We start from the raw sequence: 121,896 nt of genomic DNA on the forward strand, positions 1-121,896 counted from the left end.
ATCCACAGCCTTTCTTTTATCTATTACAAAGAGATGAATTGACTTTTTAGAAGATTAAAGTTTCTTGTTTTCCTATAATAAGCCTTTTTAAATCACCATAGATAAATCTTTTATTGATTGTTAGACTCGATTTTGTTAAGATTTTATTTTTAAGATTTATTTATTTATCATAGATACAGTGTTCTGCCTGCATGTACACTTTCATGTCAGAAAGGGCACCAGATCTTATTATAGATGGTTGTGATCCACCATGTGGTTGCTGGGAATCGAACTCAGGACCTCTGGTAGATCAGTCAGTGCTCTTAACCCCTAAACCATCTCTCCAGCCCTGTTAGGATTTTTTTTTTTTTTAAACTTGATCATAGGTACTTAGCGCTACTCTAGTGTGTCTGTGCAGGTGCTTCTGAATTAGATCAGTATGAGTTGGTAAATTGAGATGAGTAAACTTCTCTCCCCCATCCAAGCAGTTGTTCAATGAGTTGTTTCTATAATGTCTGAAAACTTCCCTTTGTAACACACCGTCCCCCATCGCTGCCTTGTTTCTGCTTCAGGATAGTTAAACACACCCATTCACTCCCTGTGCTGGCTTGAATGAGAATGGCCCTCATAAACTCATGTATTTGAAGACTTGGTTTCCAGTTGATGGAACTGTTTGAGAAGGGTTAGGAGGTGTGGCCTTGTTGAATAAGGCGTGTCTACAGGGATGGGCTTTGAGGTCTCAAAACTTCATGCTGTCATCAGTTAGCTCTCTGTCTCCTGCTTGCGCATCAAGATATAAGTTCTCTGCTACTGTTCTAGCCCTATACCTAATTGCCTGCCTGCTGTTATGCTCCATCATCATAATGGCCTTGGACTCTAACTCTCTGCAAAGGTGAGCCCCAAATTAAATGCTTTCTTTTATAAGTTGCACTGGCCATATTGCTTTACCACAACAATAGAAAAGTAACTGAGACACTCCTCGAATCCTTATACATAACATCCCCTTATGGAACCAGGTTGAAATTTAAGGTCTAGGATTTGGGTATATAGACTATATTCTCTCTTAGTCCTTAAACTGTGAGACTTCTATCTAATAAATGTAGAAATTTTGCTTTGATAGCATTATGAATGCTTTCAAATCAACTTTACAAAGGACAACTTTGGCCTCTTTTTTCTCACAAATCCTTGTTAGCCACAGAAGTAGTTGGTTTTCAAGACTATTGTCTTAGCAATAAGATTTTTTTTTCTTTTTTCTTTTCTTTTTTTTTTTTGAGACAGGGTTTCTCTTTGTAGCTTTGTAGACCATGATGGCCTCAAACTCACCGAGATCTACCTGCCTCTGCCTCCCAAGTACTAGAATTAAAGGCAAGTGCCACCATGAGATTTTTTATTATCTTTTTGAGAAAAGATCTCACAATGTGCCCTTGCTGGATTCAGAATTACAATCCTCCTGTCCCAAACTAACAAGTGAGCCCTGGGATTATAGGAACACACCATCATATATGTGCTTATTTATAATATTATTATTATTTATTTATATTATTTTGTTTGTAACCATGCATTATCTCCTTTTAATTTTTAAAGTATGAGAAGAGAGTCAAAAAACTTACAACATAAAGAAATATTAAGTGTTTCTGGAGATGACAGCTTATATTGGAAAGGATGTGGAGTCAGGGGAACATTCCTCTATTACTGGTGGGAGTGCAAACTTGTACAGTCACTTTGGAAATCAGTATGATGGTTTCTCAGATAGCTCAGAATCAATCTGCCTCAAATACCAACAATACCTTTGGCATATACACAAAGGATGCACACTCATACCACAAGAACATTTGCCTAACTGTACTCATAGCAGCGTTGTTCATAACAGCCAGAATCTGCAAATAGCCTGGATGCCCTTCAACCAAAGAATGGATAAACAAAATATGGTACACTTTCAAAATGGAGTACTATTCAGTGGCAAAAAATGACATCTTGAAATTTGCAGGCAAATGGATGGAACGAGAAAAAACCATCCTGGGTGAGGTAACCCAGACCCAGAAAGACAAACATGGTATGTACTCACTCAGAAGTGGATGTTAGATATAAAACAAAGGATAACCAGCCTATAGTCCTCAACCCCAAAGAAGCTAGGTAACAAGAAGAACCCTAAGAGAGACATACATGTATCCCCCTGAGAAGGGGAAATAGACAAAAATCTCCTGAGAAAATTGGGAGTGTTGAGGGGGAGGGCAGCAGGGGAGGGGGAGGAGAAGAGAGGATGAGGAGGGAGAACATGAGGGAACAGGATGGTGGAGATGGAGAAGGACAGTGTGTGGCTATTGAGAAACCTGGACTCAGGGAAATTTCCAGGAATCCACAAGGATGACCCCAGCTGAGACCCTAAGCAGTAGTGGAGAGGATGCCTAAACTGGCCTTTCCCTGTAATCAGATTGATGACTACCTGTATTATCATCATAGAATCTTCATCCAGTAACTGATGGAAGCAGATGTAGAGGTCCACAGTTAAGCACTGGACTGAGCTCCCAGAGTCCAGTTGAAGAGAAGGGGGAGTGATAACATGAGCAAAGGGGTCAGGACCATTTGGGGGATACCAACAGAAATAGCTGACCTGAGCTAGTGGGAGCCCTAGTGCTTGAACTGGCTTTTTGGAGCCCATTCCCTCGGGAGGGTTACCTTGGTCAGCCTAGACAGAGGGGGAGGGCCTTAGTACAGCAGCAAAGTGATGTGGCACACTTTATTGACTCCCCATGGGAAGGCTTACCCTCTCTGAGGAGTGGAGGGGGTAGAATAAAAGGAAGATGGGGGAGCAGGAGGAGGGGAGGGAGTGGGAATTGGGATTGGTATGTAAGATGAGAAATGATTATTTTAAAATAAAAAAATGTTTCTACAGATGGAGATGATAATTTCTATGATTTGATGAATTATTATACTGTATCCTATAAACAACTTCAGCTATCATACATAAATTAATTTTTTAAATGTAAATTTTACTCCAGAACTTACTTCATTTCTTTGTTTTTGTTACCATGATAAAATTGTTAAAAGATGCCCCTCAACTGAAGAATGGATGAAGAAAATGTGGTACATCTACACAATGGAATACTACTCAGCAGGGGGTGGGGTGAGGGGGACAATGAAATCTTGAAATTCACAGGCAAATGGATGGAACTAGAAGAAACCATCCTGTAACCCAGTTACAGAAAGACAAACATGGTATGTACTCACTCATATATGGATATTAGACATAGAGCAAAGGATCACCAACCTACCAGCCTACAACCCACACCTGCAGAGAAGCTAGGAATCAGGGCAGGGTAGACCCTAACAGAGACATGCATGGTACTCCAGAGAAGGGGAAAAGGACAAGATCTCCTGAACAAATTGGGAACACGGGGGTGGGGGGGAATAGAAGAAAGAGGATGAGAGAAGAGGAGGGGAAGGAGAACATGAGGGATCAGGAAGATTGAGTTGGAGGATCAATAGAGGAGAGCAAGAAAGTTGTTTCTTCATAGAGGGAGCCATTGTAGGTTTAAAGAGAAATCTGGCACTATGGAAATGTCCAGAGATCCTTAAAGGATGACCCCAAGTAAGAATCTAAGCAATAGTGGAGAGGCTACCTTAAATGCCCTTCCCCTATAATGAGATCGATGACCACCTTAAATGTCATTCTAGACCCTTCATCCAGTAGCTGAAGCAGACACCCACAGCTAAGCACTGAGCCAAACTCCTGGAATCCAGTTCAGAGAGGGAGGAGTGATGAGCAAAGAGGTCAAGACCATGCTGGGAAACCCACAGAAACAGCTGACCTGAACAAGGGGGAGCTCATGGACCCCAGTCTGACAGCGGGGAACCAACATAGGACCAAAGCAGGCCCTCTGAACGTGGGTGTCAGCTAGGAGGCCTGGGCAGTCTTTGGGGCCTCTGGCAGTGGACCAGTATGTATCCCTAGTGCACGATTGGACTTCGGGAGCCCATTCTCCATGCAGGGAAACTCTCTTAGCCTAGACACACAGGGGAGGGCCTAGACCCTGCCCCAAATGATGTGTCAGGCTTTGATGATTCCCCATGGAAAGCATCACTGTCCTTGGGGGGGTGGATGGGGGATGGGATGGGGGAGGTTGGTGGTGGGCAGGTGAGAATGGGAGGGAGAGGGAACTGGGATTGGTATGTAAAATAAGATTGTTTCTAATTTAAATAAAATTTATTTTAAGCAAAGATCCTGATGTTTGTCTATGAGTGAACTCCTCATCAAGGTAACAGTGAAAACTAATTTTTCACTAGATCATATTGACCCAGCCAAAATATAATCTTGAGTCTATTAATCTGTGCTTCTATTACTTTGTGATATCTTTCTATAGCATACATCCGTTGAAAATGTTTCCAACCCAAAGTAAGAGTTTAAACAACATAAGTTATTGTCAATATTGCTAGTAATTTATGAAAAGAAAGAACATGTACTAAATGCTAACAGTAATAGGCCTCTGCTGCGCTTTGACTAATTGAAAACGCTAGTGTGGAGTAACCAGTAGGTGGGGATGTTGACCAATATTTTTCTAGGTTACCACAACCCTTTCTGGAAAGCAGGCTTGTGTAGTGCATAAGATATTTTAAGGGAACTTTTTTTTAATGTTTTTTTAAAATACACGTAATGATGGATTCATCCCTAGAATGTGACCTCTGACATTCAGGAGAGCAAACCCCTCAGTGTACATGGTTATCACTTGAGCCTCTGCCTCAGGCTTCATGGTATACTCTGAAGCAGTCAGTGTCTCCTCTTCACTTGCAGTCAAGTGCATTGGTGTCAGTGACATTTAAGTGCCCATGTGTCAAAAGTGCAATAATGGAAGCCGTAGTATATTTTCTCCTGCTTGATAAGGGTTACGAAGCAAGTTCTGCTTAGGCCACAAGGTCACGGAGGTGACTTCCATGCTTGTTATCTTCATAAAGATCCCAGGAGATCGACATCATTAGGTGGAGTCTACAATTACAGAAGCTGAGAAATTGTATTACTTAGATCAGTTCACCCAACTAGTATATGATGGTGACAGAATTTGAACCCATCATTGACTTAAGTATCCCCAAGATGTTTGCTGAATTTTCAAAGAGAAACTAAGTTAGACATCAGTTGATCCATATTTACTGCAAAGCACCGAACACAATAGCTAAGCCAAGAAATCAGCCTTAGTGCCTTATAAACAAATACATGTGAATATACAGAAAACCATTGACTAATATTAGCTACATTTGCTAATATCATTAGCCACACAGAAGAATGAAATTTTATCATTTTCCAACAAAGTGGGTAGAACTAGAGGACGTTGTGAGAAATTAAACAAGACAGGCACAGAAAGCCAGAGGCTGTGTATCTTATCACACATATGGAAGACAAACGTTGTCTTAAATGTGGACAGACAGCATGCTGTGTGTGTGTGTGTGTGTGTGTGTGTGTGTGTGTGTGTGTGTGTGTGTTAAGCACACAGAGCTTCATTCATGTGCAATCAAAACAAGCTAGTAAGATGTTCATTAGTCCTAACTCAATTTAAAATAAATGATAGCCAGTGTGCATTGTTCAGTTAGAGTTGCTGCAGAGCACACAGAAGTTAAGCAAAATTAGAAAAATCGTTTCTCCTTCATTAACACAAGTGCAAAACTTACCCATCTTCTCAAGCAGCGTCAGTCTCACCATGGAGTTTTCTTAAGTCATATGGAAGTTGCCTGTATAACGACACAAGAACAATATTTTGCTGACTTTCATGGGAAGTTCTCTTTTCAAACAATAATTTTACATTAAAGGGAAAAACATTTTCTCAGTGCTTTGGAAGAAAATAGAGATGAGAATCTGAGATGATTAGGTGCAACCTGTCAGGAAATATTTTTGGTGCCTATGTGTAACAAAATACTTAGATCTAAATTTTATATTTTAAAAAACCCCTTCAAATTTCTAAGAAATTTTGTGTAGGCACTTAATATATAAACTCTCCTTTTAGGACTGCTTCATAGAGTTTTCGTTCATTTCTAAGAATTTTTAAAATTCCCTTCTTGATTTCTTCCTTATGCTTCAATTGTATCAAGTAACTTCCATGATTTTGTATTTTGTTGTTGTTACGGTTGATATCCAACTTTATTCCATGGTGCTCAGATAGAATTCAGGATATTATTTCAATTCTCTACATATGTTGAGATTTGTTTTGTGTCCTAATATATGGTTTGACTTTTGGAGAATGTTGCATGGGCTGTTGAGAGGAATATATGTTCCTTAGTGTTTGGATGGAATGATCTACATACATGGTAGATCAATTTGATTTATCATGTCATTTAACTCCAGAGTTTCTCCGCTTAGTAATTTTTTCTATATGACCTGTAAATTAGTGAGAGTAGGGTATGGAAGTTTCCCACTACCACTTACCTCCTCACCTTCCTTGGATTGTTTGGCCACAATTATACTCATCCTATTGAATTCTTTGTAAGTTCATTCCTGTCACTTTCATTAGGGACCACTACTATAGGATTTGTATTTTGGGGAGAAGAAATATTATTTTGGCTTTTCATCTTGCTTTCATTTGCTCATGTGGAGTTCATTTGTTAATGGAGCTTTCTTTTTTGTGCATGTAACCTTTCTTCTGTTAGCAGAGGTGTTTACAATGTTGAGGAGGGGGCTAATTCATAGCAGAATCGGGATTTCAATTTCCTGTGTTGGTCTGGTCTCATTGTTCCTGGTCTTCTGCTTGTCTGCTGAAGCATGATGCCTTCGGGGGCTTAGTCAAGAAGCCTGAATCAAGTCTCCCCTGGCAGTGTGGTCCTGGGTCTTAAGGCCAGATAGGGTAGTTGGATGGTAGCTGACAGGGTTCTGAGTTTGCAGGTCATGAAAGTAATGGATTTGAGAGGGAGTGTTATCTTAGTGTGCTTTATATAACCCACATGGAATGTTCCCTCAGACTTTCCTGGGATGCAATCTAAGGTGTCATCAGATACCTCTATGACTAGCATTCTATCGTTCATCCAAATCATATCTCCCTCGTGTTTTGTGTATCTTCTATCTCTTGCAAGACGGTTTTGTTTTTTGGTGGTGTTAAGTGTTTTCCTTTATTTTGTGGTTCCCAAGAAAATGCTTTCATCATCTCTTATTTAATCTAGCCACAGAAGTAAGATATATGTATGTATATATGTATGTATGTATGTATGTGTGTGATATATATGTATGTATGTGATATATATGTATGTATGTGGTTTTATATATATATATATGTGTATATATATATATATATATATATCAACATTAAGTGGGCGGCAGCAGTGGAGTTATTATTGTAAAACATTCATTATTATGATTTTCCTGTTTTTCTCTTCACTGGCTTTGAAGAAAACTGGGAGGAACATTTGATCAACTGTTTTCCAAGATCTGTGTGCACTGTTAGATTTCAGTAAACACAGGACAGAATCACAGAGCTCAAATCAAGTGCCTCAGCCCCACCTCATTAAAATAGTTACACGCATTTCATCTTTTATCCCACATTTCTGAATATTGTAAGACAAATAGAATAGTACAAAATACTGAGATATATTGTAGTATGTAGTTTTCTGGACAGTTTACCCACTGCCAGTTACAGACCACATAGCCAAGAAGTCTGAGATCCTCAAACTGTTTTGTAATCTTTAGTGAATTTGTGGCGAAACTATAGAAGAGAAAAATGAATGAATTTTAGAGCTGGCATTTTCCAGATAAACAGGACCTATATAAACCAGAACCAAAAGTTCGTCCATCCTATCCCTTTGTAAGTTGAAAATTCTATTTATTTTCTTAGTAGAAAAAGTTATTTATAGATAAAATTAGTTATTTCTAAGGATCTGACTTGAAATTCTTGGGGAAAGGGCTTTAAGTGTCAGAATATTATGTGTTCAGGAGGAATTTGTTTTGTAAGTGTGTATGGCCAGCAAGTGATGACCAGCAAACATGACACAGGGGAGCTGTTCTGAAATACAAACCTCAAGGAAGGAAGATGTGTGAAAAATACAGATGACAGGATATGTTTGATATGAACATTTAAACAGAAGTACTAACTTCCATGAGAAGGAAGTAACGCGGCATTTTTCAAGTGCTGAGAAAGAAACCAACTGTAAAACTAAATCCAATTACCAGTAAAAAAAAAAAAAAAAAAAAAAAAAAAACCTATAAAGTAGAAAAGGAAAATCAAGATGCAGACAGCTGAATGAAAATCCGGGAAATTTACCTTCAGCAAGGAAAAAAAATGAAGAATTACAGGACATTCTTTTTGCTTGGTTGTTTTTCCTTTTATTGAGAATAGGTTTTTGTTTTCTCTCAAATAATATATACCGATTACAGGTTCCCCTCGCTCAGTCCCTCCTCCCCTCCCCTCCCATCTGGATCCACTACCTTTCTGCTTCTCATTTAAAAACAAACAGGCTTTTAAGAGATAATAACAAAACATAACCAAATAAAACATAATAACATAAAACAAGACTTAGCAAGTATCTCTGTGGTAGGGGGAAACTTCCTTTGGCTATGCCCAAGAGCGGTGTAGCTGGGTCTTGTGGTAGATTGATTCCCAGTTTTCTGAGAAATTGTCACACTGACTTTCAAAGTGACCAAACACATTTCCACTTTTACCAACAACAGATGCATGAAGTTTCCCTTGCCTCATATCCTCTCCAGCGTGAGCTGTCACTTGTGTTACTGACAGGTGGAAGATGACAGGTGTAAGGTGAAATCTCAAAGTAGTTTTGCTTTGCATTTCCCTGATGGCCAAGAACATTGGACATTTCTTTCAGTGTTTCTCAGATATTTGAGTTTTCTCTATTGAGAGTTCTCTGATATGTACCCCATTTTTAACTGTGCTATTTGTTTTCCTGATATCTAGTCTATATAGAATTCTGTTTATATTTTGTTTATTAGCCTGCTATTGAATGTGTAGTTGGTAAAAAAATGCTTCCCCATTCTGCAGCCTGCTGCTTTGTCCAAATGACAGTGCCCTTTGCCATACAGAAGCTTCTCTCTTTCATGAGGTTCATTGATTAATTATTGATTATAATGCCTATGCTAATGATGCTCTGCTCAGAAAGTCATTTCCTGTGCCAATGAATTCAAAGCCATTTCTTTCTCTCATATCAGACTTGGTGTGTCTGGTTTTGCGTTGAGGTTTCCCATTCATTTGGAGTTGAGTTTTGTGCAGGATAATAAATCCATTTCTATTTTCATCCTTGTACATGCAGGCATTCAATTTGACCAGCACCACATGTTGAAAATGTTATCTTTTCCCAGTATGTATTTCTGGATTCTTCATTTTAAAAAATCCAATGCCCATCCCCAGCTCTGCATCAAACCAGTAGATATGGCCACACCCATCCCGTGCATAGAAACCTGGACCAACAGGTTAGCCTTTGGAACATTCTAACGTTATACTAATCTGGTAAATATAGAGTGGACCAACCATAATTCCAGAGGTGATCATTTATATTATTAACAAACATCAAGTTGGCTCCTCACCTCTCCAATAACATGCCTCTTACCAAGGTCATTGATGGTCTCAACCTTGCTAATGCCTGTGGTCAACTTTCAGCCCTCCTCTTATTTTGCCTAAGCAGATTTTGCCCAGTTGATCAGCCGCACAAGCATTTCTTCATCTTCAGAGTGACCTCTACCTTACTAGTTGCCTTTTCTTACTCTGTGAAATTCTTCTTCCTCTGATACTAGATTCCTCTGGTCACAGCCCTCCGCCCTCATTAATATTTAATGAAGATATTTCTTCTAATTCTACAACTTTACCACTTGTCTACCATGATTTTAGTATGTATATTTCTAGTTTGAGCATTACTTCTGAATCTCACATTTAAATATACCGTTGCTCAGTTAACATCTGTCGTTAAGTATGAAGTTACAAATATTTCAATCTGAAAGCTAAGAAATTGAAATCCTGGTATTTCTCACTCCAATCCCCCTTTTCCTGCCTTTCTGTTCATCTCAAGAAATAACAAGCTGAAACTTCCAATTACCAGAATAAAAATTTGGAGTCACCCTTGAACCTTCTCTTATCCTTCAAAATGTATATCGGAATATATTCTTCTACCATCCAAAGCTTCCAATTGTATCCACTTCATAAAGAAACGAGTCCACACAGTGGCTTGAGAAGGCTTCTCGGCAGACTCACGTCGCTTCTTACCCATCCTTATTTTTGTTGCTGTTTTTTCAAGACAGGGTTTCTCTGTGTAACAGTTCTGGCTGTCCTGCAACTCGCTTTGTAGACCAGACTTGCCTCGAACTCACTGAGATTTGCCTGCCTCTGCCTCCCGAGTGCTGGAATTAAAGGTGTGTGCCACCATCACCCCACTAAATGGAAATTTTTTATGTGTATGAGTGTTTTCCCTGTGTGCATGTCTGTGTGTCACACACACGCTTTACTCCTCTTTGTTCCTGATCCCTTCATTCCAAGGTACTTGGCCCCCTTGCTGTTCTTTTCCATTCCCTCTTCCAAGCCTTCACCTTTGTGCTTACCTGGATCACTCATCCCTCCCATGTCCCCGAGTCTTTCTCTCACCTTCTGTATTAGTCAGGGTTTTCTAGAATAACAAAATTTATTAAAATGAATCCCCGCCCCCCCCCATATGTGTATGTGTGATTTGTTGGAATGACTTACAGGCTGTGGTTCAACCAACCCAACAATGGCTGCCTATGTATGTAAGTTAATCAGGTAATTGTTCAGTTCATGTGGCTGGATGTCTCAGGTGGTGTTCAGTATAAGCCAGAATACCAAGGAAGTAGGCTCTGATGCTAGTGCAGGAATGGACTGGACAGCAAAGGAAACAGACCAAAAGAGGGCACTTCCCTCTTCCATGATACATACATACATACATACATACATACATACATACATACATACACACACACACACACACACACACACACACACACACACACACATATATATATATATATATATATATATATATATATATATGTTTCCAGCAGAAGGTGTGGGCTAGATTACAGGCATGTCTTCACACTTTAAAGATCTAGATTGGAAGTGAATCTTCCCACTTCCAACAGTTCAGTTAAGCAAAGGATCCCTCACAGGGTATGCCCAGCCCTTTTGGGATTTAGTTAATTCCAGATGTAATCAGGAGGACAACCAAGAATAGCCACCACTTCCTTTAGTTTTTGCTCACAAGTCACCTTGCTGGAAAGACTGGCTACGTTGCCGTAATAAGTCTACACAGACTCTGGAACCGTGTGTACTTAACTGATTTATTCTTCTTCAAACCTTCTAATACATTGTAATACACATGTGTGTGTAGATGAATAGCAATTGTTCATTAGAATGCAAGTGTTACTAAGGGTATTTTCCCCTGTTGTATTCTTCCTGTTTCTCTCATATCTAGGACAGTGTCTGATATACAGAAACCTCTGAGCATTTGCTGGCAAATGAGTATATGGAAGTGTGGTTTGTAATAACTCCTCAATAATTAAATAAAGCATTTAAAGGAAAACGAACAATTGAACTAATCGCCAGGTAATTATCCAGTGCCGCTGGATGAGGGAAGCAATTTTCAGATGTCAGCAACATGAATGATCTAAATCTTCTCTGTTCTTCCTCAAAGCACCGAATCTCTGCATGATCATTAACTTCCCTGGGTACCTCAAGAAAACAGATGATGGACTTCAGCAGCAGAATAGTTACAACTCTAGCCCACTCAGTCCCAGACGTCATTCCTTTACTGTGTATGCTTTAAGGAACACACACACACACACACACACACACACACACACACACACACACTGTAAAGACAAACTGATGAATTTGATGAGGTAAACTACTCATCTTTTGAGGAATCTAGCCAACTGAAACTCTACATAGCAATCATAGGGAAATTTATCTCCCTAACTAGTTATCTACCGTACCCTGGATTTTATTGTTACATAACCCAGAGCAAATGAAGTGGCAGCAGCTTCATTATCTCTACAGAAAATTAAAGATACGCTTTTACATTCAGTGTGTGTGTACACATTCCCGTGTATGGAGGTCAGAGAACAGCATGTGGAAGTAAGCTCTCTCCTCTCCCATGTGGGTTCTAGGAACTGAACTGAGGTCATCAGGTTCAGAGGCAAGAGCAGATAGTTACCTGCTGAACTATGTCACTAGCCCTGAAGAAGAGATTTCAAAGGAAACTTTCAATGACTACTTGCCAACTAAAGCAGCCAGGGCTACAACAATTCATCAGGCTGTCTAACCATAATTGTTTGCTTCTGTGTGAGGGGGCAAAGCCACTGATTTTACAGGATCCCAAAGACAAAGTTTGATTTTTCTCTCTTACACATTATCTCGCTACTCAAAATCTCTAAGCTCGTATTTGCTTTGTATTAATAAAGAAACATAGGTTACCTTTATTTCTGAAAATTTTTCTTTTTTTCTTGACAGAGACAGGCTATCCTTGAAAAGGCTGAGTAGCCAAGGAGGGCCTTAAACTTAAGCTCCTGCCCTTGCCCCCAAATGCTGGGATTTCAGGCAGGCATCACCTTCCCCTGTGTTTTTGTGCGGAGGACCAGTCCTAGGGCTTCACACATAATAGGTAGGCACTCAACAACTGAGCTACATCCCCAGCCACTAACAACTTCTTCCAGCCTTCTCCTAGGACAGAGACTCTGCGTTTGCCATCTTCTTACTTGTTATTAGATGTAGCCATTCTCTGCTTTGCTACTGATCTGAACAAAGAGCTGCTTATGCAGCACATCTAAAAGGTTATTTACACTTTAAACACGAACGTGGCACACTCCGAACACACACTGTGAGCTTTCGGAACATACCTGGGGGAAACAAATAACAAGTTGGTGGTGGGCAGAATGTTGGGCTTACACTGGCCAGGTGTGGACTTTTTATTTCTTTCCTCTTAGGAGAAGAGGCAGAGAATGAACAGAAAGGGAGGCAGGTGTTACTGATGTCCCCCAAACAAATCCGCGTTCTGAGGTCACAAACAGGAGGAAGCCAACGTGAACCTGGTGCTTCTGCTTTCAGCCCCTCCTGAGTTGTCTTCAGTGTCAATCATCCTTCACAGTTTTTCCGGGTTTTATGGTTTACTAACACTGTCTTGCCAGCCAGCCAGGAAGGGTAACCTAAGCTATAGTCACCAATTTATGTAATGTCCTTACATACATGTTACTTACCCAGTACTAATCAGTAAGCATTTACTCTATGTATGCTCTTCATGAGATACCGAAGATCTTGTAGTGGATATATGGACATGACTTTTGTCCTCATAGAGCTTTACAGAAAAAAAATGAGAAGGACAAAAGGGAACCCCTAAGGGTGTAAATTGTGTAAATCCATCAATTTTGTACCATTAAAGTAATGATTGGTAAGCTTGTTTTTCATTCACTTTACAAATTAGCTTAATCAAAAGGAGTTTCCAGGGACTGAAAAGATGGTTCAACAATTAAGAGCCCTTGCAATTATTCCAGAAAGTTCAACACCCATGTGCCAGTTCACAGCTATCTGTAACTCCAGACCCAGGGGATCAATGCATTGTTTTGAACTCCACAAGGGCCAGGCACACACACATAAAAAATAATGATTCAGTATTTAAAAAAAAAAAACAAAAATGCTTTCAAACTTATGTAATTGGTTCCACACATAGACTAAAGCTTTTTACGTTGCCAATGAGTCCACTGAAAATGCAGTTTGCAATATAAAAAGACTCAGTACCAAACAGAGTGTGAGGCAATGACTGCATGCTGAGCCAGGTAAGGGCTTTATGCCTTGTGGGGTTTATTCCATTGTCTGTTTTATAGTAGTGCTAAGCTGGTGAAATAATTTTTATGATTGGGGCTGTAATCAAATTGAGGGAAAGGATAGGGAACAGCTACATTGTCCCTGAGGTCAAGAATAGAGCTTAATGACTACCCAAAATATTTTCCCCTTCCTTCCTTCCTTCTTTCCTTCCTTCCTTCTCTCCTTCCTTCCTTCCTTTCCTTCTTTTTCAAGCAAAGTTTCTCTGCATGTAGCCCTACCTGCCCTGGAACTCACTCTGAAGACCAAGCTGGCCTTGAAGTCACAAAGATCTGCTTGCCTCTGTCTCCCAAGTGCTGGGATTAAAGATGTGCGCCACCACCACCTGGCAACTACAAAAATAGTAAAGCTCTCCCTTTATGGTGTTTGTGCATGCATACATGCGTATAGTATTGCATATGCATGTGTGTTTGCGTGAATTATACAATATACATGCACGTTACAGTCAAAAACAGTTAACATTTTGTATTACTGGTAGAAATTAATAAAGAGGATGGAAATTGCTTGGAAAAATAAACATATGAGCTGATCAGAACTAATAAACACTCTAGACTGTTGTGTCTGGTTAACTTTAGCAAAAAAAATATCATTCTGTACTTCTTTTGGTGGTCAAGTAGGTAGTTTTGACCTCATAGGCAGTGGCCTGAGCTGTGATTTACTCTAAATGGGATAAGAAATAATTTATGGGTTATACATTCCACTAACAATCTTTTGACTAATGCTAAGTGGTTACATACATCAAGCACATGATGAAGTTGTCTGTGGAAGATGAGCAAGGATGTTTTGCTTTAGAAACAAAGATGAGATCCTTATCTTAAAAAAAAAAAAAAGTCTGGTTTCATGGGAAGCAGGACTCAAACCTTTCCTAGCTGATAGTGTTTGTTTATGTGTGAATTAACAGAACCTTTTGGATAATCTGACAAAAGGGCTGAGTGCTCTCCACATGTCCTCATTTCCTCAAAAAGGTTTTATTTTACAATTTCAAGAAATTCACTGACTTTCATGAGTTTCATGCAGAGACGTACTACAGTGCCATAAGTAAGAGGAAAACTGTTGATCCAATGTTGTGCAGAACAATGATAAGATACAGAACTAAGTGATCTCCAAGCCAGAGGAACATCAACATGATCGAGAAAGAATCCAAGAAGAGCAAAATCTGACTGGGTTATTTTATAAACTTGCTGAGGGCTATTATTGATCTTTTGCATATTTTATATCTAACAGGATGAAATGAATTTAACTATAGGTATAACTGGATCCACTAAGTACTGAAGCCTTTGCCTTGTCATTTTATCTCCAGTAGAGACCTCACAGAACTTTGCAATTTGTGATGCAATAATTTCATTCCAGCACCTAATAATATGTGATATGAATTGATAATGTTATTTTTATGAGTGATCACAGCAGTAATACTAACAGCAGGTGACCATGTTTAGTAAAAATCCTTAGTTTGTATTACCTTACAAGGGTTATTCTATTTAGTGTAAGTTTCCTTATAATTTGATAAGATGACAAACTCAGCCATATAATTCTAACATATTTAAATACACCACTAAGCCTATAATTTTATTTTTAGATGTAATGAAGTATGAAATATACAAAGTACAAAACAACCTCTACCTTCAAAAGCTTCAAGCTAGCCAAAGAGGCAATGGGCACGTAACAATTTTAAAAAATAATATGAGAATGAAAGAAGATTTTAAGACATTTGCACAAGGAATCCACTTTGAAAGAACCTATCCATGACATTCATTGTTTGCCACTAAAGGTTATGTCCTTAGGGGGAAATAGCTTCAGTTGTGACTTCATGATGGGGATTACCATAGAAGAAAAGCCCATCTTAGGTAGAAAAAAAATGCATTCACATTTATTGTTGGTCAAATAAAAAATGTAGTTGTAATATTATGCTTTGAATACTTGCTTGGTTATGCTAAATATTTTGTGTAGGGGCAGCCCTTTAAAAAAGAATGAAGTAGATTGATAATGCAAAACAATGAGTCAGAACTCATTCCTAAGTTCTGCTCATTGTTTCCTTAGGCTGTAGATCCTGGCATCTACCTTAGCAACACTGATGCTGGCTTCTTTCATTCTAAGGTGACACTCTAATCTATCCTGTCAGGCTGGCTCTGCGTGTGGTAGACCAGATGGTTCTCTGTCAACAAATCCAGTGCTCTTCCTGAGGCCATCCATGCTTACCTCTCCCAAACCACTCTTGCAGACAACTGAAATACTGCAACTTTAATTGTGTAGCTTAAAGATGTATTAAAGTTATTAAATTACTATTGAAATTATTTTTGAAATTGCATGTAGCTCTGGAAACAGTTGTGATATCATTGTTGGTATTAAACTAAAGAAGGAGCAAAGGGGAGTGGTTGGCTGAGAAGGATGAAGGCGAAGTTGACACAGTGGAAAGGAAAGCCAGTGCTAAAGGGACATAGACGTCCAAGGTTACGTTTTCAGAGATTGCCTCGCGTGTTGATGCTGTATTCTGTTGGCTTTGGACCCAGAGTCCCATTTTGAGTCTGACTCAGTTCACCAGTACGTCTTCATCAGGAAAGTCACCCGCCTGTCCATGCTACAGATTCGAGTTAAAATTAAGCATCTCTAATCACTGATTCGTATTCCTCATAATAGTGGAGCAGGCAACGGTGCCTTTATGAGGGTAACTTGGGAAATAATGTCACTTCTAGACTGTTCTCTTTCAATAATATTAATGGGTTATTTCTTTACACTCAAAAAAAATTGTCACAAAAATACAGTCTTCAGATTAATTATCAAACTACTGTCACCATTAACTCCTATTTCATACTTTCCTTCAAGAGCTTTTACCCTGCAGAAACAGTTGTCTATGGTAAAACTCATAATCTTTGGGAAAAGGAATAGTTATTTTTAGCATTGTGTTCTTGAGCAGAAGGAAACCTGGATGTAGTAATAGCAGAATCTAAGTAATGGCTAGCAGCTCTGACTTTAATCCAAAAGTAAACGATGATAATAATAGAAATTGGAAGTCAAGACACTGTGTACAGGACTGGACTGTAGCTCAGTGGCACAGTATATGCTTAACATGCACAAAGTACTGAATTCAATTTCCAGCACCAAAACAGAAATAAGGATAATGTGCTCGATGAATTTCTGAAAGAATTAATATAATCTCAATCTTCCTTCAAGATTAACTCAATAATGAATTTTCATTCTGGGAAGATAACAGCTGAATGGTGTTCTATTTTTTAAAAAAAGTATCTGTTAGGAACGAATTTAACATATTTGAGAAATTACTTAGCTAGCTATGGATTCATTTTTCACTTTGACTTTCAAGGGAAAGTAAGGAAATAATTATTGTCTACTATACTAATAAAGGAACATTATAGCTCTATTAGCTTATGTCATAGCATATCCCTTAGATATATTAGCATCTTAATTATTACAGATGAGAAAATTTGTGCTCATGGAGTTAATGTAACTCACTCCCTGTTGCATAGCTGGGTGGTAGGAAAACCTATTCTGTCTCTCAACTTTCAAGGCTCAAGCCCTTTCCACCACCTATGAATAGCAGAGCACAGTGCTTTCTAACTAACTCTTTTGTTTTCCTAGCCTTGGAGGCAAATCTGTATAATATTCATCAAAATGAGAACATTTATGTTGTGTCAGATTTTAAGAATGCTAAATAGTGATGAAATTGCATGTCAAGAGAAGTTATTGTCATAAACTTTGTCATGAAAGGTTATAAAATGTGTGATCCAAACAACTCATCCTCATAATCAGTCAAACGTGCTTTATACCCATTTGTTGCTGGCCTCCTTTGCTTCTCTGCTGTGGTGATACAGCATGCTGACTAAAAGTAGCTTGGGGAGGGAAGCGTTTATTAGGTTTACATGTATAACCCATCACTGAGGGGACCAAGGCTGGAACTTGATGCTGAAAAGCTGAGAACCTGGAGAGATACTTTTGCTGGCTGGCTTTCTCTGGCTTGCTCCATTACTTGCTATACAACCCAGGCCTATCTGCCTAGAGATGGTACTGCCGCCGGTGGGCTGAAACGTCTACATAAATTAGCAATTAAGAAAATGCCCACAGAGCATGCTCATAGACTGAGACTCCTTCTGTCCAGATGACTCTAGTTTGTGTCAAGTTGACCAAATCTAACCAGCAAAATTGCTTTGCCGGGAAATTACGAGTTTTCTATTTTTCATATGATTTTATCCAAAATCATCTTTGAACTGACAATTTTATGAGAACTTTGAGATTACCTGAGCAAAATAACTGCATTTATAAAGCCATTCATTTACACACACACACACACACACACACACACACACACACACACACACACGCAAATAGCAAGAGAGTTGAGTAAATGCAATTATTAAATGGCTGAACAGTCCAAACTTGTGTGTGTTTATTAAGGTTTGTGGACAACTGAAGTCACTGTCTTGCATTCTATCAGGAAAATGCTATCATCAGAAAGTAGGAAGGTCTAGCAAACGTTTGTCAAAATATTTGAGTAATGGAAGTGATTATGATCAAAATGTAAAAATGTCATAATGAGATCGGTATTTATGTAATCTATATACACTAACTTAAAGAGAAAACACTTGACACCATGTAATGAGCTGTGACCCCACTACTCAGCCAGCCTAACTTCATACCTTATGAATCTATGGCTGATCTGGATCATTTGAAATGTTAAAGTCGCTATTAACCTACTACACTCCAAACAACAGAGATGTGTTAGACTAGGGACAGCTTTCCCATGACACGCCTTTTACAGCAAGCATTATTTTCTCCATCATGTATATGACGTGTATGTGTGTGCATGCATGCCACCACATGGGCGGAGGCTCTCTCTTTTCATCGTGAATTTCAGAAACCAAATTCAGCTCATCCATCAGTTTTGCGCAGCAAGTGTTTTTATCTACTGGTCCATCTTGACAGCCCTATTGCAACCAATTTTAATTGAAAAATATTTTTCATACAATATATTGGATCCTATTCTTTCCTCTCCTCTAACTCCTCCCAGATCATCCCTACCTCCAAACTCACTCAACACCATTTTTATTCACTCTCTCTCTTTCAAATTAAAACAAAATGAAAATCAACACAAAAGACAGATTAAAAAGTACCAAAGGAAAACAAATATGGCCAAGTATTTTTTAAACAGGTTCTGAAAAATAAGCTTTAAACTCATCCTCAGTGGTGCCTAAGTTACTGAAGTTTCTGGAGCCCCTTAACTTCCAAGAGCTAACTGTCAGGGATGGAAGTATGGCTCGGCAGTTAAGAGCGCTTCCTGCTCTGGCAGAGGATGCAGGTTCTGTCCCCAGCGCCCACATGATAACTTCAGTCATTTGTACCTACAGCCTCCTCTCTCTTCGGGACTCTGCAGGCACCAAGTATGCATCTAGTGCACATACATACACATAGGAAATATACTTGCGTAGGAGTAAATCTCTCTCTCTTTTTAAAAAGGATACATGTTGCCAGCAGTGGCACACACCTTTAATCCCAGCGCTCAGAAGACAGAAGCAGATGGATCTCTGTAAGTTTCAGGACAGCCTGCTCTACATAGTGAGTTCCAGGTTATCCAGAGCTGCTTCGAGGGACCATGGCTCCAAACAAGCAAGCAACTAATAAAGGGTAGCTGTAAAATTGTTATTCCTGGTGTGTAAGTATTTAAAAACATGTTCAAAGTTCAGGTAGGTCATAAAGAAATGAACATCACAATGATATAAACGATAGTGATTTGTTCCAGACCGTTCATTCTTCTCTGACAAATCCTATCTTGTTTTTAGTTTTGCCCAGCAAAACAAAAGCCATTTATGTCTACTACTACTTGCAACGAGGAAGTAATGAAAGCCTCAGCCAACTGAATACCTTTTATAAATAGAGATTTCTAGGAGAAAGAAAGGCAAGATGATCTTTTTTCTAAATAGCTGACCAACTGCACTTATTTCGTTTGTTTGTTTATTTATTTATTTATTTACATTGAAAGCAGCATGTCTGGAAAATACAGAACTGCCCATTTCTTAAACAGAAGGATTTCCCTTTCCTGCTTCTTCCAGAGGGTTCTACAACCTGTTTCAAAAGAAAAGCCAAGAGGATGCAAAGCATCTGACATCCCTCTGGAGTAAAAGCGTACAATTTCTAAAGATCTGGTCTCACAATTCTATCAGCACAAGCCTGCGTTTATAATCCTACCAGAGCATCCCTAGCTCTCACATGTCCACCGTCCCATGACTCAGCACCAGAGACTGTTAGAATCTGGCATGTTCCTGTTGGTGAGGAAAGTGTTTTCACTGTCATCAAGAATCTGAATGATGAGCATATCTGGCCCTTGCCATTGTCCTTTGCTTTCAAGGCGCTTAGGAGAAACGAGATGTCATTGGCATCTGTGAACTGAATGGCTCCTAACAATTCTCATAAGCTGAGCAAATGAGACAGAAACATGGCACTACTAATTATAGTAATTACCCACCTCGTGATTATTCTCGGTACCTCCCAGTCTTGCCATACCCCAGAAGATTTCGTAGCTATCACCTCTCCTGGACATATCATAATTGGAGGTCTGTTTGCCATTCATGAAAAAATGTTGTCCTCAGACGACTACCCCAGGCGACCACAAATCCAGAACTGTGTTGGGTGAGTAAAACTAAAAAAAGAAGGTAACCTTGAATTCAAGATTGTACTGTAAGACTAAGACATGCAGATGGTTTGTTGGTGATAACATTTTAATGAAATAGAACATGTGTTTATTTTGAAGTTATTATATGGCTAGCTTTATGCTCCTTAAAATAGGTTCATCAGCCCTAGATAAGTAAGCAACTTCCACACACAGGGATAGGGAATGCTTTACCATAATGTACTTTCTTTTTTTAACTATGCCTTTAAAACAAAATCTCCAAAGCCACTTGTTAGGACATTAGAATCTGTCCTGCACTACAGCAAGCACACACACCATGCTTTTATTTGTCACCCACTGCATTACTATTACATATTCTTATACATGCTGTCACCCACCTTCATATTACAAGTGTAAGTTTATTGTTTTATGCCTTACTCAGAATTCGACACTTGAGTTTTTTATACTCGTATTTCGTCAGTGCCGTATCCATTTCACTCTAGAATAATCGAATCCTTTGCTAATAAGTTATGAACATCCTCACATCAGAATGTGTCTTTTCTTTTCCCTTTTATTGAACAAATTGCAGCATGCAGTGTAATTCTTGGCACAGTGTCATGTGAAAACTAAAACTGGGGGAAGGGTGTTACAGATGGATTTTTTCCCAAAGGAAAACAAGATATTTTAGTTAGATTTCAATTTTAGGGCCAACTTTTTGAGAAATTTACTTGCAGCTCCTGTCTGTAAAAAACGAGGCCAGGTAACCTTTAAGGACACAGGAGGCAGCATCAGATTCAGCTGCTGTGTCAATGTGACTCTCAAGCTTTACTCTGCCCCTTAATATTCTGATTACAACTTGATATAATCAATCTTCAACTCCTCTTTTATTTTTCTGTTTTGTTTTGTTTATTTTGTTTTGAGACAAGTTCTTCTTATATATCTCAGGCTAGCCTCAACTCTTCTTCTCTTTTGTCTTGGCCTCCAGAATGCTGCGATTTGAAAAGTGTATCGTCACATCCACTCTCCTGATTGTTTCCTTATCAAATAGTGCTTTCTAAGCCCGATCAGATGCTTTGGGATCACGCATGATTCCTGTGTCATACCAAGACCCCTTCCTAGCTTTCATCCTCATTTGAGCTGTTGTTACGGTAACTAATTATTAGCTGGTTGGTTATGATTGACACAACATAAAAGTGAAGATTTTCAATGCACAAAATTGGCACCCAAAACATTGAAGCCCACAACTTTAAGTCAATAACCCATGAAAAAGATAAATGTGACATTTGATTTAACAAACTTCTTCTGGGAAGAAAAAGAATTACAAATCAATTAAATGGTTGACTTCATTGTCACTACTCAAGAGAAATGTGTTTTACTCAACACTGGTTAGCATTGCCTGATACCTGTTCTGAGCACAGGGGACACCAAGGTCATTGACTTTATATGGAAGGGACTATAAAATATAATACAATTTAATTATGTGGTAATCTACTAATCTTTTCTCTCATTTTAAAATACAGGTTATAACACTGATTTTCCACATTTTATCTTCAGACATCCCACAGTGACAATAGTAGCTTTCAAGTAATCATGACTTACTGAACTCTAATAATCTTTAAAATCAAAGCCCTGACGTTTTCCTTTATCCACTTAAACAGCCTCCTTGGCCTTTTATTTTCTATGAGGTTATTCTTGTGATGTTTGTGTACAATAGTGAATGCAATAACAGAATCAGGATTAAATTATTGAGGTCTCTGAAAGAAATGTCGTGCAAGAAATGTTCTCTGAAGCATCTGTGTCTCTGATCTACACCAGTGTTCTCTAGACAACCTCTGCGCTTTACCCAGTAATTCTTGAAAGTCTCATTTATGCACTTAGAAATATACATGTATGTAATAACTAATGAAAAAGAGGCCAGGTATTTGAAAGAGAGCAAGGAGGCACCATATATGGGAGAGTTTGACTAAAAGAAAGAGAAGGAGGAAATGATACAGTTATATTATAATCTTAACAAAAGAGATAATTTTTAAAAATGAAAACTTAAGTTTATAAAAGTATCACTTATCTGATTTCTAACCACCACAGATTAAAACCAGAAAAGCTAAAAGATAGGGTTTAAGTCTACAAAGCAATGTGCATTGACAGCAAAATATGTAACAATAATAATCAAAGAAAAAGAGGCTAACAGCTAGAGTTGGGAGGACATGAGTTGAGGGAAGGTAGCTAGGAGGCACTTGGAGGGGGGAAATGATAGAGTTACATTTAATTAAAAGCATACCTTTGAAAGATGCGTTGTTTACATTTATAAAACTGTCAACAAATCAATAGAAGGTAGTCTATTAAAATTAGTATAAGATGGGAGAGGAAGGGAAATGGTTCCACATAAAGTTCACATTTTTCATGAAATCAGCTAGACTCATCCAAAAGTCATCCATCAAAGGGCAGAGGTGTAGATGAGGTGAGCTACTCCCACATCAACAGAATAGTCATATTTTGTTTCTCCACAGTTTTGAAGTATCAGCATTTCTTCAAGCTCTGGCTATGATGCACAGCATTGAGGTGATCAATAACTCGACACTGTTGTCTGGAGTCAAACTGGGGTATGAGATCTATGACACTTGTACTGAAGTCACAGCAGCCGTGGCAGCAACTCTGAGGTTCCTCTCTAAATCCAACTGCTCTCGAGAAACTGTGACTTTTCAGTGTGACTATTCGAGCTACACGCCAAGGGTGAAAGCGGTCATAGGTGCTGGCTACTCTGAAATATCCATGGCTGTCTCAAGGATGCTGAACTTACAGCTCATGCCACAGGTACATTTCCCATTCTGCTTCCTTCATATGTTGGTTTTGATTACATTTGTTCTTATGAAAAGATTAGGGGAACATAGGAATTAGCTGGGAAGTCACTAGCTAATTTCTGACAGTTTTTAACTTGATTTAGAAAAGACACATATCTCCGAGGGCCTCACCTGCTCTGTTTCCATAATAACCTCAGCCAGGTTCAAAGAAGGCAATGTAACTGAACATCCTTGGGTGCTAACATGAGTTGACCTTCTTAGAGCAAGAGAATTTAGGAAGTGACAATAGAAATCAAAGCGTGGCAAGCCGGCTACAACCAACTCCTGTGCTCCACCACCATAACTCAAAGATTCTATCCACTTCCAGGTGAGTTACGAATCCACTGCAGAAATCCTGAGCGACAAAGTCCGCTTTCCTTCATTTTTACGGACTGTGCCCAGTGACTTCTACCAAACTAAAGCAATGGCCCACCTGATTCAACAATCTGGATGGAACTGGATTGGTGTCATAACAACAGATGATGACTATGGAAGACTGGCCCTCAACACTTTTGCAGTTCAGGCTGCTGCCAACAACGTGTGCATTGCCTTCAAAGAGATTCTGCCAGCCTTCCTCTCAGACAATACCATTGAAGTCAGAATCAACCAGACACTGGAGAAAATCATTGCAGAAGCCCAGGTTAATGTAATTGTGGTGTTTCTGAGGAAATTCCATGTTTTCAATCTCTTCACTAAAGCCATTGAAAGGAAAATAAATAAGATCTGGGTTGCTAGTGATAATTGGTCAACTGCTACCAAAATTATCACCATTCCTAATGTCAAGAAGCTTGGCAAAGTGGTGGGGTTTACCTTCAAAAGAGGCAATATATCTTCTTTCCATTCTTTTCTTCAAACTCTGCATATGCACCCCAATGACAATAACAAACCCCTACATGAATTTGCTGTGCTTTTTTCTGCCTGTAAACACATCAAAGACGGTGATTTGAGTCAATGCATCTCCAACTATTCTCAAGCAACTTTGACCTCTGACACTGCCAAGACCATTGAAAACCACCTCTTCATGAGAAATGACTTCCTCTGGCATTATACTGAGCCAGGCCTCATTCACAGCATTCAGCTTGCAGTGTTTGCCCTTGGCCATGCGGTTCGGGATCTGTGCCAAGCTCGAGACTGCCAGAAACCCAACGCCTTTCAACCATGGGAGGTACTAACTAATTCACATATCCAAGCCTGTTACCTACTGTCATCCCCCATTTCCCCTCTGGCTTTATTTTACAAAGATCCACAGTACTTATTCTTAACTTGATCTCCTCTGCAAGTGGAAACTGTCATTCTGTAACCTATATTGCTAATATGATTTTTTATTTAGTTATACTTTATCCTCATTTCTTTCCCTTAGCCCCAAAGTTCTGTTTTATTTTCTGAGGAAATTCTGTTAGTAGTGCATCTTCCCTCTGAGCTGCATTCTCAGCCCTTGAACCATGTATTTGAAATTGCTTATGTTTTAATAGTGCTTATTTTTATTTTTAAAAGATTCATAATCATTATGCATGTTGTGGGGCACACATTGCTCATTTTCATGGACTTTTTGATTTATAAGTAGAAAGGCAAAACTCTAATAAAGATGTAAATGATTAGTGATTAGGGTCTTCAAAGCACTTCCCTAATACTATAAAACTCTAATGAGGGATTGGGAAAAAAAAAACTTTAAATTATCTTTGTTTAGATGATTCTCCTTCCCTATACTTCATTCCATATGGCATTCACTATACATCTCACTACTTTTCATCTAGTGTGCTATGGACTAGCACTTTTTGTTTTGAAAAAGTAGAATATTATACTGAAATGACCGAGCTAAAAACAGAGACAAGTCATTGAATGTACCGGATACAAGAGAAAAAGTAGGAGGAATCTCATAAGAGAAAAGAAACAGACAGAGCTATTTATTTATCTATCAAGATCTGGGAAAGATTTTTAAAATCAGAAATATATCTCAAACAGTTTGAAGAAAAGACTTGAGAAAATACAATCTTAACATTTTATTTAAACACTAGGAGTCTGGGGTCACTTTTTATGCCCCTGAGAAACTGTTAATCTAGAAACACTGAAAATGAGGAGACAGGCTGAGGTGCCCCTTTGATCACGATGCAAGTTGGTCACACAATAATCAGTGCCAGGTTTGGGTGCCAAGTCCTCAGATCAACAGCCTTTCTATATAGACAGTCTTTATAAGACATTTTAATTTTAAAACAAAACGTTAACATGTAGGAACCTTAACCGAGGATGCATTCCTAATTGCTTCATCCCCTAGCAAGATGCCCAATGGACTTAGGACACTGTTTTGGCTGTGTGTTTGGTAAGAGCAGTGTTCAGGGACAGCAGGCAGTCACCCTTATTTAACTCCCACAGATTTTTCCAGTCCAATGCCTTAACCACTCGGCCACCATGACCTTCTGCTTCCCCAAATTTTTAATGTTCTTCAGGGCTGTGTGAGTGAGCCTTCCTCATGTGGTAGCTAATAGTTTGGCTTTGTCTTCCATTTGATCCTTTATAAAGTAATGAGTGGCATATCTGAGGTGAGAAAATGTCTAGCAGTCACACCTCACACGTTTACTTAGGAAGCATTCCTCAGAGGCCGCGGCGTGTTGAGTGAGGGCTCGATACCCTGGGGAGGAAAACACAATCCCCTCCTGGAGCAGTGGATGTGGCGTATAATCAGATGATTACTGAACTGAATACTACACAGGAGGGCACACTGCAGCATTTCAAACAAACATGACAGCGAAGGTCATAACTGAGGCCCCAAGTTCAGTGTGAGCAACTTAACAAAAGTTCTTTTGAAGCCCAGCATCTTCAGGGAGCAGAAAAATAATGTCACAGGACCGGAGTTTTGAAAGGAAGCTGGGAACAAATGAGACGAGGGATTTACATGGGGGTACTTATCTATCAAAAGACTTTGCAAGAAAGGACATCTCAGAATTAGAGGAGCAATTGAATTAATTGCCTTAGAACCTGAAATCCTGTCTCTTTAACAACATATTCTTTAACAACATACGCCAATTGCTAATATAGGAAATCTGCAAAGGATGCCTAGAGTTTGGACTGTAGAGAGCCAAAGGAAGGTCAATTAAACACCATTTAGGTGACAGAGTGATGATCTATTTTCCACTGTAGAAATAGCATTTTGACTGATATGAACATTAGAAAAAATGATTGAAGAACGTTTAGAGTAGATCAGATGTTTAAAAAAAAAATGAACCTTCTAGTTTGGAGATGCTGGATTTCAAGAATGTAGGAGAAATGCAAGTGTGCAACGGTGGCTTTGTTAGTCTGGAGAGACTAGAGAGTGACCTTCAGTTGTAAGGGCAATAGTAGCTACTGACCTGCAGTCTGTGCTTCTGATATTTGAAGCTGGAGATGAACCACTTTTCATCTCTACAGGATCTAGGGAGGCCCACAGAATTTATGTGTTATGCTCTATCTTACGGGAGTGGAAGAGGAGGTATTCTTGGAGCCAAGTCACAGAGGTCAAGATAGGAGAAGAACACGGACTAAAAGGAGGCTATACTTCCTAAGCCAGTGACTGAGGCCGACACAGAAGCCCTGCATCATTTCACAGTATAGGTAGAAGTGAGAACATGGGAGCTATGCTGCTTACTGAAGCCACGCTCTCTAACAATGAAGCTCTTAGTTATTCATTTAGTTTCATTCCCTCCGTTGGTTAACAAATTCTGGCCAATGTTATAAGGGGGGGGGGCGCTTCTTTTGAAGCCAGGTCTCATGCAGTCTATGTTGGCCTTGAACTCTCCCATCCCCATACACACACCCCTGAGTGCTGGGATGGCAGCCGTGGACCACCATGCTCGGTGTATGTGGTGTTGAGAATATTAGACACGCTATGAAAACACTCTACCCTCTCAATCACACCCATAGCCCCAAGAATAAGATCAAATTTTTGTTGTTAACTCCATCCGATAGCTGTGATGTAGTCTGCTTCTTTAAAGTAATTAATTCACATTCCCTAAAAGAATAAACCTGTGAGGGGGGAGTAATAAAATCAGCACACACTTTGAGAGTTTGCTAAGGTGATATATTTGGTCATTACATGACGCTAGTAGATAATATATTTGCCTAAAAGCATAAGCTGATTCTTTTTAGTCTATTGGGGAAAAAGCCATACAAACATTAACCAAAAAACAGAGAAGAATAATTCTATTCAGATGAAATAATTTCTGCCTCGTCCCAAACATCTTTAACCCATCAAAGCCACAGAGGACCAAGGATTCGGCAACCAGTGGGCCATGATGAATTCACCAGGGCACAAACTGCTTCCTCATCCAGTGAAAAGGAATCTATACTCCTCTCCTTTCAACTCCAGGGTTCTTCCTGCACAGCACATGCTCAGGATGGCTGCCATCATCCATGAAACTCTTCTTGTTCTAGCTGTCTTACAGGCCAGTTCATGGGATAGCAACTAAGTGTCTTAGTTGCATTTCTTTCTTCCAGAATTGAAAGAAATCACTTTGTAACTTAAGTTAGAAATAGAATTTAGAGGTCACTTGGCTGCGTGCTCACCACTGAGACAGACTTAGGAACCATCAGAGGAAAGATGACAAGGTGTAGTTTACCATCAATATTAACCATCAGAGGAAAGATGACAAGGTGTAGTTTACCATCAATATTACACTGGCCATGACAGAAGGAGCCAAAACCCCCACCTGTCCCCACCGGTTCCCACCTGTTCCCACCTGTTGTTCCCCAGAACCTGTCCTGAAAGTCTACCACATGGACACATGCAGGTGCTCAGATTTCAGTTTTATAGGCTGGAAGAACTACAATTTCACATAGGAAAATCTTTTGCAGAGATCAAATCTAGAACCCAGGGTGTATGTATGTGGGAGGGGTTCTTTTTAAACTATTCTATATAGTTAGGTATCCCCAAACAGTGGATGAGAATCTTTCTTTCTCCTCCTCCTTCTCAGTTTAAATAATATTCCAGTGTCAACAAAGGGATAAAGGATGTACCAAAAACTCTCCTGTTCACTCAGTTTTACCTTTCACAGCTGCTTGATGTACTGAAAAATGTGACCTTCACTGATGGAAGAAATTCATTTCATTTCGATGCCCGCGGGGATTTAAATACTGGCTATGACATGGTGCTCTGGAAGGAGATCGATGGCCTCATGACTGTCACAAAGATGGCAGAATATGACCTGCAGCGTGACATCTTCATCGTCACAAGCCAAGAAACGAAACGAGAATTCAGGAAACTTAAGGTGATTTTAGTGTAGGGTGCTTTGCTGAATTCAAGTCAACTAGTGTCTCACCTGCAAAGTGCTAATCTGCAGTAGGGCCTCCAGTGATCATCCCACTGTTCACTGGTCACACTCCCTCCCTAATGTCCATGGCTGACTAGCATAGCACTGTTTCCCAATGCCCTTAATCCCTCACCCCTCTCTCTCCATTCTCTTTTAAGCTGCCTATCATCTACCAAAATTGTTTGTCTAGCTCACTTACATTAAATACAAATACCATCATAGCTCATTTACCAGCCATATATTCTTCCCTACATACCATGAACCTTATTTGTTTCCTGGACGCCACGCTCCCTTGATTTCTCCTGGGTCTCTAGCCACCATTTCTATCTCCTTTGTTGGGTCCTTATCTTCCCGATGCCTCTAAACACTGGGGTGCCCAGACTCAGCCCTGCTCTTTGTTGTCTGTTTAGTGATCTTATCAGGCTCCTGTCTTTAAATAATGTCGTTCTGTAGGAGACTAGTGGCTTCTTGATTTTTATCTTTTAACTCAAGCAAGTGCTGACTGCCTAACTGGCATCTCTATGTGGATCTCTATCTGAGGGCTGTCTTCACTGACTATCTGCAAAACAAAGCTCTTGATACTCTTTCCGACATCTCAAAGAATGGCAACCGTCCTTTGTCAGTCGTTCATGAGACACCCTGATGGGATGCTTGTCCCTGGTCTGTCACACAACACACTTGTCACACTGCACATCCACTGAAAGTTTAATTTCCAAAGTAAGTCTGACTACTGTTTTACGCCCTGGTTGTACCACTGACGCTCCACTGCAAGGTACAGCCACTGCTCGCCCGGGCGGGAGCGCGAGCTTTGTGACGTCCCCAACCACACTCACAGCCCTTCAGTCTGTTCTTAAGATGTCTTCTTGGAAATTCCAGTGGTTTGCTCAGATCTCTTCCACAACATCGCGTTTCTTTCCAGGCAAAGGCTAGTGAGGTTTTTTGTTTTAGTTTTGTTTGTTTGTTTGTTTGTTTGTTGTGCTCCCTCGCCTGCCTCTGTCTAGCATTTCCCTGTCCCCAATGCCTCCTCTCCTATCTTCCCGTTGGTTTCCATTCACACAGTCCCACTGTCCTCCCTCTCCTTCATACAGGCCTTCCTTTCTCTTGATGCAAGGACTCTGCACCCACTGCAATCTATTTTAAATTGTTACACCTGAATCAGGCATGATGGTGAGTGTTACAAGCAGTTTTTCCAGCCAGCCTGGTCCCACAGCCGCATCAGCCTCAAATAACAGAGAGACGCTGTATTAGATATAAAGCTGTTGGCCTGTTAGTACAGTTTCTTATTGGCTAGCTTTGTCTTAAATATTAACCCATTTCTATTATTCTAAGTATTTTCACGTGGTCTCATCTTACTGGAGAGAGGGTCTGGACCTTCTACCCTAAAGTCTCTACATCTTGAATCTCCTACTACATCTCCCAGCATCCTCCTTGTCTCCTAGTCCTGCCTATCTTGCCTTCCTATTGGCCAACTGGACTTTATTCATTAACCAATAAGAGAAACATATTTACAGAATGGCATCTCCCATCAGGTGAGTGCCGGTAATCCCAGCACTTGGGAAGCTGAGGCAGGAGAATCATGAGCCTGGGTAACAGTGAGATCCTACCTAAAAGAAAGAAAAAAAAAACTCATCTAAGCTTACAATGTAGTCAGCACATGTTTAACACTGTGCTGGATCCCCAGAGGAAGGAAGAGAGAAAAGAAGGAAGAAAGGAAGAAGAAAAGAGAGGGAGGGGTGAAAAAGGAGGGAGAGGGGGTGCGACATTGTCAAGCTCTCTATGTCTGCCCTCTTCTCTCTTTGCCTTTCCCTTCTTTTCCTTTCCACTTGCCTCCATCTCTCATTCTGCCCATTTTGCTTATTATTTTGTTTGTTGCCAAATTTGTCAGTTTGAACTGAAGACCTTCGAGAGGAAGAATCCTGTTTTGTTCTTTGCTATGGCTCCAGTTAGAATCAGCTTGGCATACTAACGGTCACTCAGCATATATTTAGTGCACACACACACACAAAGAGTGCAATAATGTTAGAAACCATTTTCTGGCAGATGTCTTATAAAGATGTCTGTGTTCCTTGGAAGACACCGTTGTCTTTTGTGCCCTCCAGGTTCGCCCATCTTCTTTGTTACTACAGGCATCATCACCACCCTCTGAAGAGCCCTACCTTTGCTAAGCACCTCACATTGGGCTGTTTGGAATACATGGTGCCTCACTTTCTCACATACAAAGGAGATTCCCTATTGCTTTTGCTAGCAGCACTATTTTTCAATTGTTACAAGACGAATCTCATATCTCCATTTTCCATATGGAAGAATATTCCAGACTCAGACTGTGAGGCATATGCCCTGAAGGGTAGAATGATGCTTTAAGTGCACCAGTGAGGGTTTGGTAACTAGAGGGAAGAGCTGACCACCAACAGAGGCCAAGCCTTCCTTCCCCGTGGAGACAGACGTTCATACATGCCTAGACTATTGAAAAAATATATATCTGAGGTCATTTAGTCAGATTTCAAGATCTACTTGTCAACACGCAGGCTAGTTGGAGTGCCCCTTCTCACTACCCAAAACATCAAATCTATTTTTATTCCAAGTCATCCATATCAGACTCTAGAAAGCATTTTCTCTCTTTATGTGTGAGAAAAAGTACTGTGTTCCTAAGAAGGAAGACTCTGCTCCCCCCCACCCAAGGATGCATAATTATATCCTAAATTCTTATGATTTAAATACTATCTACAAGAAAATGTGGTATATATACACAATGAAATTTCAGCCATAGAGAAGAATGAAATCTTGCCATTTGTAACAAAATGAGATTTTAAACATTATATCATGAGAAATAAGTCAGACATAGCTAGCCAAGCACCACATATTCTGTCTCTTAATTGAAAGCTTAAATAGCCATGCTAAATTTAGAGTAGTAATTGCTGAAAGTTGACCAAGGTAGGGAACAGGTGAACAAAGGGAGTTTGGATTTGATTGCTACACATTTCAAGTATAATGTACTCAAACGTCACACTGAATGTTAACAAAAATAAAATATTATTTATCTATTTGGGATTTTTTAAAAGTAACATTCTCACAGTTTTAAATTTAAAATATCCCCTTGCCTTTTTTTTCAGAGTGTACAGGATGTTCTCTTTATGCCACAATAAGGACTTTCTTCTAAAAGCATAAAAGTCCAGGGGCTGGAGAGATGGCTCAGTGGTTATGAGCACTTGACTGCTTTTCCAGAGGACCCAAGTTTAGCTCTCAGAACCCAGCAGTGACTCACAACTGCCTGTAACTCCAGCTCCAAAGGATGCCACATTCTTCTCTGGTACACACACACACACACACACACATACACACATACACACACACACACACACACGCACACACACACACATGCACACACACACACACATACACATACACACACACTCACACACACATACACACACACTCACACACACACATACACATACACACACACATGCGCACACACACACATGCACACACACGCACACATAGACACACACACATGCACACACGCACACACACGGGAGATATTCATACACATAAATTCTTAAAATCTTGTTAAAAAATACAAAAGTCCTATTTATCTTGCATTCTTCCTTCAGCATAAAATCAGAAATTCCCAGACCATCATTTCATTTTTCTGCTTTACAAATATGCGTTCATCCCTCCACAGGGAGTCCTCCGAAAGAGCTGTTTTCCACGGTGTGCTTATAGAAATCATAAAGGCCTGGTGGCGAATGTCTTTAATCCCAGGACTCTGGAGACAGAGACAGGTGAATCCCAGTGAATTCAAGGCCAGCCTGGTCTTACTTAGTGAGTTCTATGCCAGCCAGAGACCCTGTCAAAAAAGTTATAAAAGATCCATAAAGTGGTTATTTCACCCAAAACATAAATTTAAGCTTGTTTCTGTTCCTTAACATAAGCATTCTATGAAAAAGACCAAAACTGCTACTTAGCAAATATTTAAGTGAGGAATGGCTAAGATAATTCTTTTAATGATTTGTTTTTTTTTTTTTTTTCCTTCTTTCTTTTACTGCAGCAAATTCTGTCTAAATGCTCCAAGGAATGCAGTCCTGGTCAAATGAAGAAAGCCACAGGGAGCCAACACATGTGCTGCTATGAATGTGTGAGCTGCCCAGAGAATCACTATAGCAACCAGACAGGTAACTGCAGTGACCGCCCACCAACTGTGACCATGCCTCTGCATTATCATTATGTATTATTATTTCTCTGAGGCTGGCTTTTCTGAATATTAATCCTAGTTTTTATCTTTTGGTTTGTTTGCTTCTTTCTTTTTTATTATAGGTATCAAACCTTGAGCTTTGTGTTTACTAGACCCATGTTCTACCACGGAACTATACCTCCAGTTCCTATCTAGGCCTGTGCTCTACCACTGAGCTACACCTCCAGCCCCTATTTTTGTTTGTTCTTGTCCTCAAGGGAGGCATTCAGTTAGCTCAAACAGAGTTACAAGAATCATAGGTATAGAGGGAGGAAATGGCTTGAGTTATGTCAAATTCCAAAACCACATTCTTAACAAGGTCCCCAAACCGCCACCAATAATAGCAAGTTCATAAGAGACTAGTGTCTGTCTGGTATATGTAGATTTCCTGAAGAAGCATGGCCCAGCTGGTCTCTTGACTTTGTCTATTACATTTTCCCATCTTCCCTTCACTCCCATGTACCTTCTTCCCCTGCATCCTTTTTCCCCTTTGCATTTTTTTTTAATACAGTATGGCGGACAACCACACTGTTTAGACGTTTGCGATGTAACCATTTTCCCTTCCCTGCTAGATATGGATCATTGCCTTTTATGCAACAATGAAACCCACTGGGCCCCGGTAAGGAGTGCTGTGTGCTTCGAGAAGGAAGTGGAGTATCTGGACTGGAATGACTCGTTGGCTCTCCTCCTCATCGCCCTCTCCCTGCTAGGAATCGCCTTTGTTCTGGCCATTGGCATAATATTTACAAGAAACCTGAACACACCAGTTGTGAAATCCTCTGGGGGATTAACGGTCTGCTATGTGATGCTCCTCTGCCACGCCCTTAACTTTGCCAGCACAGGCTTTTTCATTGGAGAACCACAAGACTTCACGTGTAAGACCAGGCAGACACTGTTTGGTGTGAGCTTTACGCTCTGTGTCTCCTGCATTTTGATGAAGTCCCTGAAAATTTTGCTAGCATTCAGCTTCGATCCCAAGCTGAAGACTTTTCTGAAGGGCCTCTATAGGCCAGTCCCCATTGTTCTCACCTGCACCGGCCTTCAAGTGGCCATTTGCACTCTCTGGCTGCTCTTAGCAGCACCTGCTGTGGAGGAGAACATCTCCTTGCCTAGAGTCATTATCCTGGAATGCGAGGAGGGATCTGCCCTCGCATTTGGCATCATGCTGGGCTACATCGCAGTCCTGGCCTTTGTGTGTTTCATATTTGCATTCAAAGGCAGGAAACTTCCTGAGAATTACAATGAAGCTAAGTTCCTGACATTCGGCATGCTGATTTACTTCATAGCTTGGATCACATTCATCCCAGTCTACGCCACCACATTCGGCAAGTATCTGCCTGCTGTGGAGATTATAGTCATTCTGATATCCAATTATGGGATTCTCTGCTGTACATTCTTCCCCAAGTGCTACATTATTCTTTGCAAGCAACAGACTAACACCAAATCAGCCTTCCTCCAGATGGTTTACAATTATTCATCTCACAGTGCTGACAACCTTGCCTTGAGTCATGTTTCTCTGGACACCACTAACCTTGACACTGTGGTAACCAATCCAGGCCATGATGACAAAGTTGCAACCTGCCCCAACAGCAACCATCATCTGGTGCAGGTGTTTGCTCACATAGTAAGGGAAAATGCTACCAATGTGTCTACAACTCTGCACCAGAAAAGAAGTTCAAGTCTATGAATGAGTTCTCAAGAGATGCCGTGATCCCCAAGGAGATGTTTCTTCTCTTGCTGTGTGTTTTTGCTATTGTTTGCTTGAATACTCACTCTGTTTGGCCACCTATAATAAGGAATATAAAGCTTTCAGTATTAATATTGTTTTCTACCACTTCTTTTAGCCTTTATCTTGACCACTCTTCCTCTTAGGCAATTTGAAGTCAAAGTATAACACATCAGCATTCTTGTATCCCCAGCTATTCTCACATCTCTTTGTATGGTTTCTACTTCTTTTCCAAGCCCGGTGATTCTTCTCGTCTATTGACGTTGAACAAGATTTGGGCAGTTACTACATAGCCAGTAACATACTGACTCCAAAGGCACAAAAAGTTACAATGGATCATTTCTAGCCTCCAAGAGCTCAAGTTCCACAGGAAGAAAGGTGTCTCCAATCATTATAAACATTCATTTGTAATGTTTACAGAGAACTGTGACAGTGTAGAGCAATTTCAGTCTTCCACCTGGGGAGGTGAAGGCAGACTTTAGAAGGATAAGTTAGGGACATGATATTATATACTGCCCAATGAAGGGGAGTTAGTTAGGCAATCAAGAAAACACAAAGTGGGGGGGAGGACTGCAGAAGAAAACAAGAATACCCGTCCAGGGACCCCATCCATTCTGTCACTGCACAGGAAGGAAGCCTTTCCAGCATGTGGAGTCAGGCTAGGAAGGAATGCCACGGCCTGGAACCCTTGCTAAGGAGCTCAGTCTCTATCTTGCTTGGTGTCTTTCACAGTGTCTGGCTGGGTGATATTTGGCTCAAAATTCTTCATTAGAAAGATCATTCTGATTCAAGATGGAGAATAATCTTGTTAAGAGCAAGCAGTATCTGTAAGAGGGACTGGAAAGGAGGCTATGTCTGGAAGGGAACTCTCAACAGCACCTGCTGTGGAGGAGAACATCTCCTTGCCTAGAGCCATTGTCCTGGAATGCCAGGAGGGATCTGCCCTTGCATTTGGCACCATGCTGGGCTACATCACAGTCCTGGCCTTTGTTTCATATTTCATCTATCCATTACGGAGCTGATTAAACAGGGCTGGATTGTTGTCTCAGAGGTTAAGAACTTGTTTCTCTTTCAAAGTACCTGGGTTTGATATCCAGCACCCACATGGTGGCTCACAACCAACTCTAACTCTTCTTGCCTCTGAGAACATTAGGCATAGCACATATACCTACATGCAGGCAAAACACCCATACACACACACACACACACACACACACACACACACACACAAAAGCCATACAATAAATAAATAAATAAGTTTAACCAGATAAGCAAATATGAGACCTTGTGTCAAACAAAACAAAAATAAGCCTGGAAAGATGGCGCAGTAGTTAAAAGCTTGTTGCTCTTGCAAAGGACCAGAGTTGAGTGTCCAGAAACCCCACTGGGTGGCTTACAATTAATTCCTGCTCTGTAAGATCCAATGCTCTAGTGTGGCCTCCACAGGGACAATCAAACACACATACTCATGAATAAAATAAGTTTTAAACACACACACACACACATGCACACGCACGCGCACACACACGCGCACACGCACACACACCCCTCCCTGAAGACAATCTGTCCCTGCTATCATCGTTTCCCTAATCAAGCCCTTCACTTCTTTCATAAACTGTTGCAACAGCTACTGATTTGACTCTTGATCTCAAATATTTTACTGTCAACAAAGCGGGTCTCTTCATAAGCTTTGTGTTTATTTACACTAGCTCCATTTCCACGGGGGGGGGGGGAGAGGGGTGTGCAAGGAGTTCTTTGTACATATTCCAAAGCATGTAATTACATCAAAGGACTTATTCAGACGTCTAGGTTTTCCAAGCTCAGCACCAGCTCAGGCTCTGTTCTTCCAGGCGCAGCAAAGAGTTAGAGATGGCCCACATCAGGATGCTTTACGCCTCAAAGCCTGGGCTCCTCTCTGCACTGTGTTTTCTTTACTATCTGAGGTACAGATAAATGCACCAGACATAATGAAACTAGTTCTTCTTCTAATAAAACTGACTTCTGTCACATTTCCTTGGTTTGTCTTAATTTATTCAGCTAATAGCTTCTGGGTGCCTACACAATAACCGAGCATAATCTACACATGAAAACACTAAATGACTAGCAATCTCTATGTTCTCAGAAGTCTGCATTCCAGTATTCGCATCATTTCGTAGTGACGAAAGTTCTAGCCTTTGTGCTTGTTACTTTAGTGCCGTGACCAGCATCACCAACTCCAAGACCCCGAGTCTTATAAGGCCATGTCTCTGCTGCTGGGAGACGCTGCTCTGGCTTCCCTCTTAACATAAAATCCATCATCCCAGATCAATCCTTCTCAAGTAGTTCCAACAGCAGCACCCTCCTAGTCAGGGGGATGTAATAACCTCTGGCTGCAGTTAGGAAGCGTATGTGGTGCACAGTGGGATGGCGGCTTATTACTCAGCCTGAGTATATTCAGACACGATATAGCAGTGCAGGGCTGGAGAGATGGCTCAGTGGTTAAGAGCACTGGCTGCTCTTCCAGGGGACCGGGTGCCATTCTTGGCATGGACATGGTGACTCACAATGGTCTTTAGCTCTAGTTCTGGGGGATCTGACACCACTTCCGGTCTCTTCAGGTACCAGGTATGCAAACGGTGCACAAGCCCACAAGCAGGGAAAATACCTAACAACCAATACGGTGAGGCCATCTTATAAAACGGTTAAAGGGATACTCTGTTGCACATGAAAGCTAAGAAGAAGTGACTATCCAGTCTGTGGTTTCACTGGCTCAGAACTCTGTTGACATGAAAATAGTTTCTCCTGTTGGTAGGGGACCAAAACAGCAGGATGGCTTCCAGATTCCTGGGTTGGTCACACAAAACAAAGCCCCAGCAGAGGGGCACCAACAGAAAGACAAAAGAAACATTGTTCCATATAAAGTGTGAGCTACTCCAGTTACAGCGCTCTGGAATGCTATTGCAGCCGAGTAAGAAGTTCTGAATTATTTGAAGCTGAAACTGCATCCTTGTTACCATGTGAAACAGGCTAGTAAGACAACCATTGCTTTGCTTTTATGATTTCCTTTTAACTTGTTGAAGCTCTTAGATTCAAAGTGAGTGTAAGATAAATAAGCTTTTTAAACTCTTTTTGAAATAAAGGATTTATTCCCTTTTTGTTATAAAGGCAATGCCAAAGTATGTTTTTTAAATGCAAAATAAAAGCAAGAAAAACATACAAGAAAGTGCCCACATCTCCAATCACCCAGAAGTCAGCCAGCTCTTTACATAGCAGCCTGTAAAGCCAAAATCATTCTTCAAATGGATACTCTGCCATTAGTCAAGGCCAACTGACCTAAATTCAGTGCATTTCAGATCCAGAGTCAGGATAACTCTGATATAAGTATGCCTTTTTCCTGTTCACAGGAACATACACAGTAAAATATTTTATTACTAACCCGGGGTGGGGCATAATCCACATTATGCACATAGTTTTTATTGTTAGGAAATCAGAAGTCAGTCAGCTTGGGTTTTATAAGTCTCTCAAGGGCAAAGTCCAGTGTAATTATCACCCGTGTGTCTTGTGTTTCGTATAAGCCATTCCCACATCAGAACTCAATAAATGCCAAATGATCCACCAAAATTCTCATATGTATTCTTATGATCTTGATCTGCCCGGTAACTCGATGACAATTTCCCAAGCTTATCCTGTCATACTACAGTATCCTCATGAGAATTCCAAAAGCTGGAGCGTGAAGCAGCTGCTTGCATAGTGCTCAAACTCCCCGTAAAAGTAGAATAGAGGCTAGAGATGCAAAGAAGTTTTAAAACTCGAAGCTTCCATCATGACTTTACAGGCTCCACTCCCTTTGTAATTCTCCACACCCCCTTTTCATGAAAAGAGAAAATGTATTTCAGTTTACACTTCCAGGTGGGCAGGAATCTTAAAGTTGGAATTGTAGCAGAAACCATGGGGAACGGAAACGTAGCTTACTGGACTGCTCGTTGGCTGGGCTCAGCTGGCTTTTATTATTACTATTACTACAGTTCATGTCCACCTTCCTGTTATGGTACCACCCACAATAGGCTGAGCACCCCTCACGCACACCCATCAATCATCAGTCAAGACAGTCTCTTATAGGCATGCCCACAGACCCGATCTGTTCAGGGCAATCCCTCAGTTGAGATTTTTCTCTTCCCAGGTGACTCTAGGTTGTGACAAGTTGACAATAAAAACTAACAGCACAGAAAGGTCCGAGCTTACTATGCTTTAATGATGATCAAGATGATAACAGCATTTAGTCATGGCAAGTGAATATACAGGAAATTCTGTGCACATGTGTGTAGCTGGATTTGTGATTGCCTTTCTCTTCTGGTAGAATACAAAGTACCTTCCAGTACTACAAATATGAGTCAGTAGTGGGTAAAGACTCTAGTTAGACTCCAGTTCAATTTCTCCGTGTTCAATGAGATACTTAAGTTCATCTATAGCAATGGAACTTGACTTTGTGGTTGCTTAGTGAAAAGCAACCGATAGCCCAAATCGTTTGGGGTCTCTATCGGACCCTTTGGCCAACAACTCAACTAGATGTAACCCATTTCCAGCACTGGAAATTTTGCTTGTTGACTAAAGATGTCTAGTTGGTGTATTCTCCCCCACTCTTTGGTGACTCTGTTCAGATCTTACTCATATATGTATATTTTTAAGATGTTTCTACAGTAGTAGGTTTTATTATGATCCCTCAAATGGCCCTCAGTGTTAGCTGTCCTTCACCATTTCTTTTCCCTTCCTCCCATCTTCGCTCCCCCTCCGTCTAATCCTATTCCTGTCTGTGCCTGTCTCTCCATACACTGCCACTCGATGTCTCTGTCCTTGGGAGCTCCTCCCATCTCCCCTAGTCCTTTACTCTATACCTAACCCCTGCGGTTGGTATACAGATTGTAGCATGTCAACTGAAGGCTTAAAAGTTAACATTCACATATGAGAAAATAAATATCATATTTGCCTTTTAGGGATAATTGTTTTTTTCTAACTCCATCATTTACATGTGTTATTTCATGGTTTCGGCGTTTTTAACAGCTGCGTGATATTTCTTTGCATAAACGTACCAAATTTTCATTATTCATTCATCCACTGATGAACATTGGGAATATTTCCAGTTTCTGGTTATCGAAACAGAGCAGCGATAAACATGAATAAGCAAAGACCTCTATAGTGGAGTGCAGAATCCTTTGGGTGCATGCCTGAGTGAAACAGCTGGACCTTGAAGGAAATGTATTCTCAACTTCCTGAAGAACCACAACCCTGATTCCCATAGCCACTGTTGAAGTTTGCACTCCCATTAACAACAAAAAAGTGTCCCTCACCTGGCATTTGCAAGGTTTGAGGCTAAATGATCAGTTCTCACTCATTTGAGTTTCATATGATTCAGTACATTCTCTGATTTAGAACATGAAAAACCTGGATGAAATTATGTTAAACGTCCCCCCGAGTCTAAAGTCTACAGCTCCAGATCCATCGTAAGGGACTTCAGGGCAGGGGTACCTGTTTTGGTGTTCTGTTCCTGGTTTTGCACTGAAACATATCTGTCGTGTTATAAAGCAGGTATTATTGCTCTTCACAGTTCTTGTCTTCCATGTCTCCAGGGAAATGCACTGCCCTGCACATCATCACAGTCTTATCTTTTATGGGAAAGTGTTGTACTATGTTGGTTAAATTAACAAATGCGTTTGATCCTCAGAAGAAAAATACATAAAGTAGTGTTCATCCAGTACCACAGAGAATGGTGCTATAGCCCTGGGGAACAATCTCCATCCAACCTTAAAGATGTGACCATCTCTGTTTTCTGCTTGTAGAGAACAGGAATGATGCAAAAGTGCCCCTCCCCCTTAAATCATTCGCCGAAAGAAGCCTAAGTTTTGAAGCTCAACTCATGCTTCTGTGAATGTTAGGACTGCCTTTTCTTTCAAGCAGCCTTCCAAAATTAAGCACACACACACACACACACACACACACACACACACACACTTGTACACACTTAAGCATACATACAAACATACACACACACTTAAGCACACACAAACATACATACATACACACACACACAAAAATACACACTCACACACCCTTAACCACACACTCATACACACTTAAACACACACACACAAAAGTACACACTTACGCACACACGCAAACAAGCACACTTATACACACCCGCACTTAAACACACAAACACACACACAACATATGAACACACACAACTACACACATCCCATTTGTCATTTAACACTCAAGGATGTCGAGAAAGTAGGAAGACTGTTCTGAGACACTGGAACGATCTTTCCATGTTTTTCTATAAAATACAACGGGCTGTGCGTGGAGGTGATAGAGTAAGCCAGAGCCTGAGTCACCCAGAGTGGGTTTGTGTGAGGTCTCCATTCTGAGTTTACAAGAGCTGGAGCTGGGTGGGGGTGGGGGGAAGTCTGTCCCGCTGTCCACGGGTCTGGACAGGCTGAATCTCTGCAGACTACAATTTATGTAAGACACACTTAGAAGTCACACAGACTCTTCTACTTCCTCATGGCTGAGTTGTTCTCCAACACTGGATCTAAAGAATCTAGGCGAGAAACATGATGGAGAAGAGGCCACGGGTCTGCTGTTTCCTCCCGGAAATTACCCTGGGTAGGTCGGAAGGGAAAGTGTGCCCACAGCAGCTCCTTGCCAGGAAAACTTTTCTATTTCTCTTCCTTGGCATTATATTTAAGTAGCTCCTTTAACATCTCAAAGAAATCCTTGATTTTTCTACCAAAGTTCAACAGCGCTGTTAGCTTTAGAAAAGAAAAAAAAGAAGGGAAGAAAGGAAGAAATAAAGTAAGAAAGAGAAGAAAGAGGAAGACTGACAAGGAAACTACTTGTGTAAGGGCAGGTGAGATGGCTCTACTACTAAACGAGCTTGCAGCCAAACCTCACAACATGAGTTCGATTCCCTGAGACTCCCGTGGTGGAGAGGGAAGTTGTTCTCTGATACCCACATGTATGCATACCATGGAGTGTACAAACACAAAGAGATAAACAAATGCAAATTTAAGAACTGAAAAATGCGTATGTGGCCTACTATATGAGGCTGTTACAAAGATAAAAGATAATACTCAGGACTGGAGAGATGCTGGCTCTGTGGTTAAGAGTCCCAGCATCCCCAGCATAGTGGCTCATAGTTTCCCCTTAGAGTTCAAGAGCTCTTTTTCTTTATTATGGTAAAATATGTAAATTATACATAAATAGAGAAATACAAGCATCTGAGTTCACTTACTACTGGTTGCATGTATATTATTCTGGGGTTGACCACTGGTACTGAGGGACCAGTTAGGAAGCATCTCTCCAGGGAGAACTCCTTCCCCTCTCAGCAGCCCTTAGCTGCCTCTAGTTCTTAGTCTAGAGTGGGCCCCTCAGTCTAGATCGCCCCTTCCTGTGTTATCATGTGATGGGAGATGACATTCTGTAAATGTTTCTCATGCTGGTTAATGAATAAAGCACTGTTGGTCAATAGGAAAGCAAGATAGGAGGGACTAGGAGACAAGGAGGAAAGAGGAAGTAGTAAGGAGGAGTCAAGATGGAGAGTCTAGAGAGAGCAGGACTCCAGCTCTCGGTAAGATAAGACCACATGGAAATACATAGAAATGGGTTAATACTTAAGACAGAGCTAGCCGATAAGAAACTAGTACCTGGCCAACAGCATCATATCAAATACAGAGTCTCAGTGTGTTATTTGGGGCAGGTGCAGCGGCGGGAGGAAAAACCTTACTCCTTACAATCATGTTCCTTGTTGTTACTGCTCAGATCTGCCTCCCAAGTGCTGGAATTAAAGATGTGCACCACCGACGCCTGACTGCTCAGGTCTGATTTAGGCAGCTATATTATTGAGGTGTCATGAATCAAGCTTGCATGCCATTTCTAAGAGACACATCTAAGAGACACAGGTTTCCAGGGTCTCTGGCTCTTACAATCCCCCCTCTTCCTCTGAGAAGGTGTGGGGAGGGAAGATCTTATCTTACCAGAGAAGGGCCTGGACCTGTTACTCCTTTTTCCACTACATGGTGTCTCCTTTCGGTGCCTCTCTGCCTATGTTTCTCAGAATTCTCCTAGTCCTGCCTGATCCTCCTGCCTTACAATGTTTTATTCATCAACCAATAAGAGAAACATATACAGAAGGCCACCCCCCATCAGAAAGGTTATGCTGTAAAAGCCCATTTCAGTTTCTAGAGTTGAGAAAAATTATGGGAAAAACAAAACAAAACAACAACAAAAGCACATCAGAGAAAGAACATGATTGTGGTGGCTGTCCACAGAACGTTAACAAGCTTGTTCTGTAGGGAGTGGGGTAGTGACCCTAAATTTATGATCTGATTCCGTGAACTTTAGACTTGGGCAAAACAGAAAGGCATCTCTTCTAGTTTCCAGTCCCAGGGCAATCCATGTGTCCCTGGTCCCTCCTTGGTCCCTCCTTGTTACCTAGCCTCTCTGGGGCTACGGATTATAGCTTGGCTATTCTTTGCTTTACAGCTAATATCCACTTATGAGTGAGTGCATACCATGAGTGTCTTCTGGTCTGGGTCACCTCACTCAGAATGACTTTTTCTCGTTCCATCCTTTTGCCTACACATTTCATGATGTCATTGTTTTTTGTTGTCGTTCGTTTGTTTGTTTGTTGTTCAGCTGAGTGAGAAGCATTGTTGTTTACAGCTTCTGTCTATATTCCAGGAACAATGCTGCTATGAACATAATTGAGAAGCATCCCTGTGCTACGATTGAGCATCCTTTGGGATGTACTTAAGAGTGATATAGCTGGGCCTTGAAGAAGATCGATTCCCAGTTTCTGACTGAATAAACTGGGAGGGGGGTGAGGTACATTTTGGGGTCAAATAGAAACCTGGTACAGGGAAACTCCCAGGAATCCACAAAGATGACCCCCCCCCCCCCGCTAAGACTCCTAGCAATAGGAGTGAACTGACCACCTCCTATTATCAGATCGGTGACTACCCTGCTTGTCATCAGAGATCCTTCATCCAGTAACTGATGGAAATAGATGTCGAGATCTACAGCCAATCACTGAGCAGAGCTCCAGGAGGAAGGTTTTTGCAGGGGGTTAAAGATGCTAGGGGGTGCCAAGTTCACCCACAGAAACAACCAACCTGGACTCATACAAGCTCACAGACTCTGCACCAACACCTGGGGAGCTTGCAAGGGACCGATCTCGGCCTTCTACATATGTGTTACAGCTTGGTCTATTTGTGGGACTCCTAGTATTGGGATCAGGGCCTGTTCCTAAACGCTTGAGCTGGGTTTCGGAAAACTATTCCCCATACTGCCTTGCCTGACCCAGCCTGCCTCTTCAGAACAGAAGCAAAGGAGGAGTGAATGGGGGGTGGAGGTGGGAAGGCGGGGCGGGGGTGGAAGGAGAGGGGGAGGGGAAATTGCAGTCAGAATGTAAAATAAATGAAAAAATAATAATAAAGGGAAAAAAGGAAGCAAACTTCAAATTTGGCCTTACTTTTTTTCTTTGCCATGAAAGAAGTCTATGTTTACAATCTTTAACACAAAAGAAGAGGATAGAGAAAACGTACGCACATAAATAAACTTCGGAACCTAGACTGTGAGTTACCTGAGGACAGGAAGAGGTCTTCTTCAATGCCCTGAATTCCCTAAAGCACCAGTTTGTAAAACAATTTGAGGATTATTGCTGCCACCTGGTGGTCAATTGTATTTTTACTTTTTATTATAGCAAACAGACTCTCAAGGAATACTTGTAAAAATAATTTCATGACAAGCGCTAGGTGCTGGAGAGATGGCTCAGAGGTTAAGAGCACCGACAAGCACTAATATTTATGCTTCAGTATAATTCAATGCTGATGCATAAAACCATAGACAAAAATATTTTATCCATTTACTTACATAATTGGAAGTTGTAACATGTAATGAGAAGCAAAGAATTTGTTCTTAGAGTTTTAGAGAAAGAAATTCAATTTTAACATACAGCAAGATAACAATGCCCCATATTTTATTTTGCACCCTCAGGGTAAAATGATTGCATAAGCTGTCCTTTCTTCCAAATTAAGTGCAATGTGCATGTACAGAATCTTCACTTAGTACTTAATCCCATTTGTTAATTCATTTCAAACTTTTTAATACTCGCTCTTTGTGCAAATAACAACGTTTGGAATTTTCTATAACTGTGTCAGGTCTTACTGATAATTTTGATGAACAGCACCTATCCCTATCATAACTTAGCTCCCAGCTAAGCTAACTCAAACCGAGTTCCAATGTTCATTGTTATGGGAGTCTTTGAGCTATAAAATACAAGAGGAATTAAAGTCTAAATGCAAAGTCTCATCCAGTCATCTAAATGTGGCTTCCTAAGGCAAAGCCCCAGTTACACTGTGATGGCCATGGCCATGGCTTCCGTGTTTTGAATCACATATAGATAGATGGTCAAGTTCATCACACCAGGAACATCATAAAGTGTATCCACAAACTGAGACAGCATGGTGTCACTGACTAATACCATCTTACAGGATGGTATTCGTATGGATTATCTAATTTTAGCACAGACCTCATATCTACAAGACTCCTTCTTACATTGATTTTTCTGTTTGTCATACTCTTTTTGATACCATCTGCCTCAATAAAATAGACCACCCACTCAAGAGAACAGACAGTTTTCTTTGTCTCCAACCACTGATGCTATCATAAGAGCCTGGGACTTTTGTCACATAGTGGGTACTCAGCTGATATTTCATAATAAATAAAGATAAAAATAAACTTAAGAATAATCTCCAAAAAGGAAATAAAAAGCAATAATATGGAGAAGACTGGAATTTTTTTTTTGAACTGATACAGTCACATCCAAATAAAGCTTCCAGAATAAAAATAGAAAAGGTATTGGGGTGGCATTTATCAGAGAAACTTTTCAAGAAATCATCTGCTACTTTCAGTTCTAAATAATGAGTATCCATAGCATGGAGCCCACAAAATGTTAAGAACTTTGGGTAAGTGATATGCACCAAAATGTGAAACTTTAGATCATGCCAGAACCAAAGGAAAAATCCCCCCCCCAAAAAAAATCTAGGAAAAAAAAAAGTGGGAGTTTCATAGCGCCTGACCTCTCAGCAGTAACCAACACTGGGTACAAAGGTACAGTAAGAAAGGGTATCCTTCTTGTGACAGTATCTTTAAATCCCTAGATAACGTTCTTTCTACTTCAGTAGGAATGATTTTCCTTCGCGTTTTCTTATTGGGTGAATTAAATATATCAGAACATTTAACATCACAAGTAGCTTTCCACTGAAGCACTACCTTAAGAAGATGGATGCCATTTCTCTACTTTACCTGGAAAATAATCTGTTTTGATACATTAATTTTCCTGCACACTAAGAATGGATGACACATCCTTAATTTGATCACACCTACCTTCCTGTACTTGCATGCACATAAGAAAAGGGGAATTAAATGGTGAGGTGAGACAAGGCTGTAATGTCAGCTCTTGAGAGAAAGAAACAAAAGGATCAGGAGGTAAGAGCCAATGCGAGCCACACTGGGGGGTGGGGGGGTTGCCTTTGGAGGCTGTGATTAAGGGTATGCTGCAGGAACAGAGAAGGACAGGGAGGATAAGAGGGAGAGGGAACTGGGATCGATGTGACAGATAGATAGATGATAGATAGATAGATGATAGATGATAGATAGATAGATAGATATAAATAAATATAATTTTTTTTAAAAAAAAATAAAGACAGGTTTCAATGTCTTCAGCTCTGGTTCTAAGAACTCAAATCGTATTAACACTTTTCACAGTCCTGGGAGTGTTCTGGTCTCAAGCAACGCCTCTATAAACACAGGAAGTTATTGCAGGACCTTCACTAAGTTTCTGCTGTCCCCTTGAGAGCTATCCTCCTCCTCCTCTGACATTCTAAATGTCAGAATCATTTCAAAATTCTCCCTGATAAAAATAAAAAGTCCCCTCATTTTGCTGTTGCGTTTTTTCTTTGGCCGGTGCCCTGAGTGCTTTGCATGCTGAATGGCAGATAAGCAGGCTTCACAAGAACAGTTGGAAAGTTTAGCCCAGCACTGGCAGCCGCTGTGACATGAGTATATAGGGAAACCATCGTTTTGAAATGTTCCCACTGGAAGATTAGTAGAAGGTCAGAAAACAAGTTAGTTATGGCCCTCCTAACACTTCCCCTGGGAGAGGAGAATTTCCTGAGCAAGGGAACATCATCCTCCCAAACAGACTGGCAGTTCCCCAGGGCAATGCCCTAACTCAAATGCAAACATCTTTTGCCTTAGACTAAGACAGACCATGAAGTTTTCAATTAAGAAAGGGAGGCGGGGAGGAAGGAAGAGAGAAAGGAGGAGAGGGAGGGAGGGAGAGAGAGAGGGAGGGAGGGAGGAATGTTAACCCACACCAAATCTATTCCTGGCTACAACAGTGTGTTTTAAGAAGTAATCATGGAAAAATTAATATATATACATGCACACACACACACACATATATGAAGTATATATATATATATACATGCACACACACACACATATATGAAGTATATATATATATACATGCACACACACACACACATATATGAAGTATATATATATACATGCACACACACACACATATATGAAGTATATATATATATACATGCACACACACACATATATGAAGTATATATATATATATACATGCACACACACACACACACATATATATATACATGCGCACACACACACACACATATATATATACATGCACACACACACACACACACATATATATATACATGCACACACACACACATATATGAAGTATATATATATATACATGCACACACACACACATATATGAAGTATACATATATATATATACATGCACACACACATATATGAAGTATATATATATATACATGCACACACACATATATGAAGTATATATATATATATATACATGCACACACACACGCATATATGAAGTATATATATATACATGCACACACACACACACACATATATATATACATGCACACACACACACACACATATATGAAGTATATATATATATACATGCACACACACACACACATATACATATATATACATGCACACACACATATATGAAGTATATATATATACATGCACACACACACATATATGAAGTATATATATATACACATGCACACACACACACACATATATGAAGTATATATATATACATGCACACACACACATATATGAAGTATATATATATATACATGCACACACACACACATATATGAAGTATATATATATATACACACACACACATATATGAAGTATATATATATATATACATGCACACACACACATATATATATACATGCACACACACACACATATATGAAGTATATATATATATATATATACACACACACACACACACATATGAAGTAATCATGGTAGATGTACAAAACAGGGTTGTGAGCTATATTGATGGAAAACAAATCTTGAAGGCATAATCTTTAAAACATTCTTTTCAAATAAGTGACATGAATCTTTAGGTTGAAAAATAACACCAAACCAGAATGGGTCAGCTGAAACTTCTATGGGTGAATAATACCCTCTGTGAAAGGCACTGGCTGTGTGCTGTCATAGCAGAAGCTAGAGCACATAGGAAACACTAGATATTTGTCTAATGAATAAATATGATGTCCTGGCTGAAAAGAAATAAAGAAATACAATCATTTTTTCTTTTATTAAAATGATTCAGGTATTTACATTTTTTTCTAATTATAGAGCTAAGGAAAACATTTCTTACGCAGCTGTAAGTAATTTTTGCAGAGTTCTGCCCCAAAGTCATAGCTTAATCCTGCCGGGGGTAGAGATGTAGTGCAAGCTATTCCTTCTCTTGTGACTTGAGCTCTCATTCCCTTGCTCTGTGCCCTGCAAGCACGTCCGTAACACAAGGGAAGCTTGAGTGTATGTGTTCAACATCTTGTTCACTCCAGGAAAATGAACTTTCTGTTAGTTTAATACTTTACGGTGAATTATTGACGATGAACTATTTCCCGGCGATAGTTCACTCTAGCTCTATTGGATGCTTCCCTAGTAATGTCAAAATAATTAAAAAAAAAAAAAAAAAAAAAAAAAAAAAAAAGGCATTTGAACACTGGAAGAATTGTCAAGTAATGTAATGGCAATGCACTTTCTCAGGTCGGGATTCATTCCCTTTGCTTCCATCAGGACTTACCTGTAGGCTGCTGTGTGTTGCACAACATAACCAGCACTGCGAATACAAGATAGAAAGAAAGGGACGCTGATTGTGAAGTATGCAGGTCTTTTTTCTAAAACTAGCCTGGATGAAGTCTATTCTAGTTTGCTTCTCTGTTGCTGGCAATAAACACCGCGACTGAAAGCAACTTGGAGAAGAAAGGGTTTTTTGGCTTACAGATTCCAGCCTACGACCAGCAGTAGCCACGAAGGAGCCTGAAGACAGAAACTGAAACCAAGGCTAAGGAGGAATGCTGCTTGCCAGCTTGCTCTTCCTGGCTTGCTCAGGTTGCCTTATACCACCCAAGACCTGCCCAGGGGTGGCGCTACCCACAATGGGCTGGACCCTCTCGCATCAGTCATCAGTCAATCAATTTTACCTACAGCAAAATCTTATGAAGGCAATTCTTTAGTAGAGGTTCCGTCTCCCCAAGTGGCTCAGTTCGTGCCAATTGGTGGAAACTGGCCAGCACAAAGTCTCTTCTATTTGAAGACTTGAACACATTCATTCATTATTCAATACCTAGTTAGCATCTACTAAGTCCTTATTTCCCTATATACATACATACTGGGAACATAATAACGAATGCTTCCAGTCAGAGCGCTCACAAGGAATTTCATAAAGTGTCCTGGGTTCGGGGACTAGGTTGAGACTGCTAAGAAGAAGAAATTTCATCTTCTAAAATTTTATTTAGAGAGACCGCAGCATACCAAACGCAGCAGACCCAAACCTTACTCTTGCTTATTGTATCTTTCCGCTGTATATTTTTTAAATAATCTAGTCTCTACCTAACATCACTGCGCTATAGCTGTAGCTATAGCTCATTTATAGCCAAGGCATTCTGTTTTTACAAATGAAAGCAAGTCCATTGTTGTACAACTCTTATGTTACCTGTCTTAGCTTCAAAGCCAGTTGCAGAGGCTTAAGCCATATTCTTGCTACAGTCAGTAGTCCACACGTGGGTTGGCTATGGAGTTGACCTTGTGAGTTCCTTAGTCTAAGAGGAGCTGGGCATTCCTGAGAAGGCCTGCTTTCAGTCTAGGTAGAAGGAAAACCATCTGGAAATCCAGCTATGCGTACACACAGCTGCTTCGGGGTGCGGAAGGACTTTTTCGTTTGTTAAGAGTTCCTGCCCTTGCTTGGTGAGATTTGACGTTTCTTGCACTTGAAAGTATGTAAAAGGTTTGGATTTATTTCTAGTAGGACCAAGCCTGAAATCCTGATGAAAACCCCTGTCTACTCAATACCAAGAAATGTCCTTTAAATGAGTCGCGTGAGCTGTCTCAAGGGTTCGTGTTCCTGCTCTCCGAAATTTTCACTCGGACCCAGGGCGCCCCCAGGAGAACCGTCCTGTGTCAGGGCTGAGGCGAGGCGGGGACAGGGGGACAGACAGGGCGCCCCTTCAGTACAGCATCCGGGGCGGGGCAGGGCGGGGCGGGGCCCGAGATCTCTGCTGCGGGTATCCCTGGGGCCCCGAGTGTGGTGTGCAGGATGCTCCGGGTCCGCGCTGGCAGCGTCCTGCGCTGGGGCTTGGAGTTCACCGTCCGCCGCACCCCTCAAACTTTCTCCAGCTGGCTGGGATGGGGTCCTCGGGCCGCGGGCCACCCCTGTAGCTCCAGCAGCCAGAACCCCAGCGGCTCCGAGCCCCCAGGTTAGGGTGGGGCAGGGCTGGGATTGCGAGAGGGAGGGCCGGGGGCTGGAGCGGGAGGTCCAGGCTTGCGGTTGCGCTGTTGCTTTCGTTGCAGAGAAGGCTCACAGGATCCCCGCCCAGTACAAGCCTTCGCCATTCGACAAGAAAATCCTGCTGTGGACCGGGCGTTTCAAATCCATAGACGAGATCCCGCCCCTAGTACCGTAAGTGTGAAAGGCGCCCTCGCTTGGGTCTCGCCCGCTGGGAGACTCAAAGCTGGGAGGGACAAGTGTCTAACCAGTGTGCTCGCTGGCCAGGGGCAAGGCAGCCGCAGTGAGGCACAGTTCTACACACCAACACAGTCATGGGCAGTTTACAACACTCCCGTAACGTGGGTAAACGCCAAGGTGCTGGACCAGACCCCGGGAGGTTGGGATTATAGAGTGCAGAAGCTGAAGGAGCCCCAGGAGTTCATTGGGCAGTTCCCAGCCTTGCAGACACCGCTTCCTGGAGAGCTCTGAGCCGTCTTAACTGTGATGGTTAGCGCGAACGTGACGGGATACCCAGTCATGGAAAAGGCATTTCTGAGCATGTCTGTGAGGAATTACTAGATTAGGTTAACTGCGGTGGGGCGGAACCCCACCGGTGGTGGTGGGTGGGGGAGTTTCATGGAAGGAATAAAATTCTAGCAAAAGCATTCATCGCTCTTGACTTCCTGTGGACATATATGGCCGTATCAGCTACAAATGACACGCCTTACCCCATGATAGACTACATCCTCAACCTGTCCACACTATACCACAGAGACAGACTGAACCAAGCAATTCAAACACATCCTTAATTTGCCATTGTCAAGGCACTTCGTTACACAATGAATGACAAAAGTAATTCAAATATTTATGCTAAACTAGAACCTGGGTGGTGATGGCTGTGGTGACAGAGAGGGACCAAGGTGAAGAGTTATTTATTTTCTACTCCATTCTTGGAAAGAGTCCCGGATAGGGCCTTTTGGCTATTGGACAGTAGTCATCCGGTACCGGTACCAGCTTTCCGGGCCCTGGGAAGCGAGGCTACTTCAGCACAGTTGGCCTCATCATAAATGGTTCCAAGTGAATGGAAAAAGAAAAATGTGTGCTCAACAATGTACATCATGCACACCGCGTAATTCATTGCGCAACAATGAAACTTGCGCTTTGAGCGATAGTTAAAACATAAAAAAATTGACTTAAAAGATATTTTCTAATATCATAATAAAAGTGTAGTTTCCTTGACAATTTATAGACTCCAAACGGCTGAAAGCATGAGTTTCTTTTGTTTTTAATTGCTAAACTAATTCTGTATGCCAGACCACAGCTAGACAAGGTTAAAATGATTAGATCTTTTAAGTTTCATCTGGAAAAAAGGCTAGTAACAAATACAATCTAATAACGTCTCCCTGGACACTAATTGAACCTGTGTGTAACTGGCATTTTAAGCTTAATTTGGCCTGAAGTATAATGAAAACAGGCTAATGTGGTTTTTGTGATTTTTTTTCAAATACTGAAAGAGTTAAAACTTTCCTTTTCCAAATAAATTTAACTTGTCTTTATGAATCCTTTAAAAATGTAACTGCATTGTAGCTAATCATATATAAACTTTATACTAGGTTAAGAATGCCGCTCAATATTTTCAAGACACAAGAACCTTATGCATATTGATAAATTGCCACTTAATTACCAGTGCAAATTGGTAAAGTTTTGTTTTAATATAAAAGCACCCAAAGCTTCATTCCCATTGTAACAGTTTTCTAAATAGTGTTACTAAGATCTAAGGTAATTGTACTACACTTGCGTGTAACAAGTCTTGGAGAATAAGATAGGAAGTGGCAAGAAGAGACAGAGATTCTTGAAAAAAAGCATGGTGCATGGGTTTAAATATAAGCTATTCCAAATGGTTTCAATTCTCTTATCCCAGTTAAGGAATAACAAACACATTGCTAGTAGTTTTATTCTGACCAATTAGAAACGAAATATATTACACTGGCTTCATAGTGGCTACCTTTGGTTTAAGATTGGAATCTGAATGTGTGCTAATTTGAACTTGCTAAGACAAATGGGCTAGCATTTGGTAGTCTTTTAGGACTATGGTTTGCATTTGGAAAAATATTTGGGTTATTCAAGCAATAAATTGCTACTTATCATACTCGTCAGGAAGCTGGATTGCCTTTATATTAACAAATGTTAAAACAGCAACAAATACTGAAATTAACAAAATGCACATCTCGGTTTAGGCCTGAAATGATAGATGTTGCCAGAAACAAAGCTCGAGTGAAAATTTGTTACATAATGATCGGGCTCACAGTCATCGCCTGCTTTGCTGTGATTGCATCCGCCAAAAGGGTGAGTGCCTCCCTGAGGTAAATACCCAGCAGTGGGGGACAGGGGTGAGGCACGGGGCAGACCGATTGCCTTCTGGAGGCCCACGGTCCAGTCTCACCCTACAGGGTTGGGGAGAGAAACAAAACTAGTTATAAGAAATGTTACAGACCTTGTTCTGAATTCAGGGATGGACTATGCTTTAAGAACAAATTCATCTTTGGAATCTGGTTCCACCCACATAAGTATATCGTAATTGACACAAACCTGTTCATGAAATCTGGATCCAAAACTAATTGGTCAAGAAAAAGTCCCACCCCCTCGCCGCCATTTGTAAAATAACAAAGAATAGTTTAAAATCTGCATAAGAAGTCTGTTGTGTGAAAGTAAACTAGACTAGCTGATTCTCTGCGTCGTTGTTTAGGTATCGGTTGCGCAGACTGAGGAGACAGAAGTACAGAAGTGTTTGATATCTATAAGTAAAGAGCAGGGGGAGATGACCAGTTTGCATCTGTACTCTGACCCTCCGGACTTTTTTTTTTTTAAACCATGAGCAGCTCCAGCAACCCTGACAGATGCTCTAAAAGCCTACTCCTGGGAGTTGTCTGTAGACATGGTCTACTTCATTTGTCACCTGGGTAGAGCTGGCTGGGTAGAGCTGGCTGGGTAGAGCTGGCTGGGTAGAGCTGGCTGGGTAGAGCTGGCTGGGTAGCCTGATCTCAGTGTCTCCCTTCTGGGTATACTTAGGCAGCCATCATACCACCTTCCCTCTTTGGGGGTGGAAGGTATTCATCCTATTTTGTCCCTTGGATTTTTTTGTTTCATATATGTACACAATGTGATCATAATCACCCCCCCTTTACCCTCTGGAATCTTTCTTTTCTCTCTGAACCCCTTCTTATTCCCACCTAGCCAGTGGTTATCCATTAGAGATGACATGACACCCACAGGTCTTTACTCCTCAGGTTTTCAAATGTCTGAGTCCCCTAACCTCAGGCAAGGACCAGGTGTCATTAACTTAGCAATGTCATGCTGACCGATTGGGCTTAACCTACCCCTAAAATGTTCTCAGAGGAAGACTTAGAACAGTGCTCACTGGGCTGAATAGTTGAAAGTGAACAAAGGAATCTAAACCATACCATACCATTGCATACCGTTATTAGCCTATCACAGATAATTGCTTGCCACACTGACAATTTGGCAATTCTCTGGTTTCTAGAAACCTTGTAATGGGATATATACGTGTGTGTGTGTGTGTGTGTGTGTGTGTGTGTGTGTGTTGCTTTTTTAAAATCGGGTTTTTATGTGCAGTCCTGACTGACGTGGAGCAAAGTCTCTTCCGTACATCTAACAATGATGTGAGTTCTTCTAAATAGTCATGTTGTGTTGTGTTTTGTTTTTAGGCTGTAGAACGACATGAATCCTTAACAAGTTGGAATCTGGCAAAGAAAGCCAAGTGGCGTGAAGAGGCTGCATTGGCTGCACAGACCAAGGCTAAATGATGCTCTAAGTGTCAAAGCACTCTCTCAGATGCCATTATTATTAGCAATAATAAAAGACGGATAAAATGTTTGCTATGGTTTTACTTTAGTAACAAAACCACTAAGATCATTTTAATGTTTTAGTAAACATTTCCTAACACCCATTAAAAAAAATAGTACACAAAAGTACTTGGTAGACTTTTACACAGCAAAGGCGAGGAGGCGCTAGCCGGCTCCAGGATGTGGCCCTCGCAGGCCCTGCCTGTCTCCCCCATTTTCTCTGCTTGCTACAAACCAATAGATTTCATTCCTAAAGCTAGCCACTAAGCTCTGTTCCCTACCTTGATCACTTCCTCCTCCTGAGGCTGACTATCAAAGTCCAGCTATCAGGAGGCTCCTTCGGCTCACCTAACCAACATGCACAATTAAAATTGAACACTTCATTTTAATATGGGCGTTTCCTTTATAAAGTGACATTTGTCTATGTGCCACACTTGTCTCCTTTCTTCCTCTGGAACGAATGCCCCTTTCCTTTCCCTTGTCCCCTTCCCCTTCTTTCTAGTCTCCTGTCTCCTTTACCACCACATCCTAGCCCATTTTAACACAGACCTCCCGTTTTCCTCTTAAAGATTCACCTGCAAGGTCATTTGCTGCTGTTTTTCTGCCTGAGTCGGAAAGCAGCCACTTTAACTCCTCTTTCCCACTTAACAAAGGATCTCTGTGAAAACAGGTGCTTGAGTGTGGTTTTTGCTAATCCAGGGTCCATGAGGAAGCCCCCTCCCCATGGAGGGGTCTCCTTCAGAAGAAGCCATGAGTGAGAGAAATCCTGAGTGAATGTATTGTTGACATGGACACAGTCATGACAAAGACCCAAGCCCTTGGACCCAAGGGAAATCAGCAAAGCTGTTCCGTATGGGCTGGGCTTGAAGTTGGGAAAACCTTCCTCTGATCCAAGTGCCAGTGTTTACAGAAGACTGATCAGTGTGTACAAACGCTAGCAACTGCAGCTTCCTCCTCCCGGATGTTTAGTTTGAGACAGCCTGCCAACAGACACCTCCTATGGAGACTAGCTAACCGATCCCTGTGCGCTGTACACAGAGAACGGGGCATGGATGTGATAGTGCTATTATTCCACTAGTGAGCACACTGCACCCGACTCTAGCTTTTATGCAATGTGCCTGCCCTTTCTTCATTCCCTTGCAACCATAGTCAGGTTTCCAGATCCAAACTCCACAGATTACAGCACTGGTATGCTCACTGCCCAAAATAAAATAATCATCAGAATTTCAGAACTCTGCTCTCTCTCAACCTAGAACATCTCAAAGGTAACCATTGTTCTAAGTTGTAGTTGTTTTTTTTTTTTATTTTTTTTTTAATGGTATAATACAACATGCAGTTGATGTATGGACTCTTACCATTACTTATGACGTTCATGCACAACATATAAAACTACAGTCTTCCTTACTGTTCTACCTCATGCATGTAACCCAAGCACTGTGATGACTGAGGCAGTATTCCCATGAGGTCAACACTAGCCTTGACTACATTGTGAGCCTTGTGTCTAAACAAAAAAACAAAAACTCCAAATACTAATTTTCAACCTAAGTTCTCTAGTATTTGGTACCTGAATAGTCCCTTTAGTTATACTTTTCCTAGTTGGCAATTAAGCAATAGATTTGAAGTCTAAGAATTATTCCAGAATTTATTTCACTGATGAAGTATTAAGACTAATTATAAAGGTATTTTAAAAATAAAAAAGGAGCCAGGCAGTGGGGTACATTCTTTAATCCCAGCCGTTGGGAAGCAGAGGCAGCTGGATCTCTGTGAGTTCAATGCTAACATGGTCTATGGATTTGAGTTCTATGACAGCCAGGGCTACACAGAGAACCCCTGCCTCAAAATTAAATAAGTAAAATTTAAAAAATAGAAAAGGAAATAGTGCATCAATAGTCTTCAAACTTATTTAAAATTATGTAACTTGCCCTCACATGTTCTTTATTTAGCCTTTACTTTTTAATCATGTGGGGCTTTTTGTTTGTTTTTGCTTTACAAACTGCTTTTCTTAGAAAAAAAATATAGAATGTCTTAATATATGCCCGGGGTCAGCAGCTCAGGAAAATAGAAATAATAATAAACAAACAAACAAAAAACCCTAAAAACTAAAAGCCAAAAGCACCACCAAGCAAAAAACCTCCCCCACCCGAGAAACTAAAAAGTTAAAGGCAGAAACTTAAATAAATGAAGCCAGACAAACCAATGTAACCAAATTAACTCAGAATAAATGAGATAAAAGAAAAACAAGATGCAAGAAAAAAGCATTAGGATGGCAAGTGAGGCAGAAGCCTACCTTCCGGCTTGTTAAGAGAACATGGTGGACTGGTACCCTTCCGGCTTCCTGCCAAAACCGAGGAGCAAGGACTCAAGTGCACTCTGGCATGAAATGCCAGAGAAAAAGCTGGACAGTAAATATTGTGGGCAGAAAATCAAAGGGACCTATAACTGCTCCATGTCCCTTCCTAGCCCGTTTAAAGTTGGCCAGTATGACAGGGAACCTGAAATTGGAGTTACGAGTTCACAACAGGGCACGGTAGGCAGGCAAAGCTGACAGATAGCTTCGCAGATGCAGTCATCCCCTTCAGCTACGTTGAACAGGTGCAATTACTACCCAAGGCCACCAAAATAACCACCTCACAGGACAAGTGAAAACAATCCCTGAACTCCCCTGGACTGGGTCTGTCACTCTTACAATTCACAGGTCATGGGGGATGCTCAGACTGCACTGCCTCAGCAGCAAGGGCTGCACTAACAACGGCAAAGGTTAAACAAGCTTGTAAAAAACAAAAATTAGATTTTATTTATCTATTTTATCGTTATTATTATTATTGCCCATATAACTTAATTGTAGGCTATTTCACATCCTGACTGCTAGGAATCAGGGCTGCAATAACTCAGGGTGCAGTTGTCTTTGCTAGTGATTTCAGATATACACCAGATATGCTTTGAGATATATACCAGAAGGGCTTGACTTCATTAGCCGTCAAAGACACAGATCGACTTGAAATGAAATACTATCTCCATTAGAATAGCTATTAATAAATAGAAAACAAGATAACAAATGCTTGTTAGGATATGCAAATGAGAGCCTGTATATACTACCAATGGGAATAAAGTCAGTAAGGCCAGTCTGGACTAAAGTGTGCAACTTCCTAAAAACAAAACAACAAAAACACTACCATATGGGGCTGGCTCACTTTGCCTGTCAATGTTTCCATTTTAATAGTCTTTGTGTGATATACACTAACTACAGAGGCGGTTTAAATCAATTTCCACCCTAATTCTGGCACTGGAATACTTGTTCCAAGCTGGTAGTTGTTTGGGAAGCACAGGAGTTATGGTCTTGCGGGAGGAAGAGTCACTAGGGTTTTACGTTGAGGCTTCACAAGTCTGGTGTTGAGGACGTTGATCCCCCAGAAGCGTGAGTCTTCCTTCTTTAAGTTCACTGGATCACAGGGCTTTATCCTGGTACCTTTACCTCAAGAAAAAGCACTGTGATTCTGATGTAACAAATTTACACCTAGCATCCTGCTACTTTTATTTGAGGGGTCCCCCTTTTTCTCTCTTCCTACCTAGTTTTGAGTTAAGTATTGTTTATGATTCTTGTTCTATAAAATGGACAAGACTTGTTAACTGATGATTGCATATGTTTTTATTCCACTGGGAATACACAATCCTAGCGATAATAATGAAAATAAGCACACATACAAATGCAACTGCGAAACAGTATTTTATTGTGTTTAGTAGAGTGTAACATTTCATATTATTGCATAATGCTCAAATGTTTGTTTGTTTAGTTAGGTGACAATCCCCTCATCTCATCTCACAATGGCCTTTAGAGCCCTACTAGACTGGCTCCTAATAGCATGTCACAATTCAGAAAATAGTAGTGCTATGTACTGAAGTGAGTAGGAGTTCATTTTATTTCACAGTATCACAATTAAGCAACCAGTATGATTGCTGAATTTAGAACACTATCAAAAATCCACAGACATTTTTTGTGTTTCCTTTTTCATAATGCTCGTCTCTAAAGAAGCAAAATTACGAAAGCAGAGGTCATACATTCCTCAGTTCTTCACCCAGTGGGCCCAGCTTTAACTGCAAACAGGCTTCAGGGACCAAAGGAGAAGCTATTTCTGTGCCAGCAGACTTACTTTAAAGCAAAAAGTAAAACAAAAAATACCCTGTTTCCGTGCTGCCAGTAAGAGACAAAGACACTAAAAATGAAGAACACTAAAAATTAGGTTAGAGTAACCTTTCAATTTAAAGCATACAGCAAAACCAACTAAGCAAACAAACAAATGAACCTAGGCCAGTGCATCAGTATTAATAAAACAAGTACGCATGATTGCATAGTTCAACCAGTAGGAAGTCAAGCTCAAGTAAATCTAATTAAATGGATCAGTTTAATTAAATGGACTCTTTCAAGTATTTTTCTTGGTATCTGCATTAATGTTGTATGAATTCCCTAAAACACATTTTATTTTATTTGGCACAGTACTTATAATATGTAAGTGTCATAAATCTTAGAAAAGCAACTTACTAAGTTGCATCATAAAAGACAAATTATTATGATGATGAAAACAAATTAGGGGAATTTTAAAATGGCACACTTACAAAGCTATCTCTTACTCTTGGTTCAATAAAAAAGAACTAGACCTTAAAATGGAATCAAATTCCCTTTACAGTCAAATCTAATTACACAAGATACGGATCCAAGATAAAATGTGTATTTAAATATTCAAAGTATGATCAAGTTCTATGCTTAGAAATACATCTGTTCCATTGACATATTCTAAAATCTCCTTTGATAGGTCATTTATTCATGTGTCTGCAAACAGTATGTGTGTGTGTTTATTCATTCTCACGTATGTGTATGCAAGCATGCACGTGCACACACGTCTTCTATAAGAACTATTTTTTGGAAGATCTGGCTTAGGATTTGTTATAGTGACTAGTGGGACCTCAAAGCAGGCACAGCTGGCTAGGTTTGAAGTTCGCTGATCTACAAGTTCAACTAATTGATTACAAAGAATCAAATACCCTGTCATCTTATCGGCACCATAAAACAGTGTTTACTTGATAACTTCACTCATCAACTTGGTAATCCTTGTATCACTACCCTGTTTCTTCCAATACACATAAATGTAAAAGGAAAACTTTTTATACTTAACTCTGTAACTTCCATTCTAATAAAAAGGGCACAGACACAATCCTCTACTAATGGCATAAAAGGACTGCCAGGTGCAATAAGTCCTCTGGAAACCATTTAAACTGAGATTTCATGGTTGTAGGGTTGCAGTGTCTTGCCAAAAGCTTAGATTCATGACATATAGTTTACAAAGTGTCCTGCCACTTAAAAGTACTCCTTAAACACATTCCTTATGTCACACGCCTGATTTCCAGCAGAAACATTACAAATGCCGTCATAAAGAACAGACTATGAATCATATCAAAACTGTTTTAGTTCCCATCTTAAAAGAGTTGTAAATTAGGTTTTACATAAGTATTCTTAAGTATATAATTGGATATATCCAAAACTTGCATATAACTATAAATCAAAAGACAGTTCGACAATACATCTGCTTAGAAAATTCTACCAAGCAGTTCTATGGGGTAACACACACACACACACACACACGTAAATAAATACAATATAAATTTCCTATCAAAACCTTTCAGAGTGTAATATTTCAAGAGACTTTTTGCTGTTAACTCATAAAATGCAAATTAGGCTGATACAAAGGTCATCTACCACATAGTTCATAGTAAGTAGCAATATGACCTGCTATGCATTACTGAAAGGGAATATTCCTAATATGAACTACTACATATTAAATAAGCCTTAGCAGTTTACATTAGTATCGCTCATTTAGTCAAAACATTAAATGCACTTAAGATAATTTAGTACTGAACAAGGTGATTTCTTAAGGATACTTTTGTCTTTTAAGTACTCATGTTCACAACTACACAGAGAATAAAACATTTCAAGACCTTCTGAAAACTCAGAATAAATAGTTCCAGGTATGTAGCTTCTTTAGATTCATGATCACCTCTCTGTCATGATCTTTAAAATAAGAGTGAAAATAAACACTATTCCAAAAAGGACAGTGTATCTAGATAAAATATAAAATATACTATAATGATAGTATTTTATGAAAACAACACAAATATTTGAGTGTTTTATAGGTATGTCATGTGATCAACATGAACTGCTTGTTTCTTCATAACTGCCACATTTTAATCATCAGTACACCATTCTGTTTTATAAATACATTTTGTAAGTTTTCTGTTGCAATTGTTTGAAGTATAACCTACAGCACAGTGATTTATAATCTAAAGTAATAAAAGATTATCATATTCTAATTCAGCTCTTATGTGACTTTATGCTTCTGAAGCTTTGTTTTTACGTTTGCTTCAAGACAGAGGTAGATTTAATAAAGCCCGGGCGTCACCAGACTTTCTGCCAAAATGCAATTATCGACTTTCACAACCCTGCTATTGTGCAGTTTGAAAAGTTCAGAACCATTATATAACACCAAGCCATCCTTTTCAAGCTTGAGTGAAATAATTGCATAATGTATATTCACAAATAGATATAAAAATCCAAACAACAGAGGACAAATATAGCTACATCAAGATGAACAACCAAAACAACAAACAGAAATAAGTAAGGTAAGGGCGCATCTGAATGGAAACCTTGGTTTCATCTTTCCTTTTTGAAAGTGCATCAGATTTTTTTCTTTTCTGTATTATATAAAGACATTTCTACCAATGCTGGTAATGTGGGAGAGATATCAGAAGCTAGCCATTTTAGTCAGTCATTTTCTCCACCACCTGTTAGAGCTGAAACCCTTCCATTGGTGCTGCCTGCTCCTGAAATACAAACTGTTGCTGGTTTTCATCCACCTGAGGTACAATGCTGGGATCATCATCTTCTACACCAAAATAGTGTTCAATCAGATCAAAAGCCTTTTGATAAATTTCCTGATTTTCATGACTTTGCAGAAACTCAATTTTATCCAAGCCTACCACAGAAAGAACATATACAAGAAACAAATTATTATTAGGGCTTCAGTATATATTTTATGAAAATAACCAATCAATATCATCCACTGGAACTTGAATCATAGAGTTGTGAGCTGCTCTGTGTGTGCTGGGAATTGAACTCCAGTCCTCTGGAAGAGCAGCCAATGCTCTTAGCCACTGGGCCATCTCTTCAGCCCAGAAATAGCACTTTCTATACAAAATAAACCAAGAAGTTAACATAAAAGCAATTTAGTGACATTACTTTACATCAGCCAATAAGAGGAACTACCAAGTTATAGTGGTACTTGCATACCTAGCCAGGGACTCTGTTAATTAAAAGCCCTTAGGTAAACAAAATGGAAAGATAAACAATTTTGTGCCTATGATTCAGCATCTGCATTCCTGAAAATATATCAGGACATACAGATTCAGCTGGATATGATGGTCTATGCTTCTAATCACAACTCCCAGGAAACTGAGGTGGAGGCCAGCCTGGGCTATAGTGAGTTCTAGGCCTGTCTCAGCTACACCGTTGAGAGCTAATATCAATAAAATAAAATTAAAATCCCAAACCAAGACAAAAACTGCTACCAATAAATAGAAGAAATAAATTTATAAGCAGAAAGATAACTGCTTTGGCTTATATGATGCTCTAAGTAATTTGGAAACTAATGGTCAATTACAAGTAATTGGCCTTAAACTGATAAAACATTACTTAAACTATACTCCCACATCTATCCAATATAATATACATCTTTTCAATCATGGAGAAATGTACAACACACACTACTTAAATCAATACAAAGTAGCTGTCCAATAGGAAAATATAGAAGATAAATAAGGAAAGTTAAACAGTAAAAAGAAAAGTGGATGATGATGAATTGATACAATATGAGATATGGGCAATTATTGTAAAATATTTTTCAAATATACTGTTTTTATAATGAAAACAAAACTTATAGACTGGGGGAGGGTGAATGTGCAGAGGGAGGTCGCTTACGGCAGATAATTACAAATACCTATCATTGCAAACGTTCAGCTGCTTGCTTACCATACGCTTCTTCAATGAGAGCACAGTAAGGATTGACACCCACTCCATTCTGCTTAGATTCTTGTTCTCCAAGACGTAAAATATTTTCCAGTCCATTCAAAGCCACCTGAACTATTTTGGAGTCCATGACAGTCAAAAGGTCACAAAGTGGTTTAATGCAGCCTAAGGTTACCAAATACCTTCAGAGAGATTTTAGGAGAAATGGGGGAAGGGGGATTTAAACACTGTACATTATAATAACACAAAACTAGAATGAGATGTTATATAACCAAAAGTGAAAGTGTTTTTATACACACTCTTTGTTGCTGTTGTTCTTTTTTGAGACAAGGTCTCACCATACAGCCCCACTGGCCTGGAACTAACTATATATAGACCAGGCTGGCCTTGAACTCACAGATTTGATTGCCTCTGCCTCTTGAGTGCTGGGATTATAGGAATATGTTGCCATACCTGGCTAAACTCAGAAAGTTTTTTTACTTACATTGCAATCTGTAAACCCTTTTCTCCTGTTCTCTAGTTTCACGCAATTAGCAAGAATGGAATTGCAAATACTACAAAATGCACACACAGACCAGCACTTAGATGGTTTTGTAGAGGAGGGTTAGGAATAGCAGGTTCTGGCTGTTCTTTTTTTTTTTTTTTTTAAAGATTAAGACAGCGTTTCTCTCTTTCCCTTTTGTCTTCCCTCTTGGTTTATGTGTTGGGAAGGAACAAATGGAGAAGGCAACGCCTAAATTAAATTTCAAAAGACTTCTTACAACAGCAATCATAGCCAATGCTCTGAAACATCCACTATATTTCAGAAATGCAAATGATCACAAAGACGAAAACAGGCTACCCTGGTAAATGCTAACAAGTACTGTTCACAGAAATATCCCCTAATTTCCTAATGCACTATTAATGTCCACTTTCCACTTCTTATATAAATGAAGTGATTTTTCTTTTGTTTGACGAAGAGTTCCTATGAACCAGACTTTGAAACTAGGTTGCACGCTTTTAAATCCTAATTTCATTTTTAGTCAGTTATGTAACTTTGAGCAACTGCTCTCTCTACCTCAGTTTCCCAACAGGAAGTATTTTACAAAAGCTTCAGCTTGTGCAGAGATTCATAAGAATGAGAGGATTAGTAGAGAAGTCAAGTTTATTTGAGGAACAAAGTATGTCTCTGTTACAGAAATCAAAAAGACTGAAGATACATGATACAAAGAGACTGGAATCAATACTTGAAAATGACAGTTACGAAAGACACCAGGACCTTACTCTAGCTGAGAACCTAATGTCCATTAAGCACTATGCTGACCATGTTAAGTACACACGTTTCACTTTTGATATGGTTACTCAGTTCATTAGCAAGAAGAAACTGGACTAGAACCGTTAAAGGGCTTTGTCAAAATGGATCCTATCACAAGTTCTACTGAAGGACTAGGACTTGACCAGGACTTGGCCAGGCTAACTTAAAGTCATGTACCAACTATGAATGCTGTCAGCAAAAAAGGCATAGGTTATAAAACCTAGTACAGAAGGAAAAAGACACGTAGTGCACAGACGCATTACACTATCTACTGGCAAGAGAACACAATCAATAAGGAGAGAATACCACGGAACAACTGCATACTGAGATTTTACCTTAAACAAGTCGATATTCATATGTGTTACTTCTATAATTAGTTAATTAGTTTTAATGCTTAAAACAAATCTAATGCTCATGACAGTATATTCTGCAAATCAACAAATTCTTCCTATTTGAAATTCTAATCTCTGCCAAGGAAAAACTTAAGTAAAGATAATGAAAGAAACCAAACGAAAGATACAACAAATGCTGTCATTTCATGTTAATGTATATTAGACATAAACTGTTACTCTCACCAATAAATGATTTTTTTTCTTTCAAATTGCCTGACTCATTTCTAAAAGACAATGCTGAGGAATCACGCTCTACCTTATTTGCTCTGGAGCGCCTCCCGACGTGGCATTAGTTATAGCCCACGCTGCTTCTTTTCTGGTACGAAATTCTGCTTTCTGGAGAACCTCAATCAAAATAGGGAAAATACTTGCATCTATGACAGCCTAAGAAGAAAAATGAGCCACCACAATTAGTGCAAATACGCTTTCAGAGCTCCTGTCACGTGGGGCACTTGAGGGGACCTTAAAAAGTGAGGGTGGCTGGAGGGTGGCTCGCTGGTTATGAGCGCCTGTGCTCTTTACAGAGAACCTGGGTTGGGTTGGCAGCAGCCCTGATGGGAGACGTCATTCTGTAAATATGTTTCTCATACTGGTTAATGAATAAAGCACTGTTGGCCAATAGGAAAGCAAGACAGGTGGGACTAGGAGACAAGGAGGATTCAAGGAAGTAGTAGGGAGGAGTCAGCATGGGGAGACTGGAGAGAGCAGAACACCGGCACCTCTCTCCAGTAAGATGAGACCATGTGGAAATACTTAGATTAATAGAAATGGGTTAATACTTAAGACAGAGCTAGCTGATAAGAAACAAGTACTGGCCAACAGCATCATATCAAATACAGAGTCTTTGTGTGTTAATTGGGGCTGGCAGAAAAACCTTACTCCTTACACAGCCCCATGAGGGAGCTCACAACGGCCTGTATCTCCAGTTTCAGGGCGTGACACCCTGCTACCACAGGATCTGTACACATGTGCCTTCCACATACACGGCACACACGCATGCACATAAGTTTTTAAAATCTTAAAATGTTTTAGGAAGATTCTGTTTGTCATCTGTCCTCCACACTTTAACTGATTTTTTTTTTTTTGTAAAAAGAAATGAGCTTTTTTAAAAGACTGGAGAATGTGTCAATAAAATAAAAACATCACAGGTGATAAACTATAGGCATGTGACTAACCAAATGGGGAAGTATTCTTTGGCTCAAGAGACTTGATAGAACCTAATAAACACTGAAAGCCAACAGAAAAATGATTCCTAAGATTTAAAACTGATGGATGGGGATCCAGACAGACTCTCCCTATACAGCTCATTCAGTCCCCCAAACTCATCACCCCAACTCAGTTTAAATCTGATGCTACACCTTTTAAAAAAAAATCTGCCCCCGCCAGGGAAAGGTGTCCCCGTATAAAATCGTAATCTCCTCGTTTTGTCCTCTTAAGCACCAGGGTTACTGGTGTGAGCCACTGTGCCCAGCAGAAACCATCCACTTCAAGACTAATCTCATGTATCAGATACTTTTATAGACTAATTATAATTCCTCACTAGAAAACTGAACATAAATGGTATTATTTAGAGAAGAAAAGGCCATGTCGAATACCGGGCATCTCAGCTTAGACCTTCCTATTGTCATCTCAACTCTGAAAGGTGCTTACTTGGATCTGAGCTCTGTTTCCTGCAGTGATGTTAGAAATGGTCCAGCAGGCTTCCTTTCTAATTGACTCCTTTGGACTACCCAACAAGTGCAAGAGGCAGGGCAATGCAGAACAGTTCAAAATTACCTAGATTGGTAAGACAGAAAACCAAAAGGGTCTTAGTATAAATGCAAAATTCCTGAGAATTATAGAAGTATAGAAATCAACCTGAAAAACAAAGAAAGAAATTCTCTCAAGGTAAAATTTAGGCAACTGCTAAATTTACACTCTGCTGCTAACAAAGCTTACCTAATGCTAATATAGTTTCTCACTAGAATGTGAATCAGAGACATGTTCTTCAAATATACAAATTAATGTAATATAGCAATAATTATCTGCATAGATTATGTCTTGAAGATTATTACAAAGTAGGGGACTCATTAAACTAAAGACTTGAAACAGGATCTTTGGTCAAACATAAATGCAAAAATTCAACTTAGAAAATTACTTGAAGAATGCCTTTGTGAGGGAAGAAGCCAGGGTTTAACCTCATTTTCAAAACAAATTACTGTACGATAGTCTTTCTCAAACACATTTCCACAGCATTATAAAAGTTTCCAAGTACAGAATGAATCTGTTCTGTTGTTTTTGCAATTTGGCTTTTATAATGAAGTATTATCTAGTTAGGTGTGTGGCACATGCCTTTAATCCCAGTATGAGTTCAAAGCCAGTCAGAGCTCCTATTGAGACCCTGTCTCAGACAAATCCAGCTGGCGTAGGTATTGTCTGCTTTGTCCTTATACCCACAGCAATGCTGAATTAGTGAGGTGAAAGGGTTGCAGCACCAGTACCTTGAAAAATAGCTAAGTGTAGTGTATTCCAGTATAGAGAGGCGCCCTTAAAATGGGTATCATGAGCCACCAATGCTGACCCGTTTAACAACTTCAGTGAGTATCAAAATAGAACACTAGCCCACATCTGGAGTCAATCTTAACATCTTACCATTCTCCCAAAACAGGCACGTGTACACAGTTTATCACCAATTCTGAAACCATTTCCTTGCTCTCTTTCCTTTGGTCTCATAACCGGGTTCTTACATCCTATAACCTATGTTTAATAAATCATAGCTTCTATTCTAGCTAAGTTTAATGGTTCTGAAACATACCTCAATGGATGAGCCTTTCTCCTTATGACTGTAAATCTCGTGTCACCTGCTGAAGTATTACTCCATTTAGTTCCACCTATCTACAGAAACTACAGACTTCTCACCATACTCATCTTTTTTATAAAGCCTGTACAGCCCTTACTGGATGATCAGCCCATAGCACATGCATCTCCTTGTTAGTTTGCCTTGTTTTAGGTCTCGAGCTTTACTGATTGAGTTAGCTGGGCGCCTTGCTTTATTTCAATGACTTCAACCTAGCTAAGGTGGAATCACACATTAGGCAGACAGACAGCCCAGATTGGAGGCCTCCATCAGGTCCCTCCCCACGAAGCCTACCCTACCAAAGAAGGGGAGGAGGAACTGTGGGAGCCAGAGAGATTGAGCACACCAGAGAACACAGTCCAAACGGCCTGGAGAATTAACTCAGCGGGGTTCATGGTGACTTACAGAGACTGAAGTGGCAGTCACTGAGCCTGCATGAGTCTGTGCTAGGTCCTATATATGTGCTATGGTTGTTGTCTTGGTGTTGGGGGGGGGGGGTCTTACTCTTCTGTCTGTTCTCGGGACCCTTTTCCTTCTACTGGGTGTGTGTAAGGGTTTGTGTCTGGTCTTATGGTACCTTGTCATGCCATGTCCAGTTGGTGTCCCTAGGAGGGGTGGAGGGAGGAAAGCTGCAGTCAGGATGTATTGTATGAGAAAAGAAGAAATTAAAAAGACTCTGAATCCTCTGAGCAGAACACTTCATATATTTTGCACTGACAGGGCCCTATGATAGGACCTTCCCAAAAAGGCAACTGAGGCTGAAAACTGTGCTTACTGCCACAGGTGCCTGTACAATTACAGTAATAAGGCCTTGATGAGCAGATAATCAAGTGATATGAAACAATAATGCTGACAACGTGTTGTAAATTCTGAACTCACCTGTGTCTGAATATCGTCACCAGTCACAATATTACCAACTGCTCTTAATGCAGGTGATACAACTTTATAGTCATTGTGCCTAAAAAATAAAAATATGAGCTCACACACCAATAAGGTAACATCTCTATAAAGTTGAATAATAGTACAGAAAACTTCCATGTTCTTCACTTAAGAGCCCCTACTCAATTTTTACTTACTAATATTTTTTTAAAAAAATCTAAAGCAATATCATAAATGCTATATAACCTCATTATATATTATTGGGTGACATGTTGTATATACTCTGTCTCATTATTATGGTACTGAACTCTACACTAATTAAGATTGTATATTCTGTTATTCTTCACTATTCCCAATTTCTCCTTTATACACAGTATTTGATGAATATGAGACCATGTAAAAGTCCTATTCTTTTACCTATTATAATTACAACATTTCTCCCTTACCTTCTTTCCCTCCAAGCCTACTCATACACCCCTCCCCTCTGTTCTTCAAATTCATGGTCTCTTTTGTCTCAAATTGTTACTGCATGCATATATGTATATGCATACACATGTATATATTCCTAAATATAACTTTTTTAGCCCACATAATGTCACTTATATATATATTTTCAGGGATGACGCTCTTCCCCCATTAGTGTTAGTATCTACATGCTCATTATCTGAATTAGTAATTATTTGTATTTTTAATAATCATTTTGCAATACTATCAACTCAGCCATATCCCTTATGCTATTCACTAATTTATAATACATTACTATAATTTATTCCCAAACTCATGATTTTGTGTGTTCATCTAATTTTTCCTCATTTTAATCCAGTGATTTCTCTAAGAAAGCTACTTCCCTTAAATGAACAGTGATACTCAGAAACCAAGAGTTGTGCCCTCAGCATGCTCATCTTATTTCTAGAGAGGTGTCCCTCGCCCAAAAGCCTTATCGCACATGTGCACCACACATACGTAAATAGATCCTTATTTTGAAAGCCATGAGTTTACGCTGAGGGATTTAATTCTAATCTAACAGCCAAAGGCTTCTTCCTTTCTCATTTCCTGACTAGAAGCCAGCTGCTTTAGTTCACATCCTCCTACATACAGATAATTTGACAAGAGAGGCTACCAGGTCATGAATTTTGGCTCTGAACCTTGTTCTGGCCTGCTTGGCTGCCCACTCTGGTAGAAGTCTTTCTCAAGCGGAGGCCTTGACCATCCCACTGCACCTGACTAGCTTTCACTGACACTGTCCTCATACTGGAACATCAGCCCTTTAACACAACTCTATTCTCTGTGCCATCTGCCTCACTTGGACTAACTAAAGGCTTTCTGTTTTGTTGTTCTGGAGTCAAGGTCTCACTCTGTAGCTCTGGCTGGTCTGGAACTTGCTGTGCCTGAAATGCAGAGATCCACCTGCCCCTGTGTCAAGTGCTGAGACTACAGGCATAAGCTACCATGCCTGGTTTACTACCAATGGCCTTTTGCAATTTTAAAGAAGGTTGGAGGATAAAGAAGCTGTAGCATCTTTTAAACAAAATCTTGTTTTATTTCTTTGCATGGAAAAGCTGTAATTTTCAACAAAGGTAACAACAATTATCCAGTAAGAGAAACATCTCGGAGACACTAAGTGAATCTCCCAGCTCTGTATTCAACTATTGTAAAGAATAATAAACTAGATGATTGGTTCTGTAAAACAGTCACTGTTCTCTCCCTGGTGATGCTCACAATGTCACCTGTGGTACTAACAGACATTCCACACATGCTTGTTAAATTCAGGCTCCCTCTTAAAGAAAAGTTTCATTCATGCAGAGATTAACTTAGAAAATGATTTCCTTGTATTTCAGAATATTCACTGGTGGGCCAGTATATTTAAGGATTACAGCTACTCTGTAAAGAGTAGAGTTAGTGACTTTTTAATTCTTCCTCAAGATGTTGACATTTTGAAATGCTTTAGGCCATGATCTTAACTGTTAATATATAATCACATAACTATTAAGTAAAAATTATAGTTACATCAAAAGTTCCACCAATCTTCGACAGACTCCAGAATCAATGACTACTTGAATTTTATCATTAGGTCCATCAGAGAGATAAGAAAGGGCCCAGCACACATCTGCTAACACATCTGGATCACTGCTAAACAACAACCGTGATAAGACATTTAAACAAGGTGAAACCTGTAAGAAAAAAAAATGAATTAATATTTAATTATTTTCTTTAATATCAAGCTTTCTTAGAAAATGTAGAAATTTAGCTTAAAATCAAAATCTGATACAACAAAAATACCATAGACTTCTTCTATTATTTCAATATTATAATGAGGTATATGAGTATCAAAATGATTGTGGTTGCCATTAACTGGTTACTGAATGAAACATTTTAAAGCAATAAATATGTACTTAGTACTTCTCTTTGATATTTATGCTATTACATATTTAAAAGGCCTAAATGTTTTGTGTTTAAAAATAAATTTAAATTAGTATTTTATTCACTACATGTGCTCAATACAAATAAATTGAATAAACGAGTAGCAAAGGTAAAGGAAATGTAAAACTAAATATTCTGAAGGGCTTTCCAAAACAAGTCACTACTGATAGTATATATTTCTTTTCTTTTTCTTGTTTTAAGATGCTGGGGCTTGAACTCAGGGACCTGCACATGCTTGCTAGCCATAAGACAAGAGTACCTAGCCTGGTCTCAAACCTCAGTCTCTTGACTCCATGTAGGATTGCAGGCATGTGCCACCATATCCAGCTCTATTTCTTACAGTAATGAATAATGCCATATATCTTCAACCAAAACAAAACAAAATTCAACAAGTGTGTTTACATGCACACCTATAATCCCAGTTCTCAGAAGGCTGAGGCAGGAGGATGAAGACTTTGAGGCCAGCCCCCACTACATAATGAAATTCCGTCTGAAACAAACAAAATCCACAGAAAACACCAGCTACAAACACTAGCCTTAACCTGGGATAGGACATCATCATTTAACCCTCTATGTGACTATCAGTGCTGCAGAGAGCACTTTACAGCTCTCAGCGACTGTTTTCAGGGGCTGTGAAACAAGATTCAATCAGGTCAATCCTGTGGTCTTCACTATCTTCCTGTCAGACAGTCCTAGTTCAAACACTAATTGCTAAGCTCTGTGGCATGAAAACGTGACCAATTATCTGTATATCTAAATTTCTTCACTTGTAAAACAGACATAATAAAGAGCTGTTGATGTGTAAGAAAGCATGTGGTAGTTACGAACAATGCCTGGCATACAGGAATTACTCGATATCAGCTCATTTCCCCCATTACCAGTACTGAGCCTCTTCCCAACTTACTCTGAGTTCTGTTAACTGGTAACCTCACATTTCCCTGAATCTAACCCCTCAGACAGGAGATACAGCAGCGGCTTCCATTCTCACCCCTTTCTGTTGAAGATGAGTCCTAAGCCACAGTGGACACCGGGGGTCATGCATAGGTCTGTATTGTTTCCTCATACAGACACACATATAATGTCTTTCTATTTAGCCAAGTTATTTGTCAGGCACTGAAGTTGAAGTTTCAACAATAAAATTAGCATGAATAATTTTCGTTCTTTATAATTTTACGGACAACTGCTTTTTCTCTTACCATAGATTGCATCAACCTCTTTCGCATTTTCACTGAAAAGCACTTCACAGCGTGACAAAAGCTATTTGTAACAGGGTAGGAGAACAGAGGGTTCATAATGGTGCAGGAAGGAATGCAATTTAAAGCTCACAAATTACTTCTTTCCGGATGTCCCATTTGACATGTTTGCAGCAAGAGTAATTGAAAACTCAGAAATCAAAACTACAGAAAACAGCAGCAGTACTTACAGACGTTAAAAATACCGTAAGTTAAAAAAGTTAAAATGTTTTAGTGTTAGTTTTCCCTCCGCCTCTAAAGACAGATCCAGTACATAACTATCTTCCAAAACTGTTTTTACTTTTGCTGGATCCTTCCTCTAAGAGTAACTGTAGAAATTGGCTTACAAAATGCATGTGTATATCCTTAAGTTAGCACAACTGGACCCTTCCTCAATAACCACGCCTCCACCTGTGCTAACAGCTTCCTTCTTTAAAAGGGAAAATGCAGCAAACTGTTTTACATGTGTTTTATTTTTTGTGTGTATGGGTGTTTGCCTACATGTGTCTGTCCATCACTTACGTGCTTGTTGCCCTCAGGGCTGGAAAAGAGCATCAGATCCCCTGGAAAAGGACTAACAGTTGATTGTGAGCTCTAATCCCCCACTGGAACAGTGTTTTATTTGGTTTGTTTGTTTTGTTTTTTAAACAAAAAAACTATAGAGATTTCTAAGTTTAAAAAACTCAGGACAGCTGATATATACATTTTTGTGGAATTAAAAATCAAAGAACTAGGGTCAGGTGTTGTGATATATGCCTTTAATCACAGCATTTGGGAGGCAGAGGCAGGTGGACCTCTGTGAGTTTCAGGTTAGCCAGGGTTACACAGCCAGACTATCTCAAAAACAACCAACCAAACAAGCAAACCCACAGAACTCTAGAGTTTACACAAGCAAGCCAAAACCAATTCAGCTCCATAGTTCTGTCAGAAACAACAAACACTAAGTTACATTTATCTTTGAGGGGATCAGTAGATACTTAAAATCTACTTAGTCATTGCTCACAATGACTAATAAAAAAAAAAAAAACTGACAAAGACAAAACAAAACAAACAGAAAACCAACAACCAACAGTTAAAGAAGGAAGCACCAGAAGAAGCCAATTTATTCCCCAGTGCCTTTAAAGATAAATGCCTTAAAAATGGGCCCAGTGCCACAGAAGACAGGAGACAGAGATGCACGGAAAGACAGAGCATGTGAACAGAGCTCAGCCTCTGTGTCCTACAACAGGGAGGTAACTAGCGTGCAAAGGCAAACGTTGGGTTTTATTTTAGGACAAAGGAAAAACAAAATGTGAACCATGCAAAGGGAGTAGGTGTCAAGCAGAGTGAAGCTAGAAACACAGCAACGAAGTGATCAGAAACCAGGGAAATTATTTAGGTATTCCCCACTGAGTGTGACCACCTTCCTTTCATTACCCAGTTCCCAGCACTCCAGGAGCTGGCTAGCTGTGGTATCTACGCTGTACCTTCTCTTCTAGCAAAAGAAGGCAAGATTGGCCTCTGGAAAACACAATACATCCAGAAGACACTCTAAATGAAGTTCCTTAAAGATAATAAGGTTTTGCTGTAAATGTAAACAATGTGGCGTTTACATTTTAATGGGAAAAGATTTACTTTAATATAAATAATATAGTATGTCAAAAGAAAAGAGCATAAGATAATGGGGTGAGCACACTTCAGGACAGTTATAACAGATTACAATATCAATATCAGTCAGCAGAGAGCTCACAGTCACCAAGCACTTCATAAGCAAAGGTGACAATCAGCCCAGATGCTGCTGAGACACAGCACTGGACTCACTCACTGCTCTTGCAGAGGATGGAGTTACCCAGCACCCTACCAGGTGGCTTACAGCTAAAACTTCTGACACACTCTTGTGGCCTCCACAGACAGACAGAGACACATACATACAAACGAGCATCTTAAGGAAGAAATGAGTCAAGTTTTTGTAAGAGGCAAGCAGCTCGTGAGATAGAACAGCGCGCACAGTAGGTCAACGGGGCGCAGGGAGAAGAGATTCCTCAGACATTTTCAGTGGTTGTGTGACCTCAAAACTACTTTCGTAATAATAGTAAAATATTTTTTACTTTGTCAACATTTAACCTAATGGATAAAAAGTAAGTGGCGGGTAAACTGTTGGAACCTGGACACAATTCAGAACAGCACTAGCAAGATGCGCTACATGCCAGTATATTCTTCATCTCTAGCAAAAAGGGAGGTTTGCAAGAGCCCAGTTAAGAATCACCTTGAACTATCTGTAAAAATACAAATCTCAATAAGCTCACTCCTTGCACTCATATCTTACATGAGTAACTTCTCATGTAATTCATGGGAAACAGCTACATAGCACTTCTACTCACACAAGGACTGGGGTGGTCTGAACAAGCACTCTCGTGACTGAATTACAGACTGGATTAGACACGTCCCTACTGAACTCCATTTCTACTTGAGTGATTGAATCCTTATTCACTCTGAAGTAGCTAGAGGGTATTTTAGAAAATATAATCAAAGTGAGACTATCATTCTAAAAACCAATGATAATTTATACATTTCAAAAATTAGAATTTTGGCACATGACTTTAATCCCAGCACATGGGAGGCAGAGGCAGGTGGGTCTGTGTGAGTTCAAGGCCAGCCTGGTCTACAGAGTGAGTTCCAGGACAGGCTTCAAAACAATACAGAGAAACCCTGTCTCAAAAAACCAAAAAAAAAAAAAAAAAAAACTTAGAATTTCAGAAAACTTGCATCTTCCTCTTTTGAGTCCGACAGCTTCCTAGTACTGAAGGTAACATACACACACGCACACGCACACATTTAAGGGACCATATTTTCCAAGTGGCCAAAGCACAATGTTGTAAGATCATGTGTGAAAAAAAAGACTCTTCAAAATCAACTAAGACTGATGGACTTTCGTGTAGTAGAGAAGAAAAAGTTCAATGTTGGGGTATATAACTCCTCAATGAGAGGACTCTTACGGAAGTGCCACTCAGATGGGATTAGGTGACACATGCCTTTACCCCAAACGCTTGGGAGGAGCCAGGTGCAGCTCCTTGAGTCCCAGGGCAGCCTGACCTACCGTTTCTAGCCCAGCAGGAGTTACACAGTGAGACCTTGTCTCAAGCATACCACTTCAAGTTTGGTATAGTATCAAAGAACATCCATCAACTATCCAAAAAACCATCACCATCTTCAGCTAAAACAACACAGCACAGCAAACTAGTACAGAGAAAGAAAAGAGACCTGCAACCCCAGCACTTTAGAGGCATAAATCTAGCTTGAGCAACATGGTGAGAGCCTATTAAAAAAAGCACTGTCTGGGATGTGGTTCACATCTTCATCTCCAGCACAGGGGAGGCAGAGACAGATGAATCTGTCTTTTGAGATCCAAGACAGCCTGATTCCCCGTTAGTGTCAGGCCAGTCTCAGCTACACACTAGATCCTGTCTCAAAACAACAAAAGGCCACCACAAAAGGTCACCAGACCCACACAGAACACACACCCTCAGGACTACTCTTCTTATAAAATTCTTCTTCTTTTGAAACATGCATTTTGTAGAAAGTATTACTGAACACGTAATTGGCTTATTATTGTTATAAATTCATTAATAAATATTTAAACTTTATATAGTTTATATTTTTTAGTTAGTATTATTACATAAATCACATAAAAAATAATCTGGATTCTATGGCAGCTTGAATGACAATGGCCCCATAGGCTCACATCTTTAAAGACTTGGGCCCAGATGGTGGACCTGGAACTGTTTTGGAAAGGATCAGGGAGTGTGGCCTTGTTGGAGGAGGTGTGCCATTCCCAGTGCACTCTGTGTCCTGCTTGTGGATAAGGATGTGAGCCCTCAGTCTCTGCTCTAGTCACTGTGTCTGCAGCTTGTCTACTCTGCTCCGACCTCATGGGCTCTAACTACATGAGCCCGAGGAAACACTTTCTTCTATAAGTTGTCTTGGTCACCGCAACAGGAAAGTCCCTAATACCAATGGAAGGAAGTCCTAAAGCCAAAAATATTAAAAATCATGTATTCGTTCTAAAGTAAAGCATGCTGTATGAATCTGGGGCACAGCAAATAGTCTAGTCAGGCCAGAGAGTAGAGAGACGGCAAACAGACGTGAGTCAGGGAGATCACAGTGGGCTGGTGTGTGACAATTATTACAGGGTATTTAACAAAACTATCTTGTTCTCTGGATAAAACAGAGAAAGTCACTGGGAACAGAGGGGTGGTTTCAAATTTGTAAATTACTCTTGCAACTTTCCTGGTGATAACAAAAAAATGATAGCTGGTCAAAAAAATAAATAATAAGAAAAGGGCGATTTGCAATAAAAAGAAGATTACTGCAATAACCCAGGTGATAAAGATACTGCATTCTACAGTATGAGGGTAGTATTTCCTTCCTCAATATATTACTCTGGACAACTTCAAGCCTACATAAGCTTTGCACAAATAGCAATCAACACCAACATGCTGCTTCCAGATTCACCATACTAAATTTTTTTAGGTTAAAAAAGGTATTCTGATCCATGATCTAATCAAAACTTAAATAATTATTTTTTAAAGATGCCTTAAAAATACACATTTATTATGGTAATACAAACAAAAATTTATATAATTAATATATTTATTTATTTTTGGTATGTCAGTTTGCACTGTAAAAATGTATACAATTGAATATCCAACCATATAATCAAATTACAAAATCCTAAACCATTCTAAAAACTTTCCTTTTGCCCCTTGGTGGCCAGTTTTCTCATCTCAGACATTCCCCAATATGATTTTTATTCTTTTAGATCTCTTTTCTAAAGTATGTGAGATGAAACATTTATACGCTCCTTTAATTTACCTTAATGCTTTTGAGATTGAAGCATGCCTAAGTAGTTTGTTCCTTCTTACTGCTGAGTTGTAGTTCACCAAATGAACAAGCCGTAATTAATTTATCCATATACCAACTAAGGAATATGTACAACTTCTGGTTGTATTTTTTGCAGTTATGAGCAAGGCGCTGCCCTAAATATTTGTATGCAGACCTTTTTATGGTTGTACTGTTGAATTTCTTTCATAAAGTACCAGTCAGTGAAAATGTTAGATGATTTATCCCAAAGTCTCTGTGTCATCTTCCATTTTCCATTACCTAACAGTGGATCTGGACAAGTGGATCTGGACAATTACCTTAATTGTATGGTGGTTGGAGGAACAACTTCAATTTCCTATAAATGAAAAGAAATAGACTACAAACATTTCTAATTCATCTGTAAGACATACAGATATCTGGGTATAGTTGAGCTTCTGGCCAGAAGAACTAGAAGCAAAGGAAGAGCAGAAATCTATAAAATTTATTTAATTTCCTGAATGTATAAACAAAAGAGTCTACTCAACCTCAAAAAAAAAATCTTACCATAAATTTATTTATGGAAACAGATTTCTTAACTTGTTTAATTCACTCGTACCTTACTAAAATTTGGAGGAGGGTTTTTGCCTCTACATAAATTTGAGAGGGCCCATACAGCATTTCTGGTGGTTGTAAGTCTGTTTGAATTTGTTAATAACCTGCCAAGAAAAGAAAAGAACTGTCATTTTATATTCACGTCTCCATTTCAACTATTTTCTTGTAATAACTGAATTCTCTTTGGTAGACTTTATAAAATATTTAAACTAATAAAGCAGAAAAGGAACTTAAAATTCATTATCGTTTCATTAGAAATACTGTAGTTCTATTTTCTCAAGTCTGAATCTAAGATCTAAACACTTAAATAATAATAGACTGACGATAATAGATGTCAGAAGAGATGTACAAGGTGATTTTTGTTAAAATAATGAAAATACTATATCATACAAAATCAGAAAACAGGAAATATAGTGTCAAATTAAGTGAAGGTCAGCTATGGGCAAAGGACTTTCTTTGTTTTTATTTTATTGGATCTTACAATGTGTTTTTAAAACTGGTTTGCAGTGACTCCTGATAGATGCAAAGAAACTGAAACTGAGTGTCTGAAGTAAGAATGTCTCTTCTCCCTAAGAAGTTACTAACAGTTCCCCATGCACACATCATAATACTTCCTTATTTTGGAGGTCTGAATGAGCCTGCCACCCATAGGCTCATATATTTGAATACTCAGGTTGCCCCCAACTGGTGGCTGTTTGGGAAGGATTAGGAGGTGTGGCCCTGGTGGAGGAGGCGACCAGTGGGGGATGGACTTGAGGGTTCAACAGCATCCCTCCCTCCACCCCAGCTTAGCTCTGCCTCCTGCCTGTGGCCTGGGATGTGAGTTCCTAGCTGCTGCTCCAGCCACCATGCCTTCTTTCTGCCAGGACAAATTAACTTAATGAAACTGCAAGCCCTGCTCAATTAAACTCTTTCATAAGATACTTTGGCCATGGTATTTTAGCACATCAATACAGACGTGATGCAATTATTTGTTTTTTGTTAATTTATGTTAATTACGTCTAAACAGGAGACTTCCAAGGTAGTGAGATGACTCAGCGGGTAGGCACTTACCCCCAAGCCTGACAACTGGAGTTCCATGTGCAGGACCCCCATGATGAGGACAGAGAACTAACAGCTGTCCTACGATCCCACAGCCACTCACTAAGTGAGTAATGCCAGATTCCCTAATGCAGCATTTTTTTTTTTTTTTTTTAATTTTTAGGGAGGTATGGATCCTGGTGACATCAAACTAGTTCTTTGTATCTTAGAAAAAGAGCACACATCAAAATTAGCCAGGTAATTTCAGGAGTTTATTGAGCTGCTACAGACCTTCACAAGTCTGCTAGAAATACTGACAACCTACACTGAAAAAACAAACAACAACAACAACAAAATACCATTTTGTAATGACATTAGCAGAAGTGGTGAAGAGGGGAGCCCTGGGAAGCTTCTCCCTCCCTAGAAGCACCACAAGCAAACCACAAACAACAACAGCACATTGCCAACACTGTCCTTACCAGCTCTGTCAGAATTCTGGAAGATACTCAAAGTTTGTAGCCATGGAAGGACTAGAATGTATCAGTGAACTTTTCTAGTGTTTTCATTCATCCTTGCTCAAACTCATCTCTCTAGCCTGGTGCCAACTTTAAAACGGTATTTTCTTTGCCTGGAGGGTCCACGCTCCAGAGGAAGAAGAGCAAGTGCTTATGCACATGTTGCCACCTTGGTGGGCATTCTGAAAAATGGATGCAATGTGTGCATGTCTTTATTTTGCCTGAGAACTCTCTAAGGTGGAAAAGTAGCAAATGACTCAGTAAAAAGCAGAAACTGGGAGACATTGAAACATGGACAGAAAAACGAAGGAGTGAAACCCTCTGGGGGAACAAGCCATATCTAGATTAGCCTCACATCTTCTGTCAGAGTACACATTCAGGAAAACACCTGGGAAGGCCCTAGTCATCCGCCTGACTTCCAGGCTTAGCATAAACACAAAGTAAGAGCTGAGTCACAGCAGTATCTGCTGCAGCTAAGCACCACAGGGCTGACAGCATAACAATTTTCAGAACATCTTTTCTTCAAAGACTGGAGAGTCAGCTCAGCCACTCAGAGCACTTACTGCTCTTGCAGAGGACCCAGGTATGAATCCCAGCATCTATCTATATGGTGCTTCACAACCAGTTCCAGAGGACCCAACTACTCTTTCTCGATTTCTGCAGACACCAAGTACACACATGGTACACAGGCATATATGCAGGCAAAACACATAAAATAAAATGAATGAAACTAATTTTCAAAATCACTCCCTTCTTCTTATGCCTCCAAACATTTAAGATGATGTTAAACCATAAGCCCCAGTAAGTTAAAGGGACAGAAACACAAGAGACTACAAAGTTAACTCTAAAACATTTAAACAAGCAACTATAATAAAGATCATTAGAATCCAAGAGAGGATAATCTGAGTTGTATTTTAATCAAAATGTGCAGTTTTCAACAAGGATACAAAAAGGAAATACAAACAAACAAAAAGAATTGGACATAGGATTTCATCATAAATGCTTTGACTCTATTATTTTAAACATGCCCAAGAAATACTAAACTAAAAACTAAAGGATTCTTAAGAATGAAAGGAAAACAATAAAAAATACAAAATTATCAATATGGAAATTATAAGACTAACAGAAATTACATGTTTCAATAGCAGCACTGAATGGGCAGAAGGAATCCATGTATTATCCCAAGGCAATCCAATTCAATGACAGAGGGTCCCAGAAATAAACGGAAGACAAAAACATAGAATATCCACGAGACATAATCAATCCTACCGATATATGCATAAGAGAAGTATAAAAAGAAGAAACAGAGCAGAAAGAGTATTTTTATCAGCAAACCAAGACAGTGGGAACTCTAAGAAAGAAACGGAAAGAAACCCAGGTTGGGACACACAATGGAATTCTCAAAGGCCTATGCGGAAAATGCCAGCTGTGAAGAGACAAAAGCAGCCCATCATGTGTACAAAGGCTCACTGGTGATTTTGTTCACAGTTGCTTCCTCGTTAACTGTAAAGGAGGAAGAGGTAACGGGGTGATGTATTTTCAGAGTCACCAACACATCTATAATCAGCATCTCTTTGTCAAAGCTTCAGGAAAAAGCAGGGACTCCTTGTCAATTTGATGTCAAGGAAGGACATCAATGGTTGGTTTGCTTCACAAGATTGGCTAAAGGAAATATTTCAGGCTGAAATAAAAAGCCAATTGAGAACAGCTAAAATAACACAAATTAAAGATCATGACATATGTAAATGAACAAGGAGCTTTTCCCTATGTGACTTACAGACAAACACAGCAAGAGAACACAGGATATAATGATTCAACTGTGGCAGTAACAACTTAAGGAAGGACAGGAGAATTTTGAATAATTTTTTAACGAAATTAATGAAAGTTCCAGACAAAATTGTTGTTACATTTAAGATGATAATTATTTTACTTCAAATAATTAAAAGGAAAATGACTTTATACAACTTGAAGCCATCAAGGAAAAAAATGGGCTTATAACAAGTGACTCGCTCTGGCTTCACTACTGCACATTATGAGAATTAAGGGAGAATTCAATATTTCTCAAGCACTCTGAAGTCTATCTGGACAATGTCACCCTCAGAGCAAAGATAAGGACATCACAACAAACTTACAGACCACAGTAGTGAAGTAGTACTTAACAATTCAGTGGCCTGCAAGCAGCTGGTTATTAAGCTTATCTGTATTAAGTCATGCCAAGAAATCATTTCTGTGTTGTTGTTTATTAGAACGGGTTGAAAACTAGTCTAGATGTTTCAATTTAGTGTTTTTAATTCTTTCTCAGAAAAGGATGGAGAATGCCAGAATGATAATTATTTCTTTCTCTAATCATCTCTTTGATTAGCTTTTTTTCTTTTATACTTGTCACTGACATTTAACCTAGAGACCCTTTCAGTGAATATTAATTACCCTGTATAAAGAATCTCTTTCAAACAGTTCTCTGACTTTTTTTAAAAAGTATAATATATTTTTAAATGTCAAGCAATGAAAACCCTTAGCAGGTAGGAGCACTTGCTGCTCTTCCAGAGTTCAGTTCCCAGGCCCGTCTCAGGCGGCTCACAGCACTGTAACTGCAGTTCTACAGGCTCTGACGCCCTCCTCTGTCCTCGGGCACCTGGACTCACATGAACATGTGCCCAACAGACACATAAATACAGTTAAATCTTTTAAGTGAAGCAGCCAGAGTAGAAACCACTTGCTCACTCACTGTAAGTAAAAAGTAATTTTAAAGCACTAAAATAAAAATCTCTTATGGTCATTGTTCTTCGGACATTTCAAAATCAAATACAAAACTCTGCAGATATCATAAACACAATTTGTTTAAGTATTAAAGATTCCATTTTAGAGGCCCTAGAAAGACAGTGCAGTGGCTAAGAGCATTTGCTGTTCTTGCAGAGGACCTAAGTTCAGATCCTAGTTCACAACTTCCAATATATAACTCTAGTTTCAGGGATCTGACACCCTCCTTTGGCCTCCATGGAAACTGCAGTCAAGTACACATACCCCATCCCCAAACACATACACAATATATACTTAATATTTTCAATCTTAAAAACGTGTTCATGCTATGGGGCTGCTTAAATGTTATTATGTTATCAAGTAGTACATGTTCTTGTTAGAATTACTTTAGCACTGAAGGCATCCAGTAAGTGATGACTACTAGTAAGTACTGATTAAGAGAAAATAGAAGACTGTGTATGTGTGTGTGTGTGGGGGGGTGTACATGCATGCGTGTGTTTCAAGACAGGGATTTTCTGTGTAGCACTGGATGTACTGGAATTTGTCTGTAGTCCAGACTGGCCTCAAACTCACAGGGATCTGCCTGCCTCTGCTTCCCAAGTATAGGGATTAAAACTCCACCACCTCCTGGCATCATAAAAGCCATTTTATAAAGAGTACAAATTGATTTTTTTTTTCCTGATTTTTACCTACTTTCAGTAACGTTAGGTCTGGCAAACTGTAAGTAAAAGGAAATGGACAAACACACACACACACACACACACACACATAAAATATCTTTTCAAATGTGAAATGAACTTAATTCAGGTAAACTGAAATAAAATACTTACTCTAAAAGAGGTGGAAGTATCTCACAATTCAAAACAAAATCCCTGCACTCGGCACTGTCACCAGCAATGTTACCAAGCGCCCAAACAGCCTGAGAAAAGTTAAACAGACAGTGGTTTCCAAGCACATGCGAAAAGGAAAGGAAACTTTATATGAAATGCTATAATATTTTAATCATAAGATAAGGGCACTTAAAAGTTTCCCTTACATTCTAGTACATTCTAGTACTATTCAAAGAAGAGCTGAAGGACTATCTATTTCCAATCTACCAAGGCAGACAAAATATATCTAGCAAAATTTCTAATTACTTATACTAGAAAATTGTTCCTGTGCCAAGAAATCTAGCTAGAATGGTACTGATTTTTTAACGAAAGAGAAAAATACATAGACAAAGTATAAATAATAACTAAGATGAGAATTTGATTATCACTAAGAAATTTATTTAAGATTAATCAGTTTAGCACAATTTTAAAAAGTAAATGGTAGTAAATGTTAATTATATAAGGAACAACACAAATGAAAATTACCATTTTATCATAGTCTCACTGTAAAGTTTTCATGAAATACAAAAGTATATTATGTTTTCAACTGGGAAAGTTTTTTTTTAGAATTTAAAATATGAATTATTATTATTTTTAACCTCTACTTGAAACCTAAGATTAAAAATTAAAGAAAAAAAAAAAGGTTTAAGAGACAAGGAAAAATGCTTTAAAGATAATTCTTACTATCTGAAATGAACACATTACCAAGAGGGGGCAGATGTAGTGATGTGTGCCTTTTATCCCAGCCAGCACCTAGGAGGCAGAGGTTGAGTGGCTCTCTGTGTGCTTGAGGCTATCTATGGTACACAGGAAGACCCTGTCACCATGTCTTAAAAAGAATGTATGTTCTCTCTCTCTACCATTTTTATATTCTTTGCCAGGGCAGTCCCTTTTCCTTAATAAAACAACCAGGTAACCCAGAAGCACATAAAAACAAGACACAGCTAGAAATGGCAAATACACAGTTAAGGACTAGATAATGAATTACTGAAAAATATGAGTTTGTGCTGGGTAACTGGTAACATATTTTTGGAGGAGTAACCTCATTAAGAAAACTTTCCAATATTAGTGATAAGTGGATACAAAATTTCATGAAACTAAATGAGGAATGAAATAGGAGATCAACAGATAAACATATACAGCAAAAACAAAAGTACCCAAACCTTGAGTTTCTTTGGATGATCTATTTAATCATGCTATCTAATTTTCCCTCTTAGAAGAAAAGTTTAAAAATTTAAAAATTCAATGCAATACAATATTTTTAAAAGCAACAATAAAACGCGCCCTGTTATGCAGAGAGTAAGTCAGAGCGTGGCAAACGTGAGCCTTGCAGCCACCCACGGTGCCCTCGGGGACACCCCTTTTATGTCTCACCGTGCTCTCTCATGCACAGACAGCGGTCCTATGCTGAGAACATGCTCACCAATAACCTGGAATATGGCTAAAGCGGTTCTTTTTTTACCCACTTCAAATCTGAGACTGAAAGAAAAAAATTAAAGTATCTTATATAAACGTTAGGCTGATTAGGAATAAAAATAAGTAGAAGTCAAAATGACAAGTAGTATTTTCTAGAGAAAATTAAAATCTCTATATATACAACGAGCTGCACAAGTCAAGGACTTACCTGTTCCTGAACATCTTCGTGCTCTGAAGTGAGGAGTTTGATGAAAATCGGAACAGCTCCAGTATCGATCACCACCTTGGTGTGCAGGAAAGTTCCAGACGCTATATTAGTCAGTGCCCAGGCAGCTTCAAACTAAGGAGAGAAAAGGGAAATGAATGAAATGTCACAAAGGACAAGGAGGAGGAATAGAGTAAAAACAAAACCTGATAAGAGGCTGACTTAGGATTATGAAAAGACACTGAGAAATTAGGTTTACGGATGGAAACCTTATTTCAAAAAGCAAAAGATTCTTCAGACTATATAAATAAATACCAAAAAGGGGAATATTTTATAATGCCAAAAATACATAAACACAACTTATTTAACTCCACATGTTTATTATTTCAGAGTGATATTCTAAAGGAAGCTGTTCAAAAATACATAAGATATACTTACAAAGTGAAAGAATCATAAATGCTAGTTGCTTCCAGGGAGATCATGTCACCCCAGCCTTATTTAAGAAGATAAAACGTAGAATGCCAGACATTTAGGTATTTGTTCAATATGAAGGTTTTAGTACTAACAGAGGCCTACGGTTTGCTAATCTTTCATAAAACAGAACCTCTGGGGGAAAAAAAAAAAAAAAAAAACCCAAGGATATACTTTACATTTCACATCAATGGAGATGACAGCCCTCATCAGTCAAAAATAAGGAGGAAACAAATGGCAACAGAAATCAACTCTAAGTTTACAAATTTCTCCTTGATGTCCCCTAAGAAAATGCATTAGTGAAGACTGGAATGTGCTAGTAAAGTCACAAACCTACTGAAGGACTGGGGGGTGGGGGAATGGAATGCACAGCTATGATTTTAAAGGCAGGAGAAGGTGGAGTGATGGCTCTGTGGTGGTAAAAATGTGTGCTCTTACAAGGACCCATGTTTGATTCCCAGAACAAAACATGGGGGCTTACATTGCCTTTAACTCCAGATATAACGCCTCCAGCCTCTGAGGGTGGTGGCACTCATGCACAACATATCCACGTGCACAAACACAACTGAACTGTGTGATAGTGATGGTAACTGTTTTGATTTGTTAAAAATGTAAAATAGCTGAATATTCATTTGAAGTCCCCCAGTTTTCAAAAGCCTCTGATCTACTTCACATGTTTTAAAATGTGTGCATGCCTAATAAAAATTGCCTATGGGACAATGTGTCCCACAGAAGCCTAGTTTGAACTCAACTAATGGTCTAGACTAGCAGATTAATGCCCACTTTGGTAACAGTATGGGGCTATCTCCAAATTATACTGGTGAATTTCATTGGGATCGAATAAAGATTTGAATTCCCCATGTCCTTGCACACACACCACCCTGTGCACACCTGCTATGTTCTCACGTGGTACCACACCACCCTGTGCACACCTGTTATGCTCTCATGCACTATTCCTTACTTCATCCCCAGTCAACCACTCCAGTCTCTGTTCCCAGAGCATTTCTCCCACAGCTCTGCTACCATGCTAAGCACACTGTGCCATTCTTATCTCTCTGTATGTTTACTTCTGCAAAGTAGCTGAGCTTCTATAAGCAGGAACAGTTAAGTTTGGACCTACACAATACCTTATACAGAGCCTGTCTCTCAAGCTAGTACTCAATTTTTTATTTATTTATATCCACTCATTTCTTCTTTCATTCACTGTAAGTAAAGAGCCAAATAATAATAGATTTCAGAGACCCGAGTTTTAGTCTGAACTCACAGCTTAGATAAAGCAGAGACTAAAACCTATTACAGAGTCAGGCAGACTCTGATTTGAAATTCTAGACAAATTTTTTCACATTTACCTGTATTACACATTCTTTTGCTTATGCCTAAAATTGGGGCCTTTCCCAAACTGCTCCTCAGACAAGTGAACCATTACCGCCAATTACACTACAGTACACTGTGGACAACAGTCTGACTCTAGAATATACACAGACATTAACTTGAGAGAGTTTAACCTCTTTTTACAACATTGAAATGTTTGCAAACTCCACTAAATTATCATCAGTAGCAAATGATTTGGGAGATTTTAACCACATTAGGGTTCAGAGATAATTCTCTCTAGAAAAAAAAAAAGTAACTTTGGCCACTTTGTATTTTTTTTTTTTTTTTACCAAGTTACTCCACACTACCAGGGACAGACAAACCTTGGTGAGTGTAAGGCTAGGGCTACACAGGAAGGAAGGAAGGAAGGAAGGAAGGAAGGAAGGAAGGAAGGAAGGAAGGAAGGAAGGACTGAGTTTAATAATGGGATTAACACTTTAGTGTGAGTTTTCTAGAGAAGATAGATATCTACAGAATTTCATTAACATCAGCTGATTTTATGCTTCCCAAAACTGTTGAACTGTAGCTGTGCCTTAGCCAAGAGTGACACAAGTTTTTTCTTTATTGTCAAGTGCTTAGTGATGCTTAGTTAGCACGGGAGCCGCTTCTGCTAGAAACTCAGCCACTCCTAGGACATTACGAAAGAAAATTTCAGACTCACTTGTAAAGTACAATTTTCATTTCTTTCAAGAAATTTCACAAATCTCTGTACAACTCCTGGTTTCTGTATAACTTGATCTATTGGTGGATTGGGTTCTAAGATTTAAAAAAAAAGAAAGGTTGTTACATAAACACAGAAAGACAATGAACTGATCCTTGTATCTTTTCCTTGTGCTGTGATAAAATTTCCCAACAAAAGAACCTTAGAAAAGTCCGTTACAGTCCCTCATAGTAGAGAAGTCCCAGTGGCGGCAGCTTCAAGCACCTGGTTACACACTTCATCCAGAGAGAGCAACAAGCCGGCTCTACTCAGCTCTCCTCCCATTTATACAGTCAGGGAATGGTGTGTGGGTCTCCCCATCTCAGCTAAAGGAATCAAGAAAATCCTTCACAGGCATGCTCCCAGGCCGGTCTCCTGGGTGATATCAGACTTTAACAAATTGGCAAGCACTACAACTCTTATAGGTGGCTTATAGTAAATAGTTTCCCTAGGTTTAGCTGATCTAAGTTTACACTCTTAGCTGGATGTAACTGCAGATAAGTTCTCATTACTGCAATACTTTCTATAAAACAAACTTTTTCATTAATTGTAATGATAAGAAATTAAAATATATTTCCCAATATGAAATATACTTAAGAGATCATCCTTACAAAATGGGAGAATTTGGGTTCAATATTCACAATACCGAGAAAGTCCCCACTAAAATCCTTTATAGCACTACCCATGATTTCCAAGGATGTTACTGCAGTGGGATAATCCTTCTGGACACTATGAATATGTATTACTCCCACAGGTTAATAATAAAGCTGATTTGGGCTATCAAAAGGCAGAATAAGGATTGGGGGAAAAGCCAAACTGAAAGTACAGAGGAAGAGGGGTGGAGTCAGGAGATGCGAGCCAGCGCCAGAGGAACAGGATGTGCTAGAGGTCAGGTAAAGCCACAAGCCAATAGACAAAATGCAGATTAACGGAAATAGGTTAATTTAAGTGGTAAGTGCTAGCTAGTAATAAGCCTGAGCTATAGGCCAAACATTTTGTAATTAATATAACCTTTCTGATTTTAAATTTAAAGGACAGAAATTCTGTGGGGTTTTGAGGATGGGAGACGAAAGCATAGGATGTGTGGTTAGAAGGCACTGAACCATCCACCACATCAGTATCTACAGGTAAACACCGACACTGCTAATGTCAGTGACATAAGAACACAAATGCAACCTCTTCTGGCAAAGTTCACTTTTTATCACTCCATCTAAAAGAAGTTAAATATGTGCACTAGAATTATCAGCTACATACCATGAACTGCTATTAATATTAATGTCACAAGAAGCTAGGCATGTGTCAAAAACAAATCTTGAAAAGGAATATAATGGAAAAAACCTGAGTCAGACAAAATAAACATGCACTGCAAAAACATACTAAAATGCAGATATAAAAAGAAGCCATTCTTAGCCAGGCAGTTGGTGGTGCATGCCTTCAATCCCAGCACTCGGGAGGTAGAGGTAAGTGGATCTCTGTGAGTTCAAGGTCAGCCTGGTCTAAAAAGCTACACAGAGAAACTCTGTCTCAAAAAACCCAAATAAATAAAGAAAGCCATTTTTGACTGTGTAAGTATTTCTAAACATTACTGGAAGATGAAGAATAATATACAAAAGTTAAATGTACTCATAAAAAGTAAAATCTATTTGGTAACTTTTATTAAATGTTTTACATTTATTTTAAGTGGTGTGTGTATACATGTTCACACATGACTGCATGCACTATGCAAGCGTAGCAAACAGGACAGCTTTTGGAAGGAGAGTCCGCTCTCTCCCTTCAAGCATACAGGTTCTAGGGCTCAAGCTCAGTTCACAGACTTTCTTGGCAAATACCTTTACCCTCTGAGTGCTCTTGCAGGCCCCTATTTTATAACTGCATATAATGCACTTACTCTTATACATAAGACAGGAAGACAAGCCTTGGAATCCATGATGACCAAACCACAGATTTCATTTCCCCCTCAACTAGTAAACATTATCTTTCTTGGGAAATTGAGGCAAGTGATTCGGGTCATCTGCTAAATCTTAACAGTTTTAAAACTCCTTATAATTCAAATTACCAAATCTATAAATTATACATATGAGATAATACTAATATTAACTGGATAAATAAATTGACCATGTGAACAACAAATGGTCAGAATTGGGTACATCTGAACTCCCAGCACTGGGGAAGGTAAGGCAGGAAGATGGAGAGCTTGGGGCCAACCTCACCTACACAGTAAAACCTACTCTCCTTCAACTCAAAACTGAACAAATGAAAAGTTTCTAAAAAAATATTTCTATAAGGAATTATAGCCTTATTTATTGGTAACAAAATTATTTTTATATTTGCTACTTTGGATTCTTCTGCAATGTGTTTATTTTTATAATATATTTTTTAAAAGATGACACTTTAAAATACTTTCTTTTTTTTGGACAGGCTCTCTGTGCAGCCCTGGATGGCTTGAAACTCATGGTGTAGACCAGGCTGGCCTCCAGCTCACAGAGATCCGCCTGCTTCCACCTCCCAAATGCTGGGATGAAAGGTGAGCACAGCCAAGCTGGGTGCTGAGGCAGGTGAGCTGACATACATGAGTTGGAGGGGGCCAGCCTGACTCGCCCAGGAAGCTCTAGCTATCCGATGTTAGACAGAGACTCTCTCAAAGGAAGAAAGCAAAATGCAACAAAGGAGCACACAACCACACCAGGCTAAACTACACTTAAGAGAGATTACGACCTGTCTCTGCCAAAAAAAAAAAAAAAAAAAAAAAAAAAGGAGGGGGTAAGAGGGGGAATTTAAGTGTTTCAAAATTTTAAGAAAGATAAGTCTCTCCCATAAAATTGCAATACCAGACAGACACTTGAAATAACTCTTGCCTTTAGACAGCAGCTTTCTGAATTTCTGTGTTGCTGTCAGTTGCTGTTCAGCGTTGCTAGAGAACACCATCTGAAGCATATCGGCGGTGATCACTTCTTCCTAAAACACAAAAAATATAATTAACATGCAAACATTTCACATGAATATTATTCATATTACTTGTTGCAGATACTGTCTCTGAAATATCATACGCATAATACAAACAAAAACACATTTTGTACAGTATACCTCTGGAATGGGCACAGTGGAACTGATATCTGGGTCCTGGATGGGGCTCTCTAGCATGCAGTCATCATTTCTGGGCAAAGAGACATTTCTGCGCTTGAACAACTGCAACAAAGAGAGATTATTTTATATACCGAGTTTTCCAAAACAGTCAACTGTCATAGGCTTCTTACGAGTTAACAAAATGGTTTTTAAAATTCAAGACACTCAACACACAGTTACATTTTATAGGACCTGAAAAAGCACATATTTCTTTATTCAATCACTAACTATTGGAGGATTTTTCTAAGAAAATCTTTATTATGGACTGGAGAGATGGTGCAGTGGTTAAAAGTGCATACAGTTCTTGCAGAGAGTCAGAGTTAGAGTCTCAGCACCACTGTTGGATCCCCAGTACACAACATGGACAACTTATAAGCATTTATACCTCCAGTTCTGGGGCATCTGATACCTTTGGTTTCTATGGGCAACTTCACTCCTGTGCACATACCCTCACACAGACATATACATACACACATAATAAATTTAAAAGTCTTAAAAAGAGAAATATTGACTTGAAAAATGAATCACACAGTATAAATAGTCTGCTACAGAGCTAATATAGCCAATTAACAAACAATAGGAAGCTGGGTGTGGTGGTGCATGCCTGCAGTCTTAGAACCTTAGGTAGAAGTAGTAGAACTCAGTTACAAGAAAATCTGAGGTCAGCCTGGGCTACATGAGACACTGTCTAAGCAAAATAAAATAAAACAAGCAATAGGAGAAAACTCTCAGGAAAATAGCCCTATCCTTGTTAATTCAATCATTAATAAAAATAGAAAGATAAAATAACCACCATAAAAACTCTTTGCACTTTGATGATCTCTTCCTCAGTCTGTACACTTTTAGTCCACAGGTTTTTTTTGTTTGTTTGTTTGTCTGTTTGATTTTTTTTATGTAAGTCCTGCAAGCTACTGCAAATAGGAGCTGAAAAACCAGTATTATATTTCTAAGCAGGCCTTCTTGAACTTTTTTGAATAGACCCTTTCATACATCACTTTTAGTTTGCTATTGTAAGGACTATTTACTTATTTATTATTATTGTTGTTGTTGTAAGGGCTAACTACTTATTTATAAATTTATAAATAAATATTTCCAAATCTATATTGGAATGGAAAATGTTGAGAAGTACTCTCTTAAGTGACTTTATATTCTTTATGTTGCATATGCAAAGTATAGAGGCTATGAAATACAGGAATATATTAAGAAAATAGAAAGCAGAAAATGAAAACAGAAAGATGACTCTAATTACCTTCCCACTTATGACATCCACAAATCTATGTAATGTGTCTTCTTCTGGGGACAAATTCTATAAGGAAAACTGGAGGTGATCTAACTAAGGGTAAATGTTTTTAGCAGTGGAGAGAAACATGGTAACAAAATGTTTACTAACACAAGAGAAACTCTAGTCAGTAACTACAACAGTACAAAATTCTAATGAATGAATCTGCTGAGACTTAAACAGTTAGCAAATCAATTTTCTCAAACATTTAACATTTAAAATTTTCTAAAACAGAGCAAAAAAGATAATTAAACTTGCAAACCTCCACAAGGTACAGATTGCCACTAAGCAAAACTAAGTAAGAGCCCACCTGGTCTTCCCTTTTCTGTTTTCGAAGCTGTATTCCTTCTTCTTCTCTCCGCCTTCGCATCTCTTGAGGATTTAAGGCTTTGTTCTTATAACTTTTCATTCTGTAGTTATCTTTCCCTGGACTAGCCATAGAATCTTAGGAGAAGAAAACAGACAGCAATAACTCTCAACATAAGAGGCTTAGTGTAGGCAATTAAATTTAAGCTCACTAGATTACACTATAAAATACATTCTCTTATACTTCTATCATATTGGAGAAAAGATGACCACATATTTCAGTATGTATTTCTTAGTCTTTGCACATTTCCTGATGCCTTAAAAAGACTACTTGAGACCCTAGCAACTTACTTTAAAGAGGTTTATTTAGCTCAAAGATCTAGAGGCCAGGAAGGTGCCAGCAGACACCCTACTTGTGACAGAGCTTCAGGCTAATTCATACACAGCAGAGAAGCAGAAAGGCAAAGCCAATGGACATTTGAAGAAGAGACAAGGGGACAAAGCTACTGGCTTTGACAGGAACATCTAAGCCTCAGCAGTATTAAAGGAGTAACAAATTTGGACCTAAAAACACTCATCACCCTTATTTCACAGAGTCCATGACATAACAGCTTTTGACAGACATACATCTTTCAGCCACTGTCAGGAAATGAATTGTCTGGGTAAAAGAAAATTCTGAATTATACTGCTGGCAAAATCAAGACACAGCCCCATTTTCAATAAAATATGAATAGCACCAATAAGCATAATTCAAGTATTTACTGGAGTCTGCCTTCTTTCACGTAATTTAGACACTGCCAAGGTCATGAAGGTCCTTGTGTTGTGACTGTATTATCAGTTTTCAACCCTCTATTATAATTAGTTCTTCTGAAGCAAGGAAGTGCCTATAGATTTTATTACTAAAGTTCTATTACAAATGTATTTGAAAATAGCAACACAAACCCAAGCGGTGGCACATGCCTTTAATTCTAACACTTGGGAGACAGAGGCAGCTGGATCTGGCAATTCAAGGCCAGTCTGATCTACATGAGAGTTCTAGGCCACAGAGAGGTACACAGTAAGATCCTGTCTCAAAAAACATAAACACAAATATTTTTAAGCATTATTTTGAAGTGTTATATTTGAAATATATAGTAGTTTCATATTCAGAAACTTAAAACCTTTTAATATAGCAATATTATACATGATATGAATATTTTATGCTGATATTATAAAGAAAAGGCTTTCATCTGTCATCTCTGATATATTAATTAGTTTGCAGATGTGCAAGCAATAAAGTACACTAAAATATATGCATTAAATCCTGTGAGAGCAGTGAGATACAGCAATTAACTGTCCCTTAGGAAGCTCAAAAAAGGCTACTAATGGAGTCCAAGTTAGAACATAATGGGCTAAGGACTCAAGAACGAGGGGAAAGGGTGGTTTGTGGATTGGAGGTGTAGCATAGTGGTAAATTTTAAACTATGTGCTCAGGATACAGGACTCATTTACAGCTAGTCAAAATCCAGTTTTAACATATCTAATGTGTTTCAGCAATTCGTATATACCTATGTGGCGGTCTGAATGAGACTTGGTCCCCAGTTGATGGAACTAAGTGGGAAGGATTAGGAGGAGGCGTCACTAAGGGGCAGGCTTTGAGGGTTCAAAACCCTTGGACTATTTCCAGTGTCTCGCCTCCTGCTTTGGGGTTGTTTCGAGTTCTGGGTTACTGCGCCAATGCCACACTGATGGCCTGCTGCTATGCTCCCTATCACAATGGTCATGAACTCCACACCCCTGAAGCTGTGAGACCCAAATAAAGTCCTCCTTCGTCAAGGTATCTTACCACCATCCATCGCGGCCACGCCCCCTCCCCGCGGTCCCAGCCCCGCGCCCGCGCGCACGCCCCGCGTCACTCACACACTTACCCATCCGCGCGGTCCCCTCCCGGGGCCCCGAGCCGCAGCCTCCCGCGGGGACCACGGCCACGGGCGGCACAGGCCGGACGCCCCGCCTCGGCCGCGCCTCGCAGCCACCGGCTAAGCAAGCCAAGATGGCCGGCGCCGCTTCCTCCGCCCCGACGCCGGCTTCCCAGAAGCCCTTGCGCTCGCGGCCCGGCGGGGGGCGTGGCAGCGAGCCTGGGAGCCCGAGGGGCGTGGCCGCTCGGGGCTGGCACTGCGGGGCAGCTCTGCGCAGGCTCGCCCTCCCCGGGAGCCGCGCTGACCCTGTGGCTGTAGCTGCCTGTCAAGATTGTCACTAGTCCTCCCCGTGCCTGCACCGGCGAGCTCTGGTTTGTTCCTTCCTGCGTACTGAGAGGACTGTGTACGCCCAGGATCCGATTTACTGTCGGGGATCCACACAGCCTTTGCCTCCAACTGTGCAAACTGCTTAGGATGTGCTGTGCGTGTGTGTGCGCGTGTGTGTGCTGTGTGTGAGTGTGCGTGTGTGCGCGCGCGTGTGTGTGCTGTGTGTGTACTGTGTGTGCGTGTATGTGTGTACTGTGTGTGTGTACTGTGTGAGTATGTGTGTGTGTGCATGTGTGTGTACTGTGTGTGTGTGTACTGTGTGTGTGTACTGTGTGCGTGTGTATGCATGTGTGTATTGCTGTGCGTGTGTGTGTGCGCGTGTGTGCGTGTGTGTAATGTGTGTGTGCGTGTGTGTACTGTGTGCGTGTGTATGCATGTGTGTATTGCTGTGCGTGTGCATGTGTGTGTGTGTGTGTGTGTGTGTGTACTGTGTGTGTGTCTAGTTTAAGACGTAGCCCGGCGTTGGTGGCACACGTCTTTAATCCCAACACTCCGGAGGTAGAGGCAGGCAGATCTCTGTGAGTTCGAGACCAGTCTGATCTACAGAGTTAATTCCAGGACAGCTTCCAAACCCACACAGAAACCCTGTCTCGAAGATCCAAATAAGTAAATTAAAAAAGGACAAAGCCTTTCAAATTTAATCATGACGCTGTGTAGCCCTGGCTGGCCATCATGTAGTTCCGAAAAGAATAGCCTCCTACAAGTCTCTGGCTTCAGCCTCTCAAATGCTTGTTTCAAGTTTTGAATATATATATCAAAAGGAACCTGGACAAGACTTTAAATATTAATACTGTGAGCAGCCTGTCGGGCCAAGAATGAAAATATTCTAAAGAGTCACTTATATTCTTTGCCTATCAAAGAATATCATTAGAAGTACAATCCCATGAAATCAACATTTCTCCAGCAATCTCCCGGTAGGCCAAGGAGTGGCTGAAGACCACCTGGTAGCCAGGAAGGAACCTGTGTCTTGGAGAAAGATTCACAACTTGTCAGATCACCTTGCAGGACAGACTTGGATCTGAGACAATCAATGGTGGGCAAAGGGATGTGCCATGGCTGGCCTGCTGAGTCATGGGTACTTCATGCCTAGTCTTTAAATACTACAAGTCAAGACCCCCAGAGAGGGACTTGAGAAATCAATGAATCTCTTTGTCGCTGTCCCCAGTGTGGCCGCATTGAAAAAGTGCCCCTTTCCTGCTTTCCACTATTTATTTGACTCTATTTAATCAACTTATTGAGGACAGGAAGGCAGATCTAGTTGTCGGGACACAAGCTGTGAACCTTAGTCTGGTAACCCTAATCTCAAGTCCTCCTCATATTTACTTCTTTCCTGCCTCGTTTAGATGGAGATTACTGTTCAGTTCCATGCTTCCCACTCTTCTTATTATACTTCTTTCCTTATTCCTGCTTTGAGAGAGAGAGAGAGAGAGAGAGAGAGAGAGAGTATTTTAGCAAAAACAATCTACTTTATTTCAAAATTAATTTCCACCTTTTGTGTTTTACTCCTTCGTGTAGCTCTTGTTAGGGGAACCCAATTTGCTATCTAATTTTGTATTTTTGAAACGTTTTGTACTTTCTGATCTTCCATCTCTTCTGTTCTATTTTCTGAGAAGCTTCCTGTTTTATCCTCTAAATTCCCAATGATAGATACACTTAAAATCTGTTATAGTAGTTTCTAATCCCAAGAGATGCTTGTGTTTTTAATTTAGGAATTAAGTATACTTTTCTTGTCTCTTAGAGGGTATTGTGGCTTTAACTTCTCCCCTTTCGATCTTATACTGTATTTTTTCAGAACTAACTTTAAGAATATTGTTTTGAGGACAGGTGAGGTGATGCACTCCTTTAGTCTCAGCACTCAGGAGATTGAGGTGGGCGAATTGAGGTAGCAACTTTCAAATCAGTCAAGACTACACAGTGAGACCACCTGATGAGTCAGCCTGCCCTCATCTTAGGCTTGAAAGCCATCTGATAGTAAAGACTGATCTGATAGACCGGCCTGTAATCGGACATTTCTGCCTACCAGTTCTCAAATTACCACACAGAGACTTACATTAATTGTAAATGTTCAATATATAGCTCAGGCTTATTACTAACTAGCTAGTACATTTTAATTTAGCCCGTATTCTTTATTTACGCTCTGCCACGTGGTGGTACCTTTATTAGCGTGGCGTGTTCATTCCCCGCTCCCTCTGCCACTGGCTGGTGACTCCAGACTCCACCCCTCTCCCTCCCATCATCCTTAGTTTGTTTGCCCCTGGCCAATCAGTGTTTATTAAACCGATTTGAGTGATACATTTTTACAGTGCACAAGAGTGTTCCCCAGCACCAGCCTGTCCACATCTTAACATTAGAAGCCATCTGGTTACAAGGTAAAAATAAGTTCATTCCTGTTTTCTGTAAAACTTGGGTTTGACCATGTCTTGATTTATTTTCTAGAACTTGACACATCCACCCCTATACCCTAACTTCAACCCTGATAACATGTTCTGCCAAGCTACCACATAACCAAAATTCCTCTGCAAATTCCCCAACCCTTGAAAAAAAAAGATCCCTAGTTTTTCAGGTTTGGGGGCTATATAAATCTCCTGTGTTCAGTGCTATTTTCTCAAGCCTCGCTTTAAAGAAATAGCCCTCCCTGTCTGGGGGGGGGGGAGAAAAAAAAGCTTACATAATTTGACCAAAGAATTTGGGTAATTGTGTTTACTCTCATTTGATGGGATTAACAAGACAAATGAGGTAACAAGGTTCATTCCTGTTTGTGATTAAAGTTCTTTTTCTCAAGGATTGGGCTACGCCTCACCTGTAACCTTCACTACAAATGGTTCTGTACTGCCTACCTGTCCCAGGAAACGGCAGCCATGTCTATTCCAAAAGTTGTTTGAGCATCTTGCAACCTTACCTTTGTTCCAAAAGGTTATTATAAACACCTGTCCTTATGATTACCTTGTTATGCTCTGCTTTATACTCTTGTCTGTTTGACTGGCAACCTTCATTAGGAACTCCCCCGTCCTGAAACAATAAAAGTTCTTATCTTCCCCACAGCCAATGGTGACCTCTTGAAACTTACCTTAGGAGGAAGGCATCTGTTTCATGAATTTTAAAAAAAGCTGGTTTTAATCAACTTGGCCATGATGATTTGGGTCAGTGGTCTTTCCCCTCAAATGCTCGGGATTAACACACCCTGACTCAAGTGTGTATGTATTCCATGCTACCTGATTTTGGCTCTGCTAAGTGACCTGGCGATCCTTGAATACAGACTCTCAAGAGTCAATGACCTTAAACAAAGAGCCTCTGATGAGCGAAGAAACTCCTGGCTCAGCAAAGGAATACAAACACCTGCCTGACAAGATAACCAACACAGTAATGCCAACCTCAGTTAAGAACTGGAAGACTCTTGACAAGAAGGCCAGTATGTTTTTAGGGCTGTCATTATTCTGTATACGGATTTTTCTTTGGGCTGCCAGCTCTAAAAACGAAACAAAACCAAACCCAGAAACGTATTAATTATGAAAGCCCAGCTGATAGTGTGGGCCTGTTTCCAACTAGCTCTTAAAAGGAATCCATATTTATCAATTAACTTCTGCTCCGTGGCTCGGTTACCTCATCTCTGTATTGCCCACCCTGCTCGGTCTGCATTTCGTCGTGTTTCCCTTTTCTTCTTCCCATCGTCCTCTGTGCCCAGAAACCTTTCCTAGCTACTGGTTGTTCAGCTTGTTATTAAACCGATCACAGCGACACATCTTCACACACTGTAAAAGGATGTTCCACGTTATTCAGCCCCCAAGACTACAAAGAATAGATCTGCAGATTTTACTTGCAGATGAAAATTTTTACTACAAAGATTCTCCTTCCTGCCCTGTAAAACCCCAAGCCTGCTATGCCTAAGTGTACATCCTCCACTCCTGGGAAGAGACTTCTTGACTTTCATTGTCTCAGTTAAGGAGACCTGCTTCAGTAGAAGTCTGTCTCCTGTTTGGTTTTCCCATTGCCTACACCAGTCCTGATCTAACAACTCATGTTGATGAGTAAGACCCTGGAATGCCTGTACACTTACTGTAAGCGAGTGCACATCAGTGGGGCATCTTAGCGCATCAGCTGGTGCCTTCTCCACCAGGTAATACAAGGGAATGAGGGAAGGACTGACTCTTGTAGACAATATTCTATCCCTCCCTCCCTGCCTCCCTCTCTCCCTGTCCTTTCCCCCTCCTCTTTCTCCCCTCCACATTTCCTCCTTTATCATTTCTCGGGAGAGGAATTTTCAATCTCTTGCCTTGGAGACACACAGCAGACCTCAGGCTGAGATAGGTTTAAGGGATCCACTGTTTTCCAGGACCATGGCATTTTGTAAAGTTCCTCTATAGCAAGTTTTCTTTTGGGTCACCGACCGGCTCCCAAATCATGGCACAGATACTAATTATTAGTTATGAATGCCCAGCCTTAGCTGCCCTACTCCATGTTTGGGTGGGCTGCTGGCTGCCCAGCTGGCCCCCGTGTGCCCCTCCTATTTATCCTTTCTGTCCATCAGCCCTGCCTACCCTTCTATTGCCTAGCTGTTAACCATTCAGATTTTTATCAGACCAATCAGGTGCCTTAGGCAGGCAAGGGGAAACAGCAACACACCTTTACGTCACTAAACAACCGCAGCAGAAACCAATGTAATCAATGTAATGCATCTTTGTCTAGTTGAAGTAACATTCCACAACATTCCTCCACTCTGCTTGAACTGTGACAATCCTCAAAACTAATTTGGATTGCAGAACTCAAGTCACATGTTCCTCTAGATTCCTGACATCCCTGCTCTATGAACTCAAAGCAATGTCTGTGCAGGAGAAATGCTTATGCACCACCCGCCATTCTCTTAACTGACATCCTGGTTGGTTTCATGTCGACTTGACAGAAGCTAGAGTCATTGGGGAAAAGAGAACCTTAATTGGGAAAATGCCCCTACTAGACTGGCCTGTGGTCAAACCTGTGAGGTATTAGGCATTTTCTTCATTAATAATTGAAGCAGGGATGGGGTGATGTCCCAGCCAATTGCAGGTGGTGCCACCCCTTGGCAGGTAATCCCTAGGTAAATAAGCAATCTAGTTGAGCAAGCCATGAAGAGCCATAAGCAGAACTCCTCCACAGTGTTTGCTTCTTTCCTGCCTCTGGCCTGCATCAGTGATGGAGTGTGACATGAGTGGTGTAAGCTGAAATAAATTTTTTTCCCAAACTTGCTTTTTTTTTCATGGTAGTCTCTCTCTCTCTGCAATGGAAACCTTAATAAAACAACTCATCACTCCTTTGTTACACTAGAAATGGCTAACCATGGGTTAAGAGAAAACCTCTAAATTATCCTTCCCACCACCCTTTCCTTGAATCCCATCTGGCACAATGACCGGCCCTTTCCTCAGAGCATTTTTCTGTTGCTGGCTCCATGCCTAAGCCATTAATAACTCAATATATTTCTTATCCCAATGGGTAGTTTACCTCAGAGTCCTTCTTGAACCCCAAACACAAAACTTTCATTCATAGTTCAATATTTCCCCTTTTCTAATTCCGTTTTTAATCCAACACCTTGACACCAGCCTTACCCATTGCTGGATTCATTGCCTCTATTCGTCATTTTCTTCACTAACGAAGCCTGTCTTGGAGTGAAAGATGAGACATCTGGGAAGCCGGTGATGCGGGAAAGCTTCACAGGGTTCAGATTTGTTCTGCTTACATGCATCAGACTATTGTTTAAAACAATAGAAATCCTGTTGACCTGAATGTATGTGCTTTTAGTCAAAGCTTACATAAAAATAATAAGCCAATAGCTTTTCTTCAAATCGCATGTGTCTAGACATCTTTTCCTTCCTTCCTTCCTTCCTTCTTTCCTTCTTTCCTTCTTTCCTTCTTTCCTTCCTTCCTTCCTTCCTTCTTTCCTTCCTACCTTTCTTCCTTCCATCCTCTAGTTGCCCTTCCTGTCTTTTTCTTTTCTTTTCTTGAACACCCTTTTCCCTTCTAGTTTTGTTTCCAATATATCCCAACCGAAGTTACCCCTCCCTCCACTGCTCAGTCTCCCCACTCCATTTCTCCTCCCCCTAGATCCACTCCTCCATTTCCGTTCAGAAAGGACCAGTGCCTCTCAGGATATCAGCCAAATAAGGCATAAAAAAATACAGTAAGACTGGACTCAAGCCCTCACATCAAGGGTGAGGCGAGGCAGCACAGTGGGAGGAAAGGGTTCTAAGAGCAGGTGAAAGAGTCAGAGATACCCCCATACCCCTGTCAGGAGTCCCCCCAAAACACCAAGGCAACAGCCAGGACGTGCATACAGTCTCTCTCCGTGAGCCCATACAGTCTCCGTGAGCCCACACAGTCTCCGTGAGCCCATACAGTCTCCGTGAGCCCATACAGTCTCCGTGAGCCCATACAGTCTCCGTGAGCCCATTAGCCCGCTTAGTTCATTGTGTGGGCTGTGTTCTCTAGGGATCCTCAACCCCTCTGGTTCATACAATCTGCCACCCCACCCCTTCTGCAGGGTTCTCCTGGCTTCTATGGGAGGGATGTGATGAAGATCTCCAATTTGGGCTCTCTCCACCTAATGTTGGTCTGTGGGTCTCTGCATCTGCTTGCATCAGCTGCCAGCAGAGGCTTTTCTTATAACAACGGGGTCAGGCACCAATCTATGAGTAGAGCAGAATATCATAGGGAATCATTGTATTGATCCAGGCCCCCTCTATTCTAGGCCTCTAGGCTAGCCAGCCTCCAGTTCCTGGTCATCCAGGAAGTATGGGGCAGGGACTCCCTGTAGTAAGATATTCACTTTGTCCACACCTGTGGCATAGACCACGCCCATTGGGGTGGAGTCAGGGGCGGATGTTACCTGGGGGAACTAAGTCTGTGGAGGGAGCTCTGAGAGCTCTCTTGTTTGCAGCACCGGGACAGGAGGACATCGGGGGCATCCTTGGGACCAAGAACCTGTTGTGTTCTGCTAGCATGTCAATGCATTGCATTGTTTCTGTTTTGTTTATTGGGGCATCAGACATGGAACAAATCCTGTTTTCTAGTTGGTCATTTTTATGTTCCATGTTTTGTATTGTACCTGTCAGCTCTCTATTACCATCTCCAATAGCTCCCTCTACTGGTATGTTCCTCAAATTAGACCATCTGGCCTTGCCTTCAATTTCTGCACCTCTGTTATCCCTTCTGTAGGACAGAAGGTTTTGCTCTTATAATGACTTCTGCTTTTTAACCCTCCTTTAGTAGATTCAGAGAAGCAAAAAAGTATTTTGCTTCATGTGCCACATTTAACCATATCCCCAGCATTTAAAAATATTATACTTATCACACGATGCCACTCCCTATTTAAAAACTCCAGTAATTTCCTTAGAGGTCATAGTGCATCTAAGACTCTGCAGTTGTAAACTTACCCTGTAATACAGTGGTTCTCAACCTTCCTCGAGCTGCAGTCCTTCAGTTCCTAATACTGTGGTGATCCCCAACCACGAATTATTGCTACTTCATAACTGTAATTTTGCTATTGTTATGAATCATAATGTTAATAACTGTGTTTTCCAATAGTCTTAGGCCACCCTGTAAAAGGGTCCTTTGACCTCCCCCCCAATGGATGGAGGACTACAAGTTGAGAACCACTATTATAATCTCTTAGCACATTATGGTTTAGTCCCAAAGAATTCCTGTTGCTTCAATCTTAGTCTTCTCTCTCTTTCTTCCATTCTTTTCCCTTCCTTCCTTCCTTCCTTCCTTCCTTCCTTCCTTCCTTCCTTCCTTCCTTCCTTCCTTCCTTCCTTCCTTTTCTTGTTTGTTTTTCGAGACAGGGTTTCCCTATGTAGCTTTGGAGCCTGTCCTGGAACTTGCTCTGTAGATCAGGCTGGTCTCAAACTCACAGAGATCTGCCTGCCTCTGCCCCTTGAGTGCTGGGATTAAAGGCATGTGCCACCAACTCCCGGATTAGTTTTTAATCTTCTTTCTTGTTAGTTTACCTTTATTCAACAGGATGTGCTCCTCTCGTTAAACAGAACTCCCCTAGCATTTGTAACTCCGTAAGCAGACTTTGTAACATTAATACTTTCTAAAACGAGACTTTCTTACATCCGTAGCTTTATGAAGAGACTTCCTGACATTAGTACCTCTGTAACTCAGTTTTATTTTCTTTGCAACATGTATTTCTTTTTGTCTCTGCCTCACCAGAATGTCCTATATTTTGTGTATTTTAGTTCTCGGGACGCCTCCAGGTACAAGCAACACTTCTAGTGGGAACTGGGGGCGGGGGGGCGGGAAGTAACTACAAGGAGCAGGCAATTTTGTAACCTTGACAAAGGAACCTGCCTTGATTAGCCTGTACAGCATAATTTAGAGCCTGACACTAGACAACGAGTAAATAGGAACACGTGTTTGCCATAGGATCCGCGGTACGCATATACTCAGGTGGATTTCAAAACTCCCAGGACCTAGTTTTTCTTTTAGCAGATCTGGCGCGGCGGGAGGGTGGGAGGGACCAGGGATGCTCTAGCAAAGGATGCAAGCACTCATCCCAGGTCCCAGAATGCACCACAGCTCGGACGGCTCCGGAGAGGGGCATGCTGGGATCGCCTTCCCCGCATTGAGGAAGCGCAGTTGTGCATGCGGTACTGCGGAGCTCCCGGAGGCCCGGGCTCCCTCTTGGTTCGCGGCGGGGCAGAGCCCCGGGAGACCTGGCCCGCGGCGCCTGTGCGCGCTGTGCGGGGCGCTGCGGCGGGCGCGGGTGGCTCCCGTGCAGGGGAGGCGGCGGTGCAGCCGCGGGTCCCGGTCTCCAGGCCGCCTGGGCAGCAGGTCCGGTTCCCTGAGCCCGGGGAGGACGTTGGCGCAGAACTTTGTCGAATTCGGGCCTTAGCGCCTCCGCCACCGCGTACCCAGGCTAGCCCTTCGTCAGCCCTGGCCTAGCTCAAGCCCAGAGTATCCTTTCTCTGCTGTGCCCCAGCCCCTGGGAGAAACGAAACTGGGTGTCAGAGAACTAACTTTCTCCTAGAAACAGAAACTTATTTTCCTTCTATGGAAAGAAACGAGGGGGGAGGAAGTGTAGAGATTTTGGTAAAGATTAATTTAGATGAAGGGGATAGTTGCCGTCGTCTTTAATAAATTCGTGACAACTAGGTGATCGTCTAGTTAGGGAAGTGGTGGTGTGATTGCTTGAAAAGGTTTGTGTTTTTAAACACCTTCCTGTAAGTAGTCAGCGTTCCATCAGCCCGTCAAATCTAAAGTCTCTGAAGCCCTTGGATACTGAACTTCAGAGGGTCGAGCTGTCAGCTAACACAACTCAGCCGGTGTCTGTAACCTAGTTTCCTAGATAGATGCTGGAATTAAGTGCTGTTTTCTTACAGCCTCTCAGCTTTTGCCTGTGGGCTCTGCAATGTGTGTCATTTTCTACCTGTAGTGACCTGCCTGGTCCAGGGTTCCCATGCATGTGAAACGATACATGTAAACCGGTAGCCATAGACATATGTGAAGCTCTGAAGTGCCCCCTTATGCTACATGCAAGTAAACACGTCGACCAATTGTTTCCTTTTAACCTTATCTTGCTTGGACAACTAACTGAATATACTTTTTTAATTTACCTCTTGGACCAAACACTTTGAATTTTTGTTTTCTGTGATGGAGTCTCACAGTGCAGCCCTGACTGGTTGGCAACTATGTAGACCAGGCTGGCCTCCAGTTCATGGAGAGCCACCTGCCTCTGCCTTAGGTATTCATCGTCATGCCTTATTGAAATGTATTATTAGTTAATTTACTTTTTGTTTTATTGTTACCTTTGATATCTTGAAATTCAGGCACAGGATGAATAAATATTTAGAAATACAAGGCTAAACACAATTTATGCATGCCTCATGTATATCTTGCATTTTCATGTTTATAGATAGGTATATCTATATTTTCAGTGTACCTGTGTTTTGACTGTCATCCATCACATGAGATCAGGCATAGATGGACTTGTGACATCATGTCAGGGCTCAGAAGTTTGGAATTTTGGAGCATTTGGAGTTTGGATTTTTGGATCAGAGATGCTTAACCTGCATTGAGGCTTTGGTTGAGACTTAGAAATAGTGTGTATTTCAGGAGTGATAAGTACACCGAATATCCTTTGCTCCAAATCATTTCATGAAATGTGTTTTTCTTCAACTCTTATTTTCAGGCTTATAGTTTTGTGTGGTTTCTAGGTCCATGCCTTCACCATGCTTTCCTGTGACATATGTGGTGAAATGGTAACCTCAGAACCAGACATGAAGGCTCACCTAGTTGTTCACATGGAAAGCGAAGTTGTATGTCCATTTTGCAAGTTGTCAGGTATAAATTATGATGAGATGTGTTTTCATATTGAAACTGCTCATTTTGAGCAAAATACACCAGAAAGAAACTTGGAGAGGCTAAATGCGATACAGTATGAAAATCCAGACAGCAAGAATACCACTCGGCAGAGTACAACGGAGGTTAATTCAAGTATCCATTCAGCTTGTGCATTGAATTTTCCAAAACATCCAGCCCAACATCTTCCTAAAGATGGAACTTTAAAGCATGAAGCTCTTTGTGCAGGGAGCATAACTGAATCGAGAAAGTACTCGAAAAGCCCAGAAAAGCAGTTTGGATTGTCTGCGGTACAAGAATCAATTTATGAGACAACGTACAGTTCTCCTGAATGTCCATTTTGTGGAAAAACAGAAGGGCGTAGTCAAGATATGGAGATGCATGTGAAAACTAAGCATGCCAATCTCTTAGAAACTCCTTTAGAAGGTAAGCGTTACTCATTTAAACTGTAATAAAGACAGTTCTCAAAAACAAGTCTCAGCTTAATCCGTGGTATCAAGTTGGCTTGTCAGCTGTTAAAAATGTGCTTTTAAGTTTCAATTTCTGACATATTCAGTTGCTTTGAAAATATATTCTCAGTAGTAACCCTTGGCTTACACTGTTGTCCACCCACACCCTCTATATTCGTATACACTTAGTTTTGGTTTTCCTTTCTACTGTGCTTGTTTCAACCACAGATGTGAATATTTGGCGTTTCTTATTAGAGAGTAGTGAGAGAGATCTGTACTATCGTCATTCTCTCATTTTGTCTCTAGAACCAGAAAAGTCATTGTTCTTAAAAATCACATGTTGACCCATTGTGCCTTACTCACACCCTTTATACCAAAAATCCAATTCTTAGAGATTAGCTATCGCCATCCAGTGTCCTCATCCAAGGCTGACACGAGCACCCATAGTGTTTGAACAATATTCTAAAAGTAATACAAATATTAAATTTAAAATAACATAATTAGCCAGGCAGTGGTGGTGCGCGCCTTTAACCCCAGCACTGGGGAGGCAGAGGCAGGTGGATCTCTGTGAGTCTGGGGTCAGCCTGGTCTACAGAGTGAGTTCCAGGACAGTCCTGGCTGTTTCGAGACAGAAAAACCCTGCCTCAGAAAACATTTGGAAGTTAGGTCACCACGTGTGTCCCAGATACCAAGCTCGGGTCGTCAGGCTTGGTGGCTAGCACCTATATCCACTGACCCATCTCACTTGCAACTGTTGTGGGGTACAAATTTAAGATGTGTTGCATTCTTTTATGCTGTGGAACACTTACTTGGTTAATGATAAAAGACAGCTACTTTTGTTTGATTGATTAAGTAAAATTGACTTGGGGTCAGGAGACTCATTCAGGAACTAGCTGACAGGAAGTGGTAGGGCAGAACCATGTGTAGCTAGGGTTCTTAAGTGGAGGCTGAGCAGAAGGGCACTGTTTGAGGGGACACTTGAGCTAGGAGAGAAGGTTAGCTTGCTTACTTGCTACCCAGCATCTCTAAGCAAGCAGAATTTCACATCAATCCTTGCCTGAGTTCTAGAGAGGGATAGAGATCTAGGTAAAGTCACCTTTAGGAGCTGCAATAAGGCCATTGCTGGAGGAAACAATCCCTGCTTGGGGCCAAACAGCTACTGTTAGTTGCTGATTAGAACAGCAATTGCTTAAGGGGCAGCTACTGAACTTAATGAAAAACAACATGCCCCCAGAGAAGTAGCTTTTACATCCAACTGTAAGGTGTTTTTGTTTTTACAATAAGGTTAGAAAGTCTTTGTTTGTTTGTCTATTGAGGCAGGGTCTCCGTGTTTAGCCTTGGCTGGCCTGGAAATTGATGTGTGGGCCAGGCTGGCTTTAACTTACAGAAATCTGATTGCCTTTGCTCCTGAGTGCCATGATTAAAAGTGTGCACCACTACACCTGGTGACATGTTTAATGCTAACTGCAAAACCATTTTACTCGTATGATGAGGTTGTTTGGTTGTACACAGTCCTTGGCATGGGGTGAACAGTTTAAAAGTTCTACAAATTAAACAAGCTTTTCTATGTCTCTAATACAGACTGTCATCAACCACTCTATGACTGTCCCATGTGTGGGCTCGTCTGTACAAATTACCATATTCTCCAGGAACACGTGGACTTGCATTTAGATGAGAGCAGCTTTCAACAAGGTATGTTTATGTCTAAAAGTATCTTCATCTAGAACACACATTTCTTCTAGGTTAAGGATATGATGAAAAAAGTCATACTGTTTAAAAGTGAATCTGTTCTTTAAATAATCTGTGTGGCTGCACAGCTTTCCTTGAAGCCTTGCAGAGAAATAAAGGATAAACTGTCGAGACAGCATCCAAACCAAGGTTAGTCATCGTCATCGTGGGTTTTGCTTGACGTGTAGAGGCTACCCCACTTAACATAGTGCTTTTTGAAGTGTTTACCATTTTTAAAGCGTTTCTTGACAAGTCAGGGGCCGTTCTTTCATTGGTTTGAGGTAATGAAGCTAGCATTTAGCCAGCAAGATTTTTCCAACTGAGAAACTGCCACTTTACGGAAAAAAAAAAAAAAAAAAAAAAAAAAGAAGTGAATTTATGTGAATCTGTGAATCTTGTAACTATTGTGTGACAAAGCTTTTCGGGGGGAGGGGACACACACATGTCTGCTTACCCCAGATAGGGAACCTGTGACAGACCGAAGTACTGTTACGACCTACGTTCAGTTTGGTGAGTCCATGAGTTTTATTGTGGCTACTTACAGGCGTATGGGTGAGGAGTTACTTACAAGAGCAGACATGACAGGGTCTCACTGTGTAGCTCTGGCTGTCCTAGAACTCACCACATGTAAGATCAGGCTAGAACTCACAGAGTTCCACTTGCCTCTGACCTCCAAGTGCTAGGATTAAAGGCGTGCGCTACCATGTTAGGTCAATTTTATGGAGACATTTTCTCAATTGAGAGTCCGTCTTTGCAAATGACTCTTGCTTGTGTCAAGTTGACATAAAACCAGCTCCCACAGCTATCTTCCTTTGCGGAGGTAGTAAAGGGATACTGTGGAAGGGTAACCCTTTAAAGGCTGAATGTCTGCTAATTCTTACTTTATGAGTAGGCTTTGTATTGGTGCATATATTCTACAAACCAATGCAGATAGTCTCAGGGCATGCTAAAAAAAAAACCAGCTATAAGTTACATACCCAAGAATGTAAGGGAGAATCAAATAGGAGGCTTGGAAGAAAGAATATTCAGTTTTGGAATTAAATCATCAGGTTTGTGGATTATAGTGTCTCTGATTGTGTAATACCTAGAAGACTCCTTAACTATTCTAGGGTGTCTCTGTGGGTGTCTCCGAGGAAAACTCATGTGTATGTGGGCAAATTGAATAGAGAAAATCTCTATTCAGTGTGGACAGGTAGCATCCAGTTCAGCTAGGATTCTAGATAGACGAGCACAGTGGAGGAGGACAGACTCACTTTGGCTCTTCCTGCTGCTGCTCTTTGCCTTTAGACTCAGAGTAGGTGGTCTTTGGACTCTGGGACTCCTGTGAGCATCCCAAGCAGAAATCTTGAGCCTTTGACCTCAGACTGGGACCTATGTCCTTCACAAACTGGTGCTGGTATTTCCAACTTGTTTGTCTGAGTCTCACTACTGGTTTCTGTGTCTTTCTGGCTATCAGGAACTTTTCACTTGTGGCATTATATGACCCAATCCCCTAGTGATGATTGCTTGTTTCTCTCTAATAGGCATGGACAGAGTCCAGTGTTCTGGTGATCGAGAATTAGCTGAGCAGCTTCAGCAAGAAGAAGACAGGAAGAGGAAATCTGAGGAATCAAGGCAAGAGAGGGAAGAGTTCCAGAAGTTGCAGGTACAGTGATTAGTAACAGTTTTATTGAGTAGACTTCTTATTTCCCAGATATGCCTTTGAGATATTAACCATGTCTGGAGATACTGCTCTGCCATTAAAGGTTAAAGTTCACAGCCAAAAAGATTCCTACCTAGCCTGGCCACGTTAGGTAAAAACATTTTTATCTGTGTACTTTATAATTTGTTGTAGGGGGAACCCCAAAACACTTAAAAGTAGCTATTCTCCAAAGCTGAAGAGCTGATTGAGGAGTTAGGAGTCCTTGCTGCATTGGCAGAGAACTTGAGTTCATTTCCCAGCAGTTTAGAAATGCTTGTAATTTCAGCTCCAGGTGATCTCTTTCCATATTCCTACCTTCACAGTCTCTCTCTCTACACACACACACACACACACACACACACACACACACACACACACACACACACACACAGACAGAGCCATTCTTGACTATTCATGTGACACACACCTTTACTCCCAGCATTAAGGAGACAGAGGAAGGTGAATGGATCTTTTGAGTTTGAGGCCAACCTGGGACCCATCTCAAAACAAAACAAAACAAAACAAAACAAAACAAAAAAAAAAAAAAAAACAATGTAGCAATCTGTTTCAATACTGGAATAATCATTTCAGAATCTGTTTCAATATTGGAATAATCATTTCAGATATTTCAGATAAAATATGTGAAAATTTTCACAGAAAACACACACAGAGTTTTGTTGTTTTTATTTTTCTTTCTTTCCTGTGTTTAAATGAAGAATGAAAATATATTGTTTAGTGATTTGCCCTGGGTTAGAAAACTGTTAGGTAGAAAAGTATGCATGTAAAACTATGCAAATGACATGCAGATTGTAAAACTATACTGAGAACTGCCTGTCTAATTTAAAATTATTGTATATCTCTCCTTAGTTTTTCTTTTATTTTTGTTTTTTATTGTTTTGGGTTTTTGTTGTTGTTTGAGACAGAATTTCACTGTTTAGCTCTGACTGTCCTGGAACTCACTTTTTATACCTGGCTGGCCTTGAACTAATAGAGATCCACCTACCTCTGCCTCCCAAGTTCTGGGATTAAAGGCATGAGCCACCACTGACTGGAGAGTTGGCCCAGAGATGAAGAGCACTGGCTACCACTACTCTAGGTTTGGTACCCAACAAAACCCAGGTTTGGTTCCCAACACTCACATGGCAGCTCAAAATTTCAAACATTTTTATTTTATGAACATTCAGAAGTTAGTGTTTCATGATATTTAAGAGCACATTTTCCTTATGTGGATGTAGTATCTATTGGATTAAACTTGGATTTAAAACCTGAGGGTTTTTAATGCATTAAAAATTTTAGTACATGTTTCTCCTTTTTTATTTCTAATTTGTGAACTATGTATGGTTATTTGTACTGACAATGCTGTAGAGTTTTTAAATGTATGTGTTAATAGAACAGTGTAAATAAAAAGAGTTTATGAGTGAATAGATCTGAAAATGTCCCCAGATTTACATACGTCTGAAAACCACCTTTTTTTTCTCAGACGTCTTACACATGACTATTTCCCTTGGAATGTGTTTTGGAAGGTCTAATTTGGTATTCTTACCACCTCACAATTCACTAGTTATTCATTTATTTGTGAAACGTTTTTCGTATCAGAATTCAGACAAGTGAGAAAAATTGTTTTTCCTAAGTGTTCTTTGTGATATATATACCAGTTCTACAAGCACTGCAGTCGTAGTTATCTACAGACACAGTTTAAGGGAGGGATGGCTTATTTGAACTCACAGTTCCAGTCCATCATGGTGGGAAACACATGGAAAGGCCATTCACGTGACAGTGGGCCAGGAAGCTGATGGTATGACAGGAATCCTGCCTGCTCCTTGCCAGCCTCTTCTTGCCAGGGAAGCATGACTTCCCACATGTCCGCCACCTCCCCAGACAGCACCTTGTTCTGGGACACAGATATTCAAACCATGGCCTGTTGTTTGGTGTTTGAAATGCGACACCATAAAAAGGCCCAGTGCCCTTTGAATATCAACAGTAACAAAGTCTCTGACATTTAAAGAGGTTTGCCACTGTGTTAGTTACTTTCTGTGACCAGACCCTTGACAAGGAGCAACATAAAGGAGGGAGTGTTGGTTTGCCAGCCTGGGCAGATGTAACCTGTTACAGCGGGGAAGATGCAGGGGAATGGGAGGTAGCTGGTTACACTGCATCCACCCTTAAGGAAGCAACACCGTGGTTACAGGTCTCAGTTTACTTTGTCCTTTTCTTTCCGTCTGGAACCCCAGCCCCTGGGATGGTGCAATACACATTCAAAATGGGTCTTCCATAAGTCCATAAGCTCTCTCACATTCAGTCCAACCTCAAAAGTCCCCATAGTCTTTAATGGCAGCACTGTTCGAAAGTATGAAGTCTCTTATGACAACCAGGCATTGTCTTAACTGTAAATTCCTGTAACATTAAAAAAAAAAAAAAAAAAAAAAAAAAAAAAAAATCCATGCTGTTTCACAGTGCATTCTCTTTGACTTCCAAAGATCTCATAGTGTCTAATGCAGTACTGTTCAAAGGCATAAGTGCAGAGGGTTTTGTGAGGCTCATGCAGTCTTTTAACTGTAAGGCTCCATAATATTACAAAACAAGTGTCATGCTCCTACCATATGATGATACAGGGTGGATGTTCTGAATCCTAGCAGGAAGGACACAGCAAAAGAAATATCAGACCGAAGCAAAATGCAACCCAACAGACCATGCACCAAATCCTGCAGCTCTGTGTTAGGCATCTGGCACTTGGAGGGCTGGGGTAGCATTTCCTTTGGGCCATTTCACTCTGGGCCTACAGCTTTCCTCAGTGGCTGTCCATGCTTCTGTCATCTCCAGCATCCAAGGATCTTATCACAACTCATGCTTTACCGTCACAGCTTTACTCACTGACCTCTTGGGGCCTCCTTGCTGGGACTCTGCTGTGCAAGGACCCTGCCACACATTCATGGCCTCAATGGCTCCCTAGAACCATGGTCTAAGAGCCAATGAGTCTTTCATCGTTCATACCTGCAAAGTTAGTGTCTCTTTGACAGCACTCCAATTCTGTTACTTTCTTGCGATGACCCTTTGGAGCATAGTCGCATCTGACCATGGGGAAGACACTTTCCTACACAATAGTTTTCGCTTATGGAACTGGTCAGTGGCATTCTCAGCTTCTCCTTTCAGATGAATTGCCCCTTTCATTAGATGAAAGTCTTTAGTGGGTAAAATTAATGCTCCTTTCCTGATATTGCAGGGTACATTTCTCTCTTTTGTGCTTATCTCTTTAGGAGTTGTCTTAGTCACTATTCTGTTGCCGGGAAGAGACACCACACCAAGGCAACTCTTATAAAAGAAAGCATCTAATCTGGGGCCTTGTTTCCAGTTTCAGAGGTTTAGTCCGTTATCACGGTGGGGAGCATGGCAACAGGGAGGAAGACATCGTATTAAGATGGGAGCTGGGAATTCACCTTGCAGGTAAAGGAAAAGCCTCAAGGTGTTCCCCAGGCGACACACTGCCTTCAGCAAAGCCATGCCTACTCCAACAAGACTCAATGCCTCATCTTTCCCAAATGGTTCCGCTAACTGGAGACCAAGTCTTCCCACAGAGAGCCTGTAGGGACCACACAATAACTGCTGCCTTAAAAAATAAAATTATTTGTGGGTGTGAGTATACACATGCCATGGCAAGCCTGTGGAAGTTAGAGGAAACTTCTCCCAGCATGTGGGTCTCAGGGTTTGAGGTAATCAGGTTTCAGAAGCAAATGTCTTCACCCATAGAGCTATCTCACCCGGCAGCTGCTTTCATACCTGCTTTAACACTTTTCCTTACCACTTCATGTTTTCAGCTTTCTGGTCTACCTTGTGTTCTATTGTACATCTACATAAGGGATGTAAGCTGTAATCGTGATGCAGTCGGAATGCTATCTTGTCTCGAGTTTTTCTTACCAGTCTATTGCTTCTTATGCCTCAGTGAAGTTCTTAGGACACAAGCAGAATGAAGCCAAATTCTTTGCCAGAATGTATCCTGAATAGCTCTAGCCCAGTTTGCCTCTGAAACCTCCTGAGCCAGGCCTCCATTCTTTACATTGTTCCTGGCATTCTGGTCTTCCCACTCTATCAGAATGGCCCCTGCTTACAGTATTCTGGGGCTTTTTGAGCCTGAAGTTCCTAACTCTTCCACAGACTTCTCATAAACAGGTTCCAAATTCCTAAGAACTCTGTGGTCAAGTTTGCTACAGTAGAAGCCCACTCCTTGGTAAGCTTTCCTACACCTTACTTGCTGTTTTGATCAAATCAGTGACAAAAAGCACCTTAAGGAACTACAGTGTGAGGAAGGTACGACTGCCAGGAAGCAGGGACAGGTGAACGACCATCGCCTTTATTCAGTCTGTGAATAACACTATGGGATGGGGCCATATTTATGATGGATTCCTGTCTCTGTTAGCTTGATCTAGACTACCTCACAGACATACCCTAAAGTGTGTCTGTGGTCATTTTAAGTCACTTCAACCCTGGTAATCAAGATTAATCATAACAAAGGTGTAACTTGTAAGCTGTTTACATCTCAGGCAGTCTATACATTTGAGGCTCTCAGTCCATTTTGCAAAAACAGCTCATTTTCTCTGTAGCATGATTGAGTGATGTGTAGACTAAGTAGGCCTTCGCAGATTAGTGTTGGGATAAAATAGCAAGTTCCCGTAAGTTCCCATAACCAGCATTATCTTTAGAATTTTGCCTTTCACAGTACCTTTAGCAGAAAGATGGGTCTTTCGTTTCTATATTACAAGGAAAGCAACTAATTTTAAGAGCTACAGAAGCTCTTAAAATCTTTGCTTGTATGAAAAAGTCCATAAGCCAGACTATTTTCAATGTACATTTTCAAAAGTTAATAAATAAAAGTTGAAAGTTTCCATCTGGTTGAAGTATGGGGGCATAAAAATAAGTTACTTGTTTTCATGTTCAATAGCGGCAGTATGGTTTAGATAACTCTGGAGGATACAAGCAACAGCAGCTACGTCATCTGGAGCGTGAAGTCAATAGGGGAAGGGTGCTCCCATCCGAATTTCATAGCAGAAAAGCTGACATGATGGAATCAATAGCTATCGGTATTGATGATGGAAAAACAAAAACTTCTGGTGAGTGCTTACACTTCCAAGCTGTGGTTTTAATACTGCATATACCCCTGGAGTAATAGAAACACATGAATTTGATAAGCTTTTAGTTTGAGGTGAGAGTGTATGTTCACATATTCTTTGCAAAAATTTTAAAATGAAACTTCTATTTTTATAGTAAATAATTCACGCAAAATAATTTAGTTCTATTGTATTAACTAATAACAATGGAAATGAGTCTTTAGGGTTTTTTACACTTCTGTTGGCATTTGTTAATTGTATATAATATTGCTTCATTATGACATTTTCATACAGATATGTAATATATTTTGGTCACATTCACTACTGCCACCCCATTATCCTCTTTGTCCTCCAACCCCTCTTCTGTTATGGACACAACGTACAGTACTGAAGTTAATTAAAAACCCATAGGAACTGAACTCGTGTCTTACAAGAGTAGCAAGTGTTCTTTTCTGCTGAACCACCTCTCCAGCCCCATGGCAAATATTTTTGTTTTCTGTTGCTAGGTATACGAGTATCTATTAGAGCAATCATGATTTAATACCCATTTACATATTTACAGCCTTGTTATTTTTAGCATAGTTTAGCAAAAGGTAGCTTTTTAGGGAAAATATCTAAGGAAATTTAGGAATTAAAAAAAAAATCTGTGTTATAAGAAAAAATTTTCTTTAATGTGGTTTGGTTGTATGATGTCATTGCTAGAATATATGTTACCAGGAAATGAGGTATTTCTGTCTTACATGTGACAAGCATGCCATAGTATACTCAAATATATATTAGTTTATTCTTACAGGTTTCCCCTTTTCATTCTTGATTGTCTTAAATCTTCCTCTCATCTGAGTGGACATTTATCTTTCTGTTGCTAGAGTGCCTGCCCCATCCCACGTAAGAATGTTGGGTGCCACATCGTCATTTCTCCCCATGTGTGAACTTAATACTCAGCCACAAGTTATTTTCGTTGTTCTTTTTCTCGAATGTGGGTCTTGTTTTTATTCATTTATAACTAATTTCTGTTCTTAGTGGTAGAAGGCATATCTACAGCTGTTGTTTAAGTGACTGTTTTGATTTATTGGTTTTTTTTTTTCATTTGTCTCCCCAAAGACATGTTTCCATGTATTTCATTCAAATAAAATACATATAATGACTTTTTTTTTCATACCACATACCGTGAGAAAGCATGAACTACACAAAAGACGTCACTGCCCGTTAGCTTCAAGAGTTTTTAAAGAAGGCAAAATAGACACAAAGAACTGTAATGCTCTGCTGTGAGAAAGTGTGACTGGATAAGTAGGGTCGTGAAAGAAGTAACTGCTCTGGTTGTTTCTAAGAGACAGGAAAAAGGTAACTTGATGTTTGAACAATACAAGATTTTTAGGATCCTAAATGGAAGAAGAATATTCTAAAAGGAAGAAGCAGATGTAAATGTGTCTGAATACTTTGCTTATAACCAAATTCTAGCATCATAACCTAAAGCCATACTTCTAGGGATATCGTCATATTTATCTTTCTTTGCTTAGTGCTTCATCTTCTGTTATGTACACAAAGTACAGTATTGAAGTTAAATTAAAAACCCATAGGCAGAATATTTTATTGTTGGGTCACAAACAAGAAGAATGAAAACTGTGGCTTGAGCTTTACATGCTGTGGGTAAGTACGAACTACAGGCCGTCAGGAGATACAGACTTACTTAGGTGGGAGCAGATGGGCTGAGCAAGCTCCAGTGGTGCATGGAGCAGAGGGAAAGACAGGAAGAGAATTCGTTCTGTAAGGGTGCCTTTGTGTCCCCAGGCTTTGCAGTTGAAGAGCTTAAAGATGCAGACAACTCCAGTTCAATGCAGGGCGTACTATTGTAGTGTTCGAAAACTTGGGTTGGGGCCACAGTGAGGACACGAGCTAAGTTGTAAATGTGAGCTGGTAGGCTGTTTCTGTGGAACGTGAGGCTGATGCTAGTCATAAACAGCCATGTAATGGTGACAATCAATCTTCCCAACTATCCTAAATCTCTTCTATTTTAGGAATTATTGAAGCCCTCCATAGATATTACCAGAACACTGCCACAGATGTGAGGTGTGTGTGGCTCTCTGCAATGGTTGATCACTTTCATTCTTCTTATGGGGACAAAGGTTGGGGTTGTGGTTACAGAAATTTCCAGATGCTACTTTCATCATTACTGCAAAATGATGTGTATGGTGACTGCTTGAAAGGTAGGTAAAATACTATTATCATCTTTGATTATGATATACAGAGGGTTATCACCAATAAGTGTCTTAGAAACTCTTGTGGGTTCTTAGTAGAGGATATGTAACCATGTATTATTACTGCTCAGTGTATTAGTACCAGGCTTGTGACTTGTTTGCTTACATAATTCCAGGTATGTCAATTCCTTGTATTCCAAAAATTCAGTCCATGATTGAAGATGCATGGAAGGAAGGTTTTGATCCTCAGGGAGCCTGTCAACTTAATAACAGGTTACAGGGAACAAAGGCCTGGATTGGAGCCTGTGAGATTTATACGCTTCTGACTTCACTGAGAGTAAAGTATGTACCTGCAAACTCTACTTAATATCATTGTACTCATTTGCAAATTACTGGCCTAAAATTCAGTGTGACTAAAGTTAACTGTCTTAGCTATTTCCCCATGCCGTGATAAAATTTGCCGGCGAAGCAGCACCAGTGAGGAAGGGTTTATTTTGGCTTACGCTTCAAAGGATACAGTTCTTTGTGGTAGGGAATCGGGGAAGGTGTAGTGGCTGTCACATTGCGTCAGCAGTCAGGAAGCAAAGCATCCATAGGAAGAAACTGGGAGCCTGCTCTAAAGGTTAGTGCTCATCTTCAGGTGTAAGGGTTCAGGGCTCGCCTTCAGGGCTCAGCTCCTTCCACTTCCCGCTCCTAGTGTTTCTACAACTTTCCCAAATAGCACTGCCAGCTTAGCAGAGGACTAAGTCTACGGGAGCCTCCAAGGGGCATTTCATATCTAAACTGTGGCACAAACTGTTAACCGTTTTGAATATTTTTGAGATTTCACTGCCATGAGAGACTAGAATGCATTGTTTATGCTGGACTTTAAAATAACCAAGCTACGAAATGCTTTTGGTTATACTTTATAAAATTTTTAGTGTATATAGAAGTGAGCCTACTTCAACAGTCTCATTTATTCAAGCTGACTCCATTTAAAGAAAGTATACCACCATACTCTGGAGCCAAACAGGAGATATATGATGTAGAGATGTGAAGTCTCACACATTTTTCTGTGCCCTTCAACAGTATTGTCTGAAACTGGAATTGAGGAGAATTGAATGTATTCAGAATATTTTTATACTTATTTATTCATTTTTAGAATGCTTTTGATGTAAAGAGATGACTACTAGTGAGGATTAAAGTCAGAATTCAGATTCTTTTTTCTTTTAATAAAGATATACAAACGCTACTGATTGATTTTTTAAAATCTATTTCTGAGTTTACATTGTTATAAATTATCTGAGTAGAAAAAACCTTCAAGAAGTTAGTTTTCTTTAAAAAATAAAACCCTAAAACTTATTATTTTATTGTCTTTGTTATATATATACATGCATGTTTGTGTATATGTGCACATGAGTGTGAGCGCCTTTGGATCCCCTAGAGCTGGAGTTAACAGCCAATTGTGACCAATTGTGGGTCTGAGCTAAGCCCCTAATTTTGTACTATGCATGTGTTGGTGTGGCAGGAGGTCATAAGATAAATAATTGGAGTTACTCTCCTTCTACCTTGATGTGGGTCCCAGGGATTGAACTCAGGTCGCCAGGCTTGCATAGCAAACACTTTTACCCATTGAGCCTTCAGTTCTAGTTGGCCAGCAGGGATAGAGGCATTGGAATAAAAGGGAGTATGTCCCAGACTGTAGCACATGGGCTTTAAAAGTCCTGCATGGCCCTTATTTGCTGTGCAGGGAGACTTTATATTAGGAAGTCTTTGTAGCCTTTAGGTCATTCTTCGGCCTTACTGTGAGTGGTGATTTGAGTATTTTCCAGATGAAATGATGTTTTTTTTTTTTTCTATATAAAGGGTAAAAATTTACATTCACTTATTCCTCCATAGAGAAATAAATAATGGATATATAAATTTGTTCTGGAATAAGATTTTTATTTTTTGGTTAGGGTAACTCCATTTCTGAAAAAAAATTGTCTCTAAATTATCCTTTGTCAATTGTTTAGGTGCCGCATTATTGATTTCCATAAGTCAACTGGGCCTTCGGGTACACACCCTCGCTTATTTGAATGGATATTGAACTATTATTCTTCAGAGAGGGAAGGGAATTCAAAGGTTGTGTGTACATCTAAACCTCCTGTCTATCTCCAGCATCAGGGTTAGTAGATCACACGCATAACTGACGATTTTAAGATAGCAGATTGGCTATTGCTGAAGGACAGGTCAAGATTGTAATAGTAGAGGGGATGGGTGGGGGCTGTTGTGACTGACTGTCAGAGCTAATTGTCACTCTGGTATGTTCTTGAGTGACACGGCGCCTTGGAACCTTTGCCTTTTTGTGGTCTCTTTCTGGTTCACCTGCTCTCAACATTCATCCATTGCCTTTTTCCAGTCTTTGCTTGTCCCTTCGTTAAGCCTTTCTAGACTGCGCTTACTTAAAAGGGCAAGTGTGTGCGCCTGTGTGTGTGTGTGTGTGTGTGTGTGTGTGTGTGTGTGCACGCACGCGTGCACTAAACAGAAGCTCATACAGAGGCTATACATGTATATATAGTAATAACTGTGTATAGATGTGACGTATTAACTGTTATTTATACTTTGACTAGGTCACAGTCGAACAATTGTCGGAATTGAAGAAAGAAAAAACCGAACATTATGTTTACTAATATTTGATCCTGGATGTCCTTCCCGAGAAATGCAGAAGCTGTTAAAGCAGGACATAGAGGCTGGTAGTCTCAGGCAGCTACGGAAATCTGTGGGAAATCTAAAACATAAACAATACCAGATAGTAGCAGTAGAGGGCGTTCTTTCACCAGATGAGAAACTTGTAAGTGTCTCAGTATTGGGTGAAGTAGTTTAAATTTTTTAGTTAAAATCAGCATTCTTTCTTTTTATCTCCTCACAACCCATTCTATTGACTTTGATATCACTGAATTTCTAGAATGGCCACTTTTGAATTTATATGACACCTAAATATCTTTCAGTTGCTTAACTTCATAAAAAAATTTAATTTTATAATTTTAGTTGTTGATGTCAGGTAAGTGATCAATAACAATAATGTGGTTATAAAAACAATCTATAACCTAACTCAGGTGGTCTCACTGTTAATTAAATTGTGATGCTGAAGCTGTGTTTTTGTCTTTGACCTTCTGGTTATACTCAGTTCTAGAGTAACTCTTGCTTTATCCTTTATAGTTAGTGATGGATTCCAAATTATTGAAGAATTCCTAGGCATTAGAACCCCTCCACTGAGGTTGTAAGCTTCAGCCACATCACAGCACACCAAGCCTAGAACATGCATAAGGTTTTATTTTTAAATGCATTGGTGTGTGTGTGTATGCCTGGGATTGTTCATGGAGTGTCGCATTCATGCAAGCCAGAAGAAGACATTAGATCCCATGGAGCTGGAGTTACAGGTGGTTGTGGCCTGCTGGGCTGGGTTCTGGGGGAATTCGTTTGGGCCCCCTGCAAGAGCACGATGTCCTCATAACTGTTGAGCATGTTTCCAGTCTTAGGTCTGGAAATTTTATGAGGAAATTAAAAAGAGCACTTATTGAGTATCTGTTACAAGCATTTTCCCACCAGCCTGGTCCCAGAGCTGTGTCGGCCCCAAAATAACACACAGAGACACTATTACTTATAAAGCTGTTGGCCAATGGCTAGGGCTTCTTAATGGCTAGCTATGTCTTAGATATTAATCCATAATTACTAACATATGTATTTCTACATGGTCTTATCTTACTAAGAATGCCTGACTCATGTCCTCTCCTCCTGAGATCACATCAGGACTCCTACATTTCCCAGAATCCTCCACCTCTCCTAGTCCCACCTATCTTGCTTTATTCATTAGCCAATAAGAGAACCATATTTAAAGAGTGACCTCTTCCATCAAGTGTCTCCCATTTGTTTCCCTCTAAAGATGAGATAGAATATTTAAGAGGGACGTGAGAAAGAACAGGATCAAAGGGAAAGGGGGAATGTTTGAAACAGGAGCTGGCCAATCTCAGCTTCTTAGAAAGACAAGGATTGCTTACTAGGTTACTCAGTTTAACTATACTTTAAAAGATTTCTTTACAATGTCCTTAATCCCCAATTGCAGTCTTTTTAAACATCCTACTGCTAGTTTGTGCAGGTAAAGCTAGGGTTCGTTTCCGTTCTTGTTAAGGGTTCTGGTGCTTGCTTCTCAGTGCATAGTAACTTTTGAGAGTGTAGGGCTATCAGGTGTTGTCACAGGCTCCAGGTGAACAACATGTTAACTAGCTTCTCTGTTTGCAGTTTTGGAAGGTGGGTCACCGTTGCTGTTTGGGGTTGGGGGTTTGTTAGACCTTAGCTGTTCCTTTTAGAATTATAACTGTTCTGAGCACTTCGTGTATGGCAGCGCGCATGGCATCACTGTAAGGCAATGGTTACTGTTCCCATGTTATGAATGAGGACGCTTACAATGAGAGGTAAAGTCAGGCCTGCACTTCATCTGGCACTTGGCCCTGTGGAGCCTCTAGAAGGGATCCAGCCACCTTTCCAGCCCTAGTTCTGGTACTTTTAAGTAAGTTTTATTAAATTACTTTTAATATTTCCTACATATATGCAGTGCATTCTGATATTCTCATCGCCTTCACCCTTTTCTGCTTTCCACCCGGCCCTACCAGCCCACTCTGAGTTCTGACTTTTTTTTTCAAATGAAAAAAAATCATTTGAGGCAGATCTTACAGCGCATCTCTTTCTGACCTGACTCATTATATAGACCAGACTGGCCTCAAAAATCACACAGATCAGCCTGCCTTTGCTTCCCATGCGCTGAGATTAAAAGTATGCACCATTGTGTGTGTGTGTGTGTGTGTGTGTGTGTAGGTTAGAAGACAGCATTCAGAAGTTGTGCCTCTCTCGTTTTACCACGTGAGTCCTGGGCTTACACTCAGTTCATTAGGTTTGGCAGGAAGTACCATTGCCCACTGAGCCACCCACTGGCCTCATTGTTATGACAATGTTTGTGTGAGTGGCATATCAGAAGACTGCATTGGACTATGTCATTAGAGCCACTGTAGCTGGAGTTGTAGGGGCCGTGAGCTGCTCAGTAAGGGTGCTGGGAGCTGAGCTCTCATCATTTATAAGAACAGCGGTCTCAACCATGGAGCCATGTTTCTAGCACACTATTTTCATTTCTTAATTTTTTTTTTCTTTTCAACTTTTGAGGCAAGGTCTCATGTGGTCCAGCTGGTCTTGAACCCACTGTGCAGCCTAGGTTAACTGTGAACTATTGTCTTAGCTCAGTCTCCTGAGTGCTGGATTGCTGTATTTAATATTGTGCCTTTTCGCATCTTGATAATGGTTGTTAATTTACCTCACTACATTCTACATTCTTAGTTTTTTTTATTATGTTATCCCAGTACTCTGAATTTGATTTAACCTAGTTTGTTTAATGTGCTTTAGTTTGTAACCCAGATTTGGAAACCGCACAGACAATAAAAGTTTCCTTTTTTCTTTTGACATTTTACTAACTGTGTGAGAATTTACATATACATGTGTGTGTGCATGTGAGTGAATTATTTTGATCATGTTTCCTCCCTCTCTTCCCCCTAACTCTTCCAACTCCCACCACCAGTGCCCAGTATGTGCTTTTATTTTCTTTCCTTTTTTTGTTTTTTCTTTTCTTTATTCTTTTTCATAACCCACAGAATTTGTGCTGCTCATATATTCCTAGATAAGAGACCAGCCACTAGAGCATGGTCAGCCTGTCAGGAACTGTACCCTTACAGAAAACCAATCCTCCCTCACCCCAAAACCAAATATCAGTAGCTCTCCAGTCAGGGGTAAGACAGCTGGGATACTAACTCACAATAAATAAGGGTTTGCTGTTGTTGTTTTTGCTTTTGAGACAGTGTATTGCTCTGCCACCCTGGCTGTCCTGGAACTCACTCTTTAGACCAGGCGGGCCTTGAACTGACAGAGATCCACCTGCGTCTGCCTCCTGAGTAGTGGGATTTTTAGGAGCTGTGGGTAGGGGACTGATGAGCTAGCTGAGCTTCTCAAAGGTCCCTTGCTTAGCTCTGTCTCTTTCTCTTTGGTCCCTGGCCGTCTTTGCATTCCCTCCTGTCTATATGTCGCAGCATTTTACATTTGACACAGTCCATTTCGTTTCATTCTGTTTTGTCTTTATCTAGAAATTTCTTTATGGCTGGACTTTTAAAATATGTATTGCTGTTATTTTTTAAGTTTTAGGTCATAATTTTTCACTAGGGTTTTTCATTGTTATCTTGAAAAAAAAATCCAGGTTTATTTCCTGCATTAAAATGATAAGATACAGGGTTTATAAGATGGCTTGCCAGTAAGAGGTACTTGCTGCCAAGTTTGACAAACTGTAACCTCAGAGTCCACCTGTTATAAAGACAACTGACTTCACAGCTGTGCTCTGAGCTCCATGCATGCACACACGCATGCACACACGTGTGCACAGATAAAACAGATAAATGTAGCTAATTAAAAAAAAACAGCATATATAACTTCTAGATTGTAATTCCTAACTTAATTTCTTCTCAATTCTTTTTCCAGGCCAGGAAACAAGCTTCTCAAGTGTTTACAGCAGAGAAGATCCCGTGAATGAAATATTTTGGTGATTTTGTACTTATCCTTTTTTTCTGATATTGAACTCTGATAACACAGTTGAAGAATTTGATTTCACTTAAGTTCTTGATATAATATTTAAGTTATAAATGCCTGTTAAGTTATACTTCATTGTCTGATAATTAGTTGAATAAAATACCTCGTTTGCATTGTTGATTTTGATTTCTCATCCATCCATGTCTCAGTAACTTGTTTTATAGATACAAGTTAGTATTGATTGAGCCATTACTTGTGTGAGTTACTCTTAGTATTTAACACCTTTTAATGTTTAAAACAGTTGAGGCAAGCACTATTATTAGCCCTGTGAAGGGAATCGCTGAGAGATTAGTGATTAACCCAAGTGTGAAGAGTGTGACAAGGTGGAGTGAGCAGCCAGCTCACCGTATTTTCCACCGCCGTGTTAATCAGGCCTTTACAGCTGTGGCAGGCACACATGAAGGAGGAAGATTTCTTTTGCTTTAAGGCTTCAGTACTTGTAGGCCCACTCCATGGTGACACAGAGCACGGTGGCTGCAGGCTGTGGCTGTGACGTTACTAGGGCAGAGCCACAGACTCACTGTAGCCAGAAAGCATCGAGAGAGGCAGGGAGAGGCTGGGAACAAGTTACACCCTCAGGCACACACCCAGTGACCTGCTTCCTCCAGTAGGGACCTCAGATAATCCACGGATGACTGACCCATGCCTC

General features: G+C 40.2%; 4 protein-coding genes across 4 annotated transcripts; 3 read left to right on the top strand and 1 right to left on the bottom strand.

Moving 5' to 3' along the window:
- Window positions 1-20,214: 20,214 nt before the first annotated feature.
- On the top strand, window positions 20,215-34,422 carry Gprc6a (G protein-coupled receptor class C group 6 member A). Its single transcript, XM_051175622.1, has 6 exons — window positions 20,215-20,408; window positions 22,896-23,199; window positions 23,554-24,390; window positions 28,250-28,462; window positions 32,553-32,676; window positions 33,308-34,422. The coding sequence occupies exons 1-6, from the start codon at window positions 20,215-20,217 to the stop codon at window positions 34,420-34,422; spliced, it is 2,787 nt and encodes a 928-aa protein (XP_051031579.1).
- Window positions 34,423-50,181: 15,759 nt separating this feature from the next.
- Window positions 50,182-54,265, top strand: Fam162b (family with sequence similarity 162 member B). Its single transcript, XM_051175623.1, has 4 exons — window positions 50,182-50,360; window positions 50,455-50,563; window positions 52,609-52,717; window positions 54,097-54,265. Exons 1-4 carry the CDS (start codon window positions 50,201-50,203, stop codon window positions 54,193-54,195), a joined length of 477 nt encoding a protein of 158 aa, XP_051031580.1. The 5' UTR covers window positions 50,182-50,200; the 3' UTR covers window positions 54,196-54,265.
- A 3,674-nt stretch (window positions 54,266-57,939) lies between these two features.
- On the bottom strand, window positions 57,940-90,976 carry Kpna5 (karyopherin subunit alpha 5). The gene is made up of 13 exons (XM_051175525.1): window positions 90,847-90,976; window positions 89,219-89,320; window positions 88,990-89,089; window positions 86,096-86,190; window positions 83,596-83,727; window positions 81,933-82,021; window positions 76,815-76,914; window positions 69,714-69,877; window positions 67,707-67,785; window positions 65,642-65,767; window positions 64,248-64,375; window positions 62,309-62,487; window positions 57,940-61,256 (listed from the first exon to the last, which is right to left on the bottom strand). Exons 1-13 carry the CDS (start codon window positions 90,973-90,975, stop codon window positions 61,069-61,071), a joined length of 1,611 nt encoding a protein of 536 aa, XP_051031482.1. The 5' UTR covers window position 90,976; the 3' UTR covers window positions 57,940-61,068.
- A 10,960-nt stretch (window positions 90,977-101,936) lies between these two features.
- Window positions 101,937-121,364, top strand: Zup1 (zinc finger containing ubiquitin peptidase 1). Its single transcript, XM_051175526.1, has 10 exons — window positions 101,937-102,052; window positions 103,287-103,882; window positions 105,487-105,597; window positions 107,157-107,278; window positions 112,248-112,416; window positions 114,429-114,617; window positions 114,785-114,950; window positions 116,603-116,754; window positions 117,200-117,420; window positions 121,140-121,364. The coding sequence occupies exons 2-10, from the start codon at window positions 103,327-103,329 to the stop codon at window positions 121,185-121,187; spliced, it is 1,734 nt and encodes a 577-aa protein (XP_051031483.1). The 5' UTR covers window positions 101,937-102,052; window positions 103,287-103,326; the 3' UTR covers window positions 121,188-121,364.
- Window positions 121,365-121,896: the final 532 nt, after the last annotated feature.

Source organism: Phodopus roborovskii, unplaced genomic scaffold, assembly GCF_943737965.1.
Source record: "Phodopus roborovskii unplaced genomic scaffold, PHOROB, whole genome shotgun sequence".
Lineage (NCBI taxonomy): Eukaryota > Metazoa > Chordata > Mammalia > Rodentia > Cricetidae > Phodopus > Phodopus roborovskii.

Excerpts from the sequence above, each read along its gene's own strand:
- Kpna5 (XM_051175525.1), bottom strand. The coding sequence starts at position 90,975 with ATGGCTAGTCCAGGGAAAGATAACTACAGAATGAAAAGTTATAAGAAC. Across the intron at positions 83,728-86,095 it reads ATGAAAATTGTACTTTACAA|TTTGAAGCTGCCTGGGCACT; the intron begins GTGAGTCTGAAA and ends TTCTCTCCTTAG. Across the intron at positions 62,488-64,247 it reads GGCGCTCCAGAGCAAATAAG|GTATTTGGTAACCTTAGGCT; the intron begins GTAGAGCGTGAT and ends ATCTCTCTGAAG.
- Gprc6a (XM_051175622.1), top strand. The coding sequence starts at position 20,215 with ATGGCACTACTAATTATAGTAATTACCCACCTCGTGATTATTCTCGGT. Across the intron at positions 20,409-22,895 it reads CAAATCCAGAACTGTGTTGG|TTTTGAAGTATCAGCATTTC; the intron begins GTGAGTAAAACT and ends GTTTCTCCACAG. Across the intron at positions 32,677-33,307 it reads TCACTATAGCAACCAGACAG|ATATGGATCATTGCCTTTTA; the intron begins GTAACTGCAGTG and ends CTTCCCTGCTAG.
- Zup1 (XM_051175526.1), top strand. The coding sequence starts at position 103,327 with ATGCTTTCCTGTGACATATGTGGTGAAATGGTAACCTCAGAACCAGAC. Across the intron at positions 103,883-105,486 it reads CTTAGAAACTCCTTTAGAAG|ACTGTCATCAACCACTCTAT; the intron begins GTAAGCGTTACT and ends TCTCTAATACAG. Across the intron at positions 116,755-117,199 it reads TGTCTATCTCCAGCATCAGG|GTCACAGTCGAACAATTGTC; the intron begins GTTAGTAGATCA and ends TACTTTGACTAG.
- Fam162b (XM_051175623.1), top strand. The coding sequence starts at position 50,201 with ATGCTCCGGGTCCGCGCTGGCAGCGTCCTGCGCTGGGGCTTGGAGTTC. Across the intron at positions 50,361-50,454 it reads CAGCGGCTCCGAGCCCCCAG|AGAAGGCTCACAGGATCCCC; the intron begins GTTAGGGTGGGG and ends CTTTCGTTGCAG. Across the intron at positions 50,564-52,608 it reads GAGATCCCGCCCCTAGTACC|GCCTGAAATGATAGATGTTG; the intron begins GTAAGTGTGAAA and ends ATCTCGGTTTAG.